A 140,963-nucleotide genomic window follows, 5' to 3' on the forward strand; every position below is an offset into this window, starting at 1 on the left:
CTTTCTTTTTTTGTTTGTTTAGGGACCACTCCCTCCTCCTCAACAAAGGAGTACTCGTAGTTTATCAGCATATTTTTCTTAAGTCATTAACATCAGAAAGTGTTAACATCTTGAACCGAACAAGTTAATAACAGTGAAGCACAAATGGTCTTGTGGATAAGACATCGCTTCACAATGCAGATGTACTCGGTTCGATTCCCGGCTATGCCTTTTTAACTCGTGTTTTTTTTCAATATTTTTTGTTCCTATTGATTTTTCCTTCTATTTTTTTTTTGTTTAGGGGCCACTCCCTCCTCCTCAACAAAGGAGTACTCGTAGTTTATCAGCATATTTTTCTTAAGTCATTAACATCAGAAAGTGTTAACATCTTGAACCGAACAAGTTAATAACAGTGAAGCACAAATGGTCTTTTGAATAAGACATCGCTTCACAATGCAGATGTACTCGGTTCGATTCCCGGCTATGACTTTTTAACTCGTGTTTTTTTAAATATTTTTTTGTTCCGATTGATTTTTCCTTCTATTTTTTTTGTTTAGGGGCCACCCCCTCCTCCTCAACAAAGGAGTACGAGTAGTTTATCAGCATTTTTTTTAAAGTCATTAACATCAGAAAGTGTTAACATCTTGAACCGAACAAGTTAATAACAGTGAAGCACAAATGGTCTTGTGGATAAGACATCGCTTCAGATTGCAGATGTACTCGGTTCGATTCCCGGCTATTCCTTTTTAACTCGTGTTTTTTTAAGCAGTTTTTTGTTCCTATTGATTCTTCCTTCTATTTTGTTTGTTTAGGGACCACTCCCTCCTCCTGAACAAAGGAATACCAGTAGTTTATCAGAATAATTTTCAAAGTCATTAACATCAGAAAGTGTTATCATCTTGAACCGAACAAGTTAATAACAGTGAAGCACAAATGGTCTTGTGGATAAGACATCGCTTCACAATGCAGATGTACTCGGTTTGATTCCCGGCTATTCCTTTTTAACTCGTGTTTTTTGAAGCAGTTTTTTTCTTCTGATCGATTTTTCTTTTTTTGTTTTTTTTGTTTAGGGACCACCCCCTCCTCCTCAACAAAGGAGTAAGAGTAGTTTATCAGCATTTTTTTTTTGAAGTCATTAACATCAGAAAGTGTTAACATCTTGAACCGAACAAGTTATAAACGGTGAAGCACAAATGGTCTTGTGGATAAGACATCGCTTCACAATGCAGATGTACTCGGTTCGATTCCCGGCTATGACTTTTTAACTCGAGTTTTTTTAAATATTTTTTTGTTAGGGGCCACCCCCTCCTCATCAACAAAGGATTACCAGTAGTTTAGCAGAATATTTTTCAAATTCTTTAACATCTGAAAGTGTTAACATCTTGAACCGAACAAGTTAATTACAGTGAAGCACAAATGGTCTTGTGGATAAGACATCGCTTCACAATAAAGATGTACTCGGTTCGATTTTCCGGCTATGACTTTTTAACTCGTGTTTTTTTAAATATTTTTTTGTTCCGATTGATTTTTCCTTTTATTTTTTTTTTGTTTAAGGGCCACCCCCTCCTCCTCAACAAAGGATTACCAGTAGATTATCAGAATATTTTTCAAAGTCATTAACATCAGAAAGTGTTAACATCTTGAACCGAACAAGTTAATAACAGTGAAGCACAAATATAAGGCAACGCTTCACAATGCAGATGTACTCGGTTCGACTCCCGGCTATGCTTTTCTAACTCGTGTTTTTTAAACATTTTTGTCTTCATATTGTTTTTTTCCTTCTTTTTTTGTTGTTTAGGGGCCACCCCCTCCTCCTCAACAAAGGAGTACAAGTAGTTCATCAGCATATTTTTTAAAGTCATTAACATCAGAAAGTGTTAACATCTTGAACCGAACAAGTTAACATTAGTGAAGTGAGGGGTGCTCCCGAATAAATGGTAATAGCGAGTTTTCGCTCAAGGACTGACATACCTTTTACGACGCGGGAGCACTTATTTTTTCGTACCACGGCGAGCCCAGATTCCAGTATGAACTTATTTTCATACATATTAAGCTATGGAAGCTTGCAAAGACATCACAAACAATTCGACTTTGATATTATTTATTGCTTTGCCTCACTATTTATAAATTTATAAAGGCAAAAAAAAACTAAATAAAATGAGATTTGAACCCTCACGTCAATTCCAAAGTTCTATTAGTAACATGCTGTCCTTACCGATTGAGTTGACGATGAGTTGATGACAATTTCATTTGTATAATAACTATCACCCTATTTACCTCCCTACCGGATTCCACTTGCACATGCGCTGGTTTCCTTTTTGAGTGCGCATGCGCAGGTTAACCTCGCGAGTTTAATCTCGGTTTGCCGTGGTACGAAAAAATGACGCCCCCGGGCGCAATATAATCCCTATATATCTAGATATATATATACGCCAGTAACGCCACTATTTATGAGATCTAATAATAATATAGAAGGAAATATGACAATTTGGTTAAAATAGATTTTGATCCAATCAATTCAATTAGATTCAAAGAAATCTTTGAGAGTAGAAGTAGAAGTAAATGCATTGAGAATATAAACCAATTGCCTTGTTACCAAAATTTTCAAAGATTATTGAGAAATTAGTCTATAAAAGATTAAATGAGTTTTTGCTTCTTAATGATGTTTTGATCCCCAGCAATTTGGCTTCCGTAAAAATTGCTCCACTACTATGGGTGTTTTAAATTTGATAAATACAATAATATGTGCAATTGAAAGCGGGAATTATTGCCTTGGTATATTTTTAGACTTGTCAAAAGCATTTGACACAATTGATCATGATATACTCTTAAGAAAGCTCAAACATTATGGTGTTCGAGGTATAGCATATTGGTTTAAAAGTTATTTGGAAAATAGATTACAATTTGTTGTCGTTAATGGTGCCAAGTCTCAATCTAGCAATGTGAAGTATGGTGTAGGCCTACCTCAGGGATCTGTTCTTGGCCCATAGCTGTTTTTGATTTACATTTATGATATTATTAATTCATCTCAATTATTTACATATTCTCTTTTTGCTGACGATACATGTTTGTTATATTCTCATAGGAATGTACACTCTCTTATGCAGTCAGCTAATACTGAAATTTGTAGACTCTTTACGTGGTTTTGTTGTAAAAAAAACTGTTATTGAATACTGGTAAAACTCAATGTGTAGTATTTAGGTCTAGAGGGAGGAAAATCCCTGAAAATGTTCATCCCTTAGTTGTTGGTGGTCAACAGATAGTCAACATGTGCTATTTCTTGGTGTTACGGTTGATGAATATTTATCATGGAAAGAACATCTTGATAATGTATGTACTAAAGTGTCTCGCTGTGCCGGAGTAATATCCAAACTTCGTTATTTCCTCCCCCAGTACACCTTAGTTACTTTATATAGTATTTTGAATGAATTTTCACTTCTTGTCAGAATTGTGTGATTTTTATTGATCGGTTAGCCAAGTTTTCTGAGAAAGCTTTATAGTTATACTGCTAATATACTTAATTAACAGGTTAAGCAAAATTTAAGGTTTGACAAATATTTGGTTTGGTAAATTCATTTCTATTTATGGGGAATCACAGAGATGGTTAAAGTTGCTAGTTTGATATTTCTTTTGAAATTTGTTTGAACCTGTAGGTTTGTAAATCAAATTTGCTCACAATGTCACTGTTTTGTTTCTCCAAATTTCTACATATAGTGAGCATACAGATATGACTAGGGTCAATTCTATTCTAATTTGACCCTTTGAAACCTCTGAATAGTATCAGGATTAGTTGCCAATTATAAAGTTGTACACCAGAACACATTATTTTCTAGTTTCAATCTTTGATTTCATGGAACTGGAGATTTTATAAGTAATTATTTTCTTTTTCTTTGACAGACAATCAGCCATCTGCTGCGGTGCAGTTTGCAGTGGTGGTCTCCGCAAAGCCAATTACGCAGACGGTTTTATTCATAAAAGACCACAAGGAGCTGGCGAACTTTTTCATAGAGACTTTGACAAATGAAGGAGATACCGAACTGGATGACATGGACAATAATGGTGAATAACCTTATAATGCTAAACAGATTGCAAATGTTTGCTTTTATTATTAATTCCCTCTTAAACAATTCTGAAAAAATGACTTCTTTAAATTGTTCAATATTGACCTAATGTTATGTAACCCCCCCCCCCCCCCCCCCCCCCCCATTTAAATGTATTAAAACCAAACAATCATAATTACCTCTTGGGAAATCAAAATCATGAATCATATTTTTTTTTTTGGGGGGGGGGGTGATGATTAAAATTAACTCCTTGTCAGATAAAGGAGATGGCAAAGTGTTTTGTTGTCTGCCTTGATTGAAACTACAGGGTAAGGGCGAGGAAGTTTGCCAATCCAGTGTTTTGGGTATCATGCGTAGCAGGGGCAGATCAAGCCCCCCCCCCCCCCCCCCCCCCATTTTACTTCTAAAAAAAGCTAAGAAATATTTACAAAAATAGAGAGACAGAGGTAGGAGAGACAGAGGTAGGAGAGACAAAGGTAGGAGAGACAGAAGGAGAGACAGAGGAAGGAGAGACAAAGGTAGGAGAGACAAAGGTAGGAGAGACAGAAGGAGAGACAGAGGAAGGAGAGACAAAGGTAGGAGAGACAGAGGTAGGAGAGACAGAAGAAGGAGAGACAGAGGAAGGAGAGACAGAGGTAGGAGAGACAGAAGAAGGAGAGACAGAAATCACAGATCCACAACTGTTGCGAATGGACGAATATTCATTTAGTGATTAATTAATACAAGATTATATCTAATTGGTAGTTGTTGTAAGTTGATTCATTGCTCCATTAATTATTTTTATATCTTGTTATGAAATGTAAATTCTTTGCCTGAACGCTAAAACATTTTTACAATACACAAACTTGGTTTTTATTTCAAATAGTATGAGACTACCAGTTAGTGCCCAGTAAATATACATGTACCAGTTAGTGCTCAGTTGTCTTGTTATATAACAAGTTCTCATACAATATACCTTATACTTGTTAGTGCCTTGACCGTGTTGGATTGTACATCAGATACCTTTGATCTTTAATCATTTTTTTAGTTTGTACTTTCATATTTCGTTTATTTTGATAGCTGGTAGCCAAGGAGTATGAAATTTTATAGGTTATACATTGATGGCATAATTTGTATTTTATTTTAGCTAGTGCTCAGTTGTTGTTCGTTATATAACAGTGCCCTGACACATATACCAGTTAGTGCCTTGACCGTGTTGGATTGTACATCAGAAAATTTTAATCTTTAATCAGTTTTTTTAGTTTGTAATTGCCAGATCTTTTATCAGTTGTTTTAAGTTTGTAATTGCCAAATCTATTGATCTTTAATCAGTTTTTTAGTTTGTACTTGTACGTTATACCAACCTACAGGGCATTAAATGGTATAAACGTTATACCAACCTACAGGGCACTCAATTTATACCGCTTAGTGCCCTGTAGGCTGGTATAACATTTATACTATTTAGTGCCCTGTATGTTACGTGCCCTGTAGGTTGGTAAAACGTTTATACCATTTAGTGCCCTGTATGTAGGTATAACGTTTATACCATTTAGTGCCCCGTACACTGGTATAACGTTTATACCATTTAGTGCCCTGTAGATTTGTATAACGTTTATACCATTTAGTGCCCCGTACGTTGGTATAACGTTTATACCATTTAGTGCCCTGTACATTTGTATAACGTTTATACCATTTAGTGCCCCGTACATTGGTTTAACGTTTATACCATTTAGTGCCCTGTACACTGGTATAACATTTATACTATTTAGTGCCCTGTAGATTTGTATAACGTTTATACCATTTAGTGCCCTGTAGGTTGGTATAGCATTCATAACATTTAGTGCCCTGTAGGTTGGTATAACATTTATACTATTTAGTGCCCTGTAGGTTGGTATAACATTCATACCATTTAGTGCCCTGTTGGTTGGTATAACATACAATTAGTGCCCTGTTGGTTGGTATAATATGTATACTATTTAGTGCCCTGTACATTGGTATAACGTTTATACCATTTAGTGCTCAGTTAATAGATGCATTTATCACATCCTAGAAATGTTTGTACAATAACAAGTCATATATCTTGTAATTTTTGTTGTTGTATTTTTAACATTATCATATCCTTTGTACTATGCATATTTGTCAATACCGAATGTCTTGCTTTACAAATAAAAATAAAATTACCAAAACAAAATGATTGAAGGCCTTTTTAAAAAAATTATTTGTGGCTCTTAATGCATTAACAATTCATGAGTAATTTATAAATTAATGATTTTGCAATACATGAACTATTTTAAGATTAGGCAGAACCATCACTAAAAGGGTAACAATAAATTTGTAATTAATTCTGGCTACTGGTATCTTCAACATAAGCATCGAAGAAAATTAAAAGACAAAACCCAGAACTTGAAAAACTAAACAATTTTGGTGTAAATCTGGATTTCTGCTGTCTAGCAGATTGAAATAATTTGTTGTTATATTGCTAAGTTTATGCCTCATTTTATGTATTGTAATATTGCTTGGGGTCACAACTACATATTTTGCCTTTTGATTAATTGGTATCTCTTAATTGCTTAATATTTATGTTTAAATGTCAATCTCTCCAATATATCATTATCATACTCGTCAGAGTAACCTTATCCATCAGTCATACGCCAGGACCCATACAGCCTTAAAATCATTTAGAACTGTTTGTGTTAAAAAGTGGAATAAGTTACCCCATAATATAATTAGTAGTACTACATTGTCTTGGTTTAAAATATCTTGTAAAAAACATCTTTTCGACAGATTGCTATCAGATATGAGGTAGCCAGGTATGAAGTGTACGTTATGTGTGTGTGCGTGTGTGTGAGTGTGTTTGTGTAGTGTTGTAATTGGGGGGTGGGGGGGGGGGGTATACTCAACTGCATGTTTTGTTGTTACATTGCTGTTACATACACATGAGTTATACTCGTAAATATGTTACTCCTTGCCATTATAATTATACCTAATCTATAGTCTACTGTGTAAAGGGGCCCCGTTCACAAGCTGTGTTTCACTTGGGTCCCAAACTCCTATCATTCTTGTGTTCCTTGCTGTTATATATCTTGTACCATTGTTTATGTTTGATTTGGTTTGAATAAACTTAAACTTGAACTTGATCTTGAACTTGAAGTAGTTTATTACTGCTATTTTTATGAAACAAAAACAAGTGAATGTTTAGGGACGCATCATGTTGAGAACTTGTTAAAAATCTTAATTTGATACGAGTCGTGTATGCTCGAGGGGCGAATATTTAGAATCTATACCGCATTTGCGCTTTTCATGTTGACACAGGTCTCTTGGGCGATTCTCTTACACGTTCTCTCTTATCATATTTATTTCGCTCGACATCTATCTAGCTTATCATATAATCCACGCCTATGTCGGGCCACTGAACGTGGAATTTATTCCACAACCAGTCACAAATAAACTTATGTTGTAGCTGATCAGATCATATCGACGTGTGGATGTATTTTTAAAGACTACATGGATAGAGCTGTGAGATTGATTTACTGAGAAAGGAGTAAACTGGATTGAGATCAGGCATGAAGAAGAAATTTTCGTCGCTGCTCGGCCGTTCTTACACGGTCGGCCGATTGCAAGTCTCTGTCGAGGAGGTGATTGCAGAAGGTGTGTATTAACCAAAGACAATGGAGAGCAGTGTCATGAATGTGTAGGCCTACTGTTGATTGGATGGATGTGGTTGCTTTGAATTCTGGTATAGGCCTAGATCTTTGTCCAATTCTTTAATTAAGCAAGGCCAAGAGATTGTTGAGTTGTTGTGTTGCTCCTCGAACCGATGATGATGATTGATGTGGATGTTAGTTGTAATGTTATTTTTAGACCATGTTTTAAAAAAAAATATAGGCAAGGCCTATTCGCACACGGGTGCTCAACCAATCAACGGGCCGTTATTGTACTAATTATTGATCGATTATTTGACCGCCGGTCAACCCGTATGAGTATAAAAATACGCTTGCTTTAGGCCTAATACAATATTTATCACCTGACAAAGTGTTGCAGTGGCGCACGAAACGTTACTAGATCTAGCAATATTATTTTTTATTTTATTTTTTTTATATTTTTTTTTATTGGACTTTAAAAATAAAGAGTTGCTATTAATCGCAACTTATTTGCGATTGAAATCAATCGCATCTATGGCTGTACATTAGAGATGGGAGACTTCAAACTTGTGATGGATTTGAAGACTTGCGATTGATTTGGATCAATCGCAACTCTTTGGGCTCCATCATATTTCTTCCTTTATACAACTAAGTCTATTATCCTTTTTGTTTGTATAAACGCATCCTAAAATGAGTACAAAATGTAACATGCCAAATATACTGATGTATTATACAACATGTGAAATATGAAAATAAACTGAAACTGAAACTGATGAGCTCAGGAAGGGGATTTTCTCTTTGTAAAATCTAGTTATAAGTAGGGTGTCTGATCGCGCACCCGATGTTGTGTGCTAAAATTCTTCCCATAGAGATTACACGCATCCCTATGCAGTCTACGTGCATTGCGCGACCATGCAAAAAAAGTCAATTTTTTTTTTTCAATTCGAGATTCAAACCTTTATCTGTTGTGATCCTGAAGGTGATAATCAATAAATGAGGTGTCATATGAAAGAGCAGGTGAATTCCAATATTTCCCAAGGGGCGTAGCCCCCGAAATTCTAAAAATATCTTGGTCAAAACAGCAATTGAAACATTGTGTCCTGGCTAACTCTGAGGTTTGTCACTTTTGAGATATGACGCCCCGATCGATAAGTAGTCCCAGTCCTAAGGAACAATTCTATGTGCTTATTTTTTCGCTAGCCCCCAGGGATCACAACTGATAACAGTTTAAAAATACCCTTCTCGCTATTTGGTGGATCAGCTAATTAGGGGGCGTGCGCTCCGCTCAGTCCAAACCATGGTTACATCGCGTAACATCTCCGCGTACGAACGAAACCCCAAATTCAAGTATGGGTGGCCATTCGCGGCATAGAACCCGGAAGTGAATACACGTTATAGTCAATGGCAATATCGCGGAGACATCTCCGCGATATTGCCATTGACTATAACGTGCATTCACTTCCGGGTTTATTGTGCGACGAACGCCAACCATACTAGTCAATGGCACATGTCGCGGAGACAGCGTAGCTCAAGCTGCAAGTCGCGGATTGGCTTAGCAGCATGCGTACGATATGCATACGCTTGCATATCGCGCGATACAGCTGTTTGGCTAAATTTAGCAAAACAACATCACTCTGCGTGGACGTCTTTTTCGTCGATTTTGACCAAAATGATATGAATATACCAGCGTCTTGGAGGGGCTGTAACTTTTGATAGAAACATCGGTGAGACTTGAAATTTGAAATGTATTATTCTGATAACATTTTTCATTCAAATATCAAACAAAAATGGTGAAAAACGATCCCAAATTGAAAATTGAAAAATCGTTCAGACACCCTATTATAAGGTTAATGCCCTCTTGACTCTCAGCAGGCTACATTGATTTGTGTTCAATCATCACAAGAATACACCCGATACCCGATGGTGGCCTGTACTTACAGCAAAGAAGAAGAAAAAGAAGTGTTTCATGTACATCCCTGTAATTGTTTTTTTAGTATTTGATGGCCCAAAACTTTCACATTTTCGGAATTTTTCAATTTTTGACATTTATCGGCATCAAAATAGTTTCAAACATTAACTACAACAACTTCAAATGAAAGAATTATCCAAGGTATGAGTGATTTTAGGTATCAGAGTGCTCAAAATTTCAAATTACAACGGTAAAAAAAAAAAAGATTTAAAAAAAAGAACAAAATAATAATAATAATAATTTTGAACCTATAGTCTATACTGTTTGTCGATACCGATCAAAGGTGCCAGGGTGTCGCTCCGATCTTCCGATCCGATCAAAGCCCCAACTTTAACAGGGTATAGTTTCTGTACATGAACATAGGGCCTACAGTACATGATGTACATGTACAGATCAGGCCTTTGTGAATTTTTTAGCGGTGAGAAAGGAGAGTTGCCATAATTTGGCCTTAAACATATATAGGTCAGTAGACGATTGTCATCATGGTTACTGACATACATTGTAACAATTTCCTGAGCACTTCCAAGCTTATTTGCAGGCACAAATCTATTATATTGTATGGCTGCGATCAAAATCCTCATGTACATCTGTAATAGCTGGATAGGCCTAAACCTGCCTAGACTTTGATACATTTTCCAGGGACAAGCTTCTCTTTCCTTCTTGTTCTTTTATAGTGGACTCCAGTCCACATCTATGAAGCGACACATATACATGCTAATGAAATATATTTATGTAAACTGTTAGTTTAAATTGTATCTGTCATCATTTAGGAAGAATAATATTATTCTTTCATCAATTTTTGTCCCCTGAATGAAAAATTGTCTGAAAGTACATATATGTACATGTACATTGTACATGTGTAATTTTGTAACTCATGTGCATAAAATTAGTGCTTTAAACTTTGTTTAAGGAATGGACATATTCATCTACATGTACATTGCAGTGGCGGATCCAGGGGGGGGGGGGCCGAAACGGCCGCGGCCCCCCCTATTGGCAGCGCAAACAAAAGAGGAAAAAATAGAAAGGAGAAGAGGAGAAAAAAAGGAGAAGAGGAGAAAAAAAGGAGAAGAGAAAAGAAAGGAGAAGAGAAAAGAAAAGAGAAGAGAAAAGAAAGAAGAGAGAGAGAGAGAAAGAAAAAAAAAGAAGAAGATCCTCCCCCCCCCCCCCCCCCCCCCACCTCACTCCCACTCCGGGGTCGGAGGGACCGATTTTGTGTTCCCAAAATTTCCGATGAAGGGTTACTTTTCACGCAACAAAGTCCGGCCCGTAATACACACAAATCCAGCCCGCACTGACTCTACACACCGAAGATAAAGGGGTGCTTTCAAACTAAGAGAGGGAACATAAATGCGCATACCCTAGATAATACTGAGTGGGTGGGGGGGGGGGTGGGAAGGGGAAGAGAAAAGTCGGGTGAGAAAGGGGGAAAGACAAGGAAATGGCGCTAAGTGACAGTAACGACGAATAAGGGAAAAACTGTAATCGGGAGATTTGGGGTCATTCCAGAAGGCTTGGGAAACGTTATTGAATAGAGGGGGCCGGGCCGGCCGCATATAATCTCGAGCCACGGATTCAAAGTTAAACGTTACAAACAGCCCCTGCTTTTTGAAAAAAATTGAAAAGGGCACAATGTTTTGGATGTCTTTCAAATAGAAGCTATATACTTCACAGTCAAATTTTAAATTAACGGTAGAGCCGCTTCACAATTCTTATTTTGCCCTTCATTTGGATTCAGCTCATACCAACTCGCTTGTGCTTATATTTGAACTCATAGTGATAATGGACAGCGGCGGCGATCCTGGGCCCGATAGAGAGACACGTCCCCCCGGAAATTTAGATATATAGCTAGAAAGAAATATACATGTAACGGAAAGAACGTACATATTGGACTAAAGGATTTTCTAGAATGCATAATTTCAGCATTCTACATTGCAAAATCTCGCTTGGTCGCTCCGCTCCGGCCCTCGCCCGATAACACAAAACTAAGATATATGACGCTCCCGGTCGCGATTATTTCATGGTTGGTGTATACATAGATTTTTTTTCCCCTTTCATTTCTACTGACCTAATTGTATGCTATCACAATCATGATTGTTTCATTTTCCCTTTAAAGCATGCGTAGCTAGGGGCGGTAGGGGCAGTAAGAGGACATACATGTAGGACGAAAAAAGAAGCAGACAAAGAAACATTTTTGACAAGTCTAAAACGGGACAACAAATCATTTTCTAATTTAATGAATAAATTTAATGAATAATTTAAAGAAACGTTAAGCTTCTGCGCTTTGCGCTGGAGGGGAAAACTGAATTCAGAGAAGGATTAAGAGTCGGGAATGGAACAACGAATCATCTTCTTTCTCTCATAATTTAATGAAGCGTCAGAAGCTTACGCGCTACGCGCGGAAGGAGGAAAACTGAATTCAGACAAGGATTTAGAGTCGAGAATGAAACAACGAATCATCTTCTTTCTCTAATAATTCAATGAAACGTCAAAGCTTCCGCGCTTTGCGCCGCGGGAGAGGGGGGAACTCAATTCAGACAAGGATTAAGAGTCGAGAACGGTACTCTTTCTCTAATGATTCAATGAAACGTCAAAGCTTCCGGGTATGGAAACTGAATTCAGACAATGATTAAGAATCGAGAACGGTACAACGAATCGTCTTCTTTCTCTAATAATTTAATGAAACGTTAAGCTTCTGCGCTTTGCGCTGGAGGGGGTAATCTGAATTCAGAGAAGGATTGAGGGTCGAGAATGGAACAACGAATCATCTTCTTTCTCTAATAATTTCATTACACTATAAAAGGTCAAAGCTTCCGCGCTTCGCGCGGGAGGGGGAAAACTGAATTCAGACAAGGAATAAGAGTCGAGAATGGTACAACAAATCATCTTCTTTCTCTAATAATTCAATGAAACGTCAAAGCTTCCGCGCTTTGCGCGGAGGGGGGAAACTGAATTCAGACAATGATTAAGAACCAAGAACGGAACAACGAATCGTCTTCTTTCTCTAATAATTAAATGAAACGTCAAAGCTTCTGCGCTTTGTGCAAGAGAGAGAGGGGGGAACTCAATTCAGACAAGGATTAAGAGTCGAGAACGGTACTCTTTCTCTAATGATTTAATGAAACGTCAAAGCTTCCGCGCTTCACGCGGGAGGGGGTATGGAAACTGAATTCAGACAATGATTAAGAATCGAGAACGGTACAACGAATTGTCTTCTTTCTCTAATAATTTAATGAAACGTTAAGCTTTTGCGCTTCACGCGGGAGAGGGGTGAACTCAATTCAGACAAGGATTAAGAGTCGAGAACGGTACTCTTCTTTAATGATTTAATGAAACGTCAAAGCTTGATTCAGACAATGATTAAGAATCAAGAACGGTACAACGAATTGTCTTCTTTCTCTAATAATTTATTGAAACGTCAAAGCTACCGCGCTTCGCGCGGGAGAGGGAAGGGGGGGGGGGGACTCAATTCATACAAGGATTAAGAGTCGAGAACGGTACTCTTTCTCTAATGATTTAATGAAACGTCAAAGCTTCCGCGCTTCGCGCCGGAGGGGGTATGGAAACTGAATTCAGACAATGATTAACAACCGAGAACGGTACAACGAATCGTCTTCTTTCTCTAATAATTTAATGAAACGTCAAAGCTTCCGCGCTTCGCACGGGAGGGGGTATGGAAACTGAATTCAGACAATGATTAACAACCGAGAAGGGTTCAACGAATCCTCTTCTTTCTCTAATAATTCCATGAACATTAAAGCTTCTGCGCTTCGCGCGTAATGGGGGGGGGGGGGAGGGGACAGCGAGCTGCCCTAATATGAATTTGTTATATCTTTTCTCGTGTATTTTGATGATAAATAACACTTTCACAAAATACATATTATCCTCAAATTTTTGCTCGCTCGCTTCGCTCACTAGCCGAATTGTGAAACCAGAAAATTACTTTTTCGGGCAAGAGGCTTCAGCCCCCCCCCCCCCCCCTCCCCTGATGAAAATGTCCAAAAAAAAATACCGGTATGGTGCTTCTAATATGACCTTGTCAGTATTGGCATGTTGAGTTGAAAAACTGTCTGCGCAATTTTCAAATTTCCGGCCCCCCCTATTGGAAAGTCCTGGATCCGCACCTGCATTGTCATCATTTATGAAGTTAAGTACATTTAAAATGCATGTAGTATCCAGCAAAATATAGTAGTTAACTAGTCAACATTGAGCTTTTTAAGATCAAAAGTGAAACTTATATAGATTGTAGACCTACAGTGTTACTTGTTCATGTACTGCACCTTAAAGGCTTAAAATGGTGTGAAAGTACTTCTACACATACATTGTTGACACAGGAAGTTCCAGTCATTGTTTAATGTTGAGAGCCTTATCAAACCATGTTATTTTTCACACCCAGAGGGCCTACTTCGGTGACTACATGTTAGTACAAAGGGAGAGCAGGATGCAGTCCTTATCTCAATTATACATGTACATGTATAGTGCAACCAGGGAGCTGTATTACAATTCCCTGGTGCAATGTTGCTTGTGAAATGATATACATGTACATATATGTACACCTGTATTGTATAAATTTCACTGACCTTTATAAAATGTAAATGTTAGCCATTTGCAACAATGTAATGTAGGGATAACTTAGTTTCATCAAACATTTTCATTTGATTTCATGCTATTCCCTGGCAGTCTGATCTTATACAGTACAGTGTACTGGACATGTAGAACCAGAGAAGGCATTTACAACTACGAAAGCAAGTCAGTTAAACTGATGACTGATATTGTGCATATTGATTTCATGCCAAATATCCAAATACATTTACATCGATATGAAGTTATGAACACTTAGTAGTTTGTATGTGCTTGCGCAGATCAAATCCTTCCAAAGAGAACATGTATAGGGCTATAGGCCTACAAACAGGGCTGAATTGTGCTAAATAATTTTTTTTTTTTTTTTTTTAGCAGATGTTTCTGCATTTATATTTTATTGATAAATCAAATATAAAACATTCAAATACCAATAATAGTAATTGATTTACTAAATTCCATAAATTCTTTTAAATTTGATTGAAATGTGGTAAACAAAACAAATCATTTACCGGTACACATTGCAATTTCTCCTTGTTTTTAGCCTCTAGTATAATTATGTACCAGTATAAAAATTTAAATAAAATAAACAAAATTTGTTTTGAAATTACTCAATAACATTCTTGTGTACAGAAAATCTATCAAATAACATGGAACCCCTCCTCATATTTTTTGAAAAATCCAGACAAGTAATTAAGAATATATTTTTACGTACATGTAGCCTAAAACTTTATTTGTTAACTATATGTACATGGACATGTACATACAGAAAATACATTCAATTTACAGAAATACAGACAATTACATTTTTTTGATTGAACAACAACAAAGTAAACATCTGTACACAAAAGGCTGCATCCACTAGCACCTCCCTCAGTTCTTCAGAGTCAGGTGACAATATTACTACTTACTATGAATCAGGTGATGTAGTACTCAAGTACAATACACTATACCGGTAAACACCTTTTAATGGTTCCACTAGCAAGTGCATTGACCTGTGGAAACCCTTTTCGTGCTATGGAATTAAATATCATGCACAATCAGTACTTTCTTTTGTATTTTTTGTGATTCGAAATTCCACAAATTCTTTTTAAATGCATCATTTTACTGAAAGAAATTCACTTCAAACTTCCTACTATACTGAACAGTATGTACTAGGATGGACTTTACACAGATTTTGAAAAAGTACTTTATTTTAAAGTAGCCACAGGTGTACCGGTACATGTGTAGATGCAGTAAATTTTGTTTTGATTAAACACTGTATCATGGGGAATGAAATTAAATTTTGATGAAGAAGTTCAATCTCCATGTCTGTAGCTCTAGTGGAAAGGACATGATTGATTCATCATAAAATGCTTGTAAGTCTTAATTCAATAATTTACACATACCCGTACAATGGATTGTAATGTGAATCTCAGAGAGTTGTATCTATAGGCACTACATGTACAGTGTACATGTAGGAACCTACAATGTACATGTATAACCTGACATTTACTACCTTAACAAGTGAATTGAATTTGATCCAGAGGGCTTGTGACATTCATTCAAATCTGTTGATCTCCATGTATGTGTACATGTACCTACTCTCAATTACTAAGATATTTGGTTTCCTCATTAACTAAAAATTAAATCTCATGTAATGTAAATATGAAGGGTTGGATGATCTTGAACATGAGTTAATAAGTTATTAATTCACAAAATTGTAGCTATTTACAGCTGCATTGATTTTATGTGCCAAGTCCTGCAAACTATACATGTACTGTACAGTACAGTACAGTATGTACTTGCATGCCCAGAGAATCATTTTCATGACAGTGTAATGTGGTACCCGAGTACACTCCCAGGCTTACAAGCGAATACTCAAATATTCGGACGCCATGTTTTTTTAATAATTTTTTTGATTTTTTGTTGTTGTTTATTTTTGTTTGTTTTTGTTTATTTTTTGGATTTTTGGATTTTTTGGATTTTTTTTGTTGTTGCCACCACCATACCACTGGTGCAGTATCCCAGTATCGCCGAAAACCCATGCAATTTTACTTCGAGTTGCAGTTGAAGGCGCCGATTTAATAATAATAATAACAGTAAACATTGCTGTTTTAAAAACCAAAGATGGCAGAATAATTCATTGTCCTCAGAGTCCAAACAGAAATTCAGACATTTGGTCCCAGTTTCTGAGTGGTGAGTTTGACAGTGCTTGAGTTGGGAAACATTTTTACCTACTGTACCATGCCAGCGGCCGCCGCTCTCCCTGGCACGGGTAAGCGTCGGCCTGGACAGTTTTTTTAAATTTTTTTATTTTATTTATTACAAATTCATACAATTCACTGAAATGCCAAATATATTCAAACTTGGTTTGATGCTTTGCTTGATGCGAGTGCCTGAAGATACATGTACACGTATTAATGTACTTTACCTACAGAAGTATCTGTTTATAAATTATGACAAAACAGCTACCGCTAACCCTGAAGAGATGTTAGTGCTGTAATTTCAGCTCAGTTTGATCTTTGGCTTGCTTGATGCATACAGTATACATGTATACATGTACCTGAACTCTGAAGTAAAGCTACTCCTGCTATACAGTGTATGTACATGTACATTGATGAACACAGTGTACATGTGCATGTACCGTATTTGCCGGCGTAAAGGCCGCAGTATTTTCAGAAGAAAAAGTATCAAAAAGTCTGGGTGCGGCCTTATCGCAACAACAACAAAATTCAGCGGTCAAAACAGCACGTCCATTTAAACATCTGGGACTTAACCAGTACAGGACATTTCTAGAATAATTCCACACAATTTTATGTTGCATTGTTGACATGAAGACGAAAATAAACTGCATAACTTATTTTTCTAATAAAGATCTGCTGATAGATCTAGATCTAAGTCCGTACCATTGCATCGCCAAAAAAGTAAAAGAAGGGACCGGTCCGTTATGGAACGTAACTGCGCATTTAGCCGAAGTCGCAATTTTGTATTACACTGCACATCGTGGTAGGGTACATCGTAGGATACCAAATCTGCCTGCGATACAGTACTAGCTTAAAAATCATTGAAGATCTGCATCATCTGCTATTAAAATTACGATCATTTATGACGTAAACTTCTTGTAAATATATAAGATTATTAATGAATGTGGTATCAGTTTATAAGAAAAATAGTGTTCTATGAGAAAATTACGATTTTTTTGTTTGGTCCGTTTATTTTTTTTCTCTCTACGAAATGTCAAAGTTGGGGGTGCGGCCTTATCGCCGGCAATTAGGGTACAATATATTATACATAAAGATACACTGTACGTATACAATGTACATTGTACAGTGTATGTGTACGGTATAATAATCCTTCAAACAGTGCAATTAACATGACATGATGATGGACTTGCTGTTTTATAGTTTAAAGAAATACATTTATTTAAATGTTTATTCATTCATTATCTTATAGCTGAAACATTTATTCGGGATGAAAACATCAGTTGTGTGAGTCCTGTTCCATGTTCATCCTGGTTCTTGGTTTCACAACACATCTTTCTGTATGGATTCACTCAGTATTGGACAAGGAGATGGAAAGCGATATTGGGCAATTTTATTTTCTAATTTCTAAGATAGATTTTTTTTTAATTTGTTCGTTTTTTTAAGTCTTTGTAGATTCACCAATTCAGTTTTGATATGACAATTGCAAAAGTCAATGTTGCTTTCAAGAAAGGTTTTTGTTTCTGTATGCTATTTCCTCCAAGTTTGGATGTGACCTACTGTACATGTAGATCAAAATATCAAGTGGTACTCAAGAAGACAAAACTTGGTCACCTGAATCCATCGCTCCAAGGTTCTTCTCTTCATTTCAGTAATGAATAAAACATTACCCATAATTCAGTGGAATAAAGATCCTTTGTGATGCCCCTCATCATGTGACCTGGAGCTTTGTATTCAAGAGAAGGTTGAGGTCTGGTTAAGAACTAAAGAAGATGAAGAATAATTTCTCTGCCTTTTTTGTTTTTTTTGTATGTGTCGGTTGGGAAGAACATAACACATGTAGAAATGTCTCTCAACAAGGATTACTCTTCAAATGCCCTCATATTAAAAATATGTTGAGAATTACCAAGTGCAAAGTGTGTACCAAAGATTAATGTGTGGTCCCATATACACATTTCTGTGTGCAGTGCTTGTGATTTTCAGCAAGATCAAGTCATTTTCTCTTCATTTTGATAATTCTGAAACCTCCAATAAGCAGGAATTCTTAGGAACTTCATAATCAACCTTTCCCAATTGCTTTCAAACAGATTCTCTGACAATGTAATCGCATTATGACCCATACTCAATTTTACCTTTAAAGACGACAGGAAGTGAAAAGTATTGTTTGTTATTCGGCTGCTTCAAGAAAAATGCAGCAATTTGCCAAATTAGAGGTCTTCTTTCATTCCTACAGGCAGAAATTAAAATTTCATGAGTCCACTAATGGAAAGTAAAGATGGATGCTGTACATGTAGTTTAGAGAATCATTTTTTATTGACTGTTTAGAGAAATGTGGGCAACGTGATGAATGAAGATGATATACAAGCACACTTACTGTAGTGAACATGGAATGAAGACAGGAACAAAGTAGAGCAATAATTGAAGAAAGCATGACTTTAAGTCATTTATTTGTACATGTACATTACCTGTTTATACATGTACATATATTTGAAGAAGAAAAACAATGAAATTACTATAAAGATCAAGTCTGTAGCCCCTAATTGTAACAAATGCTGGCAGTAAAGAACAGAACATTTGGCAAGAAGAAATGATTGTTGCAGAAGACAAACTTATTATTGAAAATCGAGGCCTTTTAGCATAAATTTGGCAAATGAACAACTTAATGTACACATTGGATCTTAAAGCCCACATGCATCTATGATGACCACCCCTTTCATGAATATATTGTACATCGTAAGAGATCTTTGAGGACAATGGATTAATGTTTCTCTATTAATTATTAGAGTTTACAATTATTCATTCAAAGTTGCAAGCACTGTTTACGTCTTCTAAAGCAGAGTAAGAAATATGAATAAGTTGACAAATTACTGTCAAGTGTAGTTGGAGGCAGGCAGATGGTTTGAAATTGTACATGTTAATTTAACAAAGAACCATGCTACACCTGTATGTACATCTGTCATACAGTGTACTGGGCAGTAGGATATGTCTGTATTGATGGATTGGGATACTTGCATACATGATACTTGTGGCCAAGGGCGAAGGCATCTGTCTGCATAATTGGCCACTGGACAAGATCAATGTTGGAATATATTAACTTTGACCAAATGATACCATGTTCAAGTTGACCTGCGGCATGACAAGGGGCCCTGGTTAAAGTCGTCCTTTATCCTTTTTTGAGTGAAGGCTTGTTCAGATATATGGCACGGTAAACTGCTGAGAAAAAGGTGCCACCTCGTTTAAAAAAAAAAAGAATGTGTAAATGAATGGCAACTGTACGAATTCACTGAGCTCGATAATAGACGATACAGAAGTGTGATGCGAGAACGTTGCTCTTTTGCCGCATGTCTGAACAAGGCCTAAGATTCACATTTAGATTATATTCAATATGGTAAACACTGCTACTTAGCCTAAAAAAAACAAGTACATGTGGGCTCACACATGCACAGAGAGGCCTACAAATGTACAGTATCAAGCCTCCACAATAAAAAGGGTCCTAGAGAAACTACTGTATAGTGTATACCCTTGAAATTCAGGAAGACTGCCTCCTATCAATAATTCTTCATTTGTTTAAAAACTTTGAAAGAAATCAAGAATAACTTTCTCTGATTCAAAAAAAGGAATTTTTATGTTACTGGACGCAAAGACGGCAAAGTCTATTCCTCCATCTATTTCTAAGAAATGTAATAATTTGATAATTCTCAATACAGAACAAAGGGCGAACCCTGCATGCACTAGAGGTTCTTCATACAGTTTATATGTAGGAAGAAACTAAGACAATGAATGCTAATTCTTGACTGAACTGGTGCAACGATTGTAGATATCTTACAGTGAATTAGGCTAAACTGTAATACTGTAGGCCTACATGTTGGACATGTAAGCTGTAAAAGTGTATGTGCTTTGCATATTTTTTGTAAATAGTGATGGCCTACACTGTACATGAATCTGCACATGCGGTAGGATTGCAAGCATGTTGCATAAGCCTTCAATTTGGACACACTATTTGCATTGCAAGATCCCATGCGTTTGATTAGACGAATCAGTGTCTGAAGGTCACACACTGCACTTAGTAAGAAGATATTGAAACAGAACATTGATCTGGTTCAGGAAAACACCCAATGTGTGACATACGGTTATGAGTCACAGTCCTGCTATTGCATTGTTTGTTATTGTACAGGGCTTTCAATAGGTCTGTTTTCATCAGCTCGAGATATTTCCCGATATTTCTGATGTGGGAAAGGATCTTGAAGTTACAAATCACGTCTTCATCAACTCGAGACTTCATCAACACGAGACTTGACCTCGAAACTTGAAATTCGAGCTCAAGAAATTAGTTCGCGATATTTATCGTGCAAGTCTTCGGGCTGGTGAGGACGCACCAGACAAATAGCGGGACATTTGGCAAACTAGCCCAAGATATCTTGGAATGATTGTCCCGACCAAATATCCCGCTAAATGCAACTTTGGGCTGATGAAAACGCAAATTAACTGGATAATTTGTGATCGGGATAGTTCAAATAGCGGGATATTTGGCAATCTGGAGCTGATGAGGACTGACCTTATGTGTCACTGAAGAATGCTGGGCACACACTATCAAGGCCAAACATGGAAGGGTCTCTCCAGGCATGGTTCCAAGATAAACTGGGCCCCCATATCAAACACAAAGCTTAGCTAGTAGGGGCAGTTACACTGTCATCCAAACACGCCAAAAAATGCCAAACCGGAGCCTGGCCGCGATGTTACCAAGGGCAACTACGCTTTACCGGCAGACATGCCAAGCCCCAAACATTCCAAAACGAAGTGTGATCTTTTGGCGTGTTTTGGCGTGTTTGGCAAGTATAACCGCTCGCAGTTGTAACATCGCGATGTTAGGCACGTGACTTCCGGCACTTCCGGATTGTTACCCGCGCTCTTTTAAACCACGTTCTTCCCGTGTGATATTTATAGCATTTCCATCGTCGCGCGTGTTATCCGTTCATTCAGCTCCGTTTGTTCCAATTCCGTTAACTCATCCTTTATTCAATCTTCGTTATTCCCGTCTGGCCATATCTGTCTAGTAGTAGTATTTGAGTGTTTTGTTAGATTAATTAATATGGAAGTGAACAATTCCCATTGGACTGATGATGAGATGAAGTTCTTGATTTCGATGTGGAGGCAGGGAGAGCTCCTCCACCAGACTTCCAAGCGTCCCTGCAAACGTGGGGAAAAGGGCTTCAGAGAAATGAGTGAAAGCATGAAATTAACAATTAACAACGATGATTTTCTTAACCTTCCCATATCGTTTTTACTACTAGATTTCGATTGAATTTGGGAAAACTGAATCACCAGCCGTAGTCCATACTTCGTAACTTATCCACTCTTGCCTCAAATACTACACGCGAGATAAACAAAACATATCGCATGCACGCGCATGGGATGTATCGCTATTTAGCTAGCTATAGCGCTAGCTGGAAATTGCGCGCGCTAAAAATCTTATAGCAGGCCGGGGTCAAAGGTCGGGAAGACTGCACATGCGCATTACCAACCGAAACACGCCAAAACATCGCTGAACAGCTCCGTCGGTTATGTTTAAGCACAAGTGTAACCGGGTGCACGAAACATCGCGACTTTTCAAAATGAGGTATTTGACAGTATAAATGCGCCTAGTGATTGTAAAATTGATTGCATTGATCACCATGTGCCATTGTCAAAATCAATTGTACTAACATTGCTAAGCTATGTGTTACAGGGCCCTGTTCTTCTAATTTGTTTGTTTGGTACAGCAGAACCTAAAAGAAAAGGTTGAGTTCTAGTCAAGCGATTGCATTGTGAAAGAAACATTGTGGAATCGATCAGAAAAGATTGATCATCTAGCGTATTTATGTGTATTGAAAGGTTCTGGAATCATTGAAATGCTAAGAAATTTGGCCCAGTCTTGGTAAAGTTACAAGCACTGTACACAGAAAGATGTATATGGGACTAAACAAACACGTGGCGAAAAAATCCATCCCAATTTTTATGATGTTTGTTGTTACGTGCCATATTTAGAATATTAAGGCATTTGACTTTTGAAGAGCCATGCTTTTTAGGGAACATGTTTAATCTGATATTCTTTCAGACTTGCATAATACAATGATAATGCTGACAAATTATTTTTCACCTCTTCCCAGAACTCAACCTTCTCTTTAAGATAAAAAGTTTTATACAAAAGACAAATTTGATATCATCTGGTAAGAGCCAGAAGGGCATTTATTCTGTGTTAATGTATATATGAGTTAGTCCTCTTCTGGCTTCAAGCAGACGATATGATGTCTGAAGACTGGTGATTGTGGAATCAGAGCTAAGCTTTAGCTTTAATGTACCCCAGGTATGTTCATCAGTATTCTATTGGGATTTGGTTGGAATTCTGCCAACAAAACATAAGTCCCCCTCTTCCCCAATTTCCCTTTCCCATCATTTTAAAAAACAACTGACTAATGACACTTTTTTTCATTTTGTTGATTCTGCAGGTGGGTTTGCCCTGGTCTTCCTGGTCAAAGGTCGCAATGGAATGCATTACGCTCTCAAGAGGATGTTTGTCAACAACGAGCAGGATTTGGTTGTCTGCAAGAGAGAGATCAAGATTATGGTAAGGATTAAAAAGGAAGAGTAGGCTGGTCTTTTTTAGCTCAAGTTTTCAACAAAATGATTATGGTGAAGACACATTAGGCCTGCCCTCATCAGCCTGAGTAGGCCAGATACATTTAGCTCGCTATTTCTGAACCGGGAAATTAGCCAGACCATGAAATAGAGGGCTATTTGGCAGGTGAAGACGCAAATAGCGGTTATTTGCTCGGGAAATCTACCCAAGATATCTTGGGCTAGTTTGCGAAATAGCCTGCTTTGTGGTCCGTTTTCACCAGCTCGATGACTCAGGAAGATTTCTCGATCCCGGCATGTGCCTTATTGTGTTAGCTAGAAGGGTTGTTCTCGCACTACGCATTTGCGAACACTGAGCAAATTTTCAAGCTTGAGTTTCAAGCTGATGAGTACACGATTTGTAAACTTAGGGGTAATTTCCCAGATCACAAAATAGCGGGCTATTTGGCCAACTCAGGCTGATGAGGGCAGGCCTATTTAGACTATCATGCTCTTGTATCTTGAGCTGATTCCTTGAGCAAGCAGGGATCACTTCAGTCAAGTTTATAAAGATGGGGAACTGGAACTCGTACTTTTTTCTTAGAAATGCTGATTGGTCTAATGACAATGTTAAAGCCCCTCTAAAGTGTTGGGAGCCCCAAATTTGCCAAAAATTTTATGGCAAAATTTTACTTGAATTTTTGTATCATAATTTGAAAGAATATGTCATTTTAGACACACTTCTGCAAAGATCCCCCCCCCCAAAAAAAAAAAGTATTTGAAGACAAATATTGATACAATTTAAGTGAAATTTTGCCATCAGATTTTTGGGCCCCAACACTTTAGAGGGGATTTAAAGGCCCACTTTACTAGTTTGGCAAAGTGTGGTTAATACAACGTTAATTACGGTAAGAAAAAGAGGATCATGGGTTAACAATGGTCACCGATTAGGCATTGTTTGCTATTTAGAGGGCGCAAGTAGCTATAAGTAGTGCAGTGGGACTCTGTGGAGATGAACCTATTCACTGCGAAGGGAAGGTTTGTGGGGAAAACCCAAAATGTGCTGCTTGCACTATTATTAAAGCAGCCTGAAATTTCTCTGAAAAAGAAAGGGAGGTTTTCACTTTCTACATGACGGTTGGGTTATTACACTGTAGGGTCTAGAAGACTCACACCCCCCTCCCCCTCCCCTCATGCCCCTTCTCTCTCCTAATAATAGAAATAAAGAGATGGAGTCAATTCTATATTCTACAGAATCGATAGCACATATTTGATAATGATTGATAAATCTATCCAAAATTGTTAAACAAAATCTTTACAGAAGAAGAGAATTATATTGTGAAAGATTAGATATTTGCTTATAACTTTTCAATATAATTGCTTCTAATTTTGACAGGTATCATTTTAAGACACACAACAACTGGAAGGTAAAGATATGTGTAATGTCATTATGGGACTGCCTCTAACACTGTTAAATATATGTACACAATGATAAGTAATTTGGGATTGAAAGAAAAAAGGCTGCCTTCAGGAAGAAAATAAAATAGCTTTGGTGAATCTTGAAAAGTGAGCCTTCTAGTTATGTGTTCCTATCTCAAATATCTATTATTTGTCTATTTCCCGTTTTATATTGTATTGCACAGAAGCTCTACAAACAATGTATACCATGAGGCCTTTTTTGTTCTCTTCCTTTTTTCACTTTTAAAAACATTTATTTATGTATTTATTTATTTATTTTGTTTACTTGTTTCTCCCCATATCAAATGGACAGAATTGGACTAAACTATTTTATTTTTTCAATTCACTCACTGCAGCAAAATTGCTCTCAACTCTTTTGGGATTGGTCTATTTTTCATGATACTGAGTTTAAATCTTCTGTTATTCAGCTGAACTCCTCCTTGGTGAAAGAACATTACGACAGGGCTTACATATAGGCATCATGGGACTATTCCTTTCATCACATCACTCTCCCTACTTTCTCTTTTTGTCTCGCCCATTCAGACTTCCAAACATTTATGTTCGTAGCAATTAAACAAAAAGGTATACCACAGGATAAATGATTATTTTTTAAATATTGTTTAATGACACATCAAATAGCAAAAGGAACTTGAAGCATTGTTTCAAATTAACTTGATGAAAAATCATAGTCCACTTTCAATGATTTCCATGTATTATAAAAACGAAAAACCATTAATCTCAAAGGCTCGCCCGCGATTCTACAACATTTGTAGGCGAACTATCATCTAAGCTGACGTGAATATCAATTAATGTGTGTATGTCCCCTTTGCCATATAATAACTCTTTCTTTAAGAGTTCTTACAGATTTTGTGAACCAGTATGGGAACAGGCTAACTATATACAGGCGTACATGTATTTTGCAAATAGGCTAGTAAGTGCTTCCAGGCGATAAGAACATTGTACAGCTTGAGTACAGTGCGTCTTGGGAAATGTCTTTTCATGAAACCTGAACTGTTTTTCTTCCCTCCCCCCCCCCCCTCTCTCTCTCTCTCCCCCCCCCCCCCCCCCCCCCCCCCCCCCTCTCTCTCTCTCTCTCCGTCTAGTCTACGCTGTCAGGGCACAAGAACATCGTACCCTACGTAGAATCCAGCATCACGCGCAGCAACAGTGGAGTCTACGAGGTCCTCATCCTGATGGAGTATTGTAGAGGTAAGTCCAGCGTTTGTTATCATAGTCGGTTGTGGGAGATAAAAAGTCCCCGTAAGTTAGAGAAATTTAGGTACTGTACAGTCAAACCTGTCTACAGCGACTGCCCAAGGAACACAATAAGTGGTCTTTGTAGACAGGTTCCTTTAGTACATGTTTCAATGAGAAACCATTTTCAAGGGAAACAAAAAATGTGCTTGTTGTAGACAGGTGGTCACTATATAAAAGCAGGTTTGACTGTAATTGTGTGGTCAAAATTAACACTTTGCCTACTGTACCGTATGGCCCCTGTATAACGTCTATGGGAAGAAGAGACCTCGTTAGTCAATGGGTTAAAATGAAAAGCTTATGTCTTTGGGTCGTGTGACCATTGTGGTGATACTACATTGTAGCTGGTGCATGCATTTGACTATGTTATGGAAGGTTTAATCCCTTTGGTTAGAAATATTCTAAATTGATTGTTGCCATCCATGGATTATAATCAAATGTGAACGTGGCGTTGAGACGTCATCAGGCTTCATGATGATCCTTTGAGGATACAGGGTGTCAGTTCGTACATGATATACATACATGTAACCTAATGTGTAGGATTAAAGAGGAGTGTGAACACCTCTTGATACGTCATTGCAGGGATCGGATAGCTTAAGGAGATCATGATTGCAATCTTTCTAGTGTTCTGTTACTAAGTCATTGGACACCAGACACGATTCATCCGAGCAAAGAACAATACATTTACCTAAGTGTGAACAATATTGCACCCAGAGTGGACTTTAATCCCACTTAAGATGTTCATTATGTTCATATTAAAGTGTCTGTTAAAGGTACTACACTGTATGTCCCATTTGCAGGCCCCAAAAATGAAAAGGCTGAATTCCAAGGTCATTTGAAAGACATTACTAATTTAGAACTTACCTCAAAACAGAAGGGCCTAAAAATGGCTTTTAGTGGGAAAATAATAACCAGTAGTTGTCAAATCGACTTAGGTGATTGCAATCACATAAGTAATAGTCTGATTTTCAGACCTTTTCACCGAATGGTCGTACTCATACGTTTTGTGCTGTACAAAGAATCAATCCGTTCAATTTTAGCTATTACAAGAAGTGGGTTATAGACGTACATGTAGATCCATTAAAATGCTGATGTACCTGTTACATCTCATTTTATGTTTGTTATTACCAAAGAAAAAAAAGATGTCAGTCAGTCACTCAAATGACTCAATATAGTGTCTGTAGTCTAGAAGGCAAACAGATTTCCTTGCATAATTTGAATACTAGGACAGTGCTAATGTTTAAATTTCACAGATAGGACATACAAGACATATTCATAATTTAAGCAAAGTTCTACAGAATTTGATGTTGACTGCAAAAGGGACATCGTATCTTTAAGTAGCACTGTTAGGAGTTTTGTTTTTTCATCACAGCTCTGTAGAGTATATTTATATTGTAGCTGCCCCATATAATTATATTGATCTTATCATAATTATTATTATTATAAAAGTAAACTCTCTCTCTCTTCATTGCTAATGATATAGAATATCCTGATCTTGGTTACTACAAGTTGGAAAGAAGGCTTGCAAATGTATTTCAGTTGATTAAAACTCTATGTATGGGAGAATTACATTTGGTTTGTTCAATTACAAATGTTGTATACCGGTAGCAATTTGATAGTCATGTCATATACATCTTAGAGATGAAGGTAACAGTGATCACAACCTATTGTACTTCAATAGCTTTCAGTGCAATGGATCATGCATAGGCTTCTGCATAAGTACATCAAAGGAAAGTTTGTTGCCCTTTAGGTAGTCTTGACTCCAAACTTTAATCCCTTGGAAAGAGACGGCCTATTTTCACCTTCCAAAGATTCCATGCATTTCATAGTGAAGCACACTCTAGTGCCATTATTATTTTGAAAGTCTTTTGATATCAGCAATGACCTTTTATTTTTTCACCTACATGTACTTCCCCTCTTGTGCATGTACCATCCTATGTGTTATTCCACCACCAGAAATCCATGACGCAGAAGTGATTAGGTGGGGCATGGTGTTACGTTTTTGTCTGCATTGATTTTCATCAGTTTATTCAGCTTGCATCTTCACTGTAGATTAGTCTCTGCAGACAGACCCTGTATTGATTTTTATAAATCTAACTAATTTGAAGTAGGCTCACATGCACATGTAAATTAAGCCTCACTTCTGGGGGAGTATGATTATCTTTCTATCATCTATCATGTCTTGAAATAGTTTGATCCTTAAATATATACTATTCCTTCTAGATTCTCCCACTGTAGAACATAAGAGAGTTTAGTCTTAATCCCCAGACATACATCTTCATTTTTAAATGAGATTTTGGGGGCTTTGGCAGTTTAGGCTAGACCATTAATGGCTTTCATTTTCTTGCCATTTTGAGGATCCAGGTATTCTTCCACGCCATGGTTGTTATGCGATCAACGCCACAGACCTGGGGACCTGTGGTTTGATTGATCAGTGATGACTGACGGGAATGAGCGAACTCGGATCAGGAGAAACATTGAACAATTCACAGAAATAGAAAGGGGCAAGGGTCTAGAGAGGGTTCCAAGAATGGACCGAGGGGGTGGGGTGAAGGGAGATGTGTACATGTAGATGAATAGGACAGTGTCACAGGGAGAGGGTGGAGGTGTGGAGGGGGGGGGGGGTGGGGTGAAGGGAGATGTGTCCATGCAGATGAATAGGACAGTGTCACAGGGAGAGGGTGGAGGTGTGGAGGGGGGTGGGGTGAAGGGAGATGTGTACATGCAGATGAATAGGACAGTGTCACAGGGAGAGGGCCGAGATGTGGAGGGGTGGGGAGGTGGGGTGCAGGGAGATGTGTCCATGTAGATGAATAGGACAGTGTCACAGGGAGAGGGTGGAGGTGTGGAGGGGGGGAGGGTGGGGTGAAGGGAGATGTGTACATGTAGATGAATAGGACAGTGTCACAGGGAGGAGCCGAGGGGGGGGGGGGGGCGGGGAGGTGAAGGGAGATGTGTCCATGCAGATGAATAGGACAGTGTCACAGGGAGAGGGCCGAGATGTGGAGGGGGGGGGGGGGGGGTGGGGTGCAGGGAGATGTGTACATGCAGATGAATAGGACAGTGTCACAGGGAGAGGGCCGAGGTGTGGAGGGGGGGGGGGTTGAAGGGAGATGTGTCCATGTAGATGAATAGGACAGTGTCACAGGGAGAGGGCCGAGGGGGGGGGGGGGCGGGGAGGTGAAGGGAGATGTGTCCATGCAGATGAATAGGACAGTGTCACAGGGAGAGAGCAGAGTTGTGTGGGGGTGGGGTGCAGGGAGATGTGTCCATGTAGATGAATATGGACAGTGTCACAGGGAGAGGGCCGAGATGTGGAGGGGTGGGGAGGTGGGGTGAAGGGAGATGTGTCCATGTAGATGAATATGGTCAGTGTCACAGGGAGAGGGTGGAGGTGTGGAGAGGGGGGGGGGTGAAGGGAGATGTGTCCATGTAGATGAATATGGACAGTGTCACAGGGAGAGGGCCGAGATGTGGAGGGGTGGGGAGGTGGGGTGAAGGGAGATGTGTCCATGTAGATGAATATGGACAGTGTCACAGGGAGAGGGTGGAGGTGTGGAGGGGGGGGGGGGTGGGGTGAAGGGAGATGTGTCCATGCAGATGAATAGGACAGTGTCACAGGGAGAGGGTGGAGGTGTGGAGGGGGGGGGGTGGGGTGAAGGGAGATGTGTACATGTAGATGAATAGGACAGTGTCACAGGGAGAGGGCTGAGATGTGGAAGGGGGGGGGGGGTGAAGGGAGATGTGTCCATGTAGATGAATATGGACAGTGTCACAGGGAGAGGGTGGAGGTGTGGAGGGGGGGGGGTGGGGTGAAGGGAGATGTGTCCATGTAGATGAATATGGACAGTGTCACAGGGAGAGGGTGGAGGTGTGGAGGGGGGGGGGGGTGGGGTGAAGGGAGATGTGTCCATGCAGATGAATAGGACAGTGTCACAGGGAGAGGGTGGAGGTGTGGAGGGGGGGTGGGGTGAAGGGAGATGTGTACATGTAGATGAATATGGACAGTGTCACAGGGAGAGGGCCGAGATGTGGAGGGGTGGGGAGGTGGGGTGAAGGGAGATGTGTCCATGTAGATGAATATGGACAGTGTCACAGGGAGAGGGTGGAGGTGTGGAGGGGGGGGGTGGGGTGAAGGGAGATGTGTCCATGTAGATGAATATGGACAGTGTCACAGGGAGAGGGCCGAGATGTGGAGGGGTGGGGAGGTGGGGTGAAGGGAGATGTGTCCATGTAGATGAATAGGACAGTGTCACAGGGAGAGGGCTGAGATGTGGAAGGGGGGGGGGGGGTGAAGGGAGATGTGTCCATGTAGATGAATATGGACAGTGTCACAGGGAGAGGGCCGAGGTGTGGAGGGGGGGGGGGTGAAGGGAGATGTGTCCATGTAGATGAATATGGACAGTGTCACAGGGAGAGGGCCGAGGTGGGGGAGGGGGGGGGGGTGAAGGGAGATGTCACAGTGTCACAGGGAGAGAGCAGAGTTGTGTGGGGGTGGGGTGCAGGGAGATGTGTCCATGTAGATGAATATGGACAGTGTCACAGGGAGAGAGCAGAGTTGTGTGGGGTGGGGTGCAGGGAGATGTGTCCATGTAGATGAATATGGACAGTGTCACAGGGAGAGAGCAGAGTTGTGTGGGGGTGGGGTGCAGGGAGATGTGTACATGTAGATGAATAGGACAGTGTCACAGGGAGAGGGCTGAGATGTGGGGGGGGGGGGGGTGGGGTGAAGGGAGATGTGTACATGCAGATGAATAGGACAGTGTCACAGGGAGAGGGCCGAGGTGTGGAGGGGGAGGGGGTGGGGTGCAGGGAGATGTGTCCATGTAGATGAATATGGACAGTGTCACAGGGAGAGGGTGGAGGTGTGGAGGGGGGGGTGGGGTGAAGGGAGATGTGTACATGTAGATGAATAGGACAGTGTCACAGGGAGAGAGTGGAGGTGTGGAGGGGGAGGGGGGCGTAGCAGGGATGAGGGTGTTGACATTTTGACAAAGTGATCATATTCATGTTGCGTGTAGTCTCCCCATCTCTACAATATACATGTACATGTATGTAACTCTCTCTCTCTCTCTCTCTCTTTTCTCTCTCTCTCTCTTTTCTCTCTCTGCCTATCTCACTCTTCTCTCTCTGCCTATCTCACTCTTCTCTCTCTGCCTTTCTCACTCTTCTCTCTCTGCCTATCTCACTCTGCTCTCTACCCTGCAATCAATAGTTCAGAGAAATGGCATTGATGCAGTATGAAATTGAGACATAGGATAGGAAATTGAAATTGATTTACAGGATGTCCTCCTAAATCATGGAGCTAGAAAAATAACAGAGGAGCTTCAAGATAATCTTTCAATTTGCCGCTTGATTTCATCATATCCGAAGAAAAGGTTTTGCATCTTAATTGTTATCTGCCCCACGGTAACTGTAAAAAAACAAATTCGAGAATGTCTAAAGATTGCAAAATTTTATTTTTTGTTGGATGTGTTCTAGAAATGTTGGTTAAGTACCAGCAAATTCTGCTGTCCGAAATTCCATGAATTCACCACAGAGTGATTGTCACAAGACCACGTTTCATAGAACTTGTAATGCGAGAGCCAGGGAGCATCTTTAACTTTCAAAGGTTATGGTGCACTTTGAGCCTGAGCCTGAGAGCATTCAATCCACTTTACAGCACATTACACCTCATCACTTCGCATGCTCAGAATGCCTGTCCTCCTCATCAGCTTGAGTTTACCAAATAACCCGCTATTTTAACTATCCCGATTACAAAAAGTCTTCATCAGCTCGCAGTTGCAATTATCGGGATATTTGGTCGAGGTAATCAATCATCCCAAGATATCTTGGGCTAGTTTGCAAAATATCCCGCTATTTGTCCGGTGCGTCTTCACCATCACTAATAGCTAATTAGCTGTTGAAGACGCAATTTGTAACTTCTGGCTTATTTCCTGAAACAGAAATAGAGTGGTGAAGTCTGACGTCATCAAAAATCTATTTTTGGAATTTCTCCATTTTTTCTTCATTTTCCGAAAGAGCATCAAAAATAATTTCTGAATGTCGTAAACCAATTGAATATGTTAAGTATTGGCTGAGATATGACTATCTGAATAAATAGATTTCCTATAGGAACTCAGTGTTCTATTGCTCTGGTTCATAACATTATGAGCCAGAGCAATATAACATTGAGTTCCTATTTGGCAATCTCGAGCTGATGAAGACATACCTTTAGAGGTCAACAACACCAAACAGGATACAACCTTACAATTTTGCAAGGGAATGTCTGTCATGCCTGTAAACTTCATATAAATATTGTTTGCCTTGTCAGCTCTTTCCTACTCATAGCTATGATTTTGTGGAATAACATACTGCCACAAGGTTTCAAATCCATGGCTCAAGTATGTACAGGTATACTGTACTGGCCAGATGGTCTTTGAAACCAACAACAAATCAATATCAGATTTCAGAGGGTCAAGAATTTTACTTAGTCCATTATAGCCATATTATTTGAAAGGTCACCTTCCGGCAAACATCAAATTACGTTGTTAGCTGTAAAGAGTGTCTACAGTTCATAATTATAGAGAGGCATCACTGACAGAGAGCGGAAAATCCAGTCAAATAACAACAACAAAATAATGACATTTGTGGCTATTTTAACTGTAAAATATACATGTAGTGTTAATCAAGATTACATCTGCAATATGAATCATTTGAATTGTGCTTTAAAGAATTAGCCTCTGTTATGAATTCAAAATTGATTTATTAAGTTTTTTTGTCAGTATTTCAAATTTCTTGACACTCAAGAGTACCGGTAAGGATGTAATTTCATCTCTCTCTATTTTTATGTTTGATACAAACTCTAACAGCATGATATCCGATATGTCAGTACATGACGTTTAGTGCTGTATTTTACACATATTTTGCCTTGTACATGTAGGCATGTGTCATCAACCAAAGTTGAACATTTGATATTGGAGTCTGTGGTATTTAAGCACTTGGATCAACATGAGATACTATGGGTGCGTTCAAGTGACACTTTTTCACCCTAGAAACATGTTTTTCAAAGACAATAGTTTAAAACACGGTTGTGTTCGAGCGATTTCAAGCGATTTTTTGTCGGTCATAAAAATAAACATGTTTAAAAACGCAAACATGAAACGCTGAAAAAGATGCGTTTGAATCGCTTGAACGAACAGAGTTTGGCGAAGTTGACCTATACTTCCTGGGTCAAACTGCGCAATGTGATGAGCAGTGGCTGGGCTTGAAATGAGCAAGAATCAGCATTGTTGAAAAATCGCTTGAACACTCTCCCGCAGTAACCATGTTTTTAATGGCGTTTTGATTTGTGATTCTAGTTTTTAAATATTGTTTGAACGCACCCTACATGTCTGTGTCCTGAAATGACTAACGGGTAAAGAGCAATCTTGTAATGAACAACTTTCTCACGCAGCTCAGTGCTTCATGATAATGTGTAGCTCTTCATGTTTTGGATTATGACACAGACCTAGACTGCAGCAGGCACTTAAAGGAATAGTTGAGTGTTGGTCAATACTCACATTAGCGAACGAAACTATGATCTAAACATAAAAAAACATACAATAAATGTCTAAGAATGCATCATTGAAGATATAAATCCGAAATATTACATTAGAGTGAATTTATATGCAAAAAACCTGTTCGACTGCAAATGATTTTATTTATCAAAAATTTTACTTTCGAGGCGTGTTCAGTGTAATTGTATAGCGCCACCTCTCGGTCAAGCGGCAGCACACCGTGAATTTTCGCCAAGACGACGATCGGATATGGGCGTGCAAGTAATATCCGAACCATGTCTATAGCGCGCTGACTGATTTATATTGTACACATTATGGTATGCGAGGCCTGCACATAATTGCATGGTCTGTGGTACTGGTAGCGCTATTGTTTTTGAGCGCGATATGCGAATACTGTATGTGTATGTAGTGCGAGTACGCTCGACCTAGTAGTAGTGTATGTGTATGTATTGTACGTCGTATGACCCAGTTGATTACTTCTACAGTGTAAAGAAAGTGGCTTACTCTATCTATCAACCAATATGTGAGACAACGCAAGGGCAATTTTGTATTTCGTTTGTAGGAACAAAGCTGTGGAATGATCTCCCAGATGAAATTAGATTAAAAACATTGAGGTTATCTGTCCACCTACCTTCTATGTAAATGACGTGGGCCTTCGTTTTTCCTTTTATATTACTTGTCTTCCTTTTATAATATGTGAAGAGTTTCATTCCAAAAGGAGCCAAATCCACTTTGGGTACTTCTGAGTAAATTGCCTTTTTTATTTCTCCACTTTCCCTTTAGCCATGTATACCTTCATGTTGTTATATATGTTAAAGGTGTCACCCTGCATGGACCTGATTATCTGCCAATAATGATAAGAAAAAATCTTCCCTTCGGCTTTTCTGATGTTTACTAAATTTTTTGATTTTTTATTTTCGTGGATTTAGCTCCTTTTGGAATGAAACATGTTATTGTACCTAAAAAATAAAAAATAAATCATATTTTCTCAATAAAGTCACTGAAATTTTATTCAAATTTAGCAGCAAACCTTTCCTTTTAAATAATAATAGTGAAATCACACATAAATATAACCTTTCGAAAAGAAAGTAAACAACATTATTACAGTTTCATTCCAAAAGGAGCTAAATCCATTCAATTCCAAAAGAAGCTAAATCCATGTTTCATTCAAAAAGGAATTACTAAATCCACATTTTTTTTTGGCACATATCGCACGACAACCAAATGCCCTAAGATGTTGATACCCACTTTGATAGAAAAATAAGGTTTTACAAAATGGAAAAATACTAGAAGAGAAAAGGTAAGAAAGAGTAAAGACGGATTGAGGACGGTAAACCCCAAACAAGAGACTCAAAAGATCTACCCCAGAATCCTCTCACCGGCACCAGAGTTGCCTAGGCCAATGATGGCCGAGAAGATTGCGCAATGTACCGCGCCGGTCTGGCAGGAAGGTGCCAATTGCGGTGAGGGGTTTTCATGGGCCAGTAGATCTGAGATTATATTATCCAAAAAAAAGAGATGAATATGAATTGACAAATAGTACCAAAAATAGAAGAAAAAAAAGAAATAAAGTGAAAGGCGTAAATATTCTAAAAAAGAATGAAACGCCGATAATACCAAACAACAACAACAACACAAAATCTAAAAATTTGATAGAAATCAGAAATAACTGGTGGATTTTTTGTCTTATCATATGTTATAGGTCCAGAGCGACACCTTTAACATATATAACAACATGAAGGTACATGGCTAAAGGGAAAGTGGAGAAATAAAAAGAAATAAATTTAAAAAAATATTAAAAATTGTTGTATCAGTATACTATAATGAATAACAGTAGTGAATTAATTTAACATCTTACTTGATTCATACTTGTCCATAATGCAGTGTTTTTCAGTATTCTTATTTTGGTACTGCATGCAATTGTAAAGTTTAAAAAAAAAAGTGATTGTAACTTCTTGTAAATAAGTTGTGTTCTACAGTGCCTGTGTATTGCATGACCTACGTCAGTACGTGATAACTTGTAAATGTGTAAAGACATAAGATTTTAATATAATTATAGTAATGCTAAAATGAAGATACATAACATATTTTTATGGTGTACATTGAAAGCTTTATTCGGCCATAACTAACAGTTAAATTTACACAACATTATTGAGATGAATACAAATTATAATTGCTGTACTGAAGGCAATATTTAAACGTGATGTTGATTTCAACCATTGCATACAAACAGATCATGTGTATTAAAAAAGGCACATTTTTATTTAGCATCTATCGCTATGACAACTTTAACCGTCGTCATTAAGAAGGAGCAATATACTTTATTTGTATACCACCATGTCTTGTTACTTATTAGTTACTGCTTATTTATATACATCTTATCTTGTGTCTTTCATAAAAACTTGACATACTCTATAGCCAATGTGTAGATAAGTTTACCAAAGAAAAGTATCTATAACAGTAATGTTTCTACGCGCTTGACAAATATACTATTACCCCGGTCATTTGATTCAGTGCTTGCCCGCACACAATGTTTTGACTAGTACGTGATCATACAAATTTTGCCGAGAAACTGCCTACTAATTGATATATTTGGTAAATTATTATATCTATTTGGACTTGATAGATATAACGCATGTTTGAAGGTTTGCATGGTGGTATGAATAATCACGGTAGAGGTTTACGGTACACCATGTGTAAAGTCCTAGAAGGACTAAGGAAAGTGGATAGAAAATGGAAGTGAAAATAGAAAGGCGAGAAAGTGGAGATTGGAAGGAAGAGTATCTTTCAGAAGTGAGTATAGTCCTGAAAAGGACTGTAAACCAGAAAGTTGTAGATAGGATGAGAGGTTTGAGTAGAAGACTGGATTGAGTTGAAGAGTTGAGTAGAGTTGCAGAGCAGGAGCAGGAGAGTAGACTCGACGTTTCGGACAGGTTGACTGTCCGTCTTCACTCCTGAAGACGGACAGTCAACCTGTCCGAAACGTCGAGTCTACTCTCCTGCTCCTGCTCTGCAACTCTACTCAACTCTTCAACTCAATCCAGTCTTCTACTCAAACCTCTCATCCTATCTACAACTTTCTGGTTTACAGTCCTTTTCAGGACTATACTCACTTCTGAAAGATACTCTTCCTTCCAATCTCCACTTTCTCGCCTTTCTATTTTTCACTTCCATTTTCTATCCACTTTCCTTAGTCCTTCTAGGACTTTACACATGGTGTACCGTAAACCTCTACCGTGATAACGCATGTGTCGCGCACTTGTGCGTAGTCCCATATACATCTTTCTGTGTACAGTGCTTGTAACTTTACCAAGACTGGGCCAATTTTTTTATCATTTCGAATTTTCGATGATTCTAGAACCTTGCAGTACACACCAAGACTTATATGCTAGATGATCAACCTTTTCTGATCGATTCCACAACAATCCTTTCACAATGCAGTCGCATGACCATAACTGGTTTTATCTTTTAAGTTTCACATCTTACTTTATATATAAATGCTTTAAAAATTGTCTGAGTGATTCTTTTCCTTAATGTGTACGAGTATACATGTATACATACTCCATATCGATCTCAAATCCTGAATCATATCAGTTTCAGCACAAAATTAAGTATAGTTAGGTACATATATGTCTTTCATCTTCCCTAATGCTCGACTATGAATATCACCTCAAGTGATTAACATCCAACATAAGGTTTTTCAAAAAAATAGCACAGACATTTCAAAACTGGTCATGTCCTATACGCACACAAAAGACAATTCTGCGTTGTGTGTACTGAGTTTCATATGAATCGATCAAACTACTTCCAATAGTTTGCTCACATACTTATTTTACACACTGCACATGCATTGAGTTTTATACTGTTATTATAATGCCTCATCAAAGATACCAAAACTATAAAATTGCTAAAACTTGGAAAGAATATGCTCCACAAGATTATTAAAACAAAATTGTATTCTTTGTGCAAAGCTTGGTTACCATGGAGGTACCTTAACAGACAGACACAACAAATGTGTCTTGCACACCCTCGGGTCAATCGGTATACCAAGTTTTATTACAATTTGCAAAAAAATTGGAAAAAATTTGACCCAGTTTTTTACAATAGACCAACAGAAAGACTCGCCTGCCCAACTGTATCCTTATTCCTTTATACACCCTTTCAAACTACAAAGTAGTTACAGGCAGCATATCTCTTGATGGTATAACCTTGAACCGCAATACTTTGGCGTTGAGCTGATTCACGTTCATTGATTCAAATGATGCATGAAACCAACTGTTTTGCTGTCTTGTGATCATTTCTCTTTTTCGCTTGCATTATTTTAGTCACATTGATTGCATTAAACAAAAAATGAAGACTATTTACAATAAGATATTCTACAAATCTTTCTTCTGTCCATGTTGATTTTCAACAGGTTCCGAAGTATAGTCTTTTTCATGATCGACTGTCACCTCAGTTACATGCACAGTCACTAAAACCAAACACATTGTTGACTCATGGTTTGACCTCTTGGCTGTAAATTTTATAATTACTACCGTAACTTCTTCAAGGAATATAGGTTGCCAAATAGATACAAATTGAAATATCCACCATTTCCACATGAGCAAGCACTGATTTTATCACAAATTATGAATTGTATAAATCACATAGAGCTTTTATACACTGATGTCACAATTTGTCTTTTATATTCCTACATTTCTTCCATTTGTAAACTTGCCAACCTCTTATTGTAATACAATATACAAGTGCCAAGCATGGTGGCTAATCTAGCAACAATAACAATTTATTTCTGGTACATGTATATCATGTGTTATGTGATTTTTTTTCTCCAGATAACCACATCCCCATGATCCCCAGGGACACTCTAGTATCAAGTTTGGTGGTATTTTGTCAAGGGTCTCTGACATATCAAGAATACATGCTCGTAATGCTAAGCCATGCAATCTTTCACCTCCGGACCACAAAATCATTAGCAACCAAATGAGTCCAAAATGTTAAGTTCCAACCAATCCTCAAGATAGCCTAAAAACATGCCACATGGACAAATTAAATCGAGGCGATTAAGAGTCTTGCATGCAATCATGCAACAATGAACCTCATTTGACCTTTGACCTACTTATGTGACCTTCAACTCCAGAATATCATGGAGGCCAATAAAGGGCATCTACCAATCAAGTATGGTTACAAACAGATGCAGGGTTGGAAAGTTAGCAACCCTAATTGATTTTTGCAGGTAAGATTTCAAATTAGACTTCATTCAAATTTGTGTACAGTCACGGAGGATGGACGGAAGGACGCCATTTGGATCCCTTAGTCTCTGCTCGAAAAAAAGCAGTTCTCAAGTCAGACAATCCCAATGTTCACTACAGAGGATTACATGGATTTCTCTAATCGGCCTAGGCTCCTGGCTAGGATCACATCAACTTGTGGTGGAGGAAATGGTGCAAGCCGGGGCCTTGTGTGTCTAGGGTCATCAGGGAGCAGAACAGCCTTCGAGAACAGTGGTCCTTGGTCCTGTTCTCTGCGTTCCAGTATCCAACGATGAGTCCTTGTACATACATGTAGGGGTAGGTCTTGGGGACCTTCTCCTTCCGGGCCACGTAGTTGTTGGCACGCTTTGACCATACTGCAACATATCTGTATCATAAAATAAAAGAACATGCAAAATGTAACAAGTTGCATTATATGCACACTCATTCTTGTTAATTGGAAATGATTCACATCTCTTAAAGATAAACTTGAGTTCTGGTAAAAAAAGAAAATGAATTCTCACAGAATCTAACGAAACTTACACTGAATGTTCAAGATTACAAATAAATGTCATGTGCCAAACAATTTTGGAAGAAAATGTATACTGGCTGAGTAATGAGCATAGAAAGATAAGGAAATCAGGGTAGTACTAGCCCCGACAGGCCGACACCATGTGTGTTGTCCCATATACATCTTTCTGTGTAAGTGATTGTTACTTTACCAAAACTCTGCCAAATTTATGATGATTTTGATGACTCCAGAACCTTGCATTACACACCAAGTATATTATTACACTGAATCCAAGTCCACATTTAGGGTCCAAAATCAGCAGCATGATTGACAAACCATCAGCTTACAGTCCGTCATCTACATAATTTAGATGTGCGTCGTGTACAGGGACAACTTCTTTAGATGACGTCATATTTTGGCGATTTAAAAGGGGCGTTCCCAGGAAGGACAATTAGATATTTAATAATTTCCCCAAAATTGATAAATTTCATGGGAAAGAACTGCCAATTCGGATTGCCCTGTCCAACTACACAGGGAAAACAAAAAATCATGTTTTTTTTTTTTACTCCACCCACTTTGGATTGCCTTGTCCATCTAAAAAAAAATGTACAAATAAAAATAGGAAAAACAAGAAAGAAAAGAAAACCTTTTTTTCTTTCTTTCTAATTTCCACTCACTTTGTATTGCCTTGTTCATCAATCTGGTCGGGCCTGTCCTTGTGTGCCATGTAGTCGATGACCGCAAGCAAATTCCTTGCCCGGTTTGCTGGGTAGCTGGATGGATAAGACAAACAATTGGTATTACCACTACCATGATGAATGAATAGTAAATGCTTTAGACAAATCTCAGACTCATTGGCCCGTAGTCACAAAGGAGGTTTGTAGGAGGTTTGTACAAACCATGGTTTGACGATGGTTTACATCTATGGAATGCTGCTCGCATACCGTAAATTGTAAATTAACATTGTTAACAAGTATGGAGTTTACATTCCTTCTCCATCAGTTTACAAATGGCATTCCATAGATGTAAACCTTGGCCAAACCATGGTTTGTACAAACCTCCTTTGTGAATACGAGCCATTCACTTCAGTTCTGGATTTGTGTTGTAAATTATTGACTCTTAATTAAAGGTAGTTACATTTCCCTGCTACAACCACTCCAACTTGACTTAACATCAGGTACCGACACAAGTACGATACAAAGTCTGCTGTTTCAAGACTCTGCATGCATCCAAAAGTGATTTCAGTATTTATATAGATGTCATTCATAATTTCTCATTAACTTTGCTATTTGCTTCAAAATATGATATTGTAACTGTAACCGTACTGTAATGATACGTTTCAACTTTTCCACAATCTTACTTCAAACATACAAAATGATACTAAAAATACTTACTCAAAGGAATACCGCTTGGAAGCATACATCAGTATATGGTTGTGGAAACACTCGAGCATGCTGGTGTGCCTAAGGAATTATGAAAACAAAATAAAAACTGATATAAATGATAGGGCATTTCATTATTTTCATACCACAAAATCAATATTGAAAATCCCATGTCATACACATGAGCAAATAAGATGCATTATCTTGACCTGCTGATATGTCCCAATTTTATAGGTCATAACCGAAAAAGAGCTCAATCTTGCAAACATGTACGTAATGAACGCATTCTCATTAAATTCCTCTCAATTTACAGAGCCTTTCGTACATGTATACAGAATCCTACCTGAAGCGAGCAAATCAGCAGAGTAGGCCAAGTTCTCCATGAATTTGCGGTCAAAGGTGACTTGTACTATTCACCTGCTAATTCCCCTACTGCTGCTTGGAATTTCTTCGCTGGGGATGGATTGTGTTGTCTGTTCTTCATATCTGTAAAAAGTGAAGAAACGAAAGTCATTCACAAAGTAAAAAACATTCAGATTTTAAATCACCAAAAGAAATTATTTTGAAGATGGCATTCTCTAATAATTATCACAGCTAGCCAGATTTGGAATTTGCATGACTAATAACTGATGCATTGGTTCTCTGTCATGTATGTGAAGTTGAGACACTCTTTGGTAGAGATAAATATAGATGAGACAGTCACATCTCAAGCAAGCTATAGTATAACCTTGTCGACTTTTAAAAAGAGCAGGATGTTTACCCGGTTGACTAGCCCTGCACGTCATCATTACAAAGAAAACTGCAGTTGTAACGAGGGACATTAAAGGTAGGGTCTATTACAAAGTTTTGGGAAATTTTGAAAATTGGGTGGATAGTGATTCTTTACAATTTTGATATATTTGGATGCCCCTGTGGAAGTATTATAAGCACTAGAAAATTTAGCTCCTAAAACACTTCTGCTTTCGAAAAAAATTGAATATAAAAATTTACGGTGCTCCCGGTAAATTTTGATAAATTTAAAATAGCGCCTACAGTCGTACAACGGTAGCTGCTACCATAAAAATCCCGGAATATGTAGTTGTGATATATAATTTCAAAAAGGTAATAGCCAATCGGTCAATTGTAGCTTGTTGTATAGCTGAATTAATATATTGACCTTGAGAGAGAGTTATAGTATACCCCATAAAGAGATTATTATTTACAATTTCATCACTTTAGACTCGATTTCAACGCGACAACGTTCACTGAATATTGTAGGATCGCATATGCTTCCAATATTTTCATTTGAACCAAATTCATCCGGAGGTCTAGTGGAGCCAGACGTAGTCTCAGTCAGTCAGTGGAACAACCGACGATATAGAGACTGAAGCTTTCGGTCTACTGTAGACCTAGGCTAGACTATCAATATCATATGATTCATGAAATCTGAATTAAAAATCCAAGGCAAGAGATAACAAAACGTAATTTCTTAAATTTGCCGATTCCATGCATCTAGTCTCTAGACTAGTCTAGATCAAATTAAAACGGTAGGCCTACCCAATGCAGTGGGGCGTATATCATTTCAACTTACCTCTCAGTGAGCTGGCATGTCTATTGCATCCTCTAGACTCGGCAACGAGAAGGCCGCCTGCAGCTCGCGAAGTTTCTCCGCCGTACCCTGGCCTTGTTCACAGCCACTCCCGCGCCTCCTCTGGGCCGGATGGTCGAGCTGCCATTGCTTGTTTCTCTCCTTCCTCTTACCGTCTTACTTAGTCTTATTCCGATTTAGCGTAGCCTTAGCCTTGTCCTTAGGCTTAGCACTAGCTGAGTCCGAGTCGGCCATCGTCCGTGACCTCGAGCTCCTTTTCCAATCTCGATCTCGTTATCGTATTTCAATCAAAGCTTGTCTGTAGCTGTCTAGCGTTCGATCGGCGCCGGTGATAATCTGATATGAGCTGTGTGTGTTATACTTTACGTGAAAGCAGCGCCCCTATACAAATTTAAGTTCGTCGCGAACTCGTATTATGCTCGTGGTAAGCTTAATAAGATCGTTTTTTAGGCTTTAAGCTCGTAACACGCTCCCAGGACGCTTGTAACGATCTTACAAAATCTTGGCGAGCTCGTGCACGAGTTCGCCACGAGCTCATGGCGAACTCGCGGGTAAACTGGGGAGCTCGTGGCGAGCTCGTGGATAAAAGAGGGAGCTCGTGGCGAGCTTGTTGGTAAAAGGGGGAGCTCGTGGCGAGCTCGTGGGTAAAAGGGTGAGCTCGTGGCGAGCTCGGGCGTAAACTGGGGAGCTCGTGGGCGAGCTCGGGGTAAACTGGGGAGCTCGTGGCGAGCTCGTGGGTAAAAGGGGGAGTTCGTGGCGAGCTCGGGCGTAAACTGGGGAGCTCGTGGCGAGCTCGGGGGTAAACTCGGGAGCTCGTGGGGAGCTCGTGGGTAAAAGGGGGAGCTCGTGGCGAGCTCGTGGGTAAAAGGGGGAGTTCGTGGCGAGCTCGGGGTTAAACTGGGGAGCTCGTGGCGAGCTCGGGGGTAAACTCGGGAGCTCGTGGGGAGCTCGTGGGTAAAAGGGGGAGTTCGTGGCGAGCTCGGGGTTGCACTGAGGAGCTCGTGGCGAGCTCCCCAGAGCTCCCCAGAGCTCGCCACGATCTCGCTGGTAAACAGGTGATCCAGCTCCCAGGAAAACAGTTAGGTATACAGTGTGAGTCCCAAAAAAATTTACACCTAGAAAATTGCTAATTATTTTAAAAATTATCTGTGAACAGTAAATTATTATACATTCTATGAAAGAGTGTTTTATCTTGAATCATTTAGTATCATTTTTGTGTGGTATGTTTGGATGAACAGGAGGCATTGTATGCGAGAGTGCAAAAATCGACTTGCGCCAAAGTTGCTAATGTGATGTTTGAATAAAACAATTGCGATATGGGTATTATTTCAGTCATTACAGATCAACATAACATCCCAAACAAAATTAATCATGCCACACATATCAAAAATTGAATATAAAATATCAACGAACATTGTTAGTGTGTTTGCTTGTGACTTTGCTTCTGCAAAAAACATATGCAATGCATTTCATTTGATACATTCAATTCATTCTCTCACTCCGCTGATCCCAACATAATACATACTGTAGGCATCACTTTGGCGCAAGTCAATTTTTGCACTTTCACAAACAATGCCTCCTGTTCATCCAAGCGTGAACACATACCACACAAAAGTGATACCAAACGATTTGGAATAAAACACTCTTTCATAAGATGTATAATAATTTACTGTTCATAGATGATTTTTAGAATAATTAGCATTTTTCTAGTTGTAAACTTTTTTTTGACTCACACGGTATACATGTATATGTATTTTAAAGTTCCCTTCAGGATGCCAATTTCTTTTATTTATTCTATTAATATATGTACATGTATTTTTAAAATGTCTTGGGCCAAGGAAAATGAGTTCCTACTTCCTAGTTTCTTGTCTCCACCAGCATCCTTTTTATGTAATTTTTTTTTAAATAAAAAATATTGATCTGAAGATATCTCTCACCTGAAATAATTAAGGTAAACAAATGCATACTTTATTATTTTGATACATTTTTGAGCCTCTTTGTCAGAACATAAATTGTATATGCAATTACATTGAAAGTTCAGAAAATTTGTGTTGAAATTGAAACAATAGCTTTTTCATGCTGAAGTAACCTGTCAAATTACTTGTAAATTTAATTAAATTCTTTTGAAACTTTGAAACATTTATTTGCAGCATACTAGATTGGGAAGGGGGGGGGGTTGCCATTTATTCTGACTGTATCATATATTTAACACCTTGAAATGTCACTATCAGGTATTACATAAGAGCACACACCCAGACCTTGATTCGAGGTCAACTCCCTGTTTCTAACTTGCTCTCTCCTTATGTACATAGGATTCCCCAGTGCTAAGACACAAATCTCTAATCCTCTCTTCTCCCCACTCTCACTTTCTTGTTTACTCTCTCTTGTGGAATTACCACTGGCAGCATTCCTGATAAGAATGAATTGATGTGTTAGTTATAGGCCACTTTGGGCAAGTCTTTCTCCATCTTGCTTTTGTAGAGAGCAGACATGGGTTTTGAATGGTATTGCAGCTCCTTTGTTTTAGGTAAGAGAAAAACTAATTCCTCACACCTTATAACTAAATGTTCTACTTGTGTATTTATAGGCCAACAGTTAGGCCTACCTCTCTTATACATTTATGAAAGAGAAGTGTAGAGTAATAATTAATGAGATAAAGTATTTATTCTCTTTCTAGTGAGATATCTTTTCATATATTGGGAAGTTTGTTTCTCTATCTATATAGCACATAGTATATTCACTTCATTAAAGTAACATTAGATATAATCTATGTGATAAGGTTATATTCATGTAAATATTCCTGTATCTTGACTGACAAACCCTATCATTTAGGCAACATGAGAGCACATTAATGCATTTTGTCTGAATACTGAAAACTAGTTTGCTAGCGGATATAAAGAAGGGATTGTTCTAGAGATCCTATAGTATATGTACATGTATCATTACTTGGTACCCTGGGTTGGTGAATACACTGACAAGAAGGGGGATGCTATATAGTTATTGTATGAATACCGCTTTATTAGTTTGGATCTTTGTAATATTATGAGTGATTAGAATGATGGAATAATTACCAAAATGGATAATAATATTTCTTCAAAGGCAGAGTATTATACAGTGTAATTACTCACATATTTAATTTCATTATACAGTGTAATTATATAATTTGGAAATCATTTATTCATTTATATCGTTGTGTGAAGTTGTGAACCCTGCATACAGGTAACATGTATTTTACAGGGTTTGTATTGACTCTAATAAAAAGATACTTGTTTTAAGTTATATTTTATGTTATATCTTTTCTTTCTGTACTTTGATATATTAGTGTTTTCATTGATTGATATCCCAGAAGTAATGAGCTTTTAACTTTCCCTTATTCTAAAGAGGATCACTGTATTCTTCACCAGCTTGCCAACTGAATTGTCCCTGCACAGCCAGCCTGCAGATGTTAACAGGATATTGGAAGGTTGATAAGTTAGATAAATATATATGCATGCCAATAGCTCAACAGGATCATCAAGTTCACCTCTATATGTAGACACAAATTAGTTCTCAATAGGGACTTTTAGATTTGCACGAAGACAATGTGGATTGCTACGGTCGACGTCCTTTTTATGCACTGCCTTCAATGGACGTCACAGGTTTCAGTCCACGCAAATCTAAAAGTCCTTAATGCCAACATGCTGTTGAGCACGCCATTAAGCTCGCAGCCATTTTTTTTCCACAAGATTGTCGACGAACTCGTTGACGAGCTTGTCGACGAACTCGTACGAACTCGTTGACGAACTCGTTGACGAACTCGTACGAACTCGTTGACGAGCTTGTCGACGAACTCGTACGAACTCGTACGAACTCGCCAACGAGCACGCCAACGAGCTCGCCAACGAGCTTATCGGCCAGTGACGAGCTGCATATTTGGAGCACGCCAACGAGCTCGCCAACGAGCTCGTCAACGAGCTCGCGTGCATGCTCGTAGCTAATTTGCATATTTGGAACGAAACGAGTTCGTCTGCGAGTTCGTCCGCGAGTTCGTCGACGAACTCGTGGGCGAGCACGCTGACGAGCTCGCGTGTTAGCGTACTGAAATTTGTATAGGGGCGTATTGGAATTGATCAGCTGTACTGTATTACTAGCGCGCGCTCGGATACCCGCCTGCTAGCTACCTGTAGTACTGTACGTACCAACGAACTCAAACACTCGTTGTAAATACGCTGGTTGTTAAATGACATAGAGGGAGCTAAACACGTAAATTCAAAAAATAAACCGTCGAAAGTCAAAAGTGATGTCCGGACGTCAAACACTTTTATATAATGTTTTGAAAGCAAATTGCACAACAATTAGAGCATTTGATTTGGAATTATTATCATCTCCCATGTTTTTTTCGATGATCTTTCATATGGTACTGAAATAAACCAAATTTGTTTTGGAGGGGCACTTTGGAAATTACCAATACTCAACTATACCTTTAACCAAAGGCTCCACATTAACTTTGGGGGAAGTGGGCCGGAATAAAATTTTTAGACTGTATGCATGAGCCCTACATGTATGTTAACATTTGAGATTTTGGGAGCCCATGTATGTATCACAGTGCCTTCTAGTGTCAAGCACTTATTAAAGATAAAGTTGAGTTCTGGTCATTTGATTGCATTGTGAAAAAAACGGTGTGGAATCTATCAGAAAAGGTTGATCATCTAGTATAGTATTTGTGTGTATTGCAAGGTTCTGGAATCATCAAAATGATAAGAAATTTGGTCAAATCTTGGCAAAGTTAAAAGCACTGTATACAGAATGATGTATATGGGACTACACGAGCACATGGCGAAAAAAACCTACCCCCCGATTTTTACGATGTTTCATGTCATATTTAGAATATAAAGGCATTTGAAGAGCCATGCTTTTCAGGGAACATGTTTAATCTGATGTTCTTCCACCCTTGCATATAATAACAATGATAACGCTCACAAATTATTTTTTACCTCTTCCCAGAACTCAACCTTCTCTTTGACCTGTTCACAACTGAATTATCTTATAACACATCTAGGCATAGAGGTATTCAACTGGACCATAGGCCTACATGTACATTGTACATGTAGCTTGTAGGCCTAAGTAGCATGCAATGTACTGTAGTCATGACTTTTCATGAAGTGCCTCATGATTTTGCTAGTACACATTATCTTTCAGAAATATTTGGAAGGAGATAATAGATATCATAATTCATACATACAGTACATGTAGTTTTAATTTTGTATCATTACCAACTGGAGATTATCTTAAGCAAATTAAGATGAACTTACATTGTAGTACTACCAATGGTGTTCTCATGCAGTTTTAATTTAATGCTATCAGTGTATACTCTGGAGTCTGAACTATGTGTTTGTATCTACAGTGTACAGATGTTACATGTAAATACATGTATGCATTCTAATCTACATGTATGTAAATGTGGGTAGCGGCATAGTTTACAGGCACAAACTATTCTTGGTCGTAGTATGTAAAAATATCAGAGCTTAGAGACTATGCCACTATGCCAAATGCATAGTCTACTGCACCACATACATGTAGGCTGTGTACTGTAGCTGTATGGTACTGTGTACTGTAGCTAGGCTCTGCTCAAGAGTTTACGAAATTGTCTCTAAGGGCGCGTTCATGCTTGATTTTGACGGCTAGAATCGGGCATCTGTTACGCGTTTAGTTTAAAACACGCTTGCGTTCATGCTCACTTTTGTAGAATCACCCGAAAAACGGCGATCACGATCGCCGATCGTAAACTCACAAAAAGATGCGTTTACAATTTGTAAACGCGTTTAAATGGGGTCAACGCACTGACCTCTAGTGGGTCTACGTAGCATGCGCACACAGGTTTGCGAATCCAGCTGAAGGCCACCCAAGGAGAATTGCCTGGAGAAGTGAGCATGAACAGTGCACCGTGGAACTGCGATTACGATGAGCGTTTACGATGAGCGTTACAAATCGCTCATTCTGCCTTCAAAATCAAGCATGAACGCGCCCTAAGTGTTAAATTAAAGACTGTCCCTGCAGAGTAGTGCTGGCTCATCTTGAGTGCCTCCAAACCACCTTGGCAAGTTCATCTACTCTGTGTACTTGAAAGATAAGCCACAGCCCACTGTAGGTACATGTATGTCTACATCAGCTCGTGATTGCGAAATATCTCGCTATTTGAACTATTCCTAATTGCAAATTATCCAGTTAATTTGCGTCTTCATCGGCCAGAGGTTGCAATAAGCGGGATATTTGGTCGAGATAATCATCCCAAGATATCTTGGGCCAGTTTGTAAAATATCCCATTATTTGTCAAAATATCCTGCTAGTTGTCCGGTGCATCTTAACCAGCCCGAAGACTCGCATTATGCGTGAACACTGAGCAAAATCTCTTGAGAAATTTAAATTCTTGAGCTCGAGTTTCGAGGTCAAGTCTCGAGCAGATGAAGACAAGATTTGTAACTTCTGGATTATTTCCCAAATCAGATTAAGCGGGTTATTTTGCAATCTCAGCTGATGAGGACAGGCCTAATGTGGAGGCAAATTATCTCTGCTGGCCTTCCCAGGGAAATGTTAATACATGCAAGAGGCTGGACTGTGCCACAGAGGTGTTTGGGAGGGGCTGGTTCTGTTTCAATCATCTAACAAATTGAACCATTAAATCAATAATCCTTCACTCAGTAGATCGCATTTTATAACGATGGAGAGATTAATGAAGATTGAGAGCAATGAAGCTGATTATAAGTTTGCAGCAAAATCATTCAAAGAATGCATATCTATTCCATTTCATTTCAAATTCACATCTTAAAAGTATCTACCGGTATTTGCTTGATCTTAAAGAAGAAAAATACAGATACACATTTGATAAGGAAGGACATTGAAGCAACATATCTAGGTATAGTCACGATCTCACGATATACATTACAATCTTCCTTCTAATCTAAGAAGTGAAAGTGTTTGCCATTTTTGTACTAAAAAACTGTAATTTGAGAGAAAAATCATGGAATTACACCATCCATTGTGAACAGAAGAAGGAGGTTATTTGTGAAATAGTATTGTATTCTAATTGATGTAAAGGTCATTGATAATTTGATAGGCTACACATGGATGCAATACTCCATTTGCATTATTTGACACCCTCCCCTTTGCGACTAGCAAAGCTGTGCAATGTTTTGTATGATAAAATGCCCAGCTATACACATTAATGAATCTCTTCCCAGAAATTTATGAAAGTATATAATGTTGTGTAATCTGAGATTCCGAGTAATCATCAAGGTCATTAGCACAAATGAACATTGTATCAAGACTGTAATTAAAGAGAAGGTTGAGTTCTGGGGAGAGGTGAAAAATGATTTGTGAGCGTTTTCATTGTTATTATGCAAAAGTGGAAGGACATCAGAGACAAAATGTTACCCGAAAAGCATGTCTCTTCAAAAGCCTTAATATTCTAAATATGACATGTAAATGTGGGCCTCTTTTTTATGCCTCGTTTTTATATCTACCGGTACACATCACTCCCAAGCTAGTTTCTTGGTACAGTGTTCCAAATGCAATATTCTTATCCTGTATGTTCATTGTGCTGCTGTGGCATTACGGTTGTCAGCTATTGACTACCGGTATTGTAATACAATTATTTGTAACAGGTGAATGAAATCATTTGTATAAAACATGGCACTTATTAAAGATTCATGACCTCATACGAAAATGGCCTATCAGAGTGATTCTTTGTACAGTATACATGTACATATTCAAATACAGTATACATGTATGTTTCCTCTTGTTTGAAAGGGCTACATGTATAACTTCTGGGAATAGTCATGGCTAAATTGAGAAGTTTGATAATGGAATCAGCGATCACATTACAAACCACTCTAATTGTCTTTTCTTTTCCTTCCCAAGGGAGTACATGTAAGTTTCCTTGCAGCAATGAAATGTGATGCATTTTCATTCCTGTTTACGTTTGCAGTATATTTTAGAACATACATGTAGTTTTTAAGAAGATACAGGGAGACTAGAATAGATGCATAAATTGGAAGATGACTCTGTATTGCTTGCATGATATGAACATTCATTGAAATTTGAAGCATCTTCAGTCTTCAAAGTTCAGATTCTGTAACTTCTGGAACATATAGGTAGTTGTCGGGAAGATTCAGAAGTTAGGTAATTCTTGTACATTGTTCACACTCCAAAAGAAATATATATGAGATTTAAATGTAATCCATGTCAGCTTCACTTTTCTATATCTTTACAACCCAGGGACCATTCATGGATTTTACTCTGTTCACCACATCTTTTATGCAAGGGACTTGAATTATCACGTTGACAATGATTTTTTCCTTTTCTTTTTCTGATGGTCACAGATGGCCATGTTGTCCAGCAGATGAACGAGAGGCTTTCGGTAGGGTTCACGGAGCAAGAAGTCCTGAGAATATTCTGCAACGTCTGCGAGGCAGTCTCAAGGCTTCATCATTGCCAGACACCCATCATCCATAGAGACCTCAAGGTAGGAAAACACCCCTCGTACTAAGAATGGTTTGGTCCATAAACATGGAGGTTTGATACCAAGGAGGATTTACCATTCTGGCATAAAGGGGGTTTAGGTTTATTTGTTAAAGCAGAAGACTTCATCATTGCCAGACACCCATCATCAATAGAGACCTCACGGTGGGAAAACACCCCTCATACTAAGAATGGTTTGGTCCGTAAACATAGAAGTTTGATACCAAGGAGGATTTACCATTCTTGCATAAAGGGGGTTTAGATTCATTTGTTAAAGCAGAAGGCTTCATCATTGCCAGACACCCATCATCAATAGAGACCTCACGGTAGGAAAACACCCCTCATACTAAGAATGGTTTGGTCCGTAAACATACAAGTTTGATACCAAGGAGGATTTACCATTCTGGCATAAAGGGATTTTAGGAAAACACCCCTAAAATTAAGAATGGTGTAGCCAAGAGCTGTAACATCTCAATTATTTAAATCCCTGTTTCACTTTTGTCAGAAACTAGGTGGTTAACAGAAAAAGACACACATCTGAATGTAGGGCTTCAACAAAATTTTTAGCATTTGGAACTACACCAAATTATTCTGACCTGTGAGGTAAGGTAGGCCACCTGACCATCAAAATGTTACGTTTTACTATGACGAAATCTTGCAGCAGTATCCTCTCAATTGTTTTAGTTTTTAAATTTAAACAAATTGACCGTCCATGTAAAAAAGGCTATCATTCCTATCGTAATCTATTACAGTGTCACGATTGTAATTTCCACTCATGATCTGAAGACTGACTTGTTTTCATTGATGTTCGTCTGTGAATACTTCTTCCTCCCACCTCAAACTGCCTATAGATGTCTCCTGTGTGTGTTAGAAATACTGATCTCGTTCTCCCAGGGTTTCTCTCGTTTCCCCTCTCCCATCATGTATGTTGCCATTTGGGCTATTTTTAACACTCTCAGCTAGGCTCCAAACCCAGTCCTGAAGTGTTATTATTTCCCCAGGTCCATGCTATTACTTTCTTCAATGTTGTACCCTGTCAAATAGATCCATTCAACACACTGTAACGTGGTGATTGAAATGTGGTGAAATGTATGGTGGCCCTGAAGGGACATCGCGAATAGACTAAATCGTGAAAAATATGCGATAAAATTCACGATATCGTCAATTTTATCGCATATTTTTCACGAAGAAATTCACGAAATTGACGATATCGTGAACTTTATCGTGAACTTTTCACGATGAAATTGACGATATCGTGAATTTTATCGTGAAAAGTTCACGATATAAAGTTCACGATATCGTCAATTTTATCGTGTACTCTATCGTGTACTCTCCTGACGGGCGCTTCGTAAACAAAACCAGCCCTAGCTGGGGGAGACAGAGAGAAGGAAAAAGGGAAAGGGAAAGAGAAGATAAAAGGAAAGAAAGAATAATAAGAAGAAAAGAGGGAAACTGGGGGGGGGGGCGAAGGGCTCTTGCCTCCTCCTCACTCCCCCCCCCCCCCCCCCGCCAAAAAATAAATAAGGAGAGAGAGAAGGGAAAGGGAAAGAAAATATAAAAGGAAAGAAAGAAGAGGAAGAAGGAAAGAGGGAAACGGGGGAAGGGCGAAAGGCTCTTACCTCCCCCCCCCCCCCCCCGCCAAAAAAATAAATAAGAGAGAGAGAGAGAGAGAGAGAGAGAGAAGGAAAGGGAAAGAAAGAAGAGGAATAAGAGGGAAACAGAGGAAGGGCGAAGGGCTCTTGCCTCCTCCCCCCCCCCCCCCCCGCCAAAAAATAAATAAGAGAGAGAAGGGAAAGGGAAAGAAAATATAAAAGGAAAGAAAGAAGAGGAATAAGAAGGAAAGAGGGAAACGGGGGAAGGGCGAAGGGCTCTTGCCTCCTCCCTCCCCCGCCAAAAAAATAAATAAGAGATAGAGAGAGAAGGGAAAGGGAAAGGGAAAGAGAAGATAAAAGGAAAGAAAGAAGATGAAGAAGAAGAAGAAAAGAGGGAAACGGGGCGAAGGGCTCTTGCATCCCCCCGCCCAAAAAATAAATAAGAGAGAGAGAGAGAGAAGGGAAAGGGAAAGAGAATAAAAAAGGAAAGGAAGAAGAATAAGAAGAAAAGAGGGGCTCTTGCCTCCTCCCCCCTCCCGCGCCAACAAATAAAAAGGAGAGAGAGAGAGAGAGATAGAGAGAAGGGAAAGGGAAAGGGAAAGAAAATATAAAAGGAAAGAAAGAAGAAGAAGACGGAAAGAGGGAAACGGGGAAGGGCGAAAGGCTCTTACCTCCCCCTCCCCCCTCCCGCCATAATGGGAAAGAGAAGGGAGAGGGAAAGAAAATATAAAAGGAAAGAAGGAAGAGGAAAAAGAATAAGAAAAGAGGGAAACAGGGGCGAAGGGCTCTTGCCTCCTTTCTTTTCTTTCTTTTCCTTTCTTTCCTATTCTCCCTCTTTTTCGTTTTTTCTCTTTCTTTCTTCTCTTTCCCTTTCCTTCTCTCTCTCTCTCTTATTTATTTTTTGGCGGGGGGCGGGGGGACGAGGCAAAAGCCCTTTGCCCCCGTTTCCCTCTTTTCTTCTTCTTCCTCTTCTTTCTTTCCTTTTATCTTCTCTTTCCCTTTCCCTTTCCCTTCTCTCTCTCTCTCTCTGATTTATTTTTTGGCGGGGGGGGGGGCAAGAGTCCTTCGCCCTTCCCCCGTTTTCCTCTTTTCTTCTTCTTCCTCTTCTTTCTTTCCTTTTATCTTCTCTTTCCCTTTCCCTTTCCCTTCTCTCTCTCTCTCTGATTTATTTTTTGGCGGGGAGGGGGGGGGGGGGGAGTGAGGAGGAGGCAAGAGCCCTTCGCCCCCCCCCCCCCCCCCCCCCCCCCCGTTTCCCTCTTTTCTTCTTATTATTCTTTCTTTCCTTTTATCTTCTCTTTCCCTTTCCCTTTTTTCCTTCTCTCTGTCTCCCCCAGCTAGGGCTGGTTTTGTTTACGAAGCGCCCGTCAGGAGAGTACACGATAGAGTACACGATAAAATTGACGATATCGTGAACTTTATATCGTGAACTTTTCACGATAAAATTCACGATATCGTCAATTTCATCGTGAAAAGTTCACGATAAAGTTCATGATATCGTCAATTTCGTGAATTTCTTCGTGAAAAATATGCGATAAAATTGACGATATCGTGAATTTTATCGCATATTTTTCACGATTTAGTCTATTCGCGATGTCCCTTCAGGGCCACCATAGAAATGGGGTCATTAAGGTTTCAAGAGGCAGCGCTTGTCAACACCATACATGTACCAATGTGAATTACACATTGTTTAATGCCTTCTAATCATACAACCCATTTTATGAACATGAAGGGAAGGGCTTTTAGTACAACATTCAATTATCTATTATAACTGACATGAAAGTCTGAATTGCTATATTAGACAAGTAGGGCTCATGTATTGCACATGGATGTTCAACTTTACTTGAGTGCCCTTTGTTTATTGAGCACAATACACTGTACATGCAAAATGAATTGCTTTCCTAATGGGTTTATTAAAGGTACTATTTACAGTATTTTGTTTTTTGTTGTTCTTGGTTTTGAAATGTCCAAGAGCAGCGCTCAAAATACACGGGGGCGGTGGGCGATTCGCCTCCGTGAGCTCCATAATCGCCCCTGTCAGGTTGCTCACGGGGGCGATTGTAAAATTAAAAATCGCCCCCGTGGAATTATAGAATAAAGATTATGTTTTCTGATATAACTTTAACACAATATTGACTATCAATTTTCAAACCTTAAACCAATGAAATGGAACTTAGATGGCGCTTTCTCTCCCATCTATATGAGTATTACCGATACAAACAACGGAAGCTCGAATTGCAGCAAGTGCGGCCGTCAGCAGTGGCTATACTGCGCCGGTATTACCGGTGTGCACGCTGACTCCCAATATCTGCTGGAGCTGGAGACGATCGCGCAAGGACTGAAACGGGAGAAGTTTTTCGTTGTGAAAAGTGCGAATCCTCTGAAATCTGGTGGTTCTAAAAGACCAGCAAATAATGTAATTTGACCAGTAAAGCAATATTGAGAAGAAAATGAAGACCAAAGATGTTGCAGGGGCGGATCTATGCGGTTTAGGGGGTTTAATCCCCCCCCCCCCCCTCCCACCTTGGGCTGCCAAGTGAAAATGTGATGTGCATAGAAAAATGCTATCATGTGTCCAGAGACCTACACAGTATTAGTAGATTTCATTAGATGCCAGGAAAACATCACTAACAGGGGTTCGAAATAGCACCAAAAATCGCCTCGCCGCTTTGCAGCTCATGGACGATGCTCCGCATGTTAGTAGATGCCAAGATACATCACTTACGGGGGTTCAAAATAGCAAGAACAAAATCGCCTCGTCGCTATGCGGCTCGTGGACGATGCTCCACATTGTATTTGGGTTACCCACCCTTAGCAAAGAGCTAGATCCGCCCCTGTGTTTTGGAAGGATATGGTGAAGACTAAAAGTAAAAAAGAATGTAAATAAGGTTGCTCCGAATAATGAGGATCAATTATAATGAGCGGAAGGGGAGAAATGGAAAGAATGTCATCACAGGATAAAAGTCAATAACAGCTATGTAACAAGTAAATTTCTAAGAGGGAAAATACAGACTTAAATAGATGATAATGATAAAATACCAAGAAACTTAGGAGTTTCATGGGTACCAATTCAATGGAAATTTGCATTAAAATAAGAGCCCCTGTCAGCACTAAAAGAGCCCCCGTGAGAAGGCTCAAGGCCAAGAATCATGTTATTCAGGAGAATGGTATATTGAAGGTTTTAAGGAAAAATAATATTAAGTAGGTATATGTTTGTTACCATTCAGTATTTGCTAAGATTTCTCTCTCTCTCTCTCTCTCTCTCCCTCTCTCCCTCTCTCCCTACCCTGGTTCTCTGTCTCCCTCTTTCTTTCTCTCTCCCTCTCTCTTGATATCACTTTTTTGTATTTGCTGCTTATTGTAACAATTTGTGTTAAATATATCTCTTCTTGATTAGTACCCTTAACTTGACTGAAAGGAAATCTTCCCAGGTCTGCTCCTCTTACATGTACAGTTTGGAGACCTCTCAAGTACTTATAATCGCTTATTAGTTGAGCTTTCAGCATCATTCTGGACACTAATTGTTGTTGGTATAGGTATCACAAGTCATAATATTAATCATGATATAATTCAACTTGTGAGATTTACATTGTAAACTCTACAGTGTGGACAAAAATCACTCTTCTTTCCACATGAGCTCTTTTGGGAGTTGCTGTAGTAAATTTTGATGTATTTTTAGGTCTTTTCTGTTAAAGTTCCTTTAAATAATAAATAGTTTTACTGTACCAGAGTTAAGCTTTCCAGATCTAAATTACACAAAACTTTTTTGTGTGTATTGTTTTTGCTGCCCTTAGACAAAGCAGTTTGGTATTTGCAGATAATTAAATTATTGGTTTCATTGAAAGTCAAGTCAAGCTCATCAAACTACATATAAAAGGAAATTACTATTTTTTTTATTGTACAAAATCATGTACTTATAATATACAGTTATGCAGGTGCAGTACACACACACAGGTCTGCAAGTCTCTTGCCTAATGAGCTATTTTAATCTCTCTGTGGGGAAAAGATAAAGAATCTTACTAGCACTACACTGGAAGAAGGAAATAGAACCCTTAAGTTGACTGTTTGCATGTAGCAAACTTGGTTTTATGAGAAAAATTTGCATAATGGACTAGCTCAAGATCGACTACAACTTTGTGGAACACATGGTACATGCAGTTTAGGCCTGTGTGTTGTAGTATAGGAGAATCCATTTCCCTCAAGTATCGGGATAGAAAATGAAAGAAAAATTCCTTATCTCATGATATCTGACTTTCAGAGTGCGATCATAATGGGGCTCCATGTATATGTAGTATATGAGGTGGACTATTCATTTAGAAATGCATTTTGATGTTTCTGGGGAAACAAAAATAAGTATTGATTTGACATTTCCTCTGTTACTCTGTAGGATGTAACAGATTTGATTATCAGTCTACATGTATGTAGTTGATGACTTTAGAAGTGCTCCTATTATACATGTTTCCAGCTTTAAGGCCCTACATGTACGGTATTCCAACAAAAGCTCTTGTATGATAAGGGGTTTGGTTTCAATCCTCCCCTCCCCCCCCCCCCCCCCCCCCACCCCCATTTCTCTCCTTTGATGTAGTTTGACAGATTTTAGTTTCTGAAAGATATTTTATGACAATTAAATAATTTACATAATATATATTCTGCCCTTGTTGAAAACATTTGTCGCTCTTAAGAGTCAACTACGGATTTATGTTGTGTGTCTCCGTGACTAGGCATTGTACTGTAGAAATCTTGCCTTCCCATCTATCAAATGCCTCTGGGTTCCAGTCTCCCATTTTCTCCCTTCCAGTTTGTCAGAGGTTTAGATAGCATTGAATACTGGCATGTTATAGTTGTGATCAATATACATATGAAAGTTATTTGCTATATAGGTCAGTATAATTCTACTCCCATTTCTCACATCTATTCATCTGTCTGTCTACTTTAGTTTTTGTCTGTGTTTCAGTCCTGTTGCTCGTAGTATATTCCTGTTCCTCTTGTTTATAGCCATTATTTAGTAGTCAGTAGATTTGTATTATACTTATTTCTGTTTATATTTTATCAGTTGTTTAGTAAGTTTAGTTTGTAAGCATTTAAATGTATGCATTATTCTTATCTGACGAGTTTGTTCATTTAGGACATACTCATAAGCTACTCATGAGGGACCTTAAATCCACAGGCCTTGCTTTCAACCAAGGTCACCTCATATTTGTAATGTGTTTTATGAAAGAAAGATAAGTAAAACTTGAACTTGAACTACTGTTGATGTAAATTCCACCCAAGTTAAAAAACATCCTGCTCCACCGTCCTGGCACCCATATCCTGTATGACTTTCTGCAGTGTTACTATCTATGACCTTCTTTCTATCCTATCCTTTCTAAATTCCAAAAGTACCAACCCCCTCTACCCCACACCCCATATTTCTCCCCTCCAATTCATCAGCTTTTTAATAAAAATTGTTTCTTTTGCAATAATTTGCACCGTAGTGGCAACTTTATGTTGTGTGACTTTTGAGAGTGTTACCATCTATATCCTTCATTCTATCCTATACACTCTAAAGTCCTTGGGTGGCAGCCCTCTACCCCCAATTTCTCCCCTTCAATTCATCAGTCTTTTCACTAAATTTTGTGTCTTTTTCATTCATTTGACCCAGGTTGAAAACATCTTGCTGCACCGGAGTGGCAACTACATGCTGTGTGACTTTGGCAGTGCTACCGGACGTGTTCTAGACCCTAAGGTACACAGCATAAACGACATCAAGGATGAGATTGAGAAGTAAGTTTGAATTCAACAAATTCATCAATATGGCTCCAATTAAGGAGGGGTGCGACATTTTTATTCTATTTCTGTTTAATTGTATGTAAACAGCCAGATGGTTTTTGGTTAACAAACATCATTACTAGCACGTGGGACTGATAGAAGATAAAGTAGTTGCTAAAAAAAGTGTCTTTAAACCCCCTGTAAATCATGAAAATGTGTAGATATGTACAAATAATTTAATAATAATACTAACTGTTCAATCTGGCTACAAACAATGAGATGGTCAGGTCCTTGGGACCCTTTCCTGTTATTCCCTATAGAGCAAGTGCTGCCTAACTTCAATAGAACCGGTTTCTCCGACTTAACCAGCTTTTGTTGTGGTAAAAATACAGGAATGGTTACAGCACATTGTCCTGTTGCAATCTTTGACCGTGTCTAGACATAACCACATGTTATACAGTTCAGGAAGTTCTTCAGATATATTGTAGGATTAATGACAGGGGTTATTAGACTCTATATCATTGTTCCAGACTGAGGACTTTATTGCAATCAAACCCAGAGTACAAACTTCCCCATAAATTGCTCCATCTCTGCTATTAAACATGCAAGGATCGCACTCATTGCAGTCTACCAGTCAACATATATGTTTTATACATAGCTTCTTCACATTGTTGGTTTCTCTATAATGATGTGTGAAAGTTTGTGAGGAACTTGCCCAAAATAGCATCAACCAGTGCCTGCAGCCTTCACTTTCAATCAATTGAAATTCAAGACCTCATAACTCATGATACTGGAAAATGAAAAGCATCCTGATTTTAAACCATACTTTTGTGAAGTGGTCCGTTATTTATTAATTTCACATACAGACCGACTATATTTTCAGCATTTAAAGGAATAGGGTAACTTTGCCTCAGATTCTAAACAAAATCCTGGATTTAGCTCATGCTGCAATCATAATTATAAACCTTTAGGTCAGTCATGAATCCCATGACTTTTACATGCCGATTGCCTGTCTGATTATCAAGATATTTATGATTGGAATTTGAAATGTCAAAAAACGTTTTTCCAACGGTTTTTTATAACTCTATAGTCTATTAGGAAAAATGAGGTATAGTAAAACAGGTCACTCAAAGAATTTTTACTTTTTTGAGGCACATCATGATCATTTTGAAACACAATTTTTTTAGGGCTTCAATGTTACACCATATCACAGACACTGGTAACACGTACATGTAGGGCCATGCATCTCAGATTTGTAAAACTGGAAACATGGTTAAACAATGCCTTTAATATTAACTCTGTGGCCATTATCATCACAGCATTTCTAGATCTTTTCACATGAGTATTTGTACCCTTGTGTATTGCATTTTCGTCATATTAATTTTTCAAGCCCAACTCCTTAGAAAATAATATCTTTTGCTTAAAATTATAAAAGATTATGCGATATGTGTGGAGGAGATATGTGGAGAAAATGTTTGAGGGACCCCCCCCCCAAAAAAAACAACAACAACAACAACAACAACAACAACAAACAAACAAAGCATGTAGGTGTGTTTGTTACCTTGACTGGTGTGAAAACTTGGAAGCGAGAATGACAGAGGATCAGTTCCAAAATCTGAGATTTGATCTGGACAATAGGCCTGTTTTCATCAGCTCGAGATTGCCAAATAGCCTGCAATTTCTGATTTGGGAAATAATCCTGAAGTTACAAATCGTGTCTTCATCAACTCAAGACTTCATCAACACGAGACTTGACCTCGAAACTTGAAACTCGGGCTCGGGAAATTAGTTTGAGATATTTATAGTGCAAGTCTTCGGGCTGGTGAGGACGCACCAGGCAAATAGTGGGACATTTTGCAAACTAGCTCAAGATATCTTGGGATGATTATCTTGACCAAATATCTTGCTAATTGCAACTTTGGGCTGATGAAGACGCAAATTAACTGGATAATTTGCGATTGGGATAGTTAATATAGCGGGATATTTGGCAATCTCGAGCTGATGACGACAGGCCTAATGCTTCTTTAGAATGGAAGAATGAGGTGGAGAAGGAAATCCTTAGCTTGTTTGGCCCATTTTCAACTTGTGTTGACTCCTATTACCAAGGTTGCGCTATTGAGTTTTGTATCTGAACAGGGCTTATGATTTCCCATTCAACAATGTACCTGTAAATGTCTTACACTTCAGATCTAGAGCTACCAGTATTTTTCTAGTGTTGTTTTGCAAAAAAGGCCAGAAATACCATATGCTTCTTGCAAAAACTATCTGAATGCCATGCTAATATAACCGTACATGGTTGTGTGTAAAAGTGTGTTCGTGCTTAATCATATAAACTTAAAAAGGCACAGGAGGTTTTGCTGCAATGTCTAGGGGGGATTCTACCCCTATATTCAGTCTATGTGCATTCATAACATCATAGCATCAGATAATCCGCCAGGTTTGGACATTTAAATGTATTCCACTCTACTGGTTAAAATATAGATTTTTAACATCTTTGTTTGTTTTCTTTTATCATTTGTTTTAACACAGGTACACCACAGTGTCCTATCGCTCTCCAGAAATGATTGATTTGTATTCAGAGAAAACTATCACAACCAAAGCAGATATATGGGTAAGTAAGCAGTAAACCTAGTTTAAAAGTTGATTACAAGAAGTTTTATGTAAAAGATCAAGTCTTTAAATAAGTGTCAGGTAGCTTGTTTGATTTGCAAATATACAATTTAATGTAGCAAAAGGAATTGTATAGCTATAAAAAAACGTATAGTTCCATGATAACTACATGTAAATGTAACTATTTCTTTTCTCATATAACAAATGTTGTATAACAAAAGATTGTATAGTGAATTGTAAGTTAGAGAGCCAGGGTCTACTTCTAAAATGCATGTTGTTGTCTCAGATGAAAACTATATGAGCGAGCACAGCTTATTGTGAATGTATGCTTTATGAAGTGATTAAAATGTGATGTTCAAAGTAAAATTGGTTCTTATTCACATATATATAATTATAAAAATATCATTTCCATCGCTTTGATTTCATTTTCTGTCTTGCAGGCATTAGGGTGTATGCTGTACAAGCTGTGTTTCTTTACTCTTCCTTTTGGAGAGAGTAGTCTAGCAATACAGAGTGGAAACTTCACGATACCGGACAATACTAAGTACTCCCGAGAGATGCATGCCCTTATAAGTGAGCATCTTACCTATTTTCAGTTAAAATTCTGGATTATTTTGAAAATTAGTTCTTTCTTTTCAAGCAGTATGAAAATGAATGGCTTCCCTTACATATATTATATGCACTGAAAGGGACACATCCATGAACAGAGACTTTGATAGGCCAGTACACTTTCTTCATTAGATAATACCATTCTACCACATCGCTGAACTGTTTCAGCAACAAAGCCGTCTACAACATAGGTCTGAAGAAAATTGCAGCACTGCGAGTGACAGCTTACCAAAATAGGTGTTTTTTTCTACTCATTGTAACAAATTATCCAAATTATTCACCAATCAGATGAACCTCTTCGGTGATTTAACCGTAAAGGATTGTTTATCCTACTTTTCAAAAGAATTGATGCATCAGAGTCTTGAATAGTACTTACAAACATTGTTTTGTTTTGGTTTCAGGATACATGTTGGAGGTGGATGCAGAGAAGAGACCGGATATATTCCAGGTTTCCCATGTAGCGTTCAAGGCAGCTAGCTCGGAAACCCCTATCCAGAATCTACATGTAAGACCTCTCAAATTGTCAACAATCAATATCTCAGTAAGGGCTCGTTCAAATATGGTGGGGTACGAGGTCACCCCCCAAAAAGCTAATTTTTATTGCTTCAATGAATCATATGGCAACTGTACGCAACAAAAGTCTTATGTCTCGCCTAGCCCTGTGTAATAAAATAGAGATCAGTATGTGAAGTGTATTACTCTTAATTCATTATCTATAAAAAAAAACACACTGAGCTTTACCCCTTCATATCTAAAATAGGGTTTTAAAAATATTTTTAAAATCAGCTGAGATATTTTAGTCTTTTGATCATTGATTATTCATGATTTGAAACTCCTATCACATTGATTTTTGTTCATGGTAAAATTGAAGGATGTGAAAAAGATTTTGAGTAGATTTATGACATTTTAACTATTAAAAATGTGGTTTTGAAATGGTAGTTTGGTTTTCACTTTTTGGCAAATATATGCCATTAAAAGTTAAATGTATCAGTAATTGATTCAGAATGCAACTACGCTATTTAGCATCATGCCTTTCCCCAAAACAACCACTTTTTGTACCAAAGATAATTGATAATTTGTTTTGAAAACTTAATGTAAGAATCAGTTTTCTAAGACATTATTTGAAAGATACTATTTAATCAAACTTACTCCGAAGATTCATATTTGTTTCACACACGCATTGAGAGGATAGTAATAATAATGAAACATGTACATAAGATTTGTAGGGCGCCAAATCCACTTGACAATCAAATGATCAAGGCGTGGTGTTATGTTTTCTTCTAAGTACCGGTAATGACTTACTATTGTCTTGTTATTTTTAGAAATCACCCGTTCCTGATGGCAACAAGCTGCCCCTCCCCCTGACGGAGAGTGAGCAAAGACAGCAACATTCCAGAAGCAAAACCAACAACCAAAATAGGTATGAAAGAGTCAAAGGTTGATTTTTATGCCAACTGTATCTGTATTTTTGTGCATGATCAATATGTTTTTAAACTCAAAACCCACCTTGCAGATGAATAAATGATCTGATGGAAGTTATCAAGTCCAGTTGTATTTCTGTAAATACAGTAAATCTGATTACTAAAGGAACAGGTCACTGTGTTCCCTTAGTTACAGATTAAATTGTCCAATGTAAGTTTTCGTTTATCTTTGAGGTTTACTCTGATGAGTGCTAGAAAAAAGCTTCAGTTGGTCTCTCTGTTTCATTGCTATTCTCCACTTTTGTAATACCAATCATCTCTTTAATAACTTGAATAAGGTTGAAAGAGTAGTCTCTCCCATAGAGATTGTGCGTGGGAGGGTCCTTTTTGGAGCTCCATGATGTAACCTATGACCGAGCTCGCATACGCACACATGCCTGTGTCACAACTACCTTTCTTAATATGCTATGCTCTGTCACACATGTAATGCATTTTGCATCTCCTTTCCCATGTTTCCTGGGGATGTTTCTCAAAGATCCTAAATCTAACTTAACCCTTACTGTACTGGGGGGGGGGGCCTCCCAGGCCCCCCCCCCCTCAACATTTTCGGAGATCGCGCCGCAACCGCTCAGAATTTTGAATTGTCTTTTTCATGACTTTTTTTCCTTAAGTCTTACGCACATTTTGATACCATTTTCGCCGAAATCGGATATACCTGTAAGGTGTTACATAACAATTAGTATGCGCATGTCATCAAAAAAGTGCCATGATTGCATATATTCATGTACAAGCAGAAATGTGAAGATATGAATTGATATCAAATTGCTTTTATATGCTTCTCAAAGTTACTTGATGTATTTCAGAACAAAAGAATACATTAGAAATAAAACAATAGATATAATAAGAAATAAAAAACAATAAAATACATAAGAAAATAAAAAGTTGAAAATCGCATCAAATTTGCATAAATTATCATTATTAATTACATCAAAAAACTATTTTGAAGAAGTTTCATATGAATAATGAGTTTCAACATTACAAAAGTGGAGTCTGACAATTTTTGTTATGATTCTAGTTCCCTTTATATATTTCCAGATTTGATATTCATGAATGCGTACTCATAATTTATGCAAATTAACCTATGCATTTTCAAATATCATAAAAATAATGAAACCTCATGAATTTGAGATGAAGGAAACATTTATTCAATACATTTTCAAGATTCTTCACAAGTCTACGGCCAAATATGTAGAGTTTTCTGTAAAATGTATAAAATTAGCATTTTGCATAATAATTATGCTATAACGACAAAAATTTGCATATTAGGAAAAAACTAATTATACCATCTTGCTCCTTACGTTAATATCTACAAACATGCAAATTTTCGCGTTCATCGGACATTCGACGGCCGAGATCATAGGGGGGGGGGGGCCTCCCAGGCCCCCCCCCCCCCCCCCCCCCCCAGTCAGAGAGTGCTCGAAATAGCCCAGTACAGTAAGGGTTAACACTAAGTTGGACTTAAAAGTTATGGAGAGCCATTTGTAGCCTTAAAATCAAATATATTCAAAAGCGAAAAATTAAGTATTTTAGACTTTTTATAAATTCCTCATCAAGAACATACAATCTCCTTGATAATAGAAAATATAAATGATTTGAATCAATATTTTATGCTTTTTAGAATAACTTTTAAAAAATATTTTCAAAGATGCTAACAGCTTTCCATGATTGTCAAGTCCAACTTAGAGTTAAGTTGGACTTAAAATCTTTGTGAAACACCCCCTGGTATGTATCAGATGACAGGTCTTTCATCTCCTCCCCCCCCCCCCCCCCCCCACCCACACCCTATCAGGTGACTTCCTTCAGGGGCCATGTGACCAGGTTCACTGATATTTGTAGCTCCCTACCTCAAAAATTCACTTTTATTCGCAAATTTAACTCTGTGGTTGTTATGCTACAAAGTGTGATATTCACTGTTCCTCATGGAATGCCCAGATTTGCCAATATAGCATTGGCTTCTTGACACTCACTGAGCCGAGGATCCTTGTTGAAAAGACAAAAAAAATGAGAAATAACATGTCTCATTGCCTGAGGAATTCATGGTAGCTGCATGAAAATGAGAGCCTGTGTCACACCCTTGCCCCCCCCCCCCCCACACACACACTCATTCAGGCAGGGGTATCTCCCTCCCACCCTTCACCCTCCCTTTCTCACTCATCAACATGTCTTGTCTTTTTCCAGAACCCCTGCTGGCCCGATGGAAGTCAGTACCTCTGTCACACCCAGGCAGAGGCCCAAGGCATCCCAACAGGGTGTGGCTCCTGCTGCAGGGGGAATCTCACTCCCTACCCCATCCTCCATCACCAGGCAACGCTCATCAAAGCAAGGACAACCTCCCACCACAGGTCCAACAGTAGCAGCCGCAGCGCAAAGTAAGTCAGAGAGACGATGTCTTCCGCTGAGAGCCAGAGAAGCACTATTTTTATTATCCTCCTGTCTCTGAGCAGATAGTAGCTAAGAATTTGAATAATTGTAAGCAGAGTTTCATTTTGAACAGACACTAATAAATGTTTAAGTATCTTTTTAAGTCTACTTAAATTTGTATTTGTTCTAAATTACTTAAGTGGAGGGCGCTTATATGAATAAATTAAACAACTAGTATGAAATACCAGGGCAGAGTTGCCTCAACTTGAACTGTCACTTTCAGTTGCCATCAATGTTGTACAACTGAGCAATAGCATTGTTAACAAGTCCACATCAACCTGTTTATAGTTGCTGCTAGTGTTTATGTAGGATGTGTTTTGTTCGGAATGCATGGATGTCATATCCTGTATTATAAACACGAGGCTACTTATTTCCTAATTTTGTAAATGTTCTTTAATTTGTAGGATTAAGTCCCCCACAAGTTCAAGCACAACAAGCAATTCAACAACAACAACAGCAGCAGCAGCAGCAGCAGCAGCAGCAGCAACAACTGCTACAAGAACAACAACTTGCCCAGCAACAAAATAAGCAAAGACTTCTCGCTCTTGCCCAACAACAACAACAGCAGCAACAGCAGCAGCAGCAACAACAACAACTGGCATACAACAATGCTCAAGCCCAGGCTGCTTATGGACCACAGCAACCGCAACAAGTTGCTTACGCCGGTCAGCAAGGTTTCCAGCAGCCGTACCAGCAGCCACAACCAACCCCGCAACAGCCCGCGTTTGGGCAACATGGTGCTTTCACCAGACCCCAACAACTTACCTATGAGCAACAACAAGCAAGCATTCAGGCGCAGTATGCACAGCAACAGGCTGCATTGCAGCAGCAGCAACAACAGGCAGCACTTCAACAGCAGCAGCAAGCAGCATTACAACAACAGCAACAAGCTGCTTATCAACAGCAGCAACAAGCCTTATTACAGCAACAACAACAGCAGCAGCAGCAGCAACAAGCAGCATATCTTAGCCAACAGGCTGCTTTAGAGCAACAAGCTGTGCTACAACAACAGGTTGGTATTGAGAATCCATTTGTTGTTCAAAGTTTTATTGCGGCATCATAGTTCAGTAGGCTCCAAAAAATGGGTGCATTTTGGTGATAACAACTATGAATGATGGTTGAGGGGAGACATCTTATGGCCTTGGTACATGTAAGATTGTGGACCCATTTATAAAACAAATAATACACAGGTTTTCGTTCGTGACTTTATGGTGATGCAGCGCTTTTCGGGTATTCACAATGGCACAAAATAAACTCGGCTACCGTGAATTTTATTGCACCATAGTGAATACCCTCATGCGCTGCATCGACCGTAACGCACTCACACCTGTGTATTATTTGTATACTAAACTTGCTGATATTCCTATATCATAATTCAAAGTAATAAAACTATCTTGTAACATTTTCTTTTTTTGGTGCAGCAACTAGCATACCAACAACAGCAACAACTCGCTGCACAACAACAGCAGTACCAGGCCTCTTCGCCTCCTCCGTTTTCCCAGCAACCACAGTTCATACCATCCGAGCAACAGGCCTTGTATCAACAGCAACAGGCAGCCTTACAGCAGCAACAACAACAAGCACAGCAGCAGCAGCAGTTCCTACAGGCCCAAGCACAGGCACTGGCCCAGGCCCAGGCTGCAGGAGCAGTAGGGACCTTGGTTGAAGGTAGGCTGGACGATATCAATCAGCCAGTCATGGAGGGCAACTCATGTAATTATCATCCACTTCTCAAATCTGCCTGCCTGCACGATCCCAATCTAACCCTTTGATCTGCACGCAGAAGGGCGTATGTGTAGTGGAAACTCAGATGCAAAAGAGCATTTGTGCTAACCCCAAAGACATTGTCGGGCATGTGGTATCAGTTCAGTTTACAGTTCAGTTTCATCTTTTCCCTATTTGATTATCCCTGTCTCCCCTTGTTACTCTAGATTTTTGTTGAGAATGTAATGTTTTTCTTTTCTCATTACCATAAAACCATTGCATAAATACTCTCGTTGGTCATATTCTCGGTCAGAAGGGTTAGAGTCTGTTTTGTCCAGTCTGATGTTGATCCGTGTCAGTCTCATCAGTATCACTGTGGTACTAATGCCCACTCTTGGTTAGTTACATTTCCTAGCATGGTAACTGTAACCTTTTTGTACAGTGAGTAAGGTATTCATTCATTGTGCATTTTTATTTGGGGATGGGGGAGATTTCATACATCCTAGCTGTGCACAAAATTTTACTTTTTAAGTTACTAGTCCCCTTTAAGCCATAGATCATCAACATCATTCTTAACACCGTTCGTGAAGCATAAATATGTCTTTCGGATGGTGACGTTAAGGTCGGTTCCCAGATGTAAATAATCTTATCTGATTGATACACATCTGTAAAAACTCAATTACACACACACACATAAATCAACCACAACACCAAAACAGACTTTGATTCTTTCCTCTCTGCTGCCCTCTCTAGTTGATGCAGCAGACCATGTGTCACCTGTTCAAGACCTTGCGAGTCCTACTAACCCGTTCAGTCCTCAGTCTGCTATGCTAGCATCCCAGCTACCAGCTCCCCCTGATGATGAAGACTTGGACAGTGAATTTGACCAACTTCGAAAAGTCAGTCCAGGTAAATTTATGACATGCATCATTAACTCAAAGGCCCGAATTCGCAAAGGAGGTTTGTCGACAAACTAAGGTTACCTTGGTTTGAAACGCGTCAAAACGCATCATACGACTCACATAAACCTAGGTTTGTGGACAAACCTCCTTTGTGAATTTGGGCCAAAGAGAAGGAGTCTCTCTATGCATTAGTAGTACATGTATATATATAATTGTATCATTCTGTTTTGTTGATTTTATGTTTCCAACAATAAAAACATCAATTTTTTGACTGAAAATAATCATTGTCCTTATAAGTGATGGTTATGAGAAGTTTTTTGGTGATGATGATTACAATAATGGTAATGATGATGACTTTGATGATGATGATGATTATGATGATGACTTTGATGATGATGATGATTATGATGATGACTTTGATGATGATTGTAATGATTATGATGAACTGCAAGGGGCTCTCCATTTTACATTTTAATTCATCAGTATTTTCTTTTGTTATTTGTGATATCTTTTTCAGAAACAGCAACCAATGTTGCACAGCCTCAGATACAGGGAATCTCGAATCCTCCCCACACTACAGATGTCTTTGGCGCCGTCCCATTTAATCTCAGAGAAGGTAGACCATAAAATATTTTTTTATCGGTTCATTGGAAAACTTTATTAAGGGCACTGATATCTTGAAATGATGCCATTAATATGTTAAGGTGTGTCATAACTGCTAAAAGAGATTTTTTGTTAAAAGTATGTGAATTTAAATGCCCCATTCAAGTAGCCTGTAGTGAATCTTAGTAATTGGAAAGAGGATGTCAGTTTAAGCTTTCCCAAGATTCCCCCTGCATAAGAATTGAGTGTTGAACCATGTGCTCAGACTGAATAGGGCTACATTCATATTTTGGAAACAGAAGCAATTACCTCTAGTAACAAGTTGTTATTCATTGAAGACATGCTATACTTTCTTATGAATCGAGGCATCTTAAGTGAAAACTTTACTTTTTAAATTTCATTTATGACAATTGTACAAGGATGAGGTGGCCCAGAAGGTGCAAAGTATCCCAATACAAAATCAGATTTTAGAAATGAGAAGAGTGGTGTAGTTTATTACATGCATTGTTCTCTCATGACTTTACAGGACGCCCTCAATCTGGAGGTGCAGCTGAGATGGAGCAGATAGCCAGTGGAACTGGAAGTCAGCAGACCCTGGTTCAAGGTCACGTCATGGAGTCATCCCCACCCCTTGTAGGAGGAGAAGGAGAGGCGAGGAAAGGGGGTCACATGGATGTGTTTGGTGCTACGCCTTTTGGTCTTAGCGGGGGCGGTCAAGCTGCGCAGCCCTCGCAGACGACGCAACAGCAGCAGCAAAGGCACATGAGCCCCCAGGAAGCGGACCTACTAGGAGCTATGGCTACGGAACCCCAGCCAGAGTCAGCATCCACCCCTCGCATCAGGGTGGGATTTGAAGATGACTTTGTGAGGGAGGGGAAGCAGGAAGGGAGGTCTGAGAGACTGACCAGTACGGGATCTTCGTCGGGTGGTTTCAATTTGGAAAGGTCAATACGAGAGCTGGATGAATTTGGAGCAAAGCCGTTTGGAAGTGTCAGGCAGCATCGAGGAAGCGAGTCAAGTAGCGATCACGAGGGGGAGCGGTTGTCGAGTAGCTTGCGTGATTTCAGCTATGATACCTTTGATAGTGATTCTATTGATATTAGGAAGGATGAAGAACATGCTCATAGAGGGTTGCTTGATCAAGAGGAGTCGTCAGAAGATGAATCCGATGATGATTCTGATCACCATGACTTTGATGAAGTTGGCGCTCAACCCTTGATAGGCGATGATGGCCATGGTCTATCGGACGCAGAGTTGGCCAGTCTCAATCTGCATGAGGACCTGCCATCTCAGAAAGTTCGAAAATCTGAGCCACCCGTTGCGCAGCTCATCGACATGACTGATGACGACCCCTTTAGCCAAGCTCCTTTCAAAGCCAAGACGGGTAGCCTCAAGCGAGCAACCGAGCCAGTGGGAATGTGCGCCCTCACCCCTCCCATCTCGCCTCCGATGCAGGAGGAGGACCCATTCGGGGAAGCCCCTTTCAATCCTCGCAGTGGATTTGAACGTGAGACCAGCAAGTCATCCGTTGGCTCGACCGGTTCAGATGTCTTCTCAAAGGCACCTTTCTTGGTGTCATCCAAGAAGCGACAGGGCACCGGATCGGAGGTGAGGCGTGCCAAGACGCAGCATGTCTCTGGGGAGCAGACGGCACTCGGGAACCCTACACCGCCCATCTCACCAACAGAGTTAGGAGCTCAGGGAGTGTCATCTAAGATGTCCAAGCAGGAGCCGGACATGTTTGGTGCTGTCCCGTTCCATGCTGTTGCGTCTCATGGCTCTGATCTGGAGATGAGCAGTAAAGAGGATGCCCAACAACCAGGTAAAACATTCTTCATCAAAGTTAAAATATACCTATCACCTCACAAAATAGTTTTTGTTCAGCTAGATTGTGTAAAATCAACAACGAAAAATCTACCGAACATACTAGTAAAGGACAGCGGTTAAGGAATATGAAGAAAATACAAAATGATATGAAACTGCATGAATAATGACTTGGGTTCCATGAGGGCCCTTATTCCATGTGAGCATGTACAGGTACTTCAAGTAGTCTACCCAAAAGGCGCTTTTAAGATAGTTGATTGTCTTTGAGTTATTGTTTGTAATGGTAAATCTAAATGTTGTAATTATGACACACAAAATTTGTTTGACTTGTAGATCTCCGTTATGACAATATTCTTCATTTAATTCAGTTCATTGAATCTAATTCAAGTCATTGAATCTAATTCAAGTCATATTATTCAAATTGAATTCAAATTTGATTCACTTTATATCATGTTATTCAATTTATTCAAATTTAGGCCCTGCCTCTCACAAGCGCCCTCATGTGGTGAGCACAGCTGTAGGTGTGCGTCGTTCCAGCCGAACATCGTCTGGAGGCAGAAGACGTCGCAGTGGCAGTAACAGCTCCCGTTCGTCACGTCGCAGCAGCTCCAGCTCTGCCTCCAACTCTCTCAAGTCAAGCCCAGGCAGCCAGCCCAGGCTACGAGGATCCCAGGACAGCCTAGATGCGTTTGGCTCACGCCCATTCTCCCTCGCAGACGACGGGCAACCCAAGCCGGTTGACACCAAGCTCACTTTCGAGGACACTTTTGGGCGCAAGCTCACGCCACCCCAATCCCACAAACAATTAGTCCTGCCTCTGACTAAAGCAGTTGATGACTTTGGCGCACAGCCTTTCACGAGTCCTGACTCGCCCGCTGCTCCCCCTGCAGGGTTTGACGTGGATGTGGATCCGTTTGGTGCTGCACCCTTCAAACCACCTGCAATCTCAGGGCCAGTGAAGCGGCAAGGGGCGAGGAGAGCAAGAGAATCACCAGGGGATGAGAAATCTCCCGAGAAGATGAGTTTAGCTTCAAGGCAGAGGCGCAGCTTTCAGACAGATCTCTAAACATTGGAAATCTATCAATCCTTTTTTGCCAGTAATTTTTCAGGAACAACATGAAAATAAGCCACGATACATTTAAGCATGTGTAAAGGTATTTTTCAAAGATAAAAGCTGGATGTCTCTAGCTTAGAGAATAAGTTTGCTGTTGATTATTATGTTTTAAGTCTGTTTGTAGTCGCTCTCAAGGTATAGTGGAACCCTAGGAATGCATACTAGGAATTACAGAAGCCAACAGGTCATTAAGATGGGATATCAGTCATATTACTGGTATTGCCATTTGACATTCATTGTTTCACAGCAAAAGGACATAAAGGAAAGGAATACCTGATAACATTGTTTAATGAAGAGAGAGAGAGAGAGAGGGGAGGGAGGGGGGGGGGGGAAGAGAACTGAATTAATTTTGTTTCGAATAGTACTCTCTGTTTGAGCTACTGTATGCACACAAGGCCCAGGCATGTCAGATTAAAGCCTTTGAAATTGAACCCCTTTTGCTAAAATGTATGTGGCGAAACAATTAAATTATTGTGTCTGCCCTCTTTTACACTAGAATCGTTTTTGTTTTTTTCTTCCCTTTTAAAGAAAAATGACATGTTCATTACTCTCCTTAGATTTTAGATATGATTTTAGGAGAGATTCAAATTAGCCCACACTTCTCATTCTACATTTTTTCCTCTCCTCTCTCTCTCTCTCTCTCTCTCTCTCTCTCTCTATCACTCCCTAATCCCCCCCCCCCCCTCTCTCTTTGAAACATTGTTTCAATGCAATGCCATGGGAGGAGTGAGGAATGCTTAATATATTGGTTAAGTAAAATTATGTATTAAAGGCCAAGCCATATTTTAACTGGTGCTCAAATAAAAGTGTTAATGTATTTTTGTCTACTCCACTTCTAGCCAGCTAGCTGTAGTATGAATAGATATGTACATGTATATATATATATTTGTATCAAAGTTTCATATGATAAATGATACCTTAGAATCTAGTTTCATAAGTTATTTTGTTTCTTATATTTGTTTGATTATCATAACTGTTACTGATTTGTCACAATCCAAAAATGCAATTGATATCTACAGTAACATTCTATGTATACATACCATACATATATTTAAATGATTTATGCCCTAAGCACATTAATGAAGGGGAATATAACCCTAACATACCGGTAACTTTCTGTGATGGAGAAAAATTTGATTGGGCAGTGGAATGACTTTCTAGGAGCACAATTGGACCAAGTAAAGTATCAAAAGTGGGATCTTTATAGCAATGTGTGTTTTTGTATTGATTTCTTTTGATATGGATAATATATCTACTAGACGGTGGTATCATCAATGGCAGTGAAGGCCTACTTGCAGGCATCCGGCAAATCATTCAAAAGCTCATGACCTGACATCCACTGTATGGAGATACGATACAGGAGGCATGGTGGCTCAGTGGTAGAGCAGTGGTCTCTTAGTCGGGAGGTCCTGGGTTCAAAACCAGGTCAGTGCCCTTTGGAAAGGCATGATTAATCCTCATTACCAAGTCCCTCTGAGAGGACTTAAAACCTTTGGTCCCCTGGTTGCTTACTTAATACAAGCATACACATGCTTTCTTAGCAGTCAGGTAGAAAACTAACCATCAGACCACTATTGCATTAGGCTGTGAACCAGGGCAGTGTTTCACAAAGATCCTAACTTGAATCTATCTCTAAGTTGGACTTCACAATTATGGAAAGCCGTTTGCATCTATGAAAATATTTTGTAAAAGTTATTTGAAAGACATAAAATGTCGATTCAAATCATTCATACTTTCTATTATCAAGGAGATTTCATGTTATTGATGTGGAATTTATAAAAAGTCTCAAATATTTGAATTTTCACTTGTGAATATATTTTATTTTAAGGCTACAAATGGCTTTCCATAACTGTTAAGTCCAACTTAGAGTTAATTTCGACTTAGGATTTTTGTGAAACACCCCTCAGGTGTAGCAAGCCATCTCTGTCGTGCAGCTACCCATCAATGCAAGTGGTTCAGTCTCATGAATCTGCGGTCATTTCCCCCAAATTTAAGCCTAACTCCTGAAAGTTGTGCTCTTAGAAGGCGTTTCAATTATCCAAACGTCTATGATGTCACAGAAAGTACAATAGGAACAGACACAAGAGATTCATTCAGATAAGCCATGTGAATATTTTTATTACAATCATCTAGTGTATTTGGGCTTCATTTTGTATGCAACAATAATTGTCTGGGTGATATATATATATACAAATTTACATGTAAATGAAAATTGTATTTTTTCCCAATATTATGTGTCGTTATCTTTGTATCGTAAATTTTTAGATTGTTTTTACACATCATCAGCATGTTTTGTACAGTATACAGCAATCAATATTTCATTCCTTCAGTTGAGGGTTAGAATGGCTTATTGAGACATAAAAGAAGATGATTTTTGATGCCAGGAATGATAATGGTCTGTTAATGATTAAAAATGACCTGTTTATCGGCATGTACTGAAATCAACAAGGTACTTGGATAGTGACATAAAAAGTCATGAAATTAATAGCTTTTGTCATGGTAGCTTTTATCAAAATGTTTTGCTTCTTGCTATAAGTCTAGTCTTGAGATTTGAATATTGATTTGTTTTGTCATCAGTTGAAGTAAGGTTGCCACCTTTTCAAAGAAAAACGAAAAATGTGTGTTGCTGCTAATATATTGATTCTTGCCAATATGTTTTTTGAACAAGAATGAGGTTCAATTTTTAGTTGACATGTTCTGATGCTTTATTGTTTTTTCCAGCTGCTAGTAAAAATTGCAGGACCTGCAGTCGTATTGTTCAGCATTTTAATATTTTTTGTTTTTATTCAATATCTTTGTAAGTTTGCTACTTTTGAACATGTACAATACAGCAATTTCTGTTTTACAAGTAATAAAAATAGACATGCCTCTAGTCCAACGACATTCATAGCATCAGTATAGTCGTTACATAATAGGTTTGTGTAATTGTTCTCTATCTCAACTTGCATTCCGTAGCCTGTTAGGAATACTCTATCCTAGGATATTACATTTCAGCCAGACCTGTTTAAATGTAGATGAAACTTGCACAATGTCCAGATATTGTCTAACTTACTTGCTGGATCTTGGCCCTGTTTCATAAAACTCTTTATCAATAACAAATGCTAAATTTCTATGGTAGATTTGCTCTCAGCCAATCGGATGCCACGATTTCAGTAGCTTATAATAGTTATTGTAACTTGTTATTGATATCAAGTTTTATGAAACGGGGACCTGTTCTGCGAGGGCATTGTACTACAGAATACACTAACCTGAATACCAGTGATTTGTCATATTACACAGTGCAATTTTCTACTCTGACTCTCTTTACAATACCACCCCCCCCCCCCCCCCACCCCCAACACTTAAAATATGTCAATTGCTTGTTTTTCTGTTATCATACATCTAGTTAATTGGGAATATTACATGTACCTGTATTGCCCTGGGAAGTGATGATTTATCTCGCTTCAATTCTTCAATCAAATTGGCGTTGGTTTTTAAGTCTTTGTAAAATCCTTATACACCTTTATGGCGTCGATGAAATCTGTAATAAAGTAAAGAAAATACATATGTACGACTCTGTTATGATTTTGTTTCATGTATTGAAATGTTCATATACTCGTGATAAATGATGGTGCATTTGACCTGCAATAAGAATGATAAATTCAGACAGGCCATGGAATCGATCGGCTCATTTTTACATGACATGGTAAACTGCTTTCAAAAACAGTTTTATTGCTTATATGGCAAGTGGGGGCATAAAAGAAAAGTGCATCAAAAGGTCCCTTTGGGTACTTGCATAATTAATAGAGATTTCTATAGCAATTTTTCTTTGTTGTAGCCAGGAATGTGTGCTGATTCATTTATGAAAGTTTCATTTTGTTTCTCAACTGTACATACCAGAAAGCCTGTGAATTTACCATTGCTTGTGCATGATGGTCAAATTATTTTAACCCAACATTGCCAATTTGTGCACTTTAACTGTAACATGATGGCATTATCTTGTACAGGTGTTCGTCGAAAGCTTACGATTTGTACAACATACGTAGGAATATTTATGTTGCGTAATGTGGGGGAATGTCTGATGTATATATTTATTTAGATTTACATTTTAAAAATATGCTAAAATTAACAACAAAACAACATGTATCTCTTTTACAAGTAGAGATTTTATGATGAAATGCTTTCATTCGCAATTTATTCATAATTTTATCGTACAATAATAACTAATAAATATTGAAAAGAACATGGTAATCGAACATTAAATGTAATGTCCACAGAGCAATTTAAAAAGAATTATATATAAGAAACATCCCATTCCCTCTCATAAATATATCTACCGGTACCTAAATGTTTTAATTTTACATTCTATAATCCTACTTCATACTTTAAATACTTCTATGATCATCAGCAGGTGATAGTTTTTCACGAAAGACTAAAGGCTTGTTCAGATATGATACTGTAAACCGCCGCAAAAAAACTGCTGTGGGTAGTTTAACATGCAAATAAATGGCATCCACGTGCAACAAAGGTCATGCGCGTATTCACTGAGCTCTGTGTTCTAAGATACAGAAATGTGAGGTGTATTACACTATACGTCATCGTTTTAAAAAACGCAGCAGTTTTCTCATGTCATATCTGAACAAGGCCTAAAAATTAATGAAATGATACATCACATACATAATTATATTGCAATTAAGGGTTTTTAATGTACTAGTCATCCTTGTGATGTACATGTATTGCATGACAGTGCAAATGCTCCATCAGTGTTGTAGTTTTGAAACCCTTAGATCCAATGTGGATCGTTCCCATTGCTTTATAAATTATATTTACTAGATGAAGCTTGCATGGAGTGCAACTCCCTTATTTCTTGCATGCTTTGTCACAGATTTAAAGCTAATCTGCAGGAGTGTTTCTCAAAGACTAAGATCAACTTTAAGTTGGACTCGACTATGGAAGGCCATTCATGCCACTGGTTGCTCTTACAATTGGTCTCTCAATTATGATCTTTAGATAATATTTTTTTCAATAATGAACTATCAAAAAGATTTGTGACCACGAATTATGATCACAATGCCAGTAACTTGCGAGAGCAAATAGTGGCATGAACAGCCTGCCGTAGTTATTAAGTCCAACTTAAAGTCGATCTTAGTCTTTATGAAACAACCCAGTACTCTAATGAAAAATAAGCTACTCTAATCTAAGATGAATTTGAATTTTTTTAATATCAAGCATTAGATGGGAATATTTAGGTTAGTAAAATGTCAACAAAGTTACGAGAAAATGGGATCAAGCTGGTCATTGTACCTATTCGGCAAAAGCTCAATTTCCTTGTGAAAATTCATTCACTCATTATACACTAAATTGTCTTTAAGTTTCAGTGAAAATTCTTTTTGCTTCTATGAACATTTAGTTTCTCACATGCATGAACTTGAGATTACCTGTACCATTAATAAAATAGTTATTGCTTTAGGCAAAAATTCTTTGTATAAAATCTTTAACATTTCACTTTGTCAATACAAGCTTCATAAATGATGCTATAAGCCTTTTCTTTTTAATGGAATTTCGTATTTATCAAAGTTTGGTATTCCACACATAAGTATCCACTGGACTTTGGACCTGTACTACATATATCTAATTATCAGTATTTATGAGCAAAGTAAGTAAGCCTGTTGTACTCGTATCTTTGTATGAAAAATGACTTTTCTTTGATAGTAGGATTCTTCAAACTTTTTACCGATATATTGGTCAGGGTGTGCATTTGCTTACAGTAATTTTATGTATGCTTGTTATTTTATCGATATAATTGATGCATACATGTACACTGCACTACATGTACGTAGGTTTGAGGTACAGAAACTAATTTTTCATTTGCTGATTCGGCATATTTAATGAAACTTAATGATGACCTACAGCATGTAGTAGATGTACTTCATTGTCAACTATTTTATTTTGCATGCAATAATTCAATGTACCCCTAATTGCTTTGTGTTTTATTTTAGTCCTTGTATGATGAACAATGTGCTTTATTTATGTTGTAGGCCTGTATATCAACAATGCAAGGACTCTTTTAGAGAAACATGTGAAACATGTCAATTTTCGCATTAAATTATTGTTTAATTGTTTGCTATGAATTAATAAAAGCATGTGAATGGCAATTAGCATGGTATATGAACATTATTTTTGGTAATTGAATTATGTTTCTTGCATGACTGCATGTTTTTAAATCAAAGACATAATTTGTTCAATACTTCTACTACTATCACAACAAATAACAGTTCTGTTTCCTTCATTGTTGGGCTTGCAGCAGGTAGGGAATATTTCTATCGGTATATAAAAAAAAATGAATCGTGTAACATAATGAATGGTATAAAGACATGTTATACCTTGTAACAAATTTGTTGACCCGAATTCGCAAAGGAGGTTTGTTGATAAACCTAGGTTTATGTGCGCCATATGACGTGTTTAGATGGGTTTCAGACCAAGGTTCAGACAATCCTTAGTCTGAAACGCGTCAAAAGATGCACATAAACCTAGGTTTGTCTACAAATCTCCTTTGTGAATTTGGGCCACTAACTCTAAAAACATTGGGTAATTTTGGTGCTCAAAACCTATTCTAGATAAATCTGACATCCCTCATCTGTAGTATACATGTCTAATATGAGTATTGAATCAGTGACATGTGGTGGGGGGGGGGGTTAACAAAATAAAAAAGTTTACAAGCAGAAATATATTATCAATATAACACTAAAAAATATTCATGAAGTGTAAAAGATGCACACTCCAAACATCAAATTCTTGAGCCATGTAATATATTTATGTTATCATGTCCACAGCTTTAAATTAGTACTTCATCCTTGAATTTAATTTATTACATGTACATGTACACATACATGTACACTCTATGTACTGTTAGGTAATACTAGTCCCATGAAACATGCATCAACCAATGAAATATTATAATACATATGTAATGAGTCCCAAGAGGATAAAGAAAAATGAGGGGGAAATAAGTTTTCCTTTACAGACTTCACAATTGTCATTACAAATTTGAAGATTAAAGCTAAACTATGTACATGTATCATTTAAATAGTAAATAATTATTAATAAACTCTTTCATGAAGTATATAATTAGTTTCTTGCACCAACCAACTTGCATATGACTATATAACTAAACAATTTTCATTAACAAATTTGAAACTCAAAGCTATACTATGTATCATTCCAATACTACTGTTTTCTTGCACTATCCAACCTTCATATGACTATACAACAAAGATTAATGTTTACTCCTTTTCTTGAGCGCAAACCATTCACCATTTGCTCTATTGATGATAAAATATCAAGTAGTTCGATATTTTGAAAGCGAAACATACTTTTAGAAACAGGAATCAAACATTAGACTGCCTCAAATGAAAGGATAAATATATCTTTAGTAGAGAACAAATTATGGTATGAGAATCAATTTAACCTTGTGTTATAACTGATATTTTAGCCATCTTCCTGACCTGCCTAAACAAAGGTTTGGATTACGTAATCTATGCAAAGTGTATAAAATGTCTCTACTGTCATGGCGCACGTTCTAATTAACCATACATCAAGGTATAGACAATTTAATACAGTTGCGCTCCGGGTTTAAAAAAAAAAAAAAGCTCTACAAGACTCTTGGCCTACTTTCTACATCTCCTTTTTTTACTATGAGACTGCAGTACCTATACCATCTAGCTGAGCACCAAATTGGCAGCTGCTAAATAATATTTGTGAGCTGTGATCCATCTGTCTTGTTGGCATAGTACTGCAGCAATCCATGCGCTTGTCCCTCACTGTTTCAAACAAGCATGCTGTCATCTACATTGAACGTTGAGCTAGCAGATATAGTTAAGTACTCCTTTCTTCCTAGATGTGCTCATATCAACCATGATTAAAGTCCTCCCTCCATCGCTACCATCATCACAAAATCACCGCTATCGTTCTCGATGATTGTCACTATTTCAGACCGTGGAGTAGAGCTTTGCTCTGGCGATGCTTCGCTTGAGGGTGACGTCATCCTCCCCTTTGCCCATGATCTGCGTCTTCCTGGCGCATTTCCACATAGCGGCTAGTATCCTGCTAAGACCTAGCTCCTTGGGTTTGTCCAGACCACGCTGGACGCGGTGCTTCATCACAGAAACAAACTCCTTGTTACTCAGTTTACCATCATCTGCAAAGACAGTTAGGAAACATCCGCCATTAGAATAATAGATGATAGAGAACGAAATTGCTGATTGCCTAATTGGCAATAAAATTAAAAAACTGAGTGAGAACACTGGATGGATTTGCTCTGCCCTCTGTGATATTCAGGTTGACGTCTTCATTTCCAATTTTAATAGAGGGAGACAGATATGTGCAGACATTATTTACAGCTAATCTTGAATTCGGGTATTGACATTGCATTTCAAGAAGTACTGGTTTAAATTAAATAATAAAATATTTATCATGCAGTAGATCAGTTGACTGGCGAGCATAATGTACGGTAAACAAACTAAACTGACTAACAATGATAAACAGACATATATAACAAAAGCTGGATAAGGAGAGACAGAAAAATGTTTATAAAAACAAAACAGAGAAAAGGGAGATAAAGAGGGGCAGAGATAGACGCAGACAGAGATAGAGGAAAGAGAGGGAGAGAGACGCAGACAGAGATAGACAGAGTGAGTCATTGAGACAGAGACAGACAAATAAACAGAAATAGATGGAGAGAGTGGGAAAGAGACAGAGAGAGAGAGAGAGAGAGACGCAGACAGAGATAGACAGAGTGAGTCATTGAGACAGAGACAGAGAGAGAGAGAGACAAATAAACAGAAATAGATGGAGAGAGTGGGAAAGAGAGAGAGACACACACACACACACAGACAGAGTGAGTCATTGAGACAGAGACAGAGAGAGAGAGAGAGACAAATAAACAGAAATAGATGGAGAGAGTGGGAAAGAGACAGAGAGAGAGAGAGACGCAGACAGAGATAGACAGAGTGAGTCATTGAGACAGAGACAGAGACAGAGAGAGAGAGAGAGAAAGGTAGAAAGTAGAGGGAATAAAAGTGACTGCATCTCAGTATCAAAATATGGAATCTTACCATTTTCATCAAACAATGTGAAGCAGATTCCAATCACTCTATCCGACAGGTCTACATTGGCTACCATCTTAGCAACATGCTTGAACGTTTCTGAGGAATCAAAGAGTGAAAAGATACAGATGAATTCTGGTCATGTGATTGCATTAAAAAAAAAAAAATTCTAAATGCTACAAGGAAAAGATTGGTTATATATTTGTATAACATAAGATTAAAGATAAAGGTGAGTTATGGTAATGCGATTGCATTGTGAAAGAAAAGGTGTGGAATGGATCAGAAACAGTTGATCATGTAGCATGTAAGTATTGGTGTGCACTGCAAGGTTCTCGAGTCATCAAAATCATAACAAATTTTGCCGAGTCTTGGTAAAGTAACAAGCACTGTACACAGAAAGCTACATATGGGACAACACACATGGTGTCGGGGCTAGTACTACCTTGATTTCCTTTTCTTTCTATGCTCATTACTCAGCCAGTATGCATTTTCTTCCAAAATCGTTTGGCACATGTCATTTATTTGTAATCTCGAACATTCAGTGTAAGTTTTGTTTGATTCTGTGAGAATTCATTTTTTTTTTTTTTTTATCAGAACTGGAGTTTATCTTTAACTGTGTGCAGTGACTCATAAAATCAAATTGATAAGAAATCAACTCAATTTTGCTAAAAAAATGCATATAGTGAATCACACTGCACACAAATATGGGATTATTATCTATATGAGGCCTCCAAGTGGAACAATAATTCAGTGTATTCAATATCTTTAGCGCAGTACCCGGATGACTGATCAATATTGTTTTCGTATTGCTCAGTCATCCAGGAACTTCAACTTTCGATATAGATTTCACACCAAAACAAATCCATATTTGCTGAGGTAAGTCAAATTTTGTTGTTTTATGGCTTTGTTTTTGTGTGATACAAGAATATATTGCTCTCGCTATGACAATATTGGACTTGTCTCCGACTCGTTCAATATTTTCATAGCGTGAGCAATATATTCTTGTATCACACTCAAAGCCATCCAATATTATATTAAGTACCCACATGTGATATCCAGTCAAATTAGGAATATGAGGGCTTTCCAAGATTCATTGTTCCTATCACATCCTCCACACGTAAATAAGAAAATTGCTTAAATATAGGAATATATCTATATGAAATTATAACCTGAATCCCACTTCTCCCTAATTATTATGGAAATATTGATTCAGACCAATTCAATTCTGAAATATTGAATCTGAATTGTAAATTTAATTTTACCCGAATTATGAATTTTAATTCAATTACTTAGTCTGAATTATAAATTGAATTTGATCTGAATTGTTAATTTTATTTTAATCTGAATTACAAATTTAATGTGATCGGGATTTGATCTGAATTTTGAATTGAATTGATCTGAATTATAAATTGTACTTAATCTGAATTGTGAATTTAATTTAACCTGAATTGTGAATTCAATTTAATCTGAACTATGTATTGCACGTGATCAGGATTTGAATTGAATTATATTCTGAAATATGAATTGAATTTGTCTGAATCATGAATTGTATTGAATCTGAATTGTGAATTTATTTTAACCCGAATTACGAATTTAATCTAATTACTTAGTCTGAATTACGAATTGAATGTGATCAGGATTTGAATGGATTTGATCTGAATTATGAATTGAATTGGTCTGAATCATTAATTGTATTTAATCTGAATTGTGAATTTAATTTAATTCACATTATGAATCGAATTTTAGTCTGCATGTTGAACTATCGCATTTGTTGTTACCTATATGTTTAAGTCAAACATTCTATTCTGTATCCATCTGTATCTTATTGATGTTTATAATCTGTAATCTTGTACTGACATGCAAATGAAACAAATTTCCAATCATTGGACAACAAATTTGAATATGAATATGAATATGAATATTGATTTGTGTAAACTCACCTGGATCAATGGCTGCACCAGCTACATGATAGAACGACAGGGCTGTGTCCACATCACTGATATTTCTCAAGAAAGCTTGCAGTGCTTCAAATTCTTCAAATGTCACACCCTGTATAGAAACATTGAGAAAGGTACAACATTAACGTTCTAAAAGCCTAACAATATAGACGAAAATGTGATGAAAGTCCCCAAACAAAATGCACCTCTTATCTTTCAATATAAGACGGAATTCATATATGGTAGCAGTCCATCTTAAGACAGATTTTAGTATTCCACATCTCTACTTCACAACATTCTAAACCATGGTGAATTATGGCTGCATATGTGAACAATTCTTTACGAGCAATATTATCTTTTAGAAATCCAACATGGGAGACTTCCGGTATGAAATACTGAATAATTTATTTTAAATCAACAATTTTTTAAAGATTTGGGTCAAACGTGTGACTATTAAAGAATGGGCTACCTGTACGTCCTCTTCATATTTCTTTTTGACCCTTCTCAGCATACGAGACGTCCTTTGCTTGGGCAGGTTGGCGTACACCAGGAGAAGCTTACCCAGGCTCTTCTCGGTGATACGACCATCTTCAGGGTGGTAACGTTCAAACTGAAAGCAACAGAAAAATAGAGGAAATACAACAATTTAAAAAATGGGGAGAAATGGACATAGATAGACAGACAGAGACACACAAAGTGAAAGAGAAAGAGTGAGAGAAAGAGAGAGAAAAAGAGAGAGGGAAAGAGAGAGAGAAAAATGGAGAGAGAAAGAGAGAGAGAAAAAGAGAGAGAAAGAGAGAGAGAGAAAGAGAGAGAGGAAAAGAAAGAGAAAGAGAAAGATAAATAAGCGCCATTTTTTGCTAATTTGTGGTATGCAGCCCACTCAAAAATACACTTTGCACTGTGTCAAACCCTACTTTCATTTCAAGACATTACAACACACATCGTCATGCTCCGCCGCCATTTGTCATACTTTGCCGCCACCGTTGAACATTACTCACAGATCATTCACAGCAGTGGCCGGCCAGAAATCAATTTGTGACTGATTCTTGAAAATTTGTTGGCACACATATTTGGTCATATACCATGCACTTCATGAACACTTCACGCCTACTTCTCTCATTGTTTTCCACATTGGTGCGCCAAAGTGTGTGCCAATGCCTAAACCATTTTGCAAATGTCAAAGTGCCTTTTGTTGCGTTATTGCCATCACTGCATACCTCAAGCTTGAGAAGATCCAGCCTCAGTTTGCGCTGGAACTCATTGAACTCTTCAAAGGTCAGCTTTCGGCTAAAGTCGGCTCCAAAGAAGAATGTCGTGAGGGAGCTGTTGAACGGTTTATCCAACGTGTTGCCGGTCGTCTTCCTGTCTCTATGTCTCTTCCCCGTAGCCGTCTGTGATCTCATCACATTGGTTACCTTCATTTTAATTTAGACAAAAATGTAATTATTGTATGCAATAAAATCAGGGTTTGACATGTTTTAAAGGTAGTGTATGCCTCTTGCAGCCAACATCAAATTCTGTAGAACTTTGCAGGAATCATGAATATGGGACATATGTCCTATCTGCAAAATTTAAATGTTAGCAGTGTCCTAGTATTCAAATTATGCAAGGAAACCTGTTTACTTTCTAGACTATCAGAAACTATTGATTGACTGACTTACTTATTTTTGTTTTCTTTGGTAGTAACAAACATAAAGTGAGCTGTAAAGGGTACATGAGCCAAAATTAAACTGATTGAATCTTTGCGCAGCACAAAACGTATGACTCTTCGGTACAAGGGTCTGAAAATCAGACTATTTAACTAAAAGACATTTTCAAGCCCTTTTGTTTTGAGGGAAGTACTAAATTATTGTTGTCTTTCAAATGACGTTGGAATTTAACCTTTTCATTTTGTTGGCCTGCAAATGGGCCATGGTACCTTTAACATAGGGCTAATGCATTCTGACTCTTTCAAATCAGTTCAATCTAGACCCCCTTCCCCTAAAAAAACGTAAGTGTGGAGCCCTGGGCCCCATTTCACAAAACTTGACATCAGTAACAAATGACAGTTTTCGTTATAAGCTAGTGAAAACCTTGCTTCTGATTGGTTATCAACAGATTTGTCACTGATTTTTGTCATTTGTCATTGAAAAAAGGCTTTGTGAGATGGGTCCCTGATGCAATTATTTTTAACCCTTTATTCACCATGAATTGGCATCCTAGTCTGCCGCGTTGTTTGGAGTACATATTGTTCATGTACACTTTATGTGTGACAAAAATGGACTGTGGCAAACCCAGTTGTTCTATAGATCAACCAAAGTAAGTAAGGGGTTAAATGTGAAATGACCAACTTTTGGTGGGTTAAGAGAACATGGCTATAATTCATTCTGGATTTTTTTATCCTGCAGTAGATTGGTTGCTTGAACCAGTGAAATAATAACGAATGCACAAAAATTTCTGGACATCATCTTCGATAAAAACCACGACTCCCATCTGCACATAGTGTCGGGCCTACTTATTCCTTATCTTTCTATGCTTATTACTGACCCCCTATACATTTTCTACTGAACTCGTTTGGCACAAGTAATTCATTTGTACACTTGAACATTCGGTGTAAGTTTTGTTGGATTCTGTGAGAATTTATTTTCTATCATTGCCAGAACTCAAGCTTATCTTTAAGAGTAAATTATCATAGTGGATCATAGGAATAATGTGGGTGAATTAGAAGAAAAGAATTAAAATTGTAAGTGTTTTACACAATTTTCTCCCCATACAAAAATGGTGCAGAAGGCTCTATCACACTTCGAAAAACTACATACCGGGTAGTAAAAAAGACACTAATAATTTTCCCTTTTCATTCCATTTAGCAGTTTTGTTGGGGATTCTGTCCAATGACAGCTTACTCACATTTTTGTTATCATGAATGACTGAAATTCACTGACTGAATATTTGTAAAATCCCATTCCAAAAATGCATCGCACAGTATATTCCTTATTACATTCCACATACCAAGATATGAGGCCACATGGCAGATGATAGATTGCATATCTTGACAGTCGTAGGGATAGTATAAATATAATGAATGCTTATGAGTTCAATAGATTGCATATCTTGACAGTCGTAGGGATAGTATAAATCAGGCCTTCTCAACTAGTTTATTAGAAGCGCCAAAACAAAAATGAATTGAGGTTGAAGTGCCAACCTGTATGTCTGGTGACTGTGTTACGAGGGAGCGTAGCGACCGAGCCGATACCAGGTGGGGTCCAGGGGGCGAAGCCCCCGGAAGCTAGTGGATTTTTGGGCTTTTTTAAGGCCCAGATGTGGCATTTTTAACACCTTTTCGTTCCATAAAACATCAATCGTAATTTCATATTGATGTGAAATAATTAGTACAATTCCTGGCTAAAATCTACACTGGAAGTTAATTTATATGTAGTTATTTTGGTGAAATAAACACGGAAAATGTCAAAATGAAGTGAAAATCAAACAAACAAAATGGCTTCCTTACATTTTGGGCTCAACTTCGACTGCGACTTTTTGATTTTTCTGAGTTTTTTTATTTTAAAATATAATTTGTTAATGTTGTTCTTTCTTTAATTTTTAATTTTTAATTTTTATTAATTTTTTGGAACAGCCGCGCGCCACTCTGACTGACCGCAAGCGCCACGAGTGGCGCGCGCGCCGCCAGTTGAGAAGGCCTGGTATAAATATAATGAATGCTTATGAGTTCAATAGATTGCATATCTTGACAGTCGTAGGGATAGTATAAATATAATGAATGCTTATGAGTTCAATAGACTGCATATCTTGACAGTCGTAGAGATAGTATAAATATAATGAATGCTTATGAGTTCAATAGAACGATGATAGATTACATATCCTGACAATCGTAGGGATAGTATAAATATAATGAATGCTTATGATTTCAATAGATTGCATATCTTGACAGTTGTAGGGATAGTATAAATACAATGAATGCTTATGATTTCAATAGATTGCATATCTTGACAGTCGTAGGGATAGTATAAATACAATGAATGCTTAGGATTTCAATAGATTGCATATCTTGACACTCGTAGGGATAGTATAAATACAATGAATGCTTATGATTTCAATAGATTGCATATCTTGACAGTCGTAGGGATAGTATAAATATAATAAATGCTTATGAGTTCAATAGAACGTTAATCTGTCAACAAATGAAAATATTTGCAATATTTAACGAATGAAAAACATTCATTGTTTGTTTTATATAACATCTATAGCATATACCAACCAAAAATGCAGAGCGAATATAACCAGTAATGCACGGTCAATGACGTAGTCTTTTTTAATAAGACCTATCACGTATGTGATACCGGTAGTCGTTTTCACTGATACCACACAGACATACAAGCTAAGAGGTAACAATGAGGGTTAATTTGTCCCACCGTCACAGTAGTCAGTACTTATTTGCTTTATTACACTGTGCAAGCAAATTGTTCAAAGAGATGATGATATTCTCCAAACTGAATTACCTTTCACAATTATGCAAAGTCATAACCCTGGGCCTCATTGATGTATGCTCCAGCAAATATATAGCTATGGCCAATATCCTATGGTAACCGAATTACTAACTCCAAAATCGGTTTTATATTTAGTTGAGTTCTCATGCAAAAGAAACTGTGCGGAAGCGATTGGGAAAGGTTGATCATATAGGTTTTGGAATCATTAAAGGTAAAGACCTGTTTTGGAAACGCCCCTCTCTCAAAAAATGAAATGGAAGCTCTTATTACCAATCATATGAAAGAATACCTTTTGACTAATACGTGATGATACAAATTTTGCTGCGAAGCCGCCTACTTATTGATATATTTGGTAAATTAGTATATCTATTTGGACCTGATAGATATAACGCACGTGTCGCGCACGTGTGGTAGTCCCAAGACTGGGCCAAATTTCTTATCATTTTGAAGATTCCAGTACCTTGCAGTACACACCAATACTTATATGCTAGATGATCAATCTTTCTGATCGATTCCACAACGTTTCTTTCACAATGCAATCGCATGACCAGAACTGATCTTTATCTTTAAAATGATAAGATATTGGCCTAGTCTTGGTAAAAGTCACATGCACTGTATAGAGAAATGAGTATATTGGACTACACCAGCATGTGGCATGAAAGTGTGGTCAACAACTTTAAAGCTGTTAATTATTATATTTTGAATATGAGGGCATTTGAAGAGCATTCATTACTCTTCCATACTAATATAAAAATAATGAAAAAATTCTCAAATATTTGCTCACCTTTCCCAGTTGTCAACCTTTCCTAAGTTCAAGGGTTTGGTATAGTGTTTGGTCAGAGTTCAAGGGTTTGGTATAGTGTTTGGTCAGAGTTCAAGGGTTTGGTATAGTGTTTGGTCAGAGTTCAAGGGTTTGGTATAGTGTTTGGTCAGAGTTCAAGGGTTTGGTATAGTGTTTGGTCAGAGTTCAAGGGTTTGGTATAGTGTTTGGTCAGAGTTCAAGGGTTTGGTATAGTGTTTGGTCAGAGTTCAAGGGTTTGGTATAGTGTTTGGTCAGAGTTCAAGGGTTTGGTATAGTGTTTGGTCAGAGGTCAAGGGTTTGGTATAGTGTTTGGTCAGAGTTCAAGGGTTTGGTATAGTGTTTGGTCAGAGTTCAAGGGTTTGGTATAGTGTTTGGTCAGAGTTCAAGGGTTTGGTATAGTGTTTGGTCAGAGTTCAAGGGTTTGGTATAGTGTTTGGTCAGAGTTCAAGGGTTTGGTATAGTGTTTGGTCAGAGTTCAAGGGTTTGGTATAGTGTTTGGTCAGAGTTCAAGGGTTTGGTATAGTGTTTGGTCAGAGTTCAAGGGTTTGGTATAGTGTTTGGTCAGAGTTCAAGGGTTTGGTATAGTGTTTGGTCAGAGTTCAAGGGTTTGGTATAGTGTTTGGTCAGAGTTCAAGGGTTTGGTATAGTGTTTGGTCAGAGTTCAAGGGTTTGGTATAGTGTTTGGTCAGAGGTCAAGGGTTTGGTATAGTGTTTGGTCAGAGTTCAAGGGTTTGGTATAGTGTTTGGTCAGAGTTCAAGGGTTTGGTATAGTGTTTGGTCAGAGTTCAAGGGTTTGGTATAGTGTTTGGTCAGAGTTCAAGGGTTTGGTATAGTGTTTGGTCAGAGTTCAAGGGTTTGGTATAGTGTTTGGTCAGAGTTCAAGGGTTTGGTATAGTGTTTGGTCAGAGTTCAAGGGTTTGGTATAGTGTTTGGTCAGAGTTCAAGGGTTTGGTATAGTGTTTGGTCAGAGTTCAAGGGTTTGGTATAGTGTTTGGTCAGAGTTCAAGGGTTTGGTATAGTGTTTGGTCAGAGTTCAAGGGTTTGGTATAGTGTTTGGTCAGAGTTCAAGGGTTTGGTATAGTGTTTGGTCAGAGTTCAAGGGTTTGGTATAGTGTTTGGTCAGAGTTCAAGGGTTTGGTATAGTGTTTGGTCAGAGTTCAAGGGTTTGGTATAGTGTTTGGTCAGAGTTCAAGGGTTTGGTATAGTGTTTGGTCAGAGGTTGAAGTGCTGCATTTGGTTAAATAAGAATAATAACCACAGAAACTCTTACCTGAGTAAATTCATCGCAAGAAACATGGCCATCTCCGTTCAGATCAAAGAGTCTGAAAGCAATTTCAAAATGACGTTCCGGAGCTGTGATAAGTAAAAGAGTACATATCATTAAATGCTGCTTATAAGTATCTGCTTGCATGGCTTGCAGTTGCACCATGTGAGAGAGGGGGAGGATCGGGAGTCCTGAAAAGGACTCTCAGTGATCTTTCTTTCTTGGGTGTGTGTAGTCCTGAAAAGGACTGTTGGTACTCTTGAAAAAGACTGTTGGTTATCTTTGTTAGTTATATTTCTAGGAAAACTATAGCGCCGGTTGGAGAGGATGGGTAGTAGGAGTGGCTCGATGTTTCGAACAGGTTGACTATCCGTCGTCAGGAGTACATGTACATATCATTGTAGTATATTTGGAGGAAGGGACTTTTGCATGTTCACATATGTTGTAGTAAACCGTGGCACTCTTTTTCCCATAAAGATGTTACTTAGCATAATACACTTCACATATTTGTCTGTTTCTTATAATACATTTATAGTGAGTACACATACAGTAAAGCAATATTCTGAAAAATTTCTATGTCAAAGTATATGATGTATTATTTACCGGGTATGTAAACTTATTTAGATTCTTTGTACGTTTGTAAAATGTGAGCAAAACAAATTTCTAATATTGGACAATAAATTGAAATTGAAATTGAAATTGAAACTAAATTCTTCATTCCCTTTAATATCAAGTTTTGAAATTTTGGAAATATGTGAAAAATTGATTTCTAGGATTCTTGAAAATGTGACATATTAAGGCTTGCTTCTGATAGTATTCAACAAGGCCCCGATTCAACCAGTCCATCTTTTATTCTTGAGTTACGAAAAAAACAAATAACATCAAATTTTCAAGGGGTATGAATAAGTGTTAACTGTAAGAACTTTGATGCGCGCAGCTGCTTGTTTTCATGCTCACTTTGAATTCATATAAACATTAAAGTGCATGGTAAGGCACATCATACCTGAACATGCCATTTAAGCTTGTTTTGGATATCCCAAGACAGCTAGTAATAGTCTATCAAAACAAAATATTATCGGGACCTTTGAATAAAACGAAAAATTATATTTTTTCAAAATCCACATAGAAGCTAGAGGGCTGGGCAGTATTTCACCAAACTGCCATGAGAACAAGTTCAGTGGCATCTCAATTGAACCTGTGCATTGAAATTGTCATGGTTTCAATGGGATGTTAATGATCTTGTAAGCTATTTTTGGACTTGATACCCAGAATTTCATGGAATGAACAAAATAAAAAGACATTATTATGGAACGTATTGATATTTGTGTTAAAATTCATAATAAAGGGAATGTGTGTGTGTTGTGTGTGTGTGTGTGTGTGAGAGAGAGAGAGAGAGAGAGATCTAGGTCTAGCGGTATTGTCAGCTCTCTGTCTTTGCCTACAAACTGATTCTTATGGACCCTGATTTGAAAATATCTGATTAACATTTGTCTGTAAAAACCCAATCGCATACACATATGAATAGATGATAAGAAAGAAACTCACTTGATAAGACTGTAAGTAGAAACATGTAGTCAGCAAAGGAGATAAGACCACACTGTCCAAGTAATCTGAAAATACTGTCTTCTCCAAGACCTTGGAAATCATCCGGTTTGTATTTCTGTAAGTAAAACAAATCGAGAGAAACTTTTTTAAACGTTTAACTAAATATTTGCGAAGGATCTGAATCCTGGATTGACACATTGTTTGGAGTTAGTGCTGTAGCCGAACCGCCGAACCGAACGGAAGTTCGCCGAACATAGCACTTCCGAACCGAACCGAACCGAACCGAACACAAAGGCCTGTTTCGGATGTTCGGCAGAAAAATGTAAAAAATTTTGCAAGCTAATAAACTTGTCATTTTGTACCTAATTTTCATGTCATGATTGCTCATTTTATATTTACTTTTTCCCCATTTTCTGCCTTTGTGATTTATGCCTATCCAGTGGTGGGCGCGACTTCACTGGCGCCATTTAAATCCCAAATCCTGACCACGCTACGTCACGATAAGCCATAAACAAGAATACATGTGGCATGTGCGTGATCAAAACAAGTTCAGCTCAAACCCATTCAAATTAATATTTTAATTGTAACAATATCGGACAAATGTTACAATATAAATAATAAAATAAATATTTATTACAGTATGGTATTTATTTATTCAGGAAAAATAGGGATTTTATATTTTTCCTATTAAAAATAAAAAATTATATAAAACAGTTATTGACGAGCCTGAATTCTCTATTCAAGATGGCAGCTTTCATGACTCTAACATTAGACAACAACCGTCTCGGAAAATCTTTAAAAAATATCATTTATTGACAAATTGAAAACATGATTCTTTTAAAATTGAAAATAAAACACGATTCAAGACGGAAATACGAATGTAAGTAGTATTTTTCTTCACAAATAATTACGTTTAGAGCAGTTTTTTAATGTGAAATTCGTGCTGGTCGGTGGCAGTGTGCAGAAGTCCTCCGTGCTGGTCGGGCCCGGCAGGCCGGCCGCCCCGCCCAGTGCCGACCGCCGTGGCTATAACGCTGCTTGCTATTATATTACCGAACCCCGAACCGAACCAAGTTCGGGTGAAATATTGCCGAACTCTGCCGAACCGAACCGAACACGAACATAGCGTCTGACTTACAGCACTATTTGGAGTTTATACTGTATGTGTGCCAAATGTCTAGTGTTGCAGTCTTCTGTTTGATCCAATTGTTGATCAAAGCTAGCAAAGTGTTGAATAACGTTCTCAGATCCTGGTACGATCAACAAATAAAATCCCCCCCAAATCTAATGAAATTTACATTAAACGGCAATCGATCCCTGGTAATCATTTCAAAAGAAACTGTATGGTGAAAGTTTAATATACATCAGACCAATAACAAGAAATTTATGAGTGTTTGAAATATGAGATTACTGAATCTATGCAAAACCAAATTGTCAATTTAGTGACTGGATTGTGACATATGCACGGACAACTCTCCCGTTTGTCTGTGTACAAAAATATTGTAAATTTTTGTATTTCTGCTAAGGGCCTTCTCCCTTGGGGCACTAATCCAAATATATTGTAGGATTATCAAAGGTTCTCTAGCAAGAAAAAACCCTCCTCCTGAGACATTTATTTTGAAAATTTGACATTTTAATCATTTTGTGTGTTGGAACAAATGAGAAAGTTGCCCGGCACTTCGTCACATTGACACTGCCAATTCAGCCAATGAAGTGTTAAATGAATTGATACAAATATACAATGCATGTAGGGGTGGAAGACGTACAAGATATGCATGGTTCCATACATGCATGTATATGTAATGCAAATATAGTACCATATACACCTGTACACCTTTGCCAGGTTGCAGATTTAAAAACATGCAAAATCGAACAGTTGTAATGAATAGTATAATAATAATACATTTATAGAATGCAGAAACTATCCAACATCAAGTTTATATTCTACTGCGCTACAAGAGCTCCTGATATGCTTAGATTTAAATTAATTGAAAAGATGTGCTTTCAGTTTTTATTTAAAGATATTCACAGATGGTGATTTCCCGACTTCAAATGGTAAGTTATTCCAGAGTTTTGGGGCTGCACAAGCAAATGCTCAATCACCTAGCGTTAGTTTTGTTTTGATAGATGGGATCTGCAGCAACAGAGTATCTCGGGAGCTGCGCAAGTTGCGATTGTGTTGATTAAGTTTGAAATTCAACAGTTCTTCGATATAAGTGGGAGCTTGACCAAGAAGTGCTTTATATACAATCAGCAAGTATGTTTATTAATTGAAGAAAACAAAAATATTCGCTGAATTTTTTCGGTGATAAGTACTGTTTTAGTTAAGGGGCCTGTTTCATAAAACCTTTTATCTATGACAAATGCTTAATTTCTATGATAAATTTGCTCTCAGCCAATCAGATGCCTTGATTTCAGTAGCTTATAACAGTAGCTTGTAACTTGTTATTGATATCAAGTTTTATGAAACAGGGCCAAGTTCTGTCTATGATCAGGATGAACGAACCTTAGGATCAATCTTTTTAAACTGGTCCAGACCGCGACCATCTGGTTGCTTCTCATCCGGTGTGATTGACCTGATGAAATCGGCAGGGGTCATGTAAACCTCATCCTCGTTGTAGACCTTGAGCGTCGCAAAGTATCGGAAGATCTTGTCCGGAGTGGAGTATGCCCTGATGCGGTTCTCGTACTCAATGATCTGTAATAAGAAGAAGAATAGTACCGGTATCAATTCATTAAACGCATTATTTTCCACTTGACACAATCACATAAAGTGAAGAACTCTGGGGGGGGGGGGGCTCAACCTGACAGCTATGGTGAGGCCAACAACCTTTCTTTCTGTCAATGACTTTAATAGATAATCTCAGTAACTTTAGAGGTAAAATCTTTTGAGCTAAATAGGGTCGCTATCAGGCTCCTGGACTATTATCAATGTTACAAGAAGAAAAATAAATACAGCTACAGTCAAACCCGAAACCTGCTTTAGTGACCACTTGTCTACAAAGCCCACAATTTTTATTTCCCTTGAAAATGGTTTCTCATTGAAACATGTACTAAAGGAACCTGTCTACAAAGATCACCTGTCTGCAAAGACCAATTTTTCAGTTTCCCTTGGGTTTGACTGTATATGGAAAGTCTAGTTCAAAAAGTCAGAGTGTATAACATTGACATTCTTGACGGGATTTGCTGTATAAGATGACGGCTTCTTGTATAGCACCCCCTCTGGTGGGGGCTCATGGCAAGAAAGGGGTTGGCAAGTAGAGGAAGCCAGGGGCCCTGTTTCATAAAACTTGTTATCAATAACAAGTTACAATAACTATTAAAGCTACTGAAATCGTGGCATTTGATTGGCAAAGAAGAAATTGCCATAGAACTACCGGTATAGCAGTTGTTATTGTTAACAAGTTTTATGAAACAGGGCCGAGATAAGCCTCCTCTGTTTCTGAACCTGTTTCTCTGTATCTGTCTGTCTGTTTTTCTCTGTCTCTCTCTCTCTCTCTTTCTGTCTGTCTCTCTTTTTCTCTAGCCCTCTTTCAATCCCTCTATTTGCAGCCACTTACCCTCCTATCTCTGAAGCCAGGACCTTTTCGTCTCTTCTTTCCATCCTGTTGTTCTTCTTCTTCTCCTCCTCCTTCTTCATCACTGCCCTTCTCTTCCTCCTTGTCTTGTGCTTGAACTGAGCTACTGCTAGCTCTCAATGTTCTATCAAACAGACAAATAGTGAAACCATTGGCCTCAATACCGCACAAGCAAAATATGCATTATTTCTTTGTAAGTGTATGAAATAATTGCACACAATTGAAAGAAATCAAGACAATGATAAACAGTGTGTAAAAAATATAATTAAAATATCAAAAATTGAAGAAATAAAAGAAAAATGTATAAAACATGCACATAGCAGATGCTAAAAAAACAAAACTAGATGGAACTTTGACTGCGCGCAGTCGAAAATGATGCCTCCGTCATAGAGCAAGTTTACAAACCAAAACAGAAGAAATTTTTCAAATTCAAGTTTCGTTGTAATCCATTAACAGGTTCTCAGAATATCGTGATTACAAGCAATTTCTCATATACATATGACCTCATAACCCTAAAATCTACTCAGTTCATTGGCTCTGCAAGATGTCCTGAGTTAAATAGTGATCAATCTGTCTGTTCTAAAGAGAAAAAATGTATTCACAAGCTATTTTTGCATACATAATGAGCCCATGACATTTGACCTTTGACCTCATGACCCAAGAATCTACTCAGTTCAGTGGCTCTGCAAGATACATACATGATCTAAGTTTGGCAGGAATCCATCAATCTGTTCTAATGATAATGCGATTACAAGCTATTCTTGCATACATAATGAGCCCTGTGACCTTTGACCTTTGACCTCGTGACCCCAAAATCTAATCAGTTCATCGGCTCTGCAAGATACATACATGACTCAAGTTTGGCAGGAATCCATTAATCGGTTCTTCAGATAACGTGATCACGAGAACGGGACGTACGGACGGACGGACAACCCGAAAACATAATGCCTCCGGCTACTTCGTAACGGAGGCATACAAATCTGGGAAGAATCATCCCAACCGTCAAGGGGGGGAGGGAGGGGGGGGGATACCAATAAAGGCAAAGGAACTGATTGTAGTAAGGGAACAATAACTGCCTAAAGTTTTTGTTTCTAGTTAGTCACATGAATGATCTTTTTTCTTATCCTTTTTTTTTGGTAGGGGGGGGGGGGGGACATATTTGAAGAAAAAAACATAATACAAGGGCATTTCAAGACCTGAATCTGTTCCATTCTTGAACAGGGCTTGATGCAAACAGGTCTGATTGGGGGGTGGTGTACATCTCAGCTTTATAGATCTGCGACATGATATGCTAAATATATACATACACCACTGGCAGGGCGAGTCCAAAGCAAGTCCTATATAGCAAGTATTATCCAATTGTATCGTGAACATGAGGTGTATTTAAAATGACATAAACGGATCATTTTATTTGGTGTTTTTTATTCAAGCTTTAATGGTTTCTATCAGCTTGATAACGTCATCAGATATATTGAAATGATTAAAGTGTTCAGTAACAAACAAAACAAAATGCACCCATCACATGCCATAATATAATATAAAGAGGACTTGCATATAGCTTACTTTTCCCAAATAAATCCACCAATCAAAATGCCGGCTGTACCACCGACCACGGCACTCATAAGGCCACGGGGTGAGGTCCCTTGAGTCTGTACTGTAACCATGCGTCTCCATTGCTGCTGGGTTAAGACATGCAAGCTCCTGCGAGCCACAAGGCGCCACATTGTCACGTCTGATGTCCCTCTCTGTGAGGTAGGAATAAAGTTGAGTTCTGGGGGGCGTTTCACAAAACTTGCCATCAGTGACAAATGACAATTTGTGTTATAAGCTACTGAAATCCTTGCTTCTGAACAGAGTTATCACTAAATTTTGTCATTTGTCATTGAAAAAAGGCTTTGTGAAACGAGTCCCTGGTCATGCGATAGCAATGTGAAAGAAACAGTGTGCCTCTACCTAAATTCAGTTAAGATCATGGCTTGAATTATTCTTGAAATAATATGATGAGAACAGAAAGCCTATACCTACATGTCAATTTATCTTTACGACCTTTGACCTACATGTATGACCCAACATTCCAAAATTTGATCACTTGTCTCTGTTATAGGTAGGGTGTCTGATCGCGCACCCAATGTTGTGTGCTAAAATCCTTCCCATATAGATTGCATGCATGCATCCCTATGCAGTCTACGTGCATTGCGCGATCATGCAAAATTGGCCAATGATTTGATGAACAAATTGAAATTCAAACGCCATTACGAACATGAGCTCGCGCACAGTTTTTCCTTCATAATCATTTTGCCTTCGGCGTAGAATAGAAGGGATGAGATTTAGATGCTTCATGCGCAGCGAGAGTTAAAATACGTCTTGCAAGATTTTCAACATGGATTTCGATTTTGACCCATAATCTCCTAAAAAGGGACCATTAAACAGATTATTTCAGTCAAGTTGGTAAGTGGAACCGATTTATTATAGCCTAGATCTAGATCTAGGCCTAATTTACAATATAACATGCACGAGGTAAAATGATATTTGGGGGGATTTTCGGGGCATAAAAATATGGCCATAGGGTCTAATACTAAATGGCCATGGCGTTAGCAAGGGAATACGTATAAACGGTTTCCATCTCTAAAGAGAGAGCCGACCCTACCCCAATAAGAGGCTAATGAACGAAAGAGACGGAAAATTCGGTCTAGACCCTACTCTAACTGTTAGATCTAGCTGTTAGATCTAGTAGTGCTACTACTACTACTACTAGTAGGGAGGCCAATGCCCGGGCGTAAGGCTTCTACGCCTACGATTTGTGCGCTCGTCGCCCACTTCAAAAAATTAGCAGAGGGAAAAAAATGATGTAAAAAAAAAAATTGATGAAAATAAGAAAAGAAAATACAATTATACATTTCACAACATACCTATAATCACGGATCTGTAACAGTCTTTCACCATTTGTTGACGATCTTGCAGATTTTGACGTATTTGAGTCCAATAATTGTCGTAGCAGAACAACTTTACGGACATGCATCACAGACTAAGAAAATCCTAGAGGGCGTAGAGGTTTGCTCACTAAAAACCTTCTCATTGGCTGAAGGTAGACCCTAAAAATATGGGATCCGTTTTGAGTAAAGAACTTTTGATAGAGATCAACATTTCAGATGTTCACAATTGCCACTTCTAACAACTAGAAAATATAAAGAAAAAAGATTATATCTTTTTAAATACAGAATTTTACAAACTGAACATGCGAAGGTAGATAGAGTACGATGATTATGTCAATCTTGCGTTGGTTTGAGCCCTATACTATAGCTACAGCCATCTCAAAATGAGAAGGAAAACTGTGACCGGTGACGTCATTGTTCGCGCCAAAAATAAAGGGTATTGCGACATATGTCTGAGCTCCACTGAGCCTCCGGTCAGATCGTGCGCAAAGCGTAGTCTTATTTATAGACCCTAGTACCTTATTCTCGCAGCACTAGATTCGAGTGTCGTGCAGTAATGTATGAGAAGTGTTAAAAAAGATATTTAAGTACAAAAAAAAGTCTACATGAGCAGTCTATACTCCAATTGAGAATTGAAATGAAAGCCATGATTTGAAGGTGTGTGTTGTATCATACATGGTTAGTGAGTGTGTATGTTACGTATAGCGAAAGGGAGAGAGAGAGAGAGAGAGAGTGAGAGAAATGCGCTATGCATGCTGCTGTGTTCGCTGCAAGATGGATGTTAATTGGACCTCGTAACTTCTCGATCGTTGATATAATAAGGAATACTCATGAGGAAATCAAATTATTGGAATACACATCTAAGGTAAATATCAATGAATTATATACTTTATTTCCTGCCAATTTTGATATCTCTTCTTCATTTTTGAACCATCGCCTTCGGCTCGTAGTAGTAGAAGATGTAATCGTTCGCACATTGATGGCTGGATTTCAGCCTGCATCGGGGCTTGCCTAGCCTGTGTCGGTGTGTACGTGTGCGACCGATTCAAGGCTAGCCGCTGTTGAGTGATTGCACTTTCGCGCGAAGTTTTAAACTTCATCATGAACTTTGTCCGGACAATGACACGCCCATTCCCTCGGGCCTGTCTAATTATCAACGTAATTTCGCGACATGAATTTATCTGTTTCAAGGCTCTTGCGTACGGCCAAGGCGTAGAAGGAAGGGAGTGTTTACAAGCTGGATATCTCCTATTTTATGGAACTTCTGGAGTCGGCAGATGGGTGAGTTTTCTTAGTGAAAGTAAATGCTTTCTTTTAATCTTTGTTTTATTTTAAACAAATTCGTAATTAAAAAGTTAGATTTGGGCATAGACTCTAGGCCTCCCTACTACTAGATCTACTAGGTTTAGGTCTACATAGTACATGGTCTAGATCTAGACGATTGTCATTGTGGACAAAAACAGCTCTAAATTTAATGCGTATCTAGATGCATGATATGTCTGAGGTCCATAACATTCAAGGTTAGACCTGATGCATTGTAAGAGTGGTACGAATAAGATTTTGACTGGACTTTGCCTTGTCAGTAGTAAATCAATGATTAAATCTATTTAGTACAGCACAATTTTCAATATCTGGGACCAAGTTCTGACTTTTTATTTCTGAGGTTATTTTTCGTGATGACATTGACAGTTCGTTCAATAACTTGGTTTTATTCGAATGAAACTTGTATAACACACAAAATACCAAATGAGAAAATTCTGAATATCAGACAATTGACGACAACCATCGTAACATAAAATATACAACTTACGGACAAAATTAGACCACTTCAAATGAGAATGTTTATCGTTTTTTCCAGGATGTACACAGACACTGCAGTGTAGGGCTCATTCATGAAAGATACATAACTCTTCGATGTTAGAGTTGCATGTGCAAGCACTGCATGCTATGCTACGCATACATATAATTATGGCACGATTTGTATACATATGTGTGTGTCCTCTCTGAAAGTACTCTCCTCTGGTGGTCAACACTGCACCAATCACAGAACTCTAAAATACTCTAAAATAGGTGGCACCAATACATATGCGTGGCACCAGAGGACAGAGCTGGGGGAAATTTATCAACCTAGAATTTGTTTTTCTTTAAACAAAAACAATTTACAAAAAAAATAAATGGCTTCAAAGACGAGGAAGCCGGTGGCCCCAGAGGCGATGGAGCGTATTCCAAAGAAGGGAGGGCCGGGAGGGGGGCACAAAAAAGGCTACTTTCTGGAAAAAAAACTAGAATTAGGCATATACAAGGGGAAACCTCAAAGCGAAAATATGCAATGTTTAGATATTGTTATAGGCCCCTACATTATGATTACATTATCAGGGTTGGATTCGGTCCAAAATACTGCTTAAGCAGCATATACTTTTGCAGTTGGGTGTGATGATCGGAATATTCATTTTTGCGAAAATTACATAATTTATAAAGAAGTAATTAATCCTAATCCTCACGGGTCTCATCATGAAAGACTGCATGAATAAACCTTTTTTTTCCTTCAGATTAACGAGCAAACTTTGAGGGAAATTAAGAAAAGACCACATGTTTAACATGGAGAAAGAAAAAGGGGGCACTTATCAGCTAGAAGGGAAAAGGACACTTATTAGAAGAAGAAAAAAGGACCACATGTCAATTAACTAAATTTGACTGCAAGGAACACCAATTACCAGAAGTGTTGGCGTACTGTATAAAATAAAATATTTTGTTTCTGATAGAATATACTTATGCTATATAGTTTTACCACATATCTCCTATTGTAATATTTTGTGGGCAACATCCAAGTGTGTGACTAATAATATTCTTCTGCTGCAAAAGGAAGCTGTACGCATAATTATGTACCAGAGCGGGTTATCTTGACCGTGCTACCCCACTATTTGTTAAACTGAAATGCTTAAAGGTTGATGATATTAACTTCCTCCAAATTTATTTATGTTCCGTTTCAATATCAAGTTGGTACCCCGCCCCCCCCCCTACCACCCAGTGTTATTTAGGGCACGCATATGCGTGTTCCCAGCGACCCCCCCCCCCCTTTCAGCAAAAGTCCGGTGTGTAAAGTCAATACGGGTCGACCTTTTTCTTTTGTTATACGAGTCTTTTTCAGCACCCCCCCCCCCCCCTTTCAGCAAAAGTCCGGTGTGTAAAGTCAATACGGGTAGACCTTTTTCTTTTGTTACGAGCCGGAGAGTTTGGAAACACGCATGATATCCCTCCGTTCACGGAGTGGGGGCGGGGTTGTTACCTACTTCATTATCTAGTGTTCCAACCTAATAACATGGATCACTCATATCCAACAAGACCGTCGTGGAATTATGTGATGGTCAATCCCGGTGTCACACTAATTTAGCCCAAAAATCAATCAGACATAGGGGTCCAGATGTGTGGAATTCTCTACCTAACAATATTCGAAATATAAAATCACAAACTCCTTTAAAAGAGTACTCGAATGTATTATCATTTTACAGATGTAAGATATTACTTACATATATTATCAGTTCTCATTATATCGAACATAAAATTTTACTAGACTAAACAATATTCTTCTGTTTTTCAGGGGTTTTTTTCTTGTTCTTTGTAAATAGTGTAAATAGTTCACTACCATTTATGAATTTTTTTTGTCATATAATTATTTGAAAGGTGTTGTAACGATTCAAGCTCTATTTGTTTATGTTTCATCACCTTTATGTGTTCATTCTTTAAACTGTATAATAGTTGCAACTTGTCTTTGACAAAACATTGTTATCAGTGTTCTTTTTTTATGTGAAGTCAATTCAAAAGGATTGTGAAATTGAAAATGATTTGTTAAATTATAAAAATTATTCTTTTTCATGTGATGTTATCTCAAGTGAATTGTGAAGTTGTGAATATGCATAAATAAATAAATATTGTTGTGATATTTCAAAAAAGGCAATTATCAGAGGTAAAATATAGGCTTTCACCAGAAATTTAAAAATCACTTATAAATTATGAGAATGGAATGGGGCATTTATTATAAAGGAAAAGGGTCCTTTGTCGAAGGTAAGGGGCAGGGGCTCTTTAAAAAAGAAGTAAATATGGGACACTTATCAGAAGGAAAAGGGCACTTGTTAGAAAATGGGGCATGTATCAAAATAAAAGGGGGCACTCATCAGAGATGAAAAGAATCACTTACCATAGGGGAAGGGCAAGTTATTATAAAGGAAAAGGGGCAATTGTCAATGTAATACGGACACATCTCAGATTTGAATACGGGCAAGTTATCAGAGGTAAAGGGGTACCCATCAAAGGTGAATAGAGGCACTTATGAGAATAGAAAAGGGGTATTTGTCGAAAGAAAAGGGACACTTTTTAGATGTTAATAGGGGCGTTTACCATGATCAGAGTTTAAAAGGGGCAGGAGAAGGAGAAGGGGCTCTTATTAGAAAGGAAAGAGGGCACGAGTCACAATAATAAAAGGGACACTTATCAGATGTGAAAGGGGCACTATAAAAAGGGGGAAGGGACACTTCTAACAAAGGAAAAGGAGTATTTGTCAAAGTAGAAGGGTCAGAACCCCTTCCGTGAGTAGAAAGCATTTGCAATTTTAGAATCACATTAGGCGCATTTTCAGGCACTTCCTGGAGTAATATGACGTAAATTGCTTTCCCCTACCCCCTCCAAGTGTAGGGTTCTTTTGCAATTTGAGAACCACATTTGGCGCATTAATGTCCACCAGCACTTCCTGGAAGAAAAAAACGAGGCCTTCTGATTGGTTAGAAGCTAGAGAAAAGTGATCTGTCACGTCGCGAGACGTTGTTTACATAGGCACCGGAAGTGGGGAGGGGAGCAGGGGGGCACTTGCCTCCCCCCCCCCCCCCACAACCAAAAAAGTGTGGGGGGGGGGGGCAAAACGCACTTTTGCCCCCCAAAACGCCCCCCCCCCCCCTACACAAAAAAGAAGAAATGCAGTAAAGGAGTAAAGATGGTTTGTATTTTCAACCCAAAAGAACATAACAATAATAAAAATTGGAATTAAATCACATATAAAATTCCATTCAAAGAAAAGGAAAGTTAACAGGAATTCAATTCCTTAAAGGTAATACAAAGTTTTCGGAAATTTTGAAAAAACGGCTGATAGGGATTCGATATATTTGGATGCCCCTGTTGATGTATTGTAAGCACTAGAAAATGTAGCCCCTAATACACGTCTGTTTTCGAGAAAAATTGAATATAAACATTTACCGGTGCTCCCGGTAAATGTTGATAAAATTCAAAAAGCGCCTACGGCCGTACAATGGTAGCTGCGACCATGAAAATCTCAGAATATGCAGTTGTGATATATAATTTCCAAACGGGAAAAGCTATCGGTCGATTTTAGTCAAGAAACATTGTTTTATAGCTTAAGAAATGTCTTGACCTTGAGAGGGAGCTATACAACATAAAGAGTTTATTATCTACAATTTCATAACTTTCGACTCGATTTCAACCGCGACAACGATCACTGGATATTGTAGTATCGCATATGCTTCCAATATTTTCATTTGCACCAAATTCATGACCCCATATCAAAACTTTGTATTACCTTTAACATTCCGCATGCCACCTTTATTTATCAATGGAGGTTTTTATACTAACGATACGCGCATATCGTGGAAATATGTACCGTGTTTACACAGTGATCCGCATCGAGGGTTGAAGCCGGGTTGAAGCCGGGAGGGGGTTGAAGCCGGGTTGAAGCCTGCAGTTTTATGTGTGTAAACGGGATCCCAGTGAGGATTGAAGCCGGGTTGAAGCCGCCATTTGAATCCACCAGAATTGTATGGAAAGCCGTTGGTGACTTTATTCACGTGCCCCAGACGTAAGGAACGCGGCACACGTCTGCTAAATTGACCAATCACCGCCTGTTATTTAGCAGGCGCGTGCAAGGTGCGATAGCACACGCCTGTTACTTTATTAGCACACGTGTGCCCTTTTGCAGACGGATGCTGTTTACTGCGCATGCGTCTGGAATTGATCGACCAATCAGATACCTTGTTTGATATGGAGTTTAATGTGTGTGTACGGTGAGTGCATGCAGCGCAGGCAAGCAAAAATGTGCCGGGCACGTGGTGATCGATGCACGTGGTACTCTTACCGTTCTTAAAAGTATTGACTTTGATTTCTATGTCAGAACAGAAGTATACATTGTACGAGTACTTCCATTGAGGTTGAACTTTCTGATGCAAAGAATAGTAACTATGTCAAATTATAAACGAGGTACCGAACTGCTATATGAACGTTTATCCTCCACCTAGTATTGGAGTTTGTAAATACTATAAAGCTAGTCTAGGGTTGATAAAGAAAAGGTAAGTCTAATATCATGAATGGTAGTTCCAGATTTAAAATCTATCATTCAGAACCTACTCTAATTGTAAATTAGGTGATATACTATGCAACAGTGCCATTGTGATAATGTGTATGATCCAGTGTAGATACATAGTGTTGGAACAACAGAGTAGATCTCTCCCCCTCTTCCAACTCTCCCTTATCTATCTTGGGTCAGTCTGTGCAGAGGTCAACCTCACTCGTGGTAGGGGAACACACACACACTCTCTCTTTCTCTCCCTTTCTTCCCCAATATTCTCGTTAATGTTGTGTTGTTGAGCAACACTCTCCATTGGGCAAGGACAGGGGGATTAGTGATAGGAGGCATGTTTGCTTAAGAGCTCAGAATACTGTGAAGAGTTTGCATTTGCTTGGCACAAGGGATTGTCTGACCATTATTATTTGGTAGTTTTCAATCGAATACACCTGCTCATAATTATCCCATAGGCCTAATTGTATTTAAGGGTTGATGTTTGGATGTTTATTGGTTTATAATACAACATGTATTGCTGTATATTGCATAAGTGGAAGTTATCACATTGCTTAGAGACAATCAATATTCTTTAGTCTATATTTCTTGTCTTGTATATAGTTTATGATTATTCCTTTATATTTCTATGTTATATGTCATATGGGTAGTCGAAGCATAATAATAGTGCAATAATTATAGGTGAATCACATGCAGATTGCAGTATTGATTGATAAGCTCGTTTTCCTAAAACGATATTTACACCTGAGATTATGTATGAGTTGTGTGCTGGAGGAATACAACATATTTCTATGTTAGTATTATTATTTCTAAATCTGAGAGGATAATAGATTAGCACGTTTAGATGAGATTGCCTAGGCACAATGAAGGTTTTATTTAGAGTTAGGGTATACACCATCAGGGGCGTCGGATCTGCAAAGGGGGGGGGGTGGGGTGCGATACCCCCCCCCCCCCCCCCCCCCCACCTGGCAGGATATTGTCGGACAAATTGCGCTGCCGTCGGGAAAAAAGAGAAAAGGGGGAGGGGGAAAAAGAGAGGGAAAGGGAAAGAAAAGAAAAAAAGAAAGGAAAAGAAAAGAAAGAAAGGAAAAGAAAGGAAAGAAAGGAAAAGAAAGGAAAGAAAGGAAAAGAAAGGAAAGAAAGGAAAAGAAAGAAAGAGAAAAAAGAAAAAGAGGGAGGAGGGGAAAGAAAAGAAAAGAAAGAAAATAAAGAAAAGGAAAAAAAGAAGAAAAAAAGAGTAAAAGGGAAAAAAAAGAAACGGGGGATGAAAGAAAGGAGAAAGAGTGGAGGTAAGAGCCTGAGAGAGGAGGAGTGGGAGTAAAAGAGAGAAGGGCTTGTTGGGTGGAGTCGTCTCGTCGAGGGAGCAAGAAAGACATGGGTAAATATGTTGCTGTGTCGGGTCAGCTATAGCTGTGTCGGTATTCTTGCTCGATCCTCGTGTACTATATCAATGCAGAAGTTTGAAGTCGGTGAGATGTATATTGCCGGTCGGCCGTATGGCAAGCCGTTTTATCATTTAAACATATTTCTTGATATAAAGAATTCATTTTTTGATATCAAGAATAGAATTCTTGATATCTAGAAACATGAATAAATGTTAAAACGGCTTGTCATACGGCCGACAAGTTTTTTTCCCTACGAACTGTGACTTTTTATCCGCTGTGACGACTGCGAGAGTGACGACAACTACTATACTTGTATTTTCTCGAAGTTTCAATTTCCTATTAAATCAGCTAAAGAAATTAGAGGTTTGAAATTTTCGGAGAGACTGAATTCAAACAAGGTTTAAGAGTCAACAACGGTACGACGAATCGTTTTCTTTTCTCTATATTGTGATGAAACGCCAAAAATTCCGCCCTTCGCTGGGAAGGGGAAAACTTCATTTAGACGAGACAAGAACGATACAACGAATCGTCTTCTTTCTCTAATATTTTAAAGAATCGTCAAAGCTTCCGCGCTTATAGCGCTAAAGGGGAAACTGAATTCAGACAATTAGGGCCTATTAAGAGTCGAAAACGGTACAACGAATCGTCTTCTTTCTCATAATTTAATGAAACGTCAAAGCTACCTGAGAAACTGAATTCAGACAAGGATTAAGAGTCGAGCACGGTTCAACGAATCGTCTACTTTCTATAATAATTTAATGAAACGCCAAAGCTTCCGCGCGGAAGAAACTGAATTCAGACAAGGATTAACAGTCGAGAACGGTACAGCAAATCGTCTTCTTTTCATAATAATTTGATGAAACGTCAAAGCTTTCGCGCTTCGCGCGGGAGGGGGGGGGGGGGGAACTTAATTCAGACAAGGATTAACAGTCGAGAACGGTACAATAAATCGTCTTCTTTTCCTTATAATTTAAGAAAAACGTCTAAGCTTCCGCGCTTCGCGCGGGAGGCCTTTCCCGCCACACCCCCGCGCCCTTTAAGTGATTCATTTGCTCACTACCGCCCCTCCCTAAAATAAGATCCTAGCTCCGTGTCTGCATTAAAATATATAGCTATGAATGCTGACTAAGTTGACGAAATAATTCGTATATTTGTGTCGTCGTGGAAAATGACCATTTGCGCACACGCAAGTACTATAGATAGTCCATAGGAAACACAATTTAGTCTTCGGCCCCGGGTTTATAGGGTTAATTTTGTAGATATTGGAAATTTAATTTTGTCGGTAATTGGTGGCTAGTTATATCGTTAATCGTTGGCCTCTACACCCCCCCCCCCCCCCTCTGAAAAAGGTATAGCGACGCCCCTGATCACCATATTAGGTATGAATATGATCTGTATAAGAACGAAACATATATAACATTATCTGTATGTAAGTGTTTATTCGATTTGATAATGAAACTGTTCATATAATAATGTAGATGTTAGTTCAATAGGAACTCTGTAGGACCATGCACTATGGTTCAAGGCATGCCCACATAGAGAATGTTGTTATGTTAGGGGTCGGGGCCAAATGCAATAAATTATTGATAATTTATTGCATTTTCTTTTCTTTTTTTAATTTCTGGGGGCGGCGACGTACCCTAGCCCCGCTGTTTACTCGTACCAAGGAAATACTGTGGGGAGGGTGGACCGAATGGCGCAGCGTGGTCGTAATGATTTTTTTTTTGCGGGGTGGAGGGGCAGGATGATGGGTCGCGTACATTATTGGGGCACGCCTTTTTTCTTTATTTGTTCAGAAATGTACGTTTTCAATAAATGTTTTCTACAAATATTCGGGGCCACGTGGCGATCCCCCCCCCCTTGCGCCTACGCCACAGACGTGGGGTGTTCCTTATCCATTATTTCGCTTTCTTATAATCATTTTGTTTATTGCTAATTTAATTTTCATTTAATTGTTAATGAAAAGCGACCCTCAACCCATGTTATGAATAGCGACCCTTAAACGCGAACCATCATCCCGGGCCAACCCCCCCCCCATCTGTCTGACCACTTAGTGCAAGTACATATTACCGACAATTTTCGTTTAAGTAGTTCATAGATGGCGTAGCCTGTGTGTGTTTCACGGGGGGGGGGGCGGTTGGGTGTAACAGCGTTGCCATCTAGGAGCTGATGTATCATGCCCCTAACCCACAGCAAAGGAAGGAATCGACAGAGAGGGAGTTGTATGGACTTAAAGGGCAAGTCCACTTCAACTATTAATAACAAACCAATCAAACTAAAAGTTTGAAAAATCGGATAACTAATAAGAAAGTTTTTAATTTTTAACCATAAAAAACTTTGAAAATCACAAGACAAATTGGCAACTCACTCATGAGTCTGTTACGTCATTCAGGCGCGGATCCAGGATTTCTTGGGGGGGGGGGGGCCCAAATTTGAAATTATGCGAGCCAAATATTGGTACGTAATGGTGACCAGCAGTGACGTAATAGGGGGTGGGTACAGGGACGGGCGAGCTTCTCCTCCCTCCTCCACGAAGCGCGGAAGCTTTGAAGTTTCAATAAATTATTAGAGAAAGAAGACGATTCGTTGTACCGTTCTCGTCTCTTAATCCTCGTCTAAATTCAGCCCCCCCCCCCTCCTGCGCGAAGCGCGGAAGCTTTTACGTTTCATTAAATCATTATAGAAAGAAGACGATTCGTTGTACCGTTCTCGACTCTTATTTTAATCCTTCAAAAATTTTCTTTGTCTGCTCCTTTTTCTTCCTACGTCCTCTTCCTTTTCTCTCCTCTCTCTATTTTTTTTGTTTTTGGGGCCAGCGTTTAAGGGAGGACCGCCCCCACTGCCCCACCCCGGCCCCGGAAGCTCAGGGGTTTAAGGCAATAAATCACCGTTAGATGAGCATCTAAGGGCCCGCCTTAGGGCCCTAGGTGGAATCCAGGGGGCAGAGCCCCCGAAAGCTTAGGGGGTTTTATAGGCATTTAATCACGGTCAGATGAACATATTTTCATACCTCATTATTTTGTGCCACTGGCAGTTAACCATTCTTTCTTTCTTGCTCCCTTTCTTTCTATTTCTCTTTAATATACTTTTTTGGTTAAGTGTGTGTGGGGGGGGGGGGAGCTCGAGGCTCCCGATCCCCGCCGTTCCTCGCGCCCTGACATGTAGGCACCTCAAGAAGCTTATTTCTTGCCTGGCTGTAAATTTAGGAATTTGTAATTTTCCAACAAACGCATGTAAAAATATAGGTAATTTACTAAAAAGTAAGGACAAATCTCGGAAAAATTATGTCATTTTAGCATTATTTGTAAACCACCGTTATGGAATTAGAAATAAACCACGTTTCCACCAAGCCGCCCCCGCCCCCTATCAGTACACCAGTGCCCCCGGCCCCCCTCCGTTACACCTTGTTGGCGGGAAAAAATCGCAACTGATCTCCCCTACCTTTCTTCTTTCTCTTTTTTTTGTCTTTCCCTTTCTCTCCTCTTTACCTTTCCCTTCCCTTCCTTTTCTCTCTAATAGGTTGTCCGGGGGGGGGGGCTAGGGCCTTTCCGCCCCCATCCCGCTCCGCACGCTGTTGGCGGGATTAGCAGCAACTGATCTCCCCTTCTTTTCACCCTTTTCTTTTCTTCTTCCTCTTTTTGTTCCCTTTTAGCTCTCCTCTTTCCCTTTTCCTTTCTTCTCTCTCTCTCTCTCTCTCTCTCTTTTTTTTTTTTGGGGGGGGGAGGGGGAACAGCCTGGGAGGCAAGGCCCTTTCAACCCCGATCTCTTCCTCCCTCTCTTTTTCTTTTCTTCTTCCTCTTCTTTCTTTCCTTTCTCTCCTCTTTCCCTTCTTTTCATTCTATCTCTCTCTCTCTCTCTCTCTCTCTTTTTGCGGGGGGGGGGGGGCAAGGACCGCTCGGCTCCCCTGGATCCGCGCCTGACGTCATTGCCTCGCTTTCCTCTAATTGTTTTCTTTCTATTGGTAATATACATTTCTCACTTTCCCCCTGAGAATCTCATCTTCTAACACCAGCATCCAAGTCATATTGATAATAATATGTTTTTGTGTGGATGCACTAATAATCTAATTTAGAGTAATTGTTTTCAGTTAAATCATGAAAAATGTGAATTCTGAAAATTTATTTATATAAAAGTCAATAATTATGAATATACAATATTCTGAAAATAGTTTCAATTCTTCAAAGTTTATAAAAGATATTGTGAAATGTCATGCCCGCAATACGATACAAATCATATAACCTGGGCAAAGGCATGGGGAAATCAAGTTTTGGGTATAAAGAGGGGAATTAATGGGATAAAAATATATAAAGCAATTGATAAATAGTGAGGCAATGGCGTCACAAACTGATAACCAAATTGGCAATTTGTGTAGTGATTTCCATTGTTCCATAGTTTTTCATATTTAAAAAAAAAATCATAACTTCCTTATTTTTTTTTGCTCTGCTCCTCTTGTTTTTCTGCATCTATTGAAAGCGAATTATTTTAAAGTGGATTTACCCTTTAGGTTATACCACATTCAAGCTTTTCGTAAATATACAATATTGCACGATATATTTTCCAAATAAGTAAGGAATTTAGATTTTCAAGATTTTTAGCTAAATAAGATACGGTTTTGTGACCGGAAGGCATATGTGAACGGAGCTTTTATTAGAACTTATGGATCTACCATCTCCAGGCACCCAGAAACTATACAATAATTTTAGCCAATGAAAATTTTCAAGATTTTCGTTTGTCCATGACACTGGAATTCTCAAAACCTCAGGATACCAGACGGAGCTGACCGGACTACAAGCCTAGTTACTGCTCGGAGAGGGGGGGGGGCACTTTAAAATTGTGTCTTGTTGGGGGATAGGGAGCTTGGACACTCTCGGGCCTTGAAGGTCTTCGCGTCATGTAGCGTACAACGGGGTAATGCAATCCCAATATGATTTACTGTTTGAGTTCTATAATATTTGAAATAATTGATAGTGTTTATATATTACGTACGCGTAAATATATATTTACATAACTCTACGTGTTTGTTTAACGCTGATTGGAAATAATAACTGATGATGGGGGGGGGGGGTGGATGATAGTATCTTCATTTGTACATTTTGTATCATTTTTTCTACTTTATACTTCTGTTCTTTGTTTTTTTTAAATATTTGAATGTTTAAGATATGTGTAATAATAAAAAAACAATAATAATAATAATAATAATAATACAGTCTTCTTTACCCAGGGTAGCCTCATCAATATTTATGCTGTTCTCCCTGAGGTCCTTGCAATCAAATTATAATAATAAGATGTTGGTTATAAAGGTGGCCTATTTACCCCAGTTTATGGAATGATTTTGACAATGATTTATTCTTAATAGATTTAGATAATAGTATACATTCTCAGATTAAAACAAAAAAATAGTGTTTGTTTTACCTGACTGCATGACTGCTAAAGTGTGTGCTACCAGGCGTCGGAGGGGCGAGGGGCCTCCCCCCCCCCCCCCACAAAAAAAGAGAGAGATTAAGGAAAATAAGGGAAAGAGGAGAGAAAGGAAAGAAAGAAGAAAAAGAAGATAAGAAAAGAGGTAAAAGAAGGGGATCGGGGGAGGGGGAAAAGGCATTGCCTTCCCCTCCAGCCCTCCTTCGCCCCCAAAAAAGGAAGAGAGGAGGAAGGGAAAGGAAAAGAGGAAAGCGATAAGGGACAGAAAAAAAGAGAAAGAAGAAAAAGAAAAGGGTGAAAAGGAGAGAAGATCACTTGCAATTAATCCAGCCAATGACGTGTTGATCGCGGGGCCGAAATGCCCTTGCCTCCCCTCCCCCCTCAGCAAAAAAAAGAGAGAAAAACGAGGTTTATTTCTAATTCGATTTCAGTGATTTACAAAAGTTGTGAAATGACATAACTTTTAGTAAATTATACTGTTTTATGAGTTTGTTGGAAAATGACGAATTCCCAAAGTTACAGTCAGGCGAGAAGTATGCTTATTTAGAGGTCTACATGTCAAGGCTAGCGGCACAGCGGGGCTCGGGGGCATGGGTCCCCTCACTATTTTGAAAAAGTATATTCAAGAGAAGTAGGGAGAAAGTAAGAAAAATAAATTGTTACCTGCCAGTGTCACAAAATAATGAAGTCTCAAAATATGATCAACTGACCGTAATTAAATGAAATTTCAGAGGCTTCACCCTCTTGACCCCACCAAGGGCCCTAAGGTGTGCCCCTGAATGCTTATCTGACCGTTATAAAATGCCTAAAAACCCCTGAGTTTCCGGGGTATCAAAATATGCTCATCTGAACGTAATGAATGCCCCGATAGCCCCTGAGTTTCCTGGGGCTCAGCCCCTGGACCCCACGCCAATTCGTGACCTACCCGTGTCATAATAAGGTATCAAAATATGCTCATCTGAACGTAATAAATGCCCATTGCCCCTGAGCTTCTGGGGGCTCCGCCCCTAAACTCCACACCAATTTATGTTCCGCGAGCCTTGACGTGCAGACCTCAAAATAAACATATATCTCGCCTGACTGTAACTTTCGGAATTCGTCATTTTCCAACAAACTCATAAAACAGTATAATTTACTAACAAATTATGTAATTTTACAACATTTGTAAATCACTGAAATCGAATTAGAAATAAACCATTTAAGGGGGAGGCTGCCCCCTTCGAATTATTACGCCAGTGGTGTCTAGTGGCGTATCTGGTGCTTGGTCTCGTTTGGCGGAGGCGAGATGAGAACGAAACCATATCTTTTCCCCTTTTCTTTTCCTCTTACTCTTTATTTTCTTTCCCTTTCTCTCCTCTTTCCCATTCCCTCCCTCCCTTCTTTATCTCTCTCTCTCTCTCTCTTGCTGAGGGGGGAGGGGGAGACAAGGGCCTTTTGCCCCCGATCCACACCTTTATGACGGGAAAAATCGCAACTGATCTCCCCTACCTTTCTTCTTCCTCTTTTTTTTTTCTTTCCCTTTCTCATCTCTTTCCTTCCCCTTCCCTTCCTTCTCTGTTTTTAAAGTTTGCTGGGCGAAAGGCAAAGGCCTTTCACCCCCTACCTGAACCTCATGTTGTTGGCTGGATTAATTGCATCTGACCCCCTCCCTTTCTTTTCACCTGTTTCTTTTTTTTCTTTCCTTTTTTTTGTTCCCTTTAGCTCTCCTCTTTCCTTTATCCTTCCTACTCTTTTTTTGTCCCCCCCCCCTCTTTTTCCCCTCTTTTCTTTCCTCTTCTTTCTTTCCTTTCTCTCCTCTTTCCCCTTCCCTTCTGTTCCTTCTCTCTCTAGCTCTCTCTCTTTTTTGGCGGGTGAGGGGGGAGACCCCTTCGGCCCTCCCCCTGGATCCGTGCCTGGCCGTGGGTGTGTCCCCCATCCAGTACTGACATGAGCAGTTTTGTAATAGCGAACAGGCCCCGTACGTACTGAGCTGAGCAGCTTTGTAACAGCGGACTTGATTGGTTGCCTTAAAATTCAATTTACGAGCGTTCTGCGCATCCGTCTGGCAAAGTAACAGGCGTGTGCTATCGCACCTTGCACGCGCCTGCTAAATAACAGGCGGTGATTGGTCAATTTAGCAGACGTGTGCCGCGTTCCATACGTCTGGGGCACGTGAATAAAGTCACCAACGGCTTTCCATAGAATTGCAGGTCTCAACCCACGAGGCGGGTTGAAGCCCGGCCCCCCCCCCCCCCCCCCCCCCCCCCCCCCACCCAGAGGTCGGAATGACCGCATGCGTGTTGCCAAAATGTCCGGTAAAGGGGTACTTTTCGTGCGACAAAGTCCAGCCCGAGAATTGTAAAAAAAAGGGGTGTATTTGACTTTTCACCCGGAGATTTCTTTAAAAAGGGGGTGTTTTTCTTTTTTTCTCTCATCTCTTTGGACTCCTGAGAAATTATTCCGAATTTAGGGGGGTACATTGAGCATTTTTCCTGATTTAGGGGGGTCTCCAAGGCAGGAAAAGCCCGCGAAAAGCCCGCGAAAGGGGGGTTCAGAAATGTTGGCACTCCTCAGATAGGGGGTGCTTTCAAAAAGAGGGTACGAGCATTATTATGCGTACCCTAAATAACACTGAGTGGGGGGGGGGGGGGGCCGGGGGTTGAAGCCGGCAATTTTATGTCGTGTAAACGGGATCTGATCCGCCTCGAGGGTTGAAGCCATGTGGGCCGACGTGAGCAGCCAATGAAAATGATAGTACTGACCAGTGGCGTAGACAGGTTCGTACACCTGGGGGGATGACTCAGGGGCGGATCTAGCTTTTTGCTAAGGGGAGGGGTTGACCAAAATAATGACGATGCGCATCGTCCACGAGCCGCGAAGCGGCGAGCCGATTTTTTTTGGGGTGTTTATTTGAACCCCGTAAGTGATGTTTTCCTGGCATCTATTAACACAATGGAGACCATAGAAAGCAGTGCATGATAACGTCTTTTTAAATCAAGTAACAGCTAAATACACAGCTATATCCAGAGTTATCATGTGTTTGGTTAAGTTACCAGATGAGTTGAATATCTTCTCACAATATTTGCACTTGAAAGGGTTTCTCTCCAGCGTGCGTTCTTTTTTCTTTCTTTTTTTCTTTTTTTCCCCTTTTTTCCCCCTTTTTTTTGTTTTGTTCGTTTTTTGGGCCGCCCAAGGGGGGGTTTAAACCCCCTAACCCCCCCCCCCCCCCTCGTAGATCCGCGCCTGTTTAATCTTGTGGTTATCTTGTGGTTTCCAAACCACAAGATTACCACAAAATACTTGTAAGATTTTCTTTTTTTTACCGTCTGAATTGGCTTTCACCGTGTGAATGCGGCTAATAACAATAAACACAATTACAATAATGATGAGGATTATTATTATCATCATCATAATTATTATTATTATTAATATTATAATTGTTATCATTATTATTATTACTATTATTATCATCATTATGACTTATTAAGTAAGCAAATATCATTCCCCAAAACCTGGGGGGATGATTGTACACGCCATCCCCCCCACCTTGTGAGGTGGGGGGGGGGGGGGGGGGGGATGCATCCCCCTCATCCCCCCCCCCCCGTTGTCTACGCCCCACTACTGACAATGACAATGACAATGACAATGACAATTTATTCTCATGTCACCCACATTGGGGTATTGGAGAAGTTAACAATCAGTTTGAATTTGTCAATTTAACACTGTGAAATATACAATACAAATAGAATTAATGTAAATCCATACAAAATAACACTATCGACAATAGTGAGAAAAATTATGATGATAATGATAATAACAATATTGATGATGATGATAATAATAATAATCAAAAACAAAACGATAATATAAGATTTACTGGCACCAGTAAATCTCTCTCTCTCTCTCTCTCTCTCCTATTTATTTGTTGGCGGGGGGGGGGGGGGAGGAGGCAAGAGCCCTTCGCCCCCGTTTCCCTCTTTTCTTCTTATTCTTTTCCTCTTCTTTCTTTCCTTTTAGATTTTCTTTCCCTCTCCCTTCTCTCTCTTATTTATTTTTTTTGGCGGGAGGGGGGGGGGGGGTAGGTAAGAGCCTTTCGCCCTTCCCCCGTTTCCCTCTTTCCTTCTTCTTCTTTCTTTCCTTTTATATTTTCTTTCCCTTTCCCTTTCCCTTCTCTCTCTCTCTCTCCTATTTATTTTGTTGGCGCGGGGGGGGGGGGAGGAGGCAAGAGCCCTTCGCCCCCCCCCCCCCGTTTCCCTCTTTTCTTCTTATTCTTCTTTCTTTACTTTTATCTTCCCTTTCCCTTTCCCTTTTTCCTTCTCTCTGTCTCCCCATCAACATAGTAATAACGAAAGAGACCACTCTGTAATCAAGACCATTCCATTTTATTTAATACATTTTCGATATTCCATTTTATTTAATACATTTTCGATATACTTAAATTGGCAACTATTACCTTCTGTCCCAGATCCTCATTTTAAACGACTGATGCGAAAGACTAGTCGACGCACCCTTTCGAGAAAAGCCCCCCCGCTTTTATCGAAAGGGTGTGTTAAAACGGTACTCCGCTCTCAACGCACCCTTTCGAGAAAAGCCCCCCCCCCCCTCTTTTATCGAATGGGTGCGTTGAGCACACCACACCGCGCCGCGCCGCACCGCACCCTTTCGATGAAACTAATTTGCAATTAGAGTAGGTTCTGAATGATAGATTGAAAATCTGGAAACTACCATTCATGATATTAGACTTACCTTTTCTCTATCAACCCTATAGACTAGCTTTATTGTATTTACATACTCCAATACTATAGATGGAGGATAAACGTTCATATAGCAGTTCTGTACTTCGTTTATAATTTGCACCAGAAAATTCAAACCTCAATGGAACTACATAGAACTACATAATAATACTCTTACAATGTATACTTCTCTTCTGACATAGAAATCAAAGTCAATAAGAGTACCACGTGCGTCGATCACCACGTGCCCGGCACTTTTTTTTGCTTGTCTGCGCTGCATGCACCTACTGTCCAAACACACACATACAAGGTATCTGATTGGTCGATCAATTCCAGACGCATGCGCAGTAAACAGCATCCGTCTGGAAAAGGGAACACGTGTGCTAATAAGCTAGCAGGCATGTGCTATCGCACCTTGCACACGTCTGCTAAATAACAGGCGGTGATTGGTCAATTAGCAGACGTCTGCCTGTTATTTAGCAGACGTGTGCCGCGTTCCATACGTCTGGGGCACGTGAATAAAGTCTCCAACAGCTTTCCAAATGAAGCCGGGTTGAAGCCGCGAGGGGATTGAAGCCGGGTTGAAGCCTGCAATTTTATGTGTGTAAACGGGATCCCAGTGAGGATTGAAGCCGGGTTGAAGCCGCCTCTTGAATCCACCAGAATTGCAGGTCTCAACCCACCTCGCGGCTTCAACCCTGCCATTTTATGCTGTGTAAACGGGATCTGATCCGCCTCGAGGGTTGAAGCCGGTGGGCCGACGTGAGCAGCCAATGAAAATGGTAGTACTGACAATGACAATGACAATGACAATGACAATGACAATGACAATGACAATTTATTCTCATGTCACCCACATTGGGGTATTGGAGAAGGTTACAATCAGTTTGAATTTGTCAATTAAACACTGTGAAATATACAATACAATACAAATAGAATTAATATTAATCCATACAAAATAACACTATCGACAATAGTGAGAAAAATTATGATGATAATGATAATAACAATATTGATGATGATAATAATAATAATCAAAAACAAAACGATAATATTAATTAAAACGATAATTAATGACGAAATTAATGGAAGCAATTGAAAAAGACATTTACTGGCACCAGTAAATTGATATCTGAATTAATGAATTACTGAAAATATTCTTGATATCAATTTAATAAATTGATATAAGACAAAAAAAAGAGAAAAATAAAGTTAATATTGAACTCATAACATGTTTTTTGCACATACATAAATTAATGAAAACGAAGCATTATTTTTCGACAGAATTTTACTAAGTTTGAACGTGTTTGACAATGACAATGACAATGACAATGACAATTTATTCTCATGTCACCCACATTGGGGTATTGGAGAAGGTTACAATCAGTTTGAATTTGTCAATTAAACACTGTGAAATATACAATACAATACAAATAGAATTAATATTAATCCATACAAAATAACACTATCGACAATAGTGAGAAAAATTATGATGATAATGATAATAACAATATTGATGATGATAATAATAATAATAATCAAAAACAAAACGATAATATTAATTAAAACGATAATTAATGACGAAATTAATGGAAGCAATTGAAAAAGAAATTTACTGGCACCAGTAAATTGATATCTGAATTAATGAATTACTGAAAATATTCTTGATATCAATTTAATAAATTGATATAAGACAAAAAAGAGAAACATAAAGTTAATATTGAACTCATAACATGTTTTTGCACATACTTAAATTAATGAAAACGAAGCATTATTTTTCGACAGAATTTTACTAAGTTTAAACGTGTTTGTACATTATTGGAGTTAAAAAGCTGACCCATTTTTAGTGTATTTGGTCTTTCAATAAAATATTTATCGATGAACAATTTTCTTTCTGAACGAAAGGTAGGGCATACAAACAAGTAATGAAACTCATCCCCAAGTGATTGCAAATTGCACAACGTACATAGCCTCATTTGAGTCATTTCCCTTGGAGTATTTGAATATCTACCAGCTACAATCGGCAGGTAATGATTGCCACAGCGAAAACGACTTAATATTGTCCGATCTCTTTTAATGAGATCGATTAAGTATCTTTCTAAACATAAAGAATGTTTGAAGATTCGATAGTTAACACAATGCGAATTATCGTACATACAAGCAGACCAATACTGAGCATGAGAATCTCTCAATCGACGTTCCACAGTTTGTTTGACCCACTCATAGCTAGTATTTTCACAAATTTCCCATAAATTAGACATCCCCATATTGTCCAGAGTCAGCTTGATTTTTTTTAACCAAGGTGCCTGATATATATTCTTCTCAAAGAGTAATTTTAAGATAATATACACCTTACCAGAAAATTTATCCTGTCCACTATGTACAATCCTACACCAGGGGGGTGTTTCACAAAGATTCTAAGTCGAACTTAACTTAAGTTGGACTTGAATATTATGGAGAGCCATTTGTAGCCTTATAATGAAATACATTCAAAAGCAAAATTCAAGTATTTTAGACTTTTCATGAATTCCACATCAAGAACATGAAATCTCCCGAGACAATAGAAAATATGAAGGATTTGAATCAACATTTTATGCCTTTTAAATAATTTTTACAAAATATTTTCAATGATGCTAACGGCTTTCCATAATTGTTAAGTCCAACTTAGAGTTAAGTTCGACTTAAAATCTTTGTGAAAAACCCCCCAGAAGTTTATCATTCTGCGTTTGATATGCGCGCATAGCTTTCCTTTAAGCGCAACCTTAAAAGTATAAATAGGCCGCGCGTATGTATGTATGCGCCTTCGTTCATCAGGGGAGTGTTTCACAAAGATCCTAAGTAGAACTTAACACTAATACCCTTTTCACATCTATTTTTCTTAACCCCGGACTATCCTTAACCCCATACTATCCTTAACCCCATACTATTTTTTTTGCTGTTCACATCTATTTTCTTAACCCCGGACTATGTGCTTAGCCGGGGTTAAGAAATTTCACGCGATTCACACTACGTTCGCCTTAGCCCCGGACTATTCGATAGCTCATGAATATTAATGCTTTTGCTACCGCGCATGCGCCTTTCGACTAAATGAAGGGGAAAAACCCGCGCGCTAAATTCAATATAAATATAAATTCAATTGAACTATAATCAATATCGGTCAACGAACTCTTTGCTTGTGGTAAAAAGACCAACAATATACAGTACGGTACGTAATAATTTTAGCTCGCTCGTGTTGTGTTATCCAGCCTTGCGCAAAGCGTTTTCCCTTTATTATTTTACCGATACAAATCAATTACCCATTTTTCATCCAATTCACTTGATAAATTTACCTACGTAAATATGACTGATAATGATAAATGCAATAAAAAACTAGACATATAATACTTGTTTGGAACAAGTATAGGTGGGCTGGTCAATTAACATTTGAGACAAAATAGAGCAAAAATAAGCGACATACTGCTTACAAATTCTTAAAAGACAATATCATGTAGATTCATAACGTGAACTAAATTCACCTTCTATAGGCATAACACGCAAATTATGAAGTTTTTGACATGAGGCCTTTAATCAAAATGTTCACTATGATGACGTCATCAACATGAAAAATGGTTATTACTGCGCTTGTAGAGAATTGTCTTAGCTACAACATATTGAAATTTTGAAGAAAATTGATCAATATTTACAGAGATACAATCAATTTTACATAAATATGCTGACGTCATAATATGCAAATTCGTATTTTGAGTTCCAAGGCCATTGTGATGATGTCACGATACACTTAATGGCCAAATGAGACATGGAATCATATTTCCGACTCATACTCTATCTTAATATGAAAAAAATTGAGGATCCCGATGCATTCCAAAGAGCTATAACGGATTTTGTATAGGCATGTTTTTGCCCATATATGCTATGTATTAAAAGACCTCGCTCGCACTGACATTTATCTTGAATTTACGCTCATCTTGTTAATAATGGTCATAAAGAGATAAACATGGAATCAAATTCCTTGAAAAAATATGAGAAATATCATAAAAGAAAAAGAAATGGCGATTCTATGTTTTTTAATGGTGTTACGCGCGAAAACGCGCGCGCATGCTCGTACGAGCGATTTTTTATAAAATGCTTGAAATGACCTGAAACGTATGCAAAATAAATTTTAGACGATTTTGAGCATTTAAAAATTTTGCGCGAGTATTGACGCGCGGACGTACGCGCACGCGCGCGTTTTTTGACCTGAAATTGACTGGACTGATATTGACCTTGATCATGATAAATATGAATGAGAAATAACCTTTGGTTATGAAGATATGATCAAGAGTTTATTTTCAGAAAATTTCACAAAATGGCGCCTAGATGACGTCATCAGTCAAGGTCAAGGTTGAAAACCTTACTGTGTTTTCTCCATATGCCTATACATATGTGTGCTAAATTTCAAGTTATTTGATTAAGCTTTTTCTAAGTTATCTTGCTAACAAAAAGTGGGTCGAAATAAGAAAAATAAACTAGATTTGTAATACTTGTTTGGAACAAGTATAGGTGGGCTGATCCAACAAAAAATGAGACAAAATAAAGGGTACATTTGAAATAGCTTTTTGTCTCAGCTACAACATATTTGGAGTTCAGCGTAAATGAAGCTAAAACGACGTAGATATTGCTCGCGAAAGACGGGAATGTAGAATCAAGTTTTGAGAAAAAGTCATGTCCCATAGAGAATACACGCAAAATGTGAAAAAATTAGCTTGCCTCCTTTAATCGCAAAAATACGCCATGATGCCTTTGTCAAAATGAAAAATTGTGACAACTGGATTTGTAGAGAATTGTCTCAGCTAGAACATATCAAAATTTTAAAGAAAATTAATCAATTTTTAGAAAGATACAATCAATTTTCCAAAAAAATGCTGACGTCATAATAGGCAAATTGAAATTTTGAGTTCGGAGGCCATTATGATGACGTCATGAGTTAATTGAGGGTCAAATGAGACATGAAATCATATCTCTGATTCATACTCGCTCAAAATATGAAAAAAAAATTGGGGTCACCTTGCATCCTAAAGAGCTATAATGGATTTTGCATAGGCATGTTTTTGCCCATATATGCTATGTATTACAAGAGCTCGCGCGCATTGAAATTTATGTTAAACGGTCGATTATTCAATTATTTATAGTCATAAAGAGACAAACATGGTATCAATTTGTTTGTAAGAATATGTGGAATATTATGAAAGAAAAAAAATGGCGATTCTATGGTGTCTAATAGTTTTACGCGCGAAAACGCACGCGCATGCGCGTGTGCGCGATTTTTAAAAAAATGCTTAGAATGGCCTAAAACGTATGCAAAATGATTTTGAGACGATTTTGAGCATTTCAAAATTTTGCGCGCGCATTGACGCGCGGACGTACGCGCACGCGCGCATTATTTGACCTGAAATTGACCGGACGGATATTGACCCTGATCATGATAAATATGAATCAGAAATACCTTTTGGTTATGAAGATATGATCAGGAGTTGATTTTCGTAAAATTTTACAAAATGGCGCCTAGATGACGTCATCAGTGAAGGTCAATGTTGAAAACAATATTGTGCTTTGTACATATGCCTATACATATGTGTGCCAAATTTCAAATTATTTGATTGAGCCATTTCCAAGTTATCTTGCCAACAAAAAAGTGGTTAGAAATAAGAAAAATATATAATAAATAATAAATAATAAACTAGACATATAATACTTGTTTGGAACAAGTATAGGTGGGCTGGTCAACTAACATTTGAGATAAAATAGAGCAAAAATAAGCGACATACTGCTTACAAATTCTTAAAAGACAATATCATGTAGATTCATAACGTGAACTAAATTCACCTTCTATAGGCATAACACGCAAATTATGAAGTTTTTGACATGAGGCCTTTAATCAAAATTTTCACTATGATGACGTCATCAAAATGAAAAATGATTATTACTGCGCTTGTAGAGAATTGTCTTAGCTACAACATATCGAAATTTTGAAGAAAATTGATCAATATTTACAGAGATACAATCAATTTTACATAAATATGCTGACGTCATAATATGCAAATTCGTATTTTGAGTTCCAAGGCCATTGTGATGATGTCACGATACACTTAATGGCCAAATGAGACATGGAATCATATTTCCGACTCATACTCTATCTTAATATGAAAAAAAATTGAGGATCCTGGTGCATTCCAAAGAGCTATAATGGATTTTATATAGGCATGTTTTTGCCCATATATGCTATGTATTAAAAGACCTCGCGCGCACTGACATTTATCTTGAATTTACGCTCATCTTGTTAATAATGGTCATAAAGAGATAAACATGGAATCAAATTCCTTGAAAAAATATGAGAAATATCATGAAAGAAAAAAAAATGGCGATTCTATGTTTTGTAATGATGTTACGCGCGAAAACGCGCGCGCATGCTCGTACGCGCGATTTTTTATAAAATGCTTAAAATGACCTTAAACGTATGCAAAATAAATTTGAGACGATTTTGAGCATTTAAAAATTTTGCGCGCGCATTGACGCGCGGACGTACGCACACGTGCACGTTTTTTGACCTGAAATTGACCGGACTGATATTGACCTTGATCATGATAAATATGAATGAGAAATAACTTACCGTTATAAAATTATGGTCATAAGTAAATTTTCAGAAAATTTCACAAAATGGCGCCTAGATGACGTCATCAGTCAAGGTCAAGGTTGAAAACCTTACTTTGTTTTGTCCATATGGCTATACATATGTGTGCTAAATATCAAATCATTTGATTAAGCCATTTTCAACTTATCTTGCTAACAAAAAAGTGGGTCAAAATAAGAAAAATAAACTAGATTTGTAATACTTGTTTGGAACAAGTATAGGTGGGCTGATCCAACAAAAAATTGAGACAAAATAAAGGGTACATTTGAAATAGCTTTTTGTCTCAGCTACAACATATTTGGAGTTCAGCGTAAATGAAGCTAAAACGACGTAGATATTGCTCGCGAAAGACGGGAATGTAGAATCAAGTTTTGAGAAAAAGTCATGTCCCATAGAGAATACACGCAAAATGTGAAAAAATTAGCTTGCCTCCTTTAATCGCAAAAATACGCCATGATGCCTTTGTCAAAATGAAAAATTGTGACAACTGGATTTGTAGAGAATTGTCTCAGCTAAAACATATCAAAATTTTAAAGAAAATTAATCAATTTTTAGAAAGATACAATCAATTTTCCAAAAAAATGCTGACGTCATAATAGGCAAATTAAAATTTTGAGTTCGGAGGCCATTATGATGACGTCATGAGTTAATTGAGGGTCAAATGAGACATGAAATCATATCTCTGATTCATACTCGCTCAAAATATGAAAAAAAAATTGGGGTCACCTTGCATCCTAAAGAGCTATAATGGATTTTGCATAGGCATGTTTTTGCCCATATATGCTATGTATTACAAGAGCTCGCGCGCATTGAAATTTATGTTAAACGGTCGATTATTCAATTATTTATAGTCATAAAGAGACAAACATGGTATCAATTTGTTTGTAAGAATATGTGGAATATTATGAAAGAAAAAAAATGGCGATTCTATGGTGTCTAATAGTTTTACGCGCGAAAACGCGCGCGCATGCGCGTGTGCGCGATTTTTAAAAAAATGCTTAGAATGGCCTAAAACGTATGCAAAATGATTTTGAGACGATTTTGAGCATTTGAAAATTTTGCGCGCGCATTGACGCGCGGACGTACGCGCACGCGCGCGTTATTTGACCTGAAATTGACCGGACGGATATGATCATGATAAATATGAATCAGAAATACCTTTTGGTTATGAAGATATGATCAGGAGTTGATTTTCGTAAAATTTTACAAAATGGCGCCTAGATGACGTCATCAGTGAAGGTCAATGTTGAAAACGTTATTGTGCTTTGTACATATGCCTATACATATGTGTGCCAAATTTCAAGGCATTTGATTGAGCCATTTTCAAGTTATCTTGCTAACAAAAAAGTGGTTAGAAATAAGAAAAATATTTAATAACTAGATTTGTAATACTTGTTTGGAACAAGTATAGGTGGGCTGGTCCAACTAAAACTTAAGACAAAATGAATGGCACATTTGAGATAGCTAATTGTCTCAGCTACAACATACTCGAAGTTCAGCGTAAACGACGCTAAAACGACGGAGATATTGCTCGCAAAAGACGGAAATGTAGAATCCAGTTCTGAGAAAAACTCATGTCCCATAGAGAATACACGCAAAATGTGAAAAATTTACATTCCTCCTTTAATCGCAAAATTACGCCATGATGCTTTTGTCAAAATTAAAAATTGTGAACACTGCATTTGTAGAACATTGTCTCAGCTAAAACATATACAATTTTGGAAGAAAATTGATCAATATTAAGAGAGATACTATCAATTTTCCAAAAATATGATGACAACATAATATGCAAATTGAAATTTTGAGTTCGGAGGCCATTATGATGACGTCATGAGTTAATTGAGGGTAAAATAAGACATGAAATCATATCTCCAATTTATATTTTATCACAATATGAAAAAATAATTAGGGTGACCTTGCATCGTAAAGAGCTACAATGGATTTTGTGTAGGCATGTTTTTGTCCATATATGCTATGTAATACAAGAGCTCGCACGTGCAGAAATTTATGTTAAACGGTCGATCATTCCGTTATTAATAGTCATAAAGAGACAAACATGGTATAATATTGTTTGTAAAAATATGTGGAATATTATGAAAGAAAAAAAATGGCGATTCTATGTTGTGTAATAGTTTTACGCGCGAAAACGCGCGCGCATGCGCGTGTGCGCGATTTTTTATAAAATGCTTAGAATGGCCTAAAACGTATGCAAAATGATTTTGAGACGATTTTGAGCATTTCAAAATTTTGCGCGCGCATTGACGCGCGGAGGTACGCGCATGCGCGCGTAATATGACCTGCCATTGACCGGACGGATATTGACCTTGATCATGATAAATATGAATGAGAAATACCTTTTGGTTATGAAGATATGATCATTAGTTTATTTTCGTAAAATTTTACAAAATGGCGCCTAGATGACGTCATCAGTAATGTTTAATGTTGAAAACGTTATTGTGCTTTGTACATATGCCTATACATATGTGTGCTAAATTTCAAGGCTTTTGATTGAGCCATTTTCAAGTTATCCTGCCAACAAAAAAGTGGTTAGAAATAAGAAAAATAAATAATAAACTAGATTTGTAATACTTGTTTGGAACAAGTATAGGTGGGCTGATCCAACAAAAAATTGAGAGAAAATAAAGGGTTCATTTGAGATAGCTTTTCGTCTCAGCTACAACATACTCGAAGTTCAGCGAAAACGAAACTAAAACAACGTAGATATTGCTCGCGAAAGATGGGAATGTAGAATCAAGTTTTGAGAAAAAATCATGTCCCATAGAAAATACACGCAAAATGTGAAAAAGAGACTGATGCCTTTATCAAAATGATAAATGATTGAAACTGCATTTGTAGAAAATTGTCTCAGCTAGAACATATCAAAATTTGGAAGAAAATCGATCAATATTTACAGAGATACAATCAATTTTCCATAAATATGCTGACTTCATAATATGCAAATTCGTATTTTGAGTTCCAAGGCCAATATGATGATGTCACGATACACTTAATGGCCAAATGAGAAATGAAATCATATCTCCGACTTATAATTTATCAGGATATTAAAAACAAATTGGGGTCACCTTGCATCCTAAAGAGCCACAATGGATTTTGTATAGGCATGTTTTTGCCCATATATGCTATGTATTACAAGAGCTCGCGCGCACAGAAATTTATGTTAAACGGTTGATCATTCCGTTATTAATAGTCATAAAGAAATAAACTTTGTATCAATTCGTTTGTAAAAATAGGTGCAATATTATTAAAGAAAAAAATGGCGATTCTATGTTGTGTAATAGTTTTACGCGCGAAAACGCGCGCGCATGCGCGCGTGCGCGATTTTTTATAAAATGCTTAGAATGGCCTGAAACGTATGCAAAATGATTTTGAGACGATTTTGAGCATTTCAAAATTTTGCGCGCGCATTGACGCGCGGACATACGCGCACGCGCGCGTTATTTGACCTCAAATTGACCGGACGGATATTGACCTTGATCATGATAAATATGAATGAGAAATGCCTTTTGGTTATGAAGATATGATCATGAGTTGATTTTCGTAAAATTTTACAAAATGGCGCCTAGATGACGTCATCAGTGAAGGTCAACGTTGAAAACGTTATTGTGCTTTGTACATATGCCTATACATATGTGTGCCAAATTTCAAGGCATTTGATTGAGCCATTTCCAAGTTATCTTGCCAACAAAAAAGTGGTTAGAAATAAGAAAAATATATAATAATAAATAAATAAATAAATAAATAAAGGCAATTCTAACGAAATTATAAGGTGGTCTGTACGTTATACAGCCCACCTGATAAATAAATAAATAAAGGCAATTCTAACGAAATTATAAGGTGGTCTGTACGTTATACAGCCCACCTGATAATAATAAACTAGATTTGTAATACTTGTTTGGTACAAGTATAGGTGGGCTGGTCCAGCTAACATTTTAGACAAAATGAAGGGCACATTTGAGATAGCTAATTGTCTCAGCTACATCATACTCGAAGTTCAGCGTAAATGAAGCTAAAATGACGTAGATGTTGCCCGCGAAAGACGGGAATGTAGAATCGAGTTTTGAGAAAAAGTCATGTCCCATAGAGAATACACGCAAAATGTGAAAAATTGACATGCCTCCTTTAATCGCAAAAATACGCCATGATACCTTTGTCAAAATGAAGAATAGTACTGACTGCATTTGTAGAAATTTGTCTCAGCTAGAACATATTAAAATTTGGAAGAAAATTGATCAATATTTACAGAGATACAATCAATTTTCCATAAATATGCTGACGTCATAATATGCAAATTGGAATTTTGAGTTCGGAGGCCATTATGATGACGTCATAAGTTAATTGAGGGTCAAATGAGACATGAAACAATATTTCCGAATCATACTCTTTTAAAATATGAAAACAAATTGGGGTCACCTTGCATCCTAAAGAGCTACAATGGATTTTGTATAGGCGTGTTTTTGCCCATATATGCTATGTATTACAAGAGCTCGCGCGCATGGAGATTTATGTTAAACGGTCGATCATTCCGTTATTAATAGTCATAAAGAGACAAACATGGTATCAATATGTTTGTAAATATATGTGGTATATTATGAAAGAAAAAAAAAAGGCAATTCAATGTTGTGCAAAAGTTTTACGCGCGAAAACGCGCGCGCATGCTCGTACGCGCGATTTTTTTATAAAATGCTTAGAATGGCCTAAAACGTATGCAAAATGATTTTCAGACGATTTTGAGCATTTACAAATTTTGCGCGCGCATTGACGCGCGGACGTACGCGCACGCGCGCGTTATTTGACCTTTTATTGACCGGACGGATATTGACCTTGATCATGATAAATATGAACGAGAAATACCTTTTGGTTATGAAGATATGATCATGAGTTGATTTTCGTAAAATTTTACAAAATGGCGCCTAGATGACGTCATCAGTGAAGGTCAATGTTGAAAACGTTATTGTGCTTTGTACATATGTCTATACATATGTGTGCCAAATTTCTAGGCATTTGATTGAGCCATTTCCAAGTTATCTTGTTCACAAAAAAGTGGTTAGAAATAAGAAAAATATATAATAAACTAGATTTGTAATACTTGTTTGGAACAAGTATAGGTGGGCTGATCCAAATAAAATTGAGACAAAATCAAAGGCACATTTAAGATAACTTATTGTCTCAGCTACAACATACTCGAAGTTCAGCGTAAACGAATCTAAAACGACGGAGATATTGCTCGCAAAATACACGCAAAATGTGAAAAATTGACATGCCACCTTTAATCGCAAATATACGCCATGATGCCTTTGTCAAAATGAAAAATCGTGACTATATCATTTGTTGAAAATTGTCACAGCTAGAACATACAAAAATTTGGAAGAAGATTGATCAATATTTACAGAGATACAATCAATTTTCCATAAATATGCTGACGTCATAATATGCAAATTGGAATATTTAGTTCGGAGGCCATTATGATGACGTCATGAGTTAATTGAGTGTCAAATGAGACATGAAACAATATCTCCCATATATGCTATGTATTACAAGAGCTCGCGCGCACAGAAATTTATGTTAAACGGTCGATCATTCCGTTATTAATAGTCATAAAGAGACAAAAATGGTATTAATTTGTTTGTAAAAATATGTGAAATATTATGAAAGAAAAAAATGGCGATTCTATGTTGTGTAATAATTTTACGCGCGAAAATGCGCGCGTTTGCTCAGGTGGGCGATTTTTTATAAAATGCTTAGAATGGCCTAAAACGTATCCAAAATGATTTTGAGACGATTTTGAGCATTTTAAAATTTTGCGCGCGCATTGACGCGCGGACGTGCGTGCACGCGCGCGTTTTTTGACCTGGAATTGACCGGACGGATATTGACCTTGATCATGTTAAATATGAATGAGAAATAACTTTTGGTTATGAAGATATGATCATGAGTTGATTTTCGTAAAATTTTACAAAATGGCGCCTAGATGACGTCATCAGTAAAGGTCAATGTTGAAAACGTTATTGTGCTTTGTACATATGCCTTTACATATGTGTGCCAAATTTCAAGGATTTTAATTTAGCCATTTTCGTGTTATCTTGTTCACAAAAAAGTGGTTAGAAATAAGAAAAATATTTAATAAAGGCAATTCTAACGAAATTATAAGGTGGTCTGTACGATATACAGCCCACCTGATAAATAAAGGCAATTCTAACGAAATTATAAGGTGGTCTGTACGTTATACAGCCCACCTGATAATAAATAAATAAACTAGACTTTAATTCGTCACTTTGACGAATTAGGTGATACGTAGCTATTTTTGTATCATGAAAGTGTGCCGATGATGACCTAATGATAATATTCATTAAATTGATAATGACGATATTTGATTTGATTTGATTTGATTTTATTTCATTTATTGGTTTCTGCATCTTTTTCCTTTTTTTAATCATACATTTTCATGAACATAATATGGTTTGATACAATATTTTATGTGTATATAATTTTAAACAGATAATAAACGAATTTAAGCAAATATATTAAATGCATAATTTGTTGGTTTTAAATGACGATGACTATGATTAAAAGTGGTATAGCGCCCCCTTCAGGTATTCGATAGAGAATTGTTATATGATTAAACTATTAATTTACTAAACAAGCTCAAATTTTCGCCTGATTGCAGAGCCTACTACTCATTGAACTGATATTTCGACGTACTACATACGCAACATAATGAACAAGTCTAGACTGGAATGTAGTATCAATCACCTCCCATAGGCATAACACGCATATTAAGCAAAAATCTAACGACGTCATCAAAATGAATAAATATTGGTAATAATCTTGTGAAGAATTGTCTCAGCTACAACACAACAAAATTTAGAAGAAAATTGATCAATATTTGCAGAGATACACTCATTTTCCGTAAATATGTTGACGTCATAATATGCGAATTCGTATTTTGAGTTCTAAGGTCAATATGATTATGTAAAAATATACTTAATGGCCAAATGAGACATAAAATCATATATCTCCGACTCATACTCTATCTAAATATGAAAAAAGAAATGGCAGTCCTTATTCATCCCGATGTACTTTTTATAGGCATGTTTTTGCCCTTATATGCTATGTAATACATGAGCTAGCACGCACGGATATTTATCTTCAACGGACGCTCATTCCGTTATTAATAGTGATAAAGAGATGAACATGGTATCAAATTGTTCAGAAAAATATGAGGAATATCCTGTCAAAAAAAATTGAGGGGTAATTATTTTTCGTTCGGCCGTGACGAACGAAAACGCGCCAAAATGCGTGTTTTGCGCGATTTTTTATGAAATGCTTATAATGGCCTAAAACGTATGCAAAAAAAATTTAAGACGATTTTGAGCAATTTAAAAATTTAAGCGCGCGTAAACGCGCACATCTAGGCGTACGCGCATTTTTGCGCGCATTCATTGACCTGAAATTGACCGGACGGATATTGATCTTAATCATGATAAATATGAATGAGAAATTACTTTTCGTTATGACGATATGATCATAAGTTGATTTTCACAAAATGGCGCCTGGATGACGTCACGATAACCTTGAGTCTTTGAAAAATCACGCAGTTCTAAGTTAGACTAAGATTTATCATCATGGCAAGTTTCATGATTATGGCTTAATTCATTCTTGAGATATCCTGCGAACAAATTCATGGCAGAATAATAAAAATAATAAAGAAAATCTTGACGAAATCAAAAGGTGATACGTCTACGTACGTATCACCTAATAAATAAAGGCAATTCTAACGAAATTATAAGGTGGTCTGTACGTTATACAGCCCACCTGACTAGATTTGTAATACTTGTTTGGAACAAGTATAGGTGGGCTGATCCAACAAAAAATTGAGACAAAATAAAGGGTACATTTGAAATAGCTTTTTGTCTCAGCTACAACATATTCGGAGTTCAGCGTAAATGAAGCTAAAACGACGTAGATATTGCTCGCGAAAGACGGGAATGTAGAATCAAGTTTTGAAAAAAAGTCATGTCCCATAGAGAATACACGCTAAATGTGAAAAATTGACATGCCTCCTTTAATCACAAAAATACGCCATGATGCCTTTGTCAAAATAAAGAATAATTAGAACTGCATCTGTAGAAAATTGTCTCAGCTAGAACGTATCAAAATTTGGAAGAAAATCGATCAATATTTACAGAGATACAATCAATTTTCTATAAATATGCTGACGTCATAATATGCAAATTGGAATTTTGAGTTCGGAGGCCATTATGATGACGTCATGAGTTAATTGAGGATCAAATGAGACATGAACAAATATCTCCGAATCATACTCTATTAAAATATGAAAAAAATTAGCGTCACCTTGCATTCTAAAGAGCTACAATGTATTTTGTATAGGCATGTTTTTGCCCATATATGCTATGTATTACAAGAGCTCGCGCGCACGGAAATTTTGTTTAACGGTCGATCATTCCGTTTTTAATAGTCATAAAGAAACAACCATGGCATCTATTTGTTTGTAAAAATATGTAGAATATTATGAAGAAAAAAAAATGGCGATTCTATGTTGTGTAATAGTTTTACGCGCGAAAACGCGCGCGCATGTGCGTGTGCGCGATTTTTTATAAAATGCTTAAAATGGCCTCAAACGTATGCAAAATGATTTTGAGACGATTTTGAGCATTTTAAAATTTTGCGCGCGCATTGACGCGCGGACGTACGCGCACGCGCGCGTTCTTTGACCTGAAATTGACCGGACGGATATTGACCTTGATCATGATAAATATGAATGAGAAATAACTTTTGGTTATGAAGATATGATCATAAGTTGATTTTCGTAAAATTTTACAAAATGGCGCCTAGATGACGTCATCAGTAATGTTTAATGTTGAAAACGTTATTGTGCTTTGTACATATGCCTATACATATGTGTGCTAAATTTCAAGGCTTTTGATTGAGCCATTTTCAAGTTATCCTGCCAACAAAAAAGTGGTTAGAAATAAGAAAAATAAATAATAAATAAATAAATAAATAAAGGCAATTCTAACGAAATTATAAGGTGGTCTGTACGTTATACAGCCCACCTGATAAAGGCAATTCTAACGAAATTATAAGGTGGTCTGTACGTTATACAGCCCACCTGATTATGAGCTACATGTTCTTTCACTATTTTTTTTAATCAATTTTATAATAAAGATTTTTTCATAATGACCTCTGCCTCGTAAAAGACTAAACGTCAATACAGAGAGCATGCATGCGTAACGTGAACTGCATGCATAGCGCGCGATAAATGCAAATTCACGACCACACGACCACGCTGTCTGTGATTGGCTGTTGCTTAGCCCCGCTTCTCCTTAGCCCGGTTCGGATTCACACTACGCAGCTTAGCACCACAATTGCCCGGCTAACCCCGCAATTGCCCGGCTAACCCTGCTATTTTGCAGGGCCAGATAGTCCCGTACTATTTGTGGGGTTAGCCCACTTTGGCAAAACGTAATGTGAACAGAAAGCCGGCTAAAATTACCCCGGGTAATTGGTGGGGCTAAGGAAGGAATTGGTGGGGCTAAGAGCCCCCTTAGCCCCACCTATTTCCCGGGGTTAAGCAATATTTGGTAGATGTGAAAAGGGTATACGTTGGACTTAAAAAGTATGGACAGCCATTGGAGCCTTAAAATGAAATATATTCAAAAGCAAAAATTGGAGTATTTTAGACTTTTCATCAATTCCACATCAAGAACATGAAATCTCCCATGATAATAGAAAATATGAATGATTTGAATCAACATTTTATGCCTTCTAAAAAAAAATTACAAAATATTTTCAAGGATGCTAATGGCTTCCCATAAATTTTAAGTCCAACTTAGAGATAAGTTCAACTTGGGATCTTTGTGAAACACCCCCCTGGTCTTTTCTTGATGGGGTAGGGATACGTCGGCCCGGTGAATGTGACGAAGCATGCTAATTTTTAAGTTTAAACGTTTGCGGGTTAAGAAAAAAATTAAATGATGGAATATTGGAACAGTATGGTGGTGTGACCAAAGTTCGCGCGTGACCTAAGTTCGCTATCTCAAAAAATCAGTAAGATTACGAAAATCTCATATCACCAATCGAAAGAGGAACATAAAATTACCCAGAAGTGAAATTTTCTTTGGAATTGGGTACGAAATTGTGAAAATATTGACAAAAGATCGGCAAATTTTGCAATATTGTGCGTCCGTTCCGAAAAATGATCAACTTACCGATAAGGGTCTGAAAATCTTCAATTTGAGAGCAGATTTCCTCAAAATTGTAAGTAAACAGTGGTACTAACTGATTGTATGATATCTTGCCTTGCAAATTATGATATTACCTTATTTTTGATGGATCACACTTTTTGATAAATCAACTGTAAACCCCCGTGCGTGAAGTTAGGTCTCGTTGTTTTTATGACTTTTTCAGATGCAGCGCGCACGAACGATCGGACATCGAATTTTTAGATCGCGATATCTCCGAAATCCTTCGACGATAAAAATTTTTAGTTGAACTAATCTGTAGTTAAAAACTTCGCCGTCCCTTTGGTAATAATTGAAATCAATAAATTTGTGTAGAATATGAGAAATCGTAGTTCGAATATCACATTTTGTAATATGTTCTAAAATGTCCGCGAACTTTGGTCACCCCTTCATACATTAAAGATTTTCATATTGTATGTTTGAGTGAAACTAAAGTTGACGATATTAATGAATCTTTGTTACCAGATGGCTTCAAATACCTCTTTAAAGACAAACCAAGTCAAAGCAACTTTCCGTTTGGTGGCGTTCATGGACTTGGTGTTCTACTACGAAAAGAAATATTCAATTTTGTGTCAATTATTAAACAGGCTAAATCTGAAACAGTATTTTGGTTAAAGATCGGCGCGAAGGCATTTGGATTTCCGTTTATACTTGGTGCTGTTTACATTCCTCCTGAAAATTCTAAATATTTTAACGAGTCTATGTTTGATGACATTGCTTCTGATCTTCTCATGTTAAAAAATGTACACAATATGCCATTTTGTCTTCTAGGAGATTTTAATGCAAGAACAGGTGTTGAAAATGAAATCTCTGGTTATTCTGAAATTGAGGATTGCGCCAACAGTCATTATGTGAATATTTTGATAACGATTATATAGACACTGAGGATTTCCAGACTTGTAACATAAGGTTGAGAAGATGTAACAGCGACGCTGTTATAATAACCACGGAAAAAGATTTCTTGAACTATGTAGACATTTTAAACTGATTATTGCAAATGGTCGTGTAGGCGTGGATAAACAAGGTGATTTTACATGTGCTAACACGGTACAATTGATTATTGTGCCGCATCGCTCGAATTATTTCATGTTCTTAATCATTTTGCGGTTGATATATTTGACCCTTTTTTGTCTGACAAACATAATCCCATTGTATTAAGATTGAATAGCGAAAGCAGTTATGAAAAATGTAAAAGTGAAGAAAAAGTGAAAAAAGTTTCGGGATCAACGACGAAAATTAAATGGAGTGTAAATTCTGCTAAAGATTTTGTTGATAACATCGATCAAAGTCTAGTTGAAAATATACATTATGCTGTTGATCGTTTGGAGGGTCACGACATTCAGATTGATCAGGAATCAATCGATAATGTAGCTTGTTTATTAAAAAATATTTACCTTACGGCGGCCAAAAAAAGTGGAATGGTAAAAACCTACACAGTTAAAATTTTTGTGAACAAGTTGTTTAAAAGTTTAAACAACTCTTGATTAACGGGTGACCTGATCTAAGAGTTGTTTAAAATGTTAAGCAACTCGAGTTGTTTAAAGTTTAAACACTTAGTTGATCAACATTTTGAACAACTTGTTTAAAATCACAATTTAAACAACCGGTGTTGTTTAAAGACGGTTGTTTAAAACGGAGCTGTTGTTCAGTGGAGGTTGTTTACACCAACTGGGTTGTTTAAAGAAAGTTGTTTAAAAAGGAGCCGTTGTTCAGTGGGGGTTGTTTACACCAACTGGGTTGTTTAAAGAAAGTTGTTTAAAACGGAGCTGTTGTTCAGTGGTGGTTGTTTACACCAACTGGGTTGTTTAAAGAAAGTTGTTTAAAAAGGAGCTGTTGTTCAGTGGGGGTTGTTTACACCAACTGGGTTGCTTAAAGAAAGTTGTTTAAAATGGAGCTGTTGTTCAGTTGGGGTTGTTTAAACCAACTGGGTTGTTTAAAGAAAGTTGTTTAAAAAGGAGCTGTTGTTCAGTGGGGGTTGTTTACAACAAAAGGGTTGTTTAATGGGGTATAATTTGGGTTTGATACTCTGAATAAGTGCACCACTACTTCTGGGTCTCTATATAGGTATATGAAGACTAGGGTAATTCTGCAATTCATGAATTAGCGCCAGAACAGTGCCCATTTTGCATGAGCGCGCATGCACGCACGTATAAACTGCATCTATAGGGATGCATGCAATCTCTATGGCAAGGAATTTAGCACACGTTATAACCGAGTCCGCGATCAGTGCCGCACTGCATGACGCGACGATTTTAAGTCTACCTATATTCTGACATTTGCGTACAGATACCGAAAATTTTAACTGTGAACTTACGCTATAAGTTAAAAACTTTAAAGTGGTTAATAGAAAAGTGATTTCAATTAAGCCATTGAATCCCCAGTCACTTAGAAGCGCGTCGGTAGCTTGGTCGGCCATGATGTTGTGTTGTGGGTTGGAAAGTAATAACTATTAAGCTAAATAAATGTAAGTATAGAGACAAACAAAATGGAGCCTGCAGAAACACGTGTGGTTGCTTTGGTAGTTTAATCCAGACTCAATGTCCATGTGCTTTTACATATGTATCAATCTGTGTAGTCAACAAAAGACCCTTGCATACACTTGCATTGTGTATATGCATCTAATATGAATAACAATGAGCAGTGCCTTAACAGCTGCACTGCATTTCTAAGTGGCATGTCAATTTCAATTGCATGTTAGTTTCAAGGAACCTGTTTCTAAACATAACAATGTGAAATAAAGCCTTTAGCCAACACGCACTTAACTGGCACGAGACACATGACGTCATATGTAAACAACACTGTCTAAAAGCTCTCGTATAGTAAATATAGAAGTCATTAAATTTTAAACAACGAATGTTTAACAAAATTACTTCTGTTTCGAGCAACATTGTTTACAATTTGATCAACTGTTGTTTAAGATAGTGTACAACTGTAAGTGAACATCACTTTTTTAAACAGCGTTTTTACTGTGTATGGAAATTATAAACCTTGTAAGTCTGGTCGGAAGCGGAAACCATGGTTTGATGCAAATTGTGCTCGGTTAAGGGGTCAGTATTTTCATCTTAAAAATCTTAGAAAAATTGATAAATCTGATAGTATTGAAAAGGAATATACCAAAGTTAAGAAAATGTATAAAAAGGCTATTCGTTCAGCTCAAAACAACTTTGATATAAAAATCCACAGTGAATTAAGAAATCTTAAAATCAATCAACCACAAGCATATTGGAAAATTATTAATTCAGCTAACGGTTTAAGTAATGAAAAAAACCCAATTGAAATTCAATCTCTTGAACAACACTTTCGTAGTCTGAGCCAAAATCAAAGAGATAATGCAGATATATTAGAACCTGACCAAGTTCTTTCGAGCAATCAATGTATCAATCGTTCTATAAGCAGGGAAGAAGTACACGTCAAATAAATAGACTGAAAAACGGTAAGGCACATGGCGATGATTTAGTTCTAAATGAATTTTTGAAGTGTAGCACAAAGTCTGTTTTATCAGTAATCGTTAGGTTATTTAACATTGTATTAGAAAGTGGAATTGTACCATCTGAATGGACAATAGGGTTAATTCACCCTCTTTATAAGAAGAAAGGAAATCCTAATGATCCGAACAACTATAGAGGAATAACATTGCTTAGTTGTCTTGGCAAGCTGTTTACAGCAGTCTTGAATGAGCGACTTACGTCTTATCTCGAAGATAATGAATTGCTAGGTGATGAACAGGCTGGTTTTCGAAATGGTCATTCAACGCTTGATCACATTTTTGTTCTCCATTCAGTGATCGATTTATATCTCTCTTCAAAAGAGAGGGTTTATTGTGCATTTATTGACTACAAGAAGGCATTTGATTTGGTTGACAGGAGTTCTCTTTGGAATAAATTACTTAAGAATAATGTTGATGGAAAGTTTTTCAATGTAATTAAGCATAATGTATGCTCAGGCTAAGTCATGTGTAATTTCTGGTACAGAAAAGTCTTCTTTGTTTGATTGTAACATTGGTGTGCGACAAGGAGAAAATTTATCACCGATGCTATTTGCCCTTTTTTTAAATGACTTCAAACAATAATATTAGCGAAAAGTGTGGAGGCATAAATATTCTTCCTGACAAGATTGATGCAGCTGCGTATCAAAATGGTATAGATGTATATCTCAGGCTTTTTACATTACTGTACGCAGACGATACAATAGTTCTTGCAAAAACTGAAAGTGATCTTCAGCTTGCTCTTGATGCAGTATCTGATTACTGTAAAAAATGGTTTCTTCAAGTTAACACAGCTAAAACCAAAGTTGTTGTATTTTCTCGTGGTAAAGTTCGAAAAATTCCTATATTTAAATTTGATCATGATATTGTAGAAGTTGTTGATGAATACGTCTATCTTGGAACTACTTTTAACTACAACAACAAATTTCGTAAAGCACAAATTAAGCAACTTAATCAAGCTAGACGAGCAATGTATAGTCTATTATCTAAAACTTATCAACTGCACTTACCTATTGATATCCTCTTGGAATTATTTGATCAACTTGTGTTGCCTATTCTGCTCTATGGAAGTGAGATATGGGGATTTGAAGTGCTACATGATCTTGAAATTTTCCACATGAAATTTTGTAAGCAAGCCCTTTCTGTCAAAAAAAAACAACTGCAAATTGTATGGTACTTGGTGAATTGGGGAGGCTTAAACTTGAGAAATATATCGAAAGCAGAATGATAAACTTCTGGTGTAGGATTGTACATAGTGGACAGAATAAATTTTCTGGTAAGGTGTATATTATCTTAAAATTACTCTTTGAGAAGAATATATATCAGGCACCTTGGTTAAAAAAAATCAAGCTGACTCTGGACAATATGGGGATGTCTAATTTATGGGAAATTTGTGAAAATACTAGCTATGAGTGGGTCAAACAAACTGTGGAACGTCGATTGAGAGATTCTCATGCTCAGTATTGGTCTGCTTGTATGTACGATAATTCGCATTGTGTTAACTATCGAATCTTCAAACATTCTTTATGTTTAGAAAGATACTTAATCGATCTCATTAAAAGAGATCGGACAATATTAAGTCGTTTTCGCTGTGGCAATCATTACCTGCCGATTGTAGCTGGTAGATATTCAAATACTCCAAGGGAAATGAGGCTATACGCTGTGCAATTTGCAATCACTTGGGGATGAGTTTCATTACTTGTTTGTATGCCCTACCTTACGTTCAGAAAGAAAATTGTTTATTGATAAATATTTTATTGTAAGACCAAATACACTGAAAATGGGTCAGCTTTTTAACTCCAATAATGTACAAACACGTTTAAACTTAGTAAAATTCTGTCGAAAAATAATGCTTCGTTTTCATTAATTTAAGTATGTGCAAAAACATGTAATGAGTTCAATATTAACTTTATGTTTCTCTTTTTTGTCTTATATCAATTTATTAAATTGATATCAAGAATATTTTCAGTAATTCATTAATTCAGATATCAATTTACTGGAGCCAGTAAATTTCTTTTTCAATTGCTTCCATTAATTTCGTCATTAATTATCGTTTTAATTAATATTATCGTTTTGTTTTTGATTATTATTATTATTATCATCATCAATATTGTTATTATCATTATCATCATAATTTTTCTCACTATTGTCGATAGTGTTATTTTGTATGGATTAACATTAATTATATTTGTATTGTATATTTCACAGTGTTTAATTGACAAATTCAAACTGATTGTAAACTTCTCCAATACCCCAATGTGGGTGACATGAGAATAAATTGTCATTGTCATTGTCATTGTCATTGTCATTACTGGACCCCCAGCTGAAGCTCATTGTGACGTCATTTACCGTGTTTACACAGTGATCCGCATCGAGGGTTGAAGCCGGGGTGGTATTCTGAACATTGTTGTAAGTTTTGTGTTATCTTTTGTTGTATCTTCCAGAGATAACACAGCGCTAATATTGTTGTCAGTTGGTATTCTGAACATTGTTTTATCCCTGTGTTATCTCTTGAAGGACCGCCTCTATCTTATCTTTGACCATTGATGACACGCCCATTTTTATGGACCCTACCAATCAAAATCTATTTTATATAAGCATGATAAGTAGATCAACCAATAGGAATACTTTATGCCATATCTGAAGATGCGCCTAGCGCATACTAATCTTGGGCGTAATTAGTTATTTGAGCACTTATTACGCGCGTCATCATTATGCGCTGTTGAATGTGGATCATGAAGACAAATCACGCTTTCACTATATTGGTTAAGATGAGAGCATTAAAATAGTCCTATCCTAGCATTTAATTTCTTAGAAAGTTCTCATCTTTGATGTTTCCGGTCAACACATTATCTTCTTCTAACTCGTCTATTGGCACAAAGTTGGTTCTGGGCAAGAAATATTGCCGCCATTATATCACCACGAAAGATACAACAACCCCCTACCTGTTGTAAATATTGTTGTAAATACCATGCAAGATAAGATAAGATAAAAGATACAACAACTTTCAGAATACCAATTATCTCGACATTTATCTCCCGTGCGCATATGCAAATGAGGATTAAGCGCCATGTTATTACTAATAAGCACAATTACAAGCGCACCAAGCTATGAGCGCAGGCGCGGCCAATGAGATGAGAGAAAAGATACAACAAAAGATAACACAAAAGTTACAACAGTGTTCAGAATACCAACCAGGATACACCAGTTTACAGTTGTGTGCGCCATTTTAAACAAAGCCAATGACCTAGAGGTCATGTATTTATGCGTAAATTAGGATTGCGCCCATGCAAATTTTGATGATATCACTGCCCTACGCGCTGCGTTGTGCGCGCACATCATCATTTGCATGGGCGCAATCTTAATTTACGCATAAATACCACTGGTCAAAAGTTATTGGCCCCGCTTCCGGGGCCACTGACCCCGCTTCCGGGGCCAGTGACCCGAGATCAACTGTCTGCGCATGCGCACTGATACAACTGTAAACTGGTGTATTGAAGCCTCTAAAGCGCGCAAATGTGATCGTGTTTACACAGCAGGAAAAAAAAGGCGGCTTCAACCCTCGAGACGGATCACAATGACGTCACAATGCGGGGAATTTTACCTACATCAGCTTCAGCTGGGGGTCCAGTGACATACGCGCGGCCTATTTATACTTTTAAGGTTGCGCTTATAAAAGGAAAGCTATGCGAGCATATCAGTACTACCATTTTCATTGGCTGCTCACGTCGGCCCACCGGCTTCAACCCTCGAGGCGGATCAGATCCCGTTTACACAGCATAAAATTGCAGGGTTGAAGCCGCGAGGTGGGTTGAGACCTGCAATTCTGGTGGATTCAAGAGGCGGATTCAACCCGGCTTCAATCCTCACTGGGATCCCGTTTACACACATAAAATTGCAGGCTTCAACCCGGCTTCAATCCCCTCGCGGCTTCAACCCGGCTTCAACCCTCGATGCGGAACACTGTGTAAACACGGTAAATGTGATCCGTCTCGAGGGTTGAAGCCGCCTTTTTTTTCTTGCTGTGTAAACACGATCACATTTGCGCGCTTTATAGAGGCTTCAACCCCCTCGCGGCTTCAACCCGGCTTCAATCCTCGAGGCGGATCACTGTGTAAACACGGTATGTGTAAACACGGTAATTGTGAGAGGATTGGAAAGCGTGTGTATTTTTTGTTATAGGGGTGAGAAGACATGAGCCCCTAAGATTGACAAATGTTGCTGAAATGACATGATTTTCTGGTATTTGTTCTCAATTTTGTTGCAAGTCATATACCTTTGTATGCGTTTGTTGAAAAATTAGAAATTCCCGAATTTATACAGTCGGACGAAAAGGCTTCATGTCAGGGCCTGCAGAAACGGCTGGGCTCGGGGGCTCGAGCCCCCCTCACTTTTTGAAAAAGTATGTTACAGAGAAACAGAAAGAAGAGAGAGAGAAAAAATAAGTGAACTGCCAATGTCACAAATTAGGTATCAAAATATGCTCATCTGACCGTAATTAAATGCCTAAAACCCCAGAGCTTAAGGGGGCTCCGTCCCCGGACCCCACCAAGGACCCTAAGACGGATGCTCTTCTGACCGTAATTAAATACCTAAAAAAAAACAGCTTCAGGGGGCTCTGCCCCCTGGACCCCACCAAGTGCCCTAAGACAGGCCCCTGGATGCTCATCTGACCCTAATTAAATACCTAAAAAACCCGAGCTTCCGGGGGCTCTGCCCCCTGGACCCCACCAAGGGCCCTAAGACGGGATGCTCATCTGACCGTAATTAAATACTAAAACCCCTGAGCGTCAGGGGGCTCTGCCCCATGGACCCCCACCAATGGCCCCATGAGCCCCTTGACCCGTTGTACCGATTACCGACAAAACATGCCATCCATTATTACCGACAAATATATTAATGCCAATGTCCCAATGTCTACAAATTTAACCTCATAAACCCGGAGCCAGGTACTAAGATATTTTTCAGTTTCCTCCCATGCACGAAGCGCGGAAGCTTTGACACTTCATTAAGTTATTAGAGAAAGAAGACGATTCGTTGTACCTTCTCGACTTTTAATCCTTGTCTGAATTCAGTTTCCTCGACCCGCGCTTTGCGCGGGAGCTTTGACATTTCATTAAATTATTAAAGAAAGAAAACGAGTCGTTGTATCGACTAATCATTGTCTGAATTTTCAAAAAACTTCTGCATTGATATTGAACACGAGGATTGAGCAAGAATACCGGCACAGCGGACCCGACACAGCAAATTATTATCTATGCGTATCTTTCTTGCCCCCTCGACGTGGTGACTCCACCCAACATCCCTCTCTCACTCTTCCTCCCACCCCTCTTCTGTCAGGCTCTACCCCCTTCTCTCTCTCTCTATTCTGTTTCACCCCCCCCCGTTTCTTTTGTTTCCTTTTTCTCTTCTTTTTATTTCTTTTCTTTCTTTTCCTTTCTTTCCTCTCATTCCTCTTTTTCTTTTTTCTTTCTTCTCTTCTCTTTCCTTTATTCTTCTTTCATTTTTTCTTTCCCTTTCCCTCTCATTTTTCCCCTCCCCCTTTTCTCATTTTTCCCGACAGCAGCGCAATTTTTCCGACAATATCCCGACAGGTGGGGGTGTCGCACCCCAACCCCCCCCCCCCTCTTTTAGCGACGCCTCTGGTTGTTATCCCATTTATTCTTTTAAAAGAAATGCCACTCCTCATGCTCTCTTACCTCTCTTCTATCGTTGTTGAATTCCCTTTCATCTTTGTTCTTTCTCCTTTTACTCACAACAATTCTCTCTTCAGTCCCCCTTTTTTCCATCTCTTTTTTTTTTTTTTTTTTTTTTTTTGGGGGGGGGGGGGTTGGGGCTACACGCCTGGCAAGAGGGACCCCATATTATGCACACTGCAAAACTGCGTGCCCCCGCCCCTTTCCCGGTAAAAAAACACCTTATAATATTATCCCCCTTTCTTTCTTTCCCCTTCTCATTATTCTCCTTT

The 140,963-nt window shown here is 38.2% G+C and overlaps 3 protein-coding genes across 5 annotated transcripts; 1 reads left to right on the forward strand and 2 right to left on the reverse strand.

The window, feature by feature from the left end:
- Nucleotides 1–7,345: 7,345 nt before the first annotated feature.
- LOC753735 (BMP-2-inducible protein kinase) lies at nucleotides 7,346–74,606 on the forward strand. Of its 2 annotated transcripts, none has more exons than XM_030979034.1 (16): nucleotides 7,346–7,667; nucleotides 22,873–22,991; nucleotides 25,543–25,648; nucleotides 50,319–50,461; nucleotides 57,688–57,809; nucleotides 60,324–60,405; nucleotides 60,845–60,977; nucleotides 61,415–61,518; nucleotides 62,336–62,433; nucleotides 64,673–64,863; nucleotides 65,320–65,927; nucleotides 66,337–66,628; nucleotides 67,373–67,528; nucleotides 68,039–68,137; nucleotides 68,651–69,946; nucleotides 70,425–74,606. In XM_030979034.1, the coding sequence occupies exons 1-16, from the start codon at nucleotides 7,583–7,585 to the stop codon at nucleotides 71,012–71,014; spliced, it is 4,224 nt and encodes a 1,407-aa protein (XP_030834894.1). In that variant the 5' UTR covers nucleotides 7,346–7,582; the 3' UTR covers nucleotides 71,015–74,606. The 2 variants fall into 2 exon arrangements, with proteins under 2 accessions (XP_030834894.1, XP_030834895.1); XM_030979035.1 differs by having other exon boundaries at nucleotides 66,337–66,583.
- On the reverse strand, nucleotides 36,766–42,334 carry LOC115921543. The gene is made up of 5 exons (XM_030979036.1): nucleotides 41,944–42,334; nucleotides 40,717–40,859; nucleotides 40,386–40,454; nucleotides 39,669–39,764; nucleotides 36,766–38,868 (listed from the first exon to the last, which is right to left on the reverse strand). Exons 3-5 carry the CDS (start codon nucleotides 40,442–40,444, stop codon nucleotides 38,646–38,648), a joined length of 378 nt encoding a protein of 125 aa, XP_030834896.1. The 5' UTR covers nucleotides 40,445–40,454; nucleotides 40,717–40,859; nucleotides 41,944–42,334; the 3' UTR covers nucleotides 36,766–38,645.
- A 600-nt stretch (nucleotides 74,607–75,206) lies between the features above and the next one.
- Nucleotides 75,207–98,630, reverse strand: LOC578055 (calcium uptake protein 1, mitochondrial). 2 transcript variants are annotated; one of them, XM_011673560.2, is made up of 11 exons: nucleotides 98,502–98,630; nucleotides 95,322–95,503; nucleotides 93,741–93,882; nucleotides 92,687–92,878; nucleotides 90,181–90,295; nucleotides 88,642–88,724; nucleotides 83,303–83,500; nucleotides 82,552–82,692; nucleotides 82,086–82,194; nucleotides 80,155–80,244; nucleotides 75,207–79,238 (listed from the first exon to the last, which is right to left on the reverse strand). In XM_011673560.2, exons 2-11 carry the CDS (start codon nucleotides 95,480–95,482, stop codon nucleotides 79,030–79,032), a joined length of 1,440 nt encoding a protein of 479 aa, XP_011671862.1. In that variant the 5' UTR covers nucleotides 95,483–95,503; nucleotides 98,502–98,630; the 3' UTR covers nucleotides 75,207–79,029. The 2 variants fall into 2 exon arrangements, with proteins under 2 accessions (XP_011671862.1, XP_011671863.1); XM_011673561.2 differs by having other exon boundaries at nucleotides 95,322–95,529; nucleotides 98,502–98,592.
- Nucleotides 98,631–140,963: the final 42,333 nt, after the last annotated feature.

This window comes from Strongylocentrotus purpuratus, unplaced genomic scaffold, assembly GCF_000002235.5.
Source record: "Strongylocentrotus purpuratus isolate Spur 01 unplaced genomic scaffold, Spur_5.0 spur5_scaffold_10, whole genome shotgun sequence".
In the NCBI taxonomy this organism is placed as follows: Eukaryota; Metazoa; Echinodermata; class Echinoidea; order Camarodonta; family Strongylocentrotidae; genus Strongylocentrotus; species Strongylocentrotus purpuratus.

What these genes read in the sequence shown, in the direction of transcription:
- LOC578055 (XM_011673560.2), bottom strand. Translation starts at nt 95,482, where the DNA reads ATGTGGCGCCTTGTGGCTCGCAGGAGCTTGCATGTCTTAACCCAGCAG. An exon ending in CTTGCGATGAATTTACTCAG is followed by an intron (nt 83,501 to 88,641) that starts GTAAGAGTTTCT and finishes ATTAAAATGAAG; the next exon opens with GTAACCAATGTGATGAGATC. An exon ending in TGGATCTTCTCAAGCTTGAG is followed by an intron (nt 82,693 to 83,302) that starts GTATGCAGTGAT and finishes TGTTGCTTTCAG; the next exon opens with TTTGAACGTTACCACCCTGA.
- LOC115921543 (XM_030979036.1), bottom strand. Translation starts at nt 40,444, where the DNA reads ATGCTCGAGTGTTTCCACAACCATATACTGATGTATGCTTCCAAGCGG. An exon ending in TCCAAGCGGTATTCCTTTGA is followed by an intron (nt 39,765 to 40,385) that starts GTAAGTATTTTT and finishes TTATCCATCCAG; the next exon opens with CTACCCAGCAAACCGGGCAA. An exon ending in GATGAACAAGGCAATACAAA is followed by an intron (nt 38,869 to 39,668) that starts GTGAGTGGAAAT and finishes TTTATGATACAG; the next exon opens with ATATGTTGCAGTATGGTCAA.
- LOC753735 (XM_030979034.1), top strand. Translation starts at nt 7,583, where the DNA reads ATGAAGAAGAAATTTTCGTCGCTGCTCGGCCGTTCTTACACGGTCGGC. An exon ending in CGAGGAGGTGATTGCAGAAG is followed by an intron (nt 7,668 to 22,872) that starts GTGTGTATTAAC and finishes TTGATTCTGCAG; the next exon opens with GTGGGTTTGCCCTGGTCTTC. An exon ending in CCCCTATCCAGAATCTACAT is followed by an intron (nt 61,519 to 62,335) that starts GTAAGACCTCTC and finishes TGTTATTTTTAG; the next exon opens with AAATCACCCGTTCCTGATGG.